The sequence below is a fragment of the Citrus sinensis genome, chromosome 1 (genome assembly GCF_022201045.2).
Source record: "Citrus sinensis cultivar Valencia sweet orange chromosome 1, DVS_A1.0, whole genome shotgun sequence".
In the NCBI taxonomy this organism is placed as follows: domain Eukaryota; kingdom Viridiplantae; phylum Streptophyta; class Magnoliopsida; order Sapindales; family Rutaceae; genus Citrus; species Citrus sinensis.
This window is the reverse complement of record NC_068556.1, coordinates 1499458-1600927: the sequence shown is the minus strand read 5'-3', so window position 1 is coordinate 1600927 and position 101470 is coordinate 1499458. Positions and strand designations below refer to the sequence as shown.

Below are 101470 nucleotides of genomic sequence, written 5' to 3'. Positions count from 1 at the left end.
ATGTTGGTCAAAATGACATTAATTTGAAACAAAGAAACCATGCGTGAGGATAGGGCAAAGAAAATCTTTGGTGCTTTTGAAATACCACGTTACAAAATTAATGTGAAGCTTCTATCTGATCAATGAACGACATTTGACACCATGTGTCCCCATCAATTTTGCAAAGCGCATTACTCCTACAGAATAATCAACGGAGAAATTTCCTCACCGGCGGTACAAGAAATCACTAAATCTTCATCATTATTAATTGTGTGAATCCCCATTTCATCAAATATTGCTTGACCGACTTCAAGTCAAGGACGAAGTCACAACCCCACCAAAGTCAAAGTCATCATTTTCGCAAAAATTTCTCTTGGAGAAAACAAAAAGAACTATTCGTAAATACTAATTATGAATGTTTTGAAGAAAATTCTTGCGATGATATCTCATGGAATCAATATTAGAACTATGACATCCGTTCTTACACAATAACTTGCACAAGTAATTATAATCCCTAACTATACTCGTAAAATAAAACCTTAAAAAATATATTCATTGAACCCTCTAATCCTACCATATAATTAATAAGAAGCCAATTAATATGATCATACATTATGCATTCATTGTGTTCAAATGCATGATTGTGGCGTCCTGCATACACAATCAATACTGCAGCTCGTGGAGCCTTATGTTAAGCCTCCTCAGCCACACTGAGTGCATCACCATATGCATTAAATCAAAGGGCTTAGCCGGCCTGTTCATCAGAAAATGCCTTTGAACTTGAACAACTCTCTTCTGCTTTTCTAAATATTCTTCCACAGAAATTCCTTGTAAAATTTTCTTAATTTCCGGTATCTTTTCCACCGGAATGTGAACGGAAAATTGTCTCCAATCGAGAACATCACTGAACGGCAGAACGTAATGATCAGAGATGATCACTGGAACGCACGCTGAATATATAGACTCAACCAATCTAGGGCTTGCAACTTCATAACCACTAGGGCAGAGGCAAAACTTGCTTTGACCCATTAGCTGAGTGTAGTTTAGGGTTTGGGGGAGATACTCATGAACTTGAATGTCATCATCTTTATGTTTCCAATATCTAAACAGCAGCTCTCTCACGAATCCGTGAGGACCGCCAGCGAAAAAGGCGAGGATTGAGCGGTTATTAGAGGCCTGGCTGAGCTGTGGCGGTCGTAATATCCTGCGTTTGAGGTAAATTTCCGGCATGGACACATCTTTCACAGGGTGGAACCCTTCTGAGGAATTTGCATTGCAAAGAACTCTGATAAAATGCTTGTAAAACGTTGGGTGAGCAGCTGAAACTTCTGGCGCCTGTAACATCACACAGATCATTAGAATTAGTATGTGGACATAACTTAGGGGGAACCTCTGCCATGTGGCACAGCAGTGAGTCCCCAGGTGAGACTCATTCATTTTTTATGATAATGAATTTAGATCTCATTTTGGGACCTAGAGATGGCCGTCTTTTACAATCCACTATTCTACCATATGGTAGAGTAGAACTGATTGTCCCGCTACATCAGAACTGCAATGCAATATTGTTTGAAACTCCCCACATATTACATAGGAAGGAAGTCAACAATTAGGTTTTTAATAAAAGTATACCCAATCATGGCAAGAAACAAAAAAATGGTCAGCTCCATTGCTTCTGTTCCAATAAGGGTATCTACTCGAAATAAGATCAATGTAGTCCTTGACGATGTTTTGCAGCCTCTTGCGAGAGTAATCAGTGTAAGGTCTGTAGACGTATCGTATGATATTGACGATGCTAACAGGGATGAAATATGCAACGGCGTCGTCCGGGTGGGAGGCTGCAAAAGGACTTTTGTCACTTTCCAATTCATCAATGAACTGGCCCTCGATGGAATAAATGTCATTCATTGGCCCTCTGTGAAAGAGGGGTTGTTCTCCTTCTTTGTATGCCCATACTCTAAATCGCTTCTCCATTTGTATGTGACTCCTGTTTCATTTTCAAATGTTAAAGTAATGTGTATCTACCGTACAATAAGTTGATGCGTGTGCATTGAAGAGCTCGAGAATAAATCAGAGATAATACAATTAATTAATGCAATGTATGACATGTGAAATTAAATTTTATATAACCAGTGATTGTATATTGGTTCTTCAAAGTAAATGCATATACGTCGTAACATCATTTTTTTTATATATGATTGAGATATGACTGATATAATACTTTAAAAATATTCTAAAATTTTTCTATTTGATAGTATGCATACTAGTTTCTTTTCTCACTAAAATGTTTAGGGGGACCAGATGAATAAATTCAAGTTTCTGATATTTTCATAAATGAATCTAAAGATTGCGGTTGTTCTAGGTTACACAAAGGATGGGTTTAATTTTTAAACAAGTTGCAGATCTTAGTGGATAAAATTTTTCATAACTATCATAAGAAATGTTATATAATACTGGGATATATTATGTACAGTAACGTAAAATTAATGATTTACTAAGTACAATAATATAAAACGTGGGTGTCAACAACGAAAATTTTGAAGTGTAACAGAAAATTAGAGAATTTCAACAAAATGAGCTCCATTTTACAAAACCATGCTGATATACTCGACTATGATACCCCATCTTGGTAGTAATCGATCTAGACCGTCTAATTAATGAGGATTTGAAGTGATTTTGACATTTTTTCCTACTCAATTGAATTTTTTGGAGACACAATTTAGATGAATTTCAAGTTGCAAACCATTTTATTGGTCACAATGCCAACGTAATTTGACCCGAAAACAATTCTACAAGTAACCATAATTTAAAAAAGGCAATCTCGATTTCCACTATATATGTAAAATTATCCAAAACGTATCTCATTTGATGATGATTTTAACTTGATTTTAATTTGGGAATAGTCGGAAAGTCTACACTCTTTTGAACTTTAAAATCACAAAACAAACGATAAGATAATCTGGAATTCCGAATTTAAATAAAACTCAGCATTATCTTCAGATTTTTTTTTTTAACCCTAAAATATACTGAAGTGACTCGAAAGCACTAATCTGAGTCGGCCAACACTCAACAAGAAAATAAAAGAAAAAGGGAAATTAATTCTTAACTGATGAAAGGCAAAAGGATTTATGTAAATAGATCCTCTGGGCACAAAACTCTCCTCCTTGTTCGGCATGTAACTGTGTGATCGAGACGCTTGTTGTATAGCTGCTCTTGCTCTTGCTAACCCATTTTGCATTCTCTCAAATGGGTTCTTTTTCTGTACTTATGGAGAGAACAAAATAAAACATATGTAAAAGAAAGTAAACGAAAACATCAGAGTATAAGGTAATGAGCTTAAGCAATTATTAGGTGCGGTTTTGAGTTGCTTACTCTGCCAACACTCTTGTAAGCATTTTGAGTTGGTATTCCGAAATAAGAGAGAGAGGGTTGTGGGTTTTGTTGCGAGATATGAGTGTGATTATCATGATTAAGTGATTGATCAGAAGAAGGGAAGAAATTGAAATGTTGGTTGATCAACGAGAAAATGAGAATAAGAAGGACTATTGGGTAGAGCAAAGTTGGGGAAGCAAATGTGAACTCAGCCATTGTTAACTAGATCTTTCTTTTCATCTAAAAGTTTTTGCATGGAGAGAAAAAAAAAATCTTTTTTAAAACGTGAAGAAATGGAAATTTCAGTTTATGATCATTGTGCATGACTCATGAAAGACGATATTTATGGTGGATTGATGTGGGTCTCTTTTTCCTCCAGTACTATATATTTGGATTCGGTGCGTACTGGCACGTGATTTTATCATGCATTCTCGTTTTGATTTTGGCACGTCATCTTGTTGTATTGATATTCAATTGATTGTGATTAGATTTTATAAGATAGTTAGTTTACGCACTCAGATATTTCTTCCGGGCTCATCTATCGCACAGTTAAGTGATCTTCATCCGATTACTGGAGCAAGTAAATGCTAGGTGAAATTTTCCAAACAAAATCCAAATTACCGAAATTTCAGTTAGTTCTGAAATCGATCGGGTTCAGTTCAGTTAAGTTCTTTCAACTCAATCCATTTTTGGCTACCTCTAAGTAATAATCCATGGTAAAAATGGGAAAAGCTACACTTTCTTAAACGAAGTCCCCAAAGCCCGGGGGGGCATGTATGGGCACATTTTGCTTCTATTGTTGCCACAATGCGGAGTTGAAGTGCGCACTTGTGGTTATTACTAAATCGGATGAAATTGTTAGATAATTTCTTGGTATCGTCTTTACACTTGTAACAAATATATTTCGTTACGGCAGAAAATTTAGTTTGTGGAACCAATTAAACATCTTTGTCCGATGTCAACACCATGTGAACCAATCAATCAATGGCCACTTTCCAAATTCATCACATCTCTATGTCACAGTTCACAACTAGCCCCTTACCCTTGCTGTGAGTTATTAATTTGTTTCCAAATAGAGACCCTCCCGCTCATCAAATGATTACGATTGATTATACACTTAATAGACTTATATTATACGCTCTATAGCCATCATCATTGGATTAGTCGACGTATGGAGTTATATGAGTTCGGCCGACGTTGACCGCTACCTGACAAAAGAAGCCGCAAGTTTGATTTTGTTGACAGTTTATAGCAAATTAATTAAAGAGAGCAAATATCGCAACACTCATTTTTTGCTATAACATTCACCGATCATCAAATTTGAGAGGTTGGGTGCTTCGGTGGGGAAGTCTTAAACTATTTCGGAGCCGAGACAAGTTACAGGCAATGGAGGCAATAACATTGGAAACTAATCTTCTCATTATAAGGCAGCTAACAATCAGTACATTCTCGTTCGTCTCGTTACTTACACGATACATGAGGAGCAGAGAATTACTGCCCCTTGAGTACCCCTAATTTTTCAAGTGATGCTCTTATGTCGTAGCTGTCACACGCTTCATCAACTTGAATAACATTATGACTGTCAAATGAAATGACATCCTCTAAAGAATAGTTTCTATTGGCATGAAGCTTACGGGCACTTTCACCAACTCCCTTCAATATCACAGTTTTATGAACGCCACCAAGCAAGCCTTCATAATCTGTGTCCCCACATTCTCCTGCAATGACCACAACATTCGACAAGTCTATGCCCCAACGAACATGGAGATACCTGAAAATATATGTTCACTCAATTTGGTTACATAACTGCATAAAGATTCATCAAGCATAACAAAACAATTGCAACATTAGGTCATGTTAACCCCTAGTATCCAGCCACACTCGATTGAAGCACTGCACATTTACCTGAGAGCTTGGGATCGAGAAGCCAATACAGGGATCACATGAAGTTTGGTACCATTTTGACAATAAATAACATGGCATCGAAGTGCCTGAATTCTCATCAGCTTCCTGAGTTCCTTAACCGGAGGAATCTGTGAAGACGAAAGTAGATATTAATGAAAATGCAACACTGAAAAGTCTGAGTTTCAGCTGTACAATAAGAAAAAGAATTACCATTTGTGGATTGGTTACTTCGAATGCATAGCAATGTATAGTTGATCTCGATTCATCCTCCTCGACAATTTTTCCTTCTTCTCCCTTTTTATCGTTGACAGAAGCAGCCCAACGAACCAAAGTCTTCCTTAAACCTTCTCCACCCCAACGGTATTCAGTATGAAAACGATAATCTAAATCTACCAGAAAGGGAAGCCCGTGATTGTCTTCGGTGCTTGACGATGGATAGTACAGCTCACTACCACTATTGCAGATAAAAGCATCAAAAGCTAATGGGCTTAAACCTCCCGAAACCAGTAGAGAGTGTAACTCTAAGATAGTCAATGCTGTTGACAAAACAAACCCGATAAATCCTGCAGAATTGTCCTTCCCTGCTGCCTCAACAACCTTTTTAATGATTTCAAGAAAATCTGATGTTGTGTCACAATCTGCGGCAATAACAAAAACATACTTCCGCCTCCTCAATGCTGGAAATTTACCAGAAGCAACGTTATGATCTGCCTTTTGTGTTCCTCCTATGGTTCGATTTGACAATGCCAAGACAGCGTTCTCTAATTTGTTCTTCCCAGTAACAGCATTTTCTTCAGTATCCAAAGAATTATCAAGAGTGCTACCACCTTCGTTTTTGTCGCCTTCCAGGGACAGCTTCAAGTTCAAAGATAAATCATGTATGTCTCTCCAGGAATCACCAGGTGAATCAGATTCAGAATTATCAAGTCCATCGTCACTTCTCTGCCACCTAGGCTGCCTCTGTTTGCAACTGGAAATACGAGATAAGTATGATTTACAGTGCTCAGGCCATGAAAACTGATGAATGTTTTTAAGTCCATTCTGCCTGCATCTTTCCCAAAGCTGCTTATCAGATACAAGCTTAAGAAGAGCATCAGCAATAGACTGCTGATCATGAGGGTCTACCAGCAGTCCATTGTCAAGAACCTGCCGCAAGTTCATAGTCATTATTTAAAAGCAAGTAGAGAACTTCAATCTAGAATTAAATAAATAGACAAGCTAAGCAATAAGAAGGCTCCAGGGATGGTTCAAACCCGATGAATATCAACAGGACCCCCATTTTTTGTGGCAACAATGGGCAAACCATAAGCTGCTGCCTGCAAAGTAACAAGAACTTATGTTGAATTTGTCGAAGAATTAAAATCAGAAGTACGAAAAATTGTAAACACTAGATGAGAGAATAACCTCAATTAAAGTGAGTCCAAACGGCTCAATGAAAGCTGGATTGATAAATACACCCTACACCAACCACCACAAAGATAAAAATAAAAATAAATCTCGTCATGGTAAAATTTGAACGACATATGTACTAGAGCAACTTAAAACAAATCACAATCTTTCCTTTCTGCGGAAGTAATTGGATCCAAACGGGAAGCAGATAGCTTATGGGCCATGTTACATGAAAAGTTATGTCGCTAATACATCAGTAGTTAAAAAGCATAGGGGTTTTTACTACAATTAGCTACTCCGGTTCTTGCTTCAAGTTAGAAGAATCCACCACAAACTCTACCTTCGTTTTGGCTGCCAGACGATAAATGTCAGGAACATCAGACTGCTTATGGTGTTTAGGATATGCCACTTGGCCATATAAATCATATTTGTCAATCAACTTAAGAATGGAAAGAAGCAATGCTGCATTTGTTCCTGACATTTCGTCAATATCATCTCGATTTCCCATTATTAGTGTCTGCAACAACAAAAGATATAAAAGTTAAAAGTCAGAAAACAGGTATATAAAAATTATGCAAATAAAGGCATCAATATCCAGAGGACAAGGAGGAACTTTGGATCAGAAGCGTTGCAAGATGGATGCACTATTCAGGAACAGATCAAAGACTTTTAACTTACAAGATTAGCAAGCTCCCTCAAAGGACGGCATTCTCCAAATGCCTTGACCAAAGTTGTAATATTCTTTTTAGGGTCTGGGCGGGCAAGGGCAAGGATCATAGGCTTGCGTGGATTTGAAAAGAAATGCATTATCTGCCAATTCAAAAATTCCAAGGTCAGTGTACTGTAATCAGAATCTCTACTATGCACGCAAGGGAAAAGATCCTCAACATTCTGTAGTTCCTGTTTTGTAGTAAAATAATAGCAAAGATCAACAGACAGCAGCACAGAGGCTATCATAACCAAAATGATGAAAAAGAAAGAACTTCTTTGTTTTTTGGATTAAAAGAAGAAAGAACGATTATAACCTCGGACCATATCGGCGGGTCTGGAGAGGCAGGACTACCTTCATCTCTCTCCACTTCCCCATCCACATCTCCGTTATGCCGAACAATGTGATGAAATTCTATTCCAGGAGGAATTACCTGGACATTATTATGAATATTTAAGATAAAGAGAACCAAGAAAAGTACACTACAATAAATAACTAAACATGTTTTAGATAAAAATTATAGACTTACAACCATACGAGGCATAAACCTGCCATGACAGCTTACACCCCTTTTGATTCTTGCCCTGAGCTTACGCTCCAGTACTGGATCAAATCCATCATAAAGGCGCCATTGCTCTTCTATTTCCTGTCTGGTGCTAGTTATAACGATCTCAGAGGCATCAAGAGACAGCTCCTCAGCCTCTATCCGTCTCATTATTTTATATGTTGTATTAATTTCATCCCTTGATAGGCGTCCTTGCTTCAAAAGTTGTTCAAGCTTATCTCGCCCCAGTGAGTGGCCAGTAAAAACCATTGGCACATTTAGAGCTCCAGATAGAAGAGCAGCAGCATCACCTGCATCAGCATAATGTCCATGAATTGCAACTGGCCAGATTGGTTGTCCAGAACCAACTTGCTCACCCAGAACCTTGGAAATTTGAATGATGTGGGTAAGTGCAGCATCAACAAATTCAGGAATGTGAGGCCAAAGAAGTTCTTTTTGTACATATTTATCTTTTGGGCCAAAAGGTATACGGATGATATAAGCACCACTGCTCTCCCCAAGCCCCTGCATCAAATTCTCAGTGTTTTTTCGATTCAGCATTTCTGATGGTTCAGCATAGGTCCAATCTACATCTGGAGCTGATACTTGTCTTGTCAGCAAATCAACTCTGTAAACTCCTGGCATTGAACCCAATGCCCTTGCAAGTTCTACAACATACTTAACCTGTTAGAAACACCATATTCCAAACTTCACCATGAGGAATAGAGTAGTATTTAACAACACTAATGATAGTGTTGATTATCAGAAAAGTAGCAGGAAAAAAAGTTATCTCTGAAAGTTACCTGACCCCCTGTATCAGAGTCACGACCTAACTCCATGTTCTCACCGCGTATCAAGCCATGAAGACTGCACAAATATTTCATGTTAAAATCTACAAAAACCATCTTAAAAACCAGAGAATTGATAAGCTCTGAATCAAAAGATCCTAGATTTCTGTTTATAGTTATAATAAAAAACTGAATTCAGAATAAACCACCGTATATCCTCATAGATCATGAGGTCACAATTAAATGCATCGCATGCCTTATCAACACAATGTAGAGTTTCTTTTCCTTGTACTGAATGGCCCAATTCTCCATTGTATCAACTGAACTGATTCTAGGCATTCTTCCTCTGGTGCTACCACCATGGGCAGAAAGTTCACCAGACACGTCTCCTTTGTCTCCTTCCGATAAGTCTTCCGACATATCAGCGGATGCCTCTTTGCGGCCTCTTTCACGCTCAAGACGGCGTTTAGCTTTACGCTGAGCTTCCTCTCCTTCAATCTATATTTGAGTTGAAAGAGAAGTAGAATCAAGTTAACAAATCTATAAATAATTGAAAAACAATTGAGTATTTGAAAAACACATATATCTGTAGGGAAAAAAAAAAATTGAAACTATGTGCCACATTCACACTGTCATGCTAAAATGAGATTATTAAAAAAATAATAATAGTGAAAACAGAGCATAAACTAAGCGAAATAAAGCGAACTAGTATGCAATTGGCCGTCATCTCCGATTTATTATTTAACTTCGTTAGAAATTGCATAAAATTGCATGTGATCCGTAAGAATACGAACATCTGCACCTGCACCTGAGGATTCTTACGTGATCCTATAACGGATGTGAAAATCCGTACGATACGAAGCACAGCAACAGAACAGAACAAATTCTCAAAATTAAATTTCAACGTTTAAGACTACAATGTGAATAGCTAAAACTAAGCGGAAAAAAAGCAAGAAGAAGAATTGAAAAGACTAGCAAAATCAAAACAAAAACCTGTTTCTTCTTGCGAGCCAGATTCCAAATCCGCCAACACATGTTCTCCAATCTAGTGTTTCTCTCTTGCGGACTCCTCGTAGCCGCAGCCTAGACATTAGAAATAGACGATCATAATAATAGGAATAATAAAATTAAGAAAGAAAGACAATTTAAGAAAGAAAAAGGTACTCGAATCCAAGAGCGGTGGAGATCGGTTTCATCGAAGCCGGTGATGACTTGCTCGACGAAGTAACGAGTAGGACTGAAACGCCCTCTCTCTCTAAGCAACAGCGACGATTTTGCGTCGTCGATTCCCGGACCGACGTCCAGGATCGCTTCTAAGTAACTGTTAACCCAGTCGTTTCCCGCCATTTCCAACTCCACAAGCAAACAAACAAACAAAAAAATTAATAAGAGATTACTGTTTGTGCATGCTTAACGAGTGAGGATGGCAGTTATTATTATGTTACGTTATGTACACTGTGTAGCAGTTTCTTTGAGAATGTTGTGGAAGAAGAGTCAAGTAGAGTGAGTGGGAAGATTATTTGGAGAGAGCGAGACGGGGAGAGAGAGAGAGAGAGAGAGAGAGGCTGCTTGGCTCGCGCTTCGCGTTGCTTTCGTTATATAATTTGAACTTTCGACTTTGCGATTTCTCTGGAAATGACTTTGCAACTTTGTATTAATTATTCTTTCCTTTTATTTTTATTTGGGAGTGCCCGTGTTGATTCTCTAAAATCGTGACACATCACGTACATGCCGCCCCCACTCACGTTAAAAACCTCACAATAACCAAAAGAGTGTTGGCTCGATTGTCGGTGGAGTCTCCTTAAGTGCCTTAACTGTATTTGTTTTTCAGTTCGAATTGTATGGAAGTCGTCTTTGTTGAGAGAATATGTGTCTCTCGGTTCAAGCGAGGACTTTTAATCTGAGTTGTAGTACAAGCTTAGAGATGCCTCCCACAGTTGGGGTCATATACCTCGTGGTTAAAATAAAAAAAAAACCTTACAATAAATTTTTTTTAAAAAAAGTAACAAAATTAGAAATTTATTGTAATATAATTTAAACCAAATTAGAATGTGTGAATTATGACAACTGTCAAGTATGTTTTGTGCTCATTTTCTCCTTGAGATGATTAATCATCTCTTGCTTCTTATTCACTTAAAATATCTACATATAATTTACCCTCTTCAAAATCCTAATAATGATATAGTTATAGTAAACGGGAATAAATACACAGTAGATAAGTCATTTTTCAATGCAATCGTGTATATTGAGAAATAATTTGATACAACGACGCGTTTGGTATAATACTTTTACTCTTTATTAAATCTCTAATTTTTTTGCTACATCTGTAAATTTCTTTATTATATATTTATGCAATAACGTAATATGATATATGATCAGGAATACATGGACGAAAATTTAAGGGATCGACGATGAAAAATTTTTAAAATTTAAAATTTTGTAAGGAAAACTGTGGATGAAGCATCGTAAACTACTTTCGGGGTACACATTTTTTTTTTTACTGATAATTGTTATCAAGCTGATCAAATACTAGGATCACCATCAAACACGTAAAAGTTAAAACCCAAATAAAATAATTGGAATTGGGTCAATTCACATTTGCATTAACAGGCGTCAAGAGTTACGTGAAATTAATAAAAAGCATCACTAGCAGATTAGCATGACTCAGCAGGATTTGTGCCGGGCATCAATTCAATTAAAAAAAGGAATCTACAAGAGTCAAGATAAGAAACGAATAAATTTGAAGGCAAAGCCCGCACCTTAATTCCAAGATTGGTCGCGTCTCTAATGTGTTTACCCGCGAATTGAACGTTCAAAAGAAGATGGGGATGTCTTTTGTATGCTCAAAATTGATTGGATTGATTTATGGTTTATAATATTTCCAGACTTAATCAACCAATCAAATCCCACCAAGTTAGTCATTATAGTAATTAAAAATATTTCATCAAAAATAAAGATGGTGGATTGCTAGAGAGGAGTTCATGCCAAGTATCCTCATTCACTGTTCAAGAGCATATATTACGTACAAAGATAAGATTTATATTCCAAATGTAAAGGTTTTATTCCATATTTTCTTCTTTTCCAAATGCCGAGAGCTTAAAGTTGCTCCCAGTACTGTTTGTAAACCCATTTTTCACTATTAACGAATCTTTGGTCCGATTAATTTTGCCCTACTATCAAGGTTATATACTTTTATATAGTTCGAGTCTACTCATATATGAAAGGAAAATTTCTCAACCTTGAATGGAGAATTGTCTACTCTTCAAGTTTTAGAAGAAATTTACCTCGGGAAAATTGAGCTCAAAATTCGCCTACCTCTTGAGGCATATTTTCTTTTGATAGTACAACTCATATTAAATGATATTACAACTAATATTTACAAATCAGACTATTACTAAGATTAGTTCAAATTTTTATCCTCTTTAATATTCGAAAAACGTTTAGTCAACTCACATTTCGAAATGGAGAAAATTATTTTTACTTAAATTGAGAAAAAAAATTAAACCCCATAATACATTGTGGGAGTTTAAATCCATGACCTCACAATTGTAATATTTAAATTCTAACCATTATACTTTAGGCTAATGGCTACAAATCAACATGCACTTGCACTCGTTAGTTGGACGAAATACACTGAGTGAAGTCAAAACTTTCTTTGCATAGGAACCATACGTTATATGTAAATAATGTTGTCAATGTCTTTGCTTCGCACACGGGACTGGCTCCTAAATTATCTTTGTTCCATATTTTATTTACAAAGTTAACCAATCACAGATGATGCGATAGGGCGCCATGTGGCACGCATGCAAATAGCATTGATGGGAGTACGTCCAGGTCACGTTACACGTATCAGGCTGGGAGCTATTTACGATTTGCCAATCCACCCTCCTGGACTAACGCGAGCCACCAATTGGATGCAGACTAAATTTCATATTTGCTCTCTTGGCCCTCGATGAATACTGTTTTCAACATAAGTGCCCAAAAATTATATCATTTTGTTCCCGCACCCCTTTCCTATCAAGCCTTCTGCTTTTGTGTCCCTAAAACATAACAAAGCACAACAGTACAATAATAACATAATCAACTAATTAAGGAACATTGACTACTGTCTACAATCATTATTATTTCATTGTCTCATTGAGTGCATGAAATATTGTTCACAAATTTTTAATGTACACTTATTACATATTTTATCATTTGCTTAATAAATAACAAATCGTTTAGAATAATTTTTTTAAATATAATTTACACATGTTTAGCACTATTTTATTTTTTTTAATGATATTATTAATTTATTAAGATCTTTTTCCATGTATAGCATAATAATGATGTAGAGATTTCTAATGAATTTTGAGATAAATTGAAGTTCTTTTAATAAAAATAATGTAGCAGATGAGAGAAAAATTAGGGGCATTTTCCAAAACTAAATAAACAAAGATTTTAATAAAAGAGAAGAAAGAGAAAAGAAAAGAGAGAGCAACAAAGGCAGGTGGTGGTTTAAACCCAAGCGAAAGGAACAAACAAATTACTTTTCTTTCCTTCTTTGCTTTGCAAATCAAAGTTAAATTGATTCATTGAATTATTCCACGTTAATATGATCTCATTATATTTTTATTAGCTAGAGTGCTTGCTATAAGCACGCAATCTTCATATTCTCTTCCATGCACACCCAACAACGACGTTCGTAACTTTCCCACCAGACCAGCCCCATTGCCAACTTTCCTTTTCATGATTAAATTTTCCGGGAAAAATGTCTTTCTTATATGGCATGTTTTTTGGGATCTCCTTCGGGATTGGATTGATGGTCGCGTATGCTCGTTATGAGAACGTTCGATCCCGCCGTCGCGCTGAACTCGTACTATTCTTGGATCTTCAGCATTGCAGGATCTGTCATTCCTGATTATCTCTGTATGTGACGACTTGTCGTTTGTTTTTGTTTTTGATCTGTGTTAACATTTTTATAGGCAAACATAGTGGCTGCATTTTCCCGGATGACAGTCCAAGATTCAAGAAAACTCATTCCTCCTGAATTTTATCCTCCATGGGTTGTTTTTCAACAGAGACAGAAGGTAAAATTAGTAACAATCATAATAATATGCTACATTGACACATTATTTACTTATAATCTTAGTACTGATTTTTTTTTCTTTTTTCAATCAATGGCAGTTAAATTGGCTTAATTATCAACTTGACAAACTTTGGCCATTCATTAATGAGGTAACCCGTGGTGATTAGTTCTTTTAATTATGTGGTAATGTTGTTAAATAGCTGTTACAATGTTGTAGGCAGCATCAGAGCTGATAAGAAGCAATGTTGAGCCTATTCTTGAACAATACAGACCAAGTATCTTAGCCTCTCTCAGCTTTTCAAAATTGACCCTTGGTACTGTGGCTCCACAGTTTACAGGTTAGTTTTTTATATATTTTTTTTTCAACTTTGATTTTGTGTTTTAAGAAACGGGTACTATGAGTTGGTAAGAAAACAGAGCAAAACATATAGTAATAGTAAGAGAGATTGAAATTTTTAGTGACTCATTCTATTGGTATTGTAATTTTGTGGCTTTGAAGCCACCGTTGTTATGGAACGAAATTTCTAGCTGTTAAGTAAAGTCTAATGATTGTTCCAATAAGTGACAAAGGCATAACTGTGTGCAAGTATTTACCAGACACATCGGCAGTATAGTTTCCTAAGAGCAAAAACAAAGTAGAGCCTAATTTTATTTTTTTATTCAATGGTGGATCCGTGGTTTAGGAGTTGCCATAGTAGAGAGTGAAAGCGGAGAAGAGGGAATTACAATGGAATTGGAGATGCAGTGGGATGGTAACCCAAATATTGTACTTGATATTCGAACAAGAGTTGGTGTAGGACTTCCTGTGCAGGTAACTTCTGATTTCTGTCCACGCTCAAAAGTAACAACTGATATTGTTCTTTGTGTAAATGTTTGTGAAGATAGTTTGTGTTTTTGTTTGCAGCATCAGATGTAGAGTTAGTTTTAACTTTCTATTTTCTTTTCATTCTTTATGGTTTTCAATTTCTTCATCCAGGTGAAGAATATTGGATTCACTGGGGTTTTCAGGTTGATCTTCAAACCACTGGTAGATGAGTTTCCTTGTTTTGGAGCTGTTGCTTATTCATTGAGAGAAAAGGTCAGTTACAATAATCTTCATTTTTTCTATGACAGAAAAGAAACTTTTCTGCCTGCTCATAGATGAACCCGAACTTAATTGTTAATTTGCTTGTACGTACAGAAAGATCTGGATTTCACACTTAAAGTTGTTGGTGGCGATATATCATCAATCCCTGGGATCTCTGATGCTATTGAGGTTTGAGCAAACTTTGTCTTAGTTCTTCTGTTACTTCTTTAACAAGCAACTCGATTTTATTTTATTTATAAAACTTTGCACAGGAAACAATTATAGATGCTATTGAAGACTCAATAACATGGCCTGTTCGACAAATTATACCTATATTACCCGGGGATTACAGGTATTTCATTTTCCATGAAGTTCCTTGGCTCTCAACTTCATGATTCATGTTGCCGTCATTGATAATTTTCTTAATGTTTTAGTGACTTGGAGTTGAAGCCTTGTGGCACATTAGATGTGAAGCTTGTGCAAGCCAAGGAGTTAACAAATAAAGACCTTATCGGGAAATCTGATCCTTTTGTTGTGATATTTGTGCGTCCACTGCGTGACAGAATGAAAACCAGCAAAACAATTGTGTGTAAACTTGCCTTTTATGCTTGCATTTAGCAATTTTCAATCTCAGCTTGAATACTTCTCACTGTATGTGCAGAACAATGAACTGAACCCAATCTGGAATGAGCACTTTGAATTCACAGTTGAAGATGCTTCAACTCAACACTTGACAGTAAGAGTCTTTGATGATGAAGGACCAATGCTGGCCCCTGAAATTATTGGTATTGCTCAAATAGCACTAAAAGAACTTGAGCCTGGTAAAGTGAAGGATGTATGGTTGAAACTGGTCAAGGATGTTAAGGTCCAGAGAGATACCAAAAACAGGGGTCAGGTGAGGATGCCAACTGATTGATTGCAGCATTTATACTGGCTGTGCATAAGATGGCGGTAATTATCTCTAACTTGTGCAATTTTTCTTGGCATTAGGTGCATCTTGAGCTGTTATACTGTCCTTTTGGCACAGAGAGCAGCCTTAAGAATCCTTTCAACTCCGACTACTCATTGACCACATTGGAGAAGAGCCTTAAGAGTGAAACAAGTAGAGCGGAAGCTGCTGAGCTTGGAAAGATTGCAACTCAAAAGAAAAGTGACGTTATTGTGAGAGGAGTATTATCCATTACAGTGATAGCTGCTGAAAACTTGCCGAAAGTAGATTTGATAGGAAAGGCTGATCCCTTTGTTGTCCTTCAACTGAAGAAAGCTGGAAACAGAGCGAAGACTAGGGTGAGTATCAGATTTCCAGTTGTAGTGGTAAAAACCTAGTTCATTATAGAATGTCGAACACATCTTTATAAGTCACCTATGCTTCCATATTCATCTTTGTAGCAAAATATTAACTGGCGCAAAAGATGGTTGATGTTCAGAGGTTTTGAAATCTCTTCGTTTTTTAACCATTCAACTTTCTCAGGTTGCACACGACACCCTGAATCCAGTTTGGAATCAGACATTTGACTTTGTTGTGGAGGATGGACAGCATGAAATGTTAATTTTGGATGTTTATGACCATGACACCTTTGGGAAGGTAACACTCCATTCATCATTGTCACTTCATTGATGAATTAGACTTCAAAAAAAGCTTTCAGAAATTTCCTACTTCTTGCTGAAGTCCTGGATTAAATTGTTTCACTATATGAATCATTCAGGACAAAATGGGGAAATGCATCATGACACTCACTAGGGTCATGATGGAAGGCGAAATTCAAGACAGTTTCCATATAGATGGCACTAAATCAGGGAAACTTTTTTTGAATCTCAAGTGGACTCCTCAGCTGGTTCTCCGTGACTCCTCTTGATTATCAGAGGTGACATCAAATGCTTTTTGATGTTAATATCCTTTGCACGTCCTTCCTGCTGCTAACAGAGATGAAAAAAATTGCAGTTTATAGAGTGGTAATGTCCTCATTTCAGGATTTTTTATACAAAATCTCAGGCCAGTCTTATTTTGGATAGAAATCTGATTCTTTTCCTATTAAATTCAGTAGCAATTTTTGAGGAAACAAATGTAGAGATGGAACTGTTCTACAAGGCACTGCAGAAAACAGAATTCTGCTGATGTGGATGTCAAACATATTTGACCATATATTCTTTTGTTTATTTTTGGAAATGTATGACAGTTGTGATGGATCGAAATCGGAATATAAAAAATTTAAATCATGTTCAAGCTCAAGCAAGAGAGTAATCAAATTTTGGTCTACTTCCACATTTGAAAAGTTAGTAATCGTCAAAGGATTGAGCACAACAAACAAGACAGGATATTTCACAAAAACGAAACTATTTCGTTCTTGATTCAGGAATATGTTTTTATCATCCAAAAATGATAACTTATATGAACTTAACAAATAAACTTGTGGATGAAATCAGAATTATACATAATTAGAATTGTATATATTAGGATCTATGTTATTTGGCAAGATTTATTTCCTTAAATAGGTTTACTGATTTGTTTCCTTAGAATTAGATTTCTAGCTGTTATAGCTCTGATTTTGTGGGATTTGATTTATTCTCCTGTAATCTATTTAAAGAGGAGTAATTCTCATCAATAAAATACAGAAATTATTCATTCTAATCTGTGAATTTACATGGTATCAGAGACTAAGGACTAATTGTCTCTTATGGCTGGAAAAGAAGTCGACATCTCATCTGGTGACAATACCGGATCTTCAACATCTAGCCAATCTATGGCTGAGCCTAGTTCCATCCCAATTGCTTCTCTTTCCGGAAGCGATGCATCTCTTCATATTACAGCCCACAAATTAAATGGTAGAAACTACCTACAATGGGCACAGTCAGTCAAGATTGTGATTTGTGGGCGTGGTAAACTGGGCTACATCACTGGTGAACTCCCTGCTCCCAAGACAACTGACCCATTGTACAAGACATGGCTGTCTGAAAATTCTATTGTTCTTGCATGGCTCATCAATTCAATGGAACCACAAATTAGTCGTCGTTATCTCTGGTTCAAGACAGCCAAAGATGTGTGGGATGCAGCTCGACGGATGTACTCTGATCTTGGGAATGCTTCTCAGATTTTTGAGATTCGTTCAAAATTGAAGGAGATGAAACAGGGTTCCAACTCTGTCACCCAATATTTTTCTGACCTCCAAGATCTTTGGCAAGAATTAGATCTGTTTTTTGAAGATGACTCATTTTGTGCTGAGTGCAGTGTCAAGCAAAAGCATAACCTTGAAAAAGAAAGAGTATTTGATTTCCTTGCTGGTCTTAATAGAAATCTAGATGAGGTACGGGGCCGAGTGATGGCTCAAAAGCCTTTCCCTTCTACTGACGAAGCCTTCGCAGAAGTACGACGTGAGGAAGCTAGGCGAAAGGTGATGCTCTCGGATGACAAATCTGTACCTCCATCCGCACCAGAAGTATCAGCCTTAATGACTACTAAAACTCACTCAAATGGACAGCAGCATCCTGATCATCGTTCGAACAAGCGACCATGGTGTGATCATTGTAATCGACCTGGACATACTCGGGACAAGTGTTGGGAGATTCATGGGAAACCAGCAAATTGGCAGCCTCGAAAAAAAAATGACGGACGTGCACACCATACCCAATCCAATCAAGACCACTCTGGTGCATCTATTCCGTTCAGCAAGGAACAAATTGACCAACTATGCAAACTTCTCAATTTATCTTCTGTCAATGCCTCTCAGACCCATCCACCCAACTATGCAAACTCCACCAGTGGATCATGTTCTGTTGCCAAATCTGGTAAACTCTACTCTGTCCTAAATTCCCAATCAATGATTCAATCTACAGACCCTTGGATAATTGATTCCGGGGCCTCTGATCATATGACAGGTAGCTCTAATTGTTTTCACTCTTATGTCCCTTGTTCTAAACATATCACGGTTAAAATTGCTGATGGATCTTTTACACTAGTAGTTGGAATTGGTGACATAAAACTATCTCCAAATTTAATCCTCAAATCTGTCTTCCATGTCCCTGCCCTAAAATGCAACCTAATCTCTGTTAGCAAAATCACACGTGACAATCATTGCGTTGCTAATTTCTTGTCTTCTTCTTGTCAATTTCAGGACCTATCATCGGGGAAGACGATTGGCAGTGCTAGGATTCATGATGGTCTTTATTACTTTAATGATGATCACCCAAAGAGTCAACAAATTTTTTTGTTTGGTGTTGCTTCTACATCTATTTCTAGTACTAATGAAATAATGTTATGGCATCATAGGTTTGGCCATCCTAGTTTTTTATATCTAAAACGTCTATTTCCGTCTTTGTTTGCTAATAAAAATACTGTTTCTTTTGAGTGTGAAATTTGCCAATTAGCTAAACATACTCGCATGTCCTTTTCTCCAAAGGTTTACATTCCTTCCACTCCATTCTCTTTGATCCACAGTGACATATGGGGACCTTCAAAAATTACAACTTGCCATGGGAAAAGATGGTTTCTTACATTTATAGACGATCACACACGGGTTACATGGGTTTATCTCCTACATAACAAATCTGAAGCCAGTCACATATTCAAAGTTTTTCACAAAATGATTCAAACTCAATTTCAAAGCCAAATTCGTGTTCTAAGAACTGACAATGGAAAAGAATATTTCAATTCCATTCTTGGTGATTATTTGTTAGAAAATGGAATTCAACATCAAAGCTCTTGTGTTGATACTCCACAACAAAATGGAGTATCGGAAAGAAAAAATCGTCATTTGTTAGAGGTAGCTCGGGCACTCATGTTTACCATGCATATCCCAAAGTACTTGTGGGGGGATGCTATCCTCACTGCTACCTACCTCATAAATCGTATGCCAAGTCGTCCTATCAATTTTGAAACCCCTTTATCTGTTCTTTCAAAAACCTACCCACATGTCTCTAAGTCTAATACACTTCCATTAAGAATTTTTGGTTGCACAACATTTGTCCATATTCATGACCATAATAGAAGTAAACTTGACCCTCGAGCCATCAAAACTGTTTTCATTGGTTATTCTCCAACCCAAAAAGGATATAGGTGTTACTGTCCAAAAACTAAAAAAACATATATTTCTTGTGATGTCACATTCTTTGAAAATACACCATATTTTTCTCCAACTTCGCTTCAGGGGGAGAAATGGGATGAAGCTTGCTGTTCTTGGGATATCCATGACCTGCCCTTACTTGATGTTAAGTTGGATACAGCCGTCTCTATTCCTGAGTCAACTAAAATCAGTCCTCCTGTAATTGATCCAATTTCACCAGTATTGGAAACAAGAGGAGATTCAACACTTTCAATATCTAAACAACCAGAATTGCAAGTCTACTCTAGAAAGAAAAAGTCTCAAGCAAATAAAGAAATCATGAATCCTACTCACAGTCACGAGGATGAACCGATGGTAGAGTCTCATTCACCAAACGAGTCAGGTAAATTCAGTCCTATTCCTGATCTAGATATGCCAATAGCATTAAGAAAAGGTGTTAGATCTTGCACTCATCACCCCATTTCTAAATTCATATCTTACTCAAATCTGTCTCCTTCACTCCATGCTTTCACCTCGAGTTTGTCTAGTGTTTTGATTTCTAGATCCATTGAAGAGGCCCTATCTATTCCCGAGTGGAAAGCTGCTGTTCTTGAAGAAATGCACGCCCTTAGACAGAACAATACATGGAGCCTGGTAGAGTTGCCACAAGAAAAAAATACAGTGGGTTGTAAATGGGTATTCACTGTCAAGTATAAGGCTGATGGTTCAATTGAAAGACACAAAGCGCGTCTAGTGGCCAAGGGCTTTACTCAAACGTACGGGATTGACTACACTGAGACCTTTGCTCCTGTTGCCAAACTCAACACTATCAGAATTCTTCTATCTTTGGCTGTAAACTCTGATTGGCCTCTACATCAACTTGATATAAAAAATGCCTTTCTAAATGGTGAGCTTGCAGAGGAAGTTTTTATGTGTCAACCTCCAGGATTTGAAGAAAACCTAGGGAGTCACACTGTTTGTAAACTCAACAAGTCCCTCTATGGTCTGAAGCAGTCTCCACGGGCTTGGTTCGACAGATTCTCCAAAGTTATCAAGGAATTTGGCTATGTCCAGGGACAAGCTGATCACACGTTGTTTGTTAAGCATGCTGAAAATGAAAAAATTACTATTCTTATAGTGTATGTTGATGATATCATTGTCACTGGAAATGATAACAAAGAAGTAGAAAGAGTCAAGCAAATGATGGCAAAGGAATTTGAAGTTAAAGACCTTGGAGCGTTAAGATACTTTCTTGGAATGGAAGTTGCAAGGAGTAAGAAGGGGATCTCTGTCTCTCAAAGAAAATATACTTTAGATTTGTTGGAAGAAACTGGCATGCTGGGATGCAAGCCGAGTAAGACTCCAGTTGAACTTGGCAACAAAGGAAAAATGCTTGAAAGAGGGCTGGTCGATAAAGGACAGTATCAACGCCTAGTTGGAAAGCTTATCTATCTCTCACATACACGACCGGATATTGCCTTTGCAGTGAGTTTAGTAAGTCAACATATGCACGCACCATGTCAAGGTCATTTGAATGCAGTATATAGAATCCTGAGATACTTGAAGCAAACACCCGGAAAAGGCTTGTTTTTTGCAAAGACTAATGATCGAAAGGTGAAAGCATTCACAGATGCTGATTGGGCTGGATCAATTAATGATCGTAAATCAACATCTGGTTATTGCACGCTGCTATGGGGAAATCTGGTGACTTGGCGTAGCAAAAAACAGTCAGTGGTTGCTAGAAGTAGTGCAGAAGCCGAGTTTACAGCTATGGCACATGGAGTGTGTGAGCTTATCTGGATAAGAAGGGTGCTGAAGGAATTAAAGATTGGATTTGAAGAACCTATGCTGCTCTATTGTGATAATAAGTCAGCAATTAGTATAGCTCACAATCCTGTTCATCATGATAGGACTAAACACGTGGAGGTTGATCGACATTTTATTAAAGAAAAGCTTGATGGAAACATTATCAAGCTTGAATATGTGCCTACATCTCACCAACTGGCTGATATCCTCACAAAAGGACTCTCAGAACAGACTCATGACTTTCTTGAAGGCAAGCTTGGTCTCATCAACATCTATAGCCAAGCTTGAGGGGGAGTGTGGATGAAATCAGAATTATACATAATTAGAATTGTATATATTAGGATCTATGTTATTTGGCAAGATTTATTTCCTTAAATAGGTTTACTGATTTGTTTCCTTAGAATTAGATTTCTAGCTGTTATAGCTCTGATTTTGTGGGATTTGATTTATTCTCCTGTAATCTATTTAAAGAGGAGTAATTCTCATCAATAAAATACAGAAATTATTCATTCTAATCTGTGAATTTACAAAACTATATAGGGATTGGATTTTCTATGGTAATAACTCCTCTGTGTAGGCATTTTCCAGAAATGCATATGGTCCTTTCCTTGGACATCACAGTTAAATTTCTTCTTCAGCTTAGCAGTATATCCTACGCTCATACTTCATTCCCCAGCAATTGAAGTGATGATACCACAAGTAAAAGTATTTGATAACCCCAGCATACCCAAAGAGATTGTGGAGGCAAGGGAAAGGGTCGGATGAATATGAAAGATAATTTCAACGGACTTCAACTCTCGGCTTTAGATGATTCTTCTTGAGTTTTCTCCTCCGCAGATTGTTTGACCTGTACAACATCCCAGTTTGGTTTGGAAATTTCATGATTGGGAATAATGAATAAACAACTAATAATTAGATCAGGCAGTTCAACTCAGTCTCATTTTCCCGCATGTTGTGCGCTTAAGTTAGAACGTTTTTAGTTGTTTGAAATCAGTTTTTGCAGTACCAAAACAGTTGCAAACCTTTTCTTAAACACATGTGAACAATAATTGGTTAATGGTCGTTGTTGGACTTCCAGGTTTTTTTAACCCTTTTTGAAACGTTAGAAGGCTGAGACACAATGCATCAAGGCCAACTAAATGAAAAAAGATCACACTCGCTATGAGAACGAGAAGTGCAAAAAGACTACACTTACCAGTACTGGTTGTGGAATACTACAGAATCTGTAGTTACTTTATTCCCATCATCATTCCGGTTCCAGTGATAGAATGCATGAGTTCTATTCTTAATCTCCAATGTAGAATGACCATAACTGGCTTCACGGAATGCTGAATAATTTGGTTGCGGGTCTAAAAACCTAACAATGAATTGAAAATATGAGGATAACTATTAATTGTCCAGAAATTGCCAAGAAATATATTGGAAAACTTGATACTTCAGAAATGCTATGCCACCTCCAACTCAAATTTCATTGCAGAAGATTCACACGGCAGATTTGCCTTACCTTCCAGCAAGACCTTCCTGATTTCCTCCATCTCCCACTGTTAAATAAACCGGAGCTGATTTGTCAGGTACAGGATAACGGTCACCACTTGTGAAATTGTAGTGTATATTTGATATGCGGTACTGCAATCAACAAAATTACTCTTTCTGAGACAAAACTATATTTGACAGCAAAAACAGAACAAAACAGAATAATGCCTATTGTTACCCAGAGTCAAAAACAAAAGTTTAAGAGTTTTCAGAATTCGATGATGACCTAACCCGAATAAGAAAGTAGCATTCATATTACCAATCTTTGTTACTTATTACACTGGTTTGTACTCACTTCATTCTCTTTGATCTGATTATTAATAAAAAAAATGAAAAGGAAAAGACATCCTTACTGATCTTTCATAGGCATGAACATGGCCGGCAAAGATGAAGTCGACCCTGGAATGGACAAACCAGCTCTCAAATACAGCTCGCATACTTTCACCTTCCATGTAGTGCACCACATTACTACTGTAGAGCGGAACATGCATGAGAACAATAAGCCAAGGTGTCTTCTCCCTGTCCACCTTTTTTAGCTCTTCCCTCAGCCACCACCATTGAGGTGTGTATTTCACTGATCATCCCAAAATAAAATAAAATAAACAAGAATCCTTTCTTTCCTTTTGGGTGATAATAAAAGTAATTCAATATTGACTCTGTGAGAACTGGTGATTCGAGCGATGGTCAATATTCACGTCCACAACAATTTAAAATACAAGACAAAAAATGTGAAAGTAAATGTCGTAAAATATTACTTATGGAAATGAGAGAGGTTACCATAAGGAGAATAGCTGGATAGGACAATGATATGAGCAGATGCCCGTCGAATAGCATACCATAGTGGATTGGTGCTTTTGGAGGCAGTATAAGGTGTAGCTATTCTATGTAGATATGACTTAAAAGGAATAACCTCCCCCTGGAAAATTAAGCTATGGCATATGAGTTCAATAATAATAAATAAGCCATTACATGCATTATACAGCATAACAGGAAAAGTCATTTTTTCCTTTTGCCTAAAAGATGAAACTTACATTCATATTAAAATCTTGGTATACTAAATGTTTAAAATTTCATGTGGATAATCGAAATGAAATTCAAGGTACCATGTTTGGCATGAACTCTATCTCATGATTCCCAGCTGACCAAATCCAAGGCTGATATGCAGCACTTTGCTCAATAAAACGACCCCATGAATCCCATCTAATACCAACATCGTTGTACTCGTACCTATCCGCGTAAGAGAGATCACCAAGAAATAATACGGACTGTCCCCCGCTCTGCATGTAGTGCTTGAGAGTGGAAAGTGAATTATACGTTTGACCCAAATCACCTAAAATTTTACAAAAACAATTATAATAGAGAAAATTCTGAAAATGTAATAAGTAATTTCCAGCAACTCTAATTAGTCTGTTTGGAGTCTGAAAATGATCTATACCATACATTATATCTTTTTTCAGAAAAACACAATTACTTCCTTATTCAGGAAGCTAAATGTCCTGTTTGTTAATAAATGAAAATGAAACTTATCTGCATTTCAAGAGATTATAAGAGTGAAGACATGTTACCAATAATTCCAAAAGTATAAGGAGCATCTGGATGAATCTTTGGGGGTGTTTGGAACCAAAATTCACGAGAAGAGTCTCCATCTCCTATCTTGTAATAGTACTTGGTGTCATACTAAAAGACCATAAATTATGAAGTGTTAGCACGAGAGGATACGAATAAAATTCACGAGAAGAGTCACCATCTCAGATCTTGTAATGGTACTTTGTGTCATTGTAAAAGACCAGAAATTATGAAGTGTACACTAGAATAGTTAGCTAACATTTACCTCGAGGTCATCGACAAGGCAATGATGAATGTAACCAGACTTATATTTGTAAAAGGTATAGTTTGTCACCGTGCCTTCAGCACTAGAATCATATTTCTTCTCTAATTTTCCATATTGTACTCTATTTGACCCCAGTTCATTGGGTGTAACCCATGAGATTATCACAGCCTTTCCATCATAATCCCCTTGAGTGATTCGCACCTATACCAACAAATCACAGTAAGCAAATTTAATAGCAAGAATATAGAAAGCTACTATATACCACAAATTATCAAATTATGAAAAATTTAGTGGGCGCCAGTTGGCTCAAATGGTAACACTTCTTGAGTGATACAAGCGGGGTTCAAATCCTGCTCACATGGATAGGGAGGGAATTTAGCTTCCAGTAATACAAAAAGAGTCTTTAAATTAAGTTATTATTCTAATATCCATTGGAAATGAAAAGTTTTGGCCCATCTTTTACATAGAATCTCAAAAAAGGACTCAAATTAAACTCAAGTGGGTCAAAGAATCAAAATGAAAAGGGGTTTTGCTTACTTGTTGAGGCGCATTGTGACCTTTTGGGATGTCAAAAACTTTATTGTGGAGAGGGATATCAGCAGATGGCCATTCAGTACGAATGAATCTACTTGTGATCCTCGCAGTTCCATTATTCAAGATTAATAGTAATGTCAAATACAACATGATTTGAAACAATGGCACCAGCTTCGCAAATGATACTGCCATTGCTGTTGCTGCTGTTTTATTCTAGTCTCACCGCTGTAAAAAAAAAGCAAGTAAATAATAAAATAAAATAATTGATTAAATAATTGAAGCATATGCGTATTGAAATCTGAAATGAAAGGTTTGATTTTTACCTTGAGAGGGAGGACGGAGAGGGGTTTGGTAACTTGGTGGGAAGTTGGAGATCGGTCGTTGACGGTTAAAATATGAAGTGGTAAGCGCAAGCTAGCAGACAGTGACGTTGGCAAGCGTATGATGGTGGGGCCTGGTTCGTTGATTTGCTTTTGTGGATTTTTAATGATCTTAGTTTTTGGTTCTATTTGTGGCCAACAGCATCTGAGTTTTCTTTTTTCTTTTTTTTTATTCCTTTTTGGGTCATACAATTGAATGTTCTTACGTTTATAAAGTTGGGTTACCAAATGTTAATTTTTTTCATGTAAAATAGTTATTTTGAACATATATATATATATATATATATACTTTTATGAATTGTCACACCAGACATGCAATCGATATGTAGTCCATCAATCACGTATGAATTGTGTGTTTGAAATGTTGAATTCCTGTCAATCGATTGGATTGTATTTCTAGCACGACAAAGTATTTGGTGTATGTTTGAATCTTTACCTTTTGTAATCTTACTATTAAAAGTAAAAATAAAACAAATTGAAAAAAAGGTAAGGGACCTATTTTTGAAAAATAATCTTGATTTTATATTATTTCCATACTTTTCCTACCAAATTTAGGTAGGTGAATCTTTTCTACTCCTATTTTTCATAAATATATTTCTATTTTTACAGACATGAATCTAATACTCTATTATTTATCTCAACCAATTACAAGAAAACGCCAATAAATTAAAATTTCAATTAAGTAATAATCTTTTCTTGGGTCAACCTGTTTAATTATAATTCGATTAATTAATATTTGTTTAATTCATAATTTTTTTGAGTCTCAATACTAGTGATTTAGGCTCCGTTTGGTACAGCTTATTAAATAGAGCTTATAACAGTAGAGCTTATACTAATAGAGCTTTTGGACAAAAAGTCATTGGGTGTTTGGTTGTCAATAAAAAAAGCACTTTTGAACCATTAAACTGTGTGATATTTTTTATATTATATATTTTTAGAAAAGCACTATAACCTCTACTCCCAAAAGCTCAAATTTTGGGCTTTTACTAGTAGAGGTAAATTAGCTTATTTAAGCTAAAAAAACTCTACTAAAGAAATAATTAAACACCATAAAAAATTTTAAAAAGTGCTTATACGATTAAATAAGCACTTATGGCTCTTAAATAAGCCATACCAAACATGCACTTATTAAGTTTTAATCATGTAAAGAGGATTTATTTGAATTCTTTTTGACTCCTTATGTGGGAACTCCACTCTTATTAACACTATAATGTCAATATACGTAAACTAGTAATTTTTTAAACTTTTTTTTTAATGTCTCCTCCAAGGTTTTTGTTAGATGGAATTTATCTGTTGATCTTTTGCTTTTACTGCAATGGTAAAGCAAATTGTGCTATCCCAAATAGACAACTTAAAAAGTAATTTAAAGCAAAATCCTTGTATGTCTTTCAATAAGGTAGTGTCATTTGCACTCTAAAAATTACTTATTATTTTGTATGCTTGTGAACTAATTTTAAGAAATGAAGTTTTACTTTATACGCTCTTTTAAATTCTAAAAAGAAATTAAAATATTTAAATTAATTAACTTTATTTACTTAAAATATCAATAAAACTATTTTATTAACACACAATTTTAAGATAGTTAACACATACGTATACCAACAAAATCAAGTCAAAGTTGTAAATAAATTATTTAACGCAATTTTAGTTATTAATTTTTACTTATTTATTTTCTTATTGGATTTTCCCCCAAAAGCAACTTGCAATGAGAACGTAGTAGTAAAAAGTATTCTATATATATTGCCAATAAATAAATAAATAAATAAAAGGATGAGAAGCAAAGCAACTTGTAAAAATAAGTATTTATTCTTATTTTTGAAAAATAAGTATCACAAATTCTTTATCGTAAAAGCTTTTCAGAGTATTAATTTTTCATTACTCATGTACATACTAATTAAGATTTTGGAAATAAAAGTTTTAGGGTTTAAACATCTGAGAATTATATATTAAGTAATGAGTACTGCATGTGTGTTCAAAGTAATTATGTAATATTCAATTTAATGAATTGTACTTAACAGAAATTTATATAATAGATATAAAATTAGAGTGTTTAAAATATATTATAAAGTATAAATAGCTACACATTTTCAATAAGAGTTGGACTATTGCCACACCTCTAACATTCCCTTCAAACTTCTTTTCTATATATATGCTTTTTAATTCCTAAGATAACCCTAATTTGATGTACTTTCTAAATAAGCCCTTGCATAGTACTTCTGGGAAATATTAAAAAAAAAATATTTGTTAGGAACTCTCTCTCTCCTCTCCCATTTCAAATAATTTTCAATTTCTTCCTGGCTATAACATTCATGAATTTCTTATTTTAATCTCCATCTTTTTTAGTTTTTCTTAGTATGTAATAACCTGAGTATATATATAAAGACAAGTATATGCATATCCCCAAAAAAAAAAAAACTTAGCCTAACTAAACAAACTTTATCAAATTATCTTACCTACAAAAACTTACTTTATATTTAGATCAAATTCTTATTCTATGAAAAATCATTGTTTTTTCAAATTTTGTAGATTTAAATGGCTTATAAAGGAAAAAAAATAAGGCTAAGAAAATAAAGTAGGTGTGTTTAATTAGACAAGTTTTATTTTTAATATAATTTAAAATATAAAAGATAAATTTGTAAATACAAAATAAGTGGGGCTTCATAAGAGATATCAATAGCCTCGCTCTTTCCATAATTAAAATAAATGACTTGCTTTACAATGATTTGGTCGTTGGGCATGGTTTAGCAGAGCCCATTTGACAGCCCATATGCTTCAATCGGTAGAAGGCCCAACTTTTGTAACACTCCCAGCCATGCCAGCACTACAAAATCTAGAGAGTACTGAATGTTCGGTGTGCCCGGGGCCCACCCCTATACTTTTTGAAAAATAATAAAAATGAATAAATAAAAGATACAAAATATGAACATACAAGAATGTTCGGTACTCACACTCGATAATGACTTTTGAATTTTATTTATTTATTTTTTTCACAGAGATCATTGAATATTTTAGAGTTGGCTTTTCCATAATTCCCCTAATAAAAAAATCTATTGATATTTACCTTTTTAAGGCTTATCGTCGTCACTAATGTTATGTAGTTAAAGAGATATACAACTCGTGTGTGTATATGTAATGGGATAATATATATATATATATATATATATAATGAAAAATTTTTAAAAATTTTATACCATATATTTTTAAGTGATAATATATGAATAAGTAGTCCGCACATAAAGAAATTAATTATATAAAATCATCATAAAATCATAAAATAATAAATTATTATTATTATTATCATTATTATCATCATCTTATTTCAAAATTATTTATTGGCTCTAGTAATTCATACATGTGCTTATAAAAACTACAACACGGTGACTTGAGGGTGAAGCCGCATGGAAAAGTAAAATATGTCTACTGTGGACCGGCAGTTGGGTTTTACACAGTCCGTGTACTCTTCTCTTCTCAGTTCCTCGAGTCATAGGCAGTCTGAATTGCTCACCAATCATCGAATCGAATCAAATGGACCAAGAACATGTATTAAAACTACTGGAATCTCTCAGAAAAGCTTTGAAAGATATTCAAAGCAACTCTTTTTTCACATCGAACGCTTCATCATACGCACCCATCAAATTTCTCTTAGAGCCTGAGACAAAACCATACTCTGTCTTGTTCGAAACCCCATGCCTCTCCAAGCTTTCACAACTTCTTTGCAACCTGAAAACCCTAATAGAAAAGCTAGAAAAGATCCAAGATCATGGCTTGAAATCACTCGTTCGCCGCCAAATCACCCGGCACAAGATTTCCCAAGTTGTAAAATCAATTGAGGCTGAGATTCGGGCTTATTTTGATAGAGTAAGTGTTGTAAATCTTGTAAAGACGCTTGAACTTGAAGAATCGGAGGAGGAGGAGAAGGTGGAAGTGTTGAGTGAGTTTACGAAGCGCATGCTGAAGGGTTTCGATATTGATTTTCAAGATTTGGTTTTGAAAGCCAAGGTGTTTTCCATTCTTGAAAAGTTGTTATGTGATAGTAATTGTTCGAAAAGAGTGAGGGAACACGTAGCACTTGCTATTGATGCTTTAGCTAGTTTCAATAGAAACGTGTTTGTGGGACTTGTGCTGATGGGTCCAACGATTCAAGCTTTAGTATCAATGGGTTCGAGTAGTTCAATTCGGGTTCTGTTTTCACTTATCAACTTAGTTAGAAGTCCTTTGGTTGATGAAATTCACTCGAGAGGATTAATCCCAAAACTGATTGAGCTTTTGGGGTCAGCAGATTTGTCGGTGCAAGTTGCAGCATTGGATTGTGTTTGTGAAATTGCATATATCGGGAGGTCGGAAGTGATTGAAGCGATGTTACAAGAAGGGTTGATTGGTAAGCTAATGGAGTTGCAAAGATCAGAACATGGAGACAATTTGATTAAAAGAGATCAACGCATTAATGGTGATAGTGATAGTGAAGTGATATGTGATCGTGAAGAAGCTGGAAATGGGCCATTTGCAAATTGTGTTGCAAGATTCGCAGTGCAGGTAGAAGTGGGAGAAGGGCTGACTTCAACGGAGAAAGAAGAGGTGAAATTGGAAATACTACGGAGAGTGAGAGAGGCATCCGTTTCTGAGGCAGAGAGTGGTACCGTCGTTGCTGCGGTATTGTGGGGTTCTTCGCCATGAAAATTATGCTTATACTCGATAATTTAGTGTTCGACATGGTCATTGTGCATATTGACGAGGCCAGATTGATTGGGAGAGTCCTGATCATTGTTATTGATTAGTATTTACACAAAAGAAAACAAATTTTGGATATTTGATCCCCCAAATATGATCGGTTTGAGATCATGGGATCTTTGCTATTGTATAGAATATTAGAATCTATGCTAACAACTGTGATGTTCTTGATTGTGAAATAATGGGTCGCCCTTTTCTGTTTGTGACTAGACAAAGACAAGAGTATTGCATCTTGAGCACCGACACTGAGTTGTAAAATGAGTTTGTTTGAGCTTAAGTGAATCTGAAATGCGAACTTTTGGACCCTTTTTTTTTCCCCACCCCTCAGAAGCTACAATCAGAATTCCGCTCTTGTCTAAACGGGTTGTCGTGGTGAAGTCTGGACATCTGGGGCCAGAACAAACCGAACCTATTGCCAAATAATTACTAGAAAATTATCATTGCACTATTTTTATTTATTTATTTTATATTTATTCAACCAACATAAAATTTTAACATGTTTTCTGTACCATATTTTTTTTAAATTTGTATTAACTAGTCATTTTTACACTAACACTATTAAATAATTTAAACAAAATGACAATTTTATCCCTAAATAAATCAAAAGACCATTTTATTTAATAAAAACTTTAAAAAATAAGAAAATTATTATTATAAAAATACTCCTAAGTTCAATAAAAAATAAATCTTAAAATTAGAATTTTTATTTTTAATAAAAATTATAATTATAAAAATAATTTCAAAATTTTGGATTTAATAAAAATCCCCTAAATTATTAAAATTTTGGGATTTATTTTTTAATAAATAAATTTAGTTATTTTAATGAAATTTTGTAAAATTATAATTTTTTAATAAATAAATTCAGTTATTTTTATTAAAATTTTGCAAAATTATAATTTTAATAAAAATAATTATTAAAATTTTACAAAATCTAAATTTAATAAAAATCAGTTGAGCGCCTCTATTTGGGATTTCTTTTTTTTTATATATATTGAATTTAGGGGTATTTTTATAATAATAATTTTTTTATTTTTCAAAGTTTTTATAAAATAAAATAATCTTTTAATTTATTTAGGGATAAAATTATCATTTCGTTGAAATTATTTAACGGTGTTAGTGTAAAAGTGGCTAGTTGATATAAATTAAAAAAGAAATGTGGTGCAGAGAACATGTAAGAATTTTGTGGTGGTTGGATGAACATAAGACAAAACAGAAATGGTGCAACGATAATTTCCCTAATTACAGAAAGAACTTGAATCCATATCCACAAGTATGACAAGCTTAGGCTTTTGAACTGCCATCAGCATGCCTGGTTTTCGTTTACAATTATATTGTTTAACTGGCTACCGGGCATAAGCATAATGCCTGTACTGCTTTTTCCAGGCTATGTGAAAAAGTAATAATATCATTCACTTGCTTCAACTTCTTCACATGGACATGGATATTATATTACAATTTGTGTGTTCCATTGAAATTATTTGTTTCGGGAGGTTGAACATTGAGTTTGGAAGCAACGTGTTAGACAAATTACTTGAAACCCGTAGATAGATAGATTGAAAAATAATTGAACCTTATTTACAAATTAGTGTTAAAAAAATTGTTTAAACTTTCAGACTTTAACTCATTCTATGTTAAATAAACGATTTGATCCAAAAGTCTTAAGTTGACAGATAATTATTAAAAAGAAAAAGGATAAATCTTAGCATAACAATTGAATAATCAATTTTTTTTTCAAAAAAAAAAAATTAAAATGATTAAATTTGAACTGAAACTAGTCTGATCAATTAAAATCTTTTCTGATTACCGGCTTGATTGGTTCAGCTAACATAATGATAGATTTTTAGTAGGACTATATGAAGAAGAAATATGACAAATTGTTACATCAATAAAATCTTGCTTGTTTTAATATTATCCTTTTAAGTAAGGGTTGAATAGATATCCGGAGGCTATGCTTAATCAATTATAAAATGATAATTGGGTGACCATAACTTATCACTCAATTAAGTTAAACAGTAGGGATGACAAAAATCCCCGTGGGGATTTTCCTCATACGGGGATGGTATGAGGATAATTTCATACCTAATTTTGTTATTTGGGGAAGGGACGGAGAAATTTTTTTACCCAATTTTTTATTCGGGGAGGGGACGGGGATGATGTGGAATCCCCATCCCCTACCCATTTCCCCATTTTAATTTTTTATTTAATTTTTATTTTTTTTAAATTACTAGTAAATAAATAATAAATTTTGAATTATAAAATTATAAGTATTGGTAAAAATAAAAAATATCAAAATATTTATATTATTAAACTTTTAGGCCTAATTAACTAATTAAAGTCCTAAATTTTTATTTAGGACATTAAAAAGACTGGACAAATTCTATTAGTCCAAAACTTTTTGTTTTAATTTAAATATTCATTAAATATTTTAAACTTAAATCTATTTTTTATTTATTTTTAGATGTTATAATTGTCCATAGCAAATCACAATTTTAATATCTAATCTAATATAATATTTACTTTTGATTTGCTTTGACTTAACTATTATGCTGTAAAGGGAATAATCCACATTTATAAAGTGCCCACGCCACCATTGAAAAGTTAATTTTGAATATAAATTTGATTTTATTTGTAACAATTTTGTATTAGGCTATTAATTTGTTCATGATAGTTTGTATCTCTTGCATGCTGCGTTACTTACTAATTTAATATATGTAACTTTTGTAATAGATATTAATGTAATATGATTAACTCAAAATCGAAAACAAAAAAAAAATATATTAATTATTCAGGGATCGGGGACCCTCGGAGATCCCCTGTTATTATTCGGGGAGGGGATGATGATTCTCTTAAATAATTTTGACGGGGACGGAGACATACACAAAATATCGGGGATGGGTACGGGGAGATTGGTCCCCTTCCCTCCCCTCCCCATTGCCATCCCTATTAAACAGGCACAAAAATCCATTTATTTATTTATTCTTTTAAAAAATTATTTTATTAGTCTATCATTTTATAAGATAAATAGATTAAAGATCCATCCATTGTCCAATTAATTATATTTTGGCCTCACAAACTCAAATCAAACACTAAGAGAGAGAGAGAGTAATATATAAAATAGTCATTTTAAATGCTTGGACTTCATAGTTAACATTTATAAGCTGTATAAATCTTAAAAGGTGATGCACTCTTTTTGCAAACAATTCAATCTTCTGCCTAATTTTCTGTTTACTATTTAACGGCTGCTTGAATCATAATCATGAATTAAGTTCCTTGTTTTAAATAGCGTGTTTCTTTTCCAAGATTAAGCAATCTTCCTATTACATTTTCTCCACCTTGTTTTCTTGAAGGAACTTATTCTGATAAAAGAAAAATCTACTACAGTAAAATTATGTAAAAACTTTATCATCTTCTTTTTTAAAAAATTAAATAAAAAAGCATAATTTTCATTAAGACAGAGATAAATTTAAGTTAAAATACCTTAGTTCTTTCAAATTACCATCTACAACTGGAATCGATCGTTCTAATGAAGGATAATATATCTTTTTTTAAAAAAAATTATCTTCTATTGTAATAAAGTAAAATAAACTAATTTTCTCCATGTAGGATTACTAATTGTAATGGCACTGAATACAGTCGATGAACACGCCATGAAAAAACTTTAGGTGAATGGAATCTAAAAAATTGGACCCATTTGTAGACCACCATAAACGTTAGGTGACTCGGTTTTTGAGAATAATTCCAATTATGTTTTGTCATGTATTTTTATTGTACATTATTGTTAAGTACATATTGGCAAAAGGAGACAAAGTCCAAGTTGTGAAATCCGACAATTTAAGGCATGTTGAAACAAAAATTAGTAGACGTTATAAATAGACGTGCCTTACAGATTTGTACATTTTCACAAATTACCACACAGTTTTTCAATTTGGATCAAATGAGTCACAAATTAAAATTGACATGCCTAAAACACCCTTTAAGTCATGTGTAAGTATGACAATTCATGTCACACTATCATATTTGTATAATGCTAAATATATCAATAGTGTTGAAAATCTTGAGTAATGTAGTAAGACAAATAAGGCGTATAAAAAATAAATAAATAAAAAACGAATAACAATAGCAGCGAGTTAACCAAACATCAAGGGACAAGGCGTGCCAAAAAAAAATATTAAATTTTGAAATTCAATGAAAGATTTTCTTATGCAGTAAGGCAAGTAAAATTATATGATCTCTAAGTTTCAATATCAACTACTATCAAAGTACACCCAAAACATGATAATTTTGAACAACAAATGAAATTTAGAGGTGTAGAAAAATAAAAAAAGTTGAGAGCTCTTATATATAGTTGAATAAATATTGTATGATCCAAGCATTCTCTTTATAGATACAAGTACCTAGCGCTTTAAAAAAAGGATAAAAATATAAAATTAGGTCAAGTTCGTGCACAGAACATGCTTCTTTTGTAAGCTTGTTAGTACTTTATATACTCTATTTTCTTAACAATATAAGATATTAGTATTTTAAAATACCAACTCACATATTTAATAAATAATATTTTTAACTAAGTCATAAATGAGTTGACACGACACAAATATGAGATATATATATATAGATAACATTAATAAGGTAATCATATCAATTATTGTTAACCCAAAAGTGTAAAATTTTAGTCGTAACCCGCATTGCATTATGCTAAGAAGAAATTGAATATTATAAGGTTAATTTGGTACTTAAAGAGGAGTTGGGGACCTATTTATAACACTTTTAAAACTATAATTAATAATGAAAATGTAAAAAAATAAGGTACCTAAATGTATGTTATTGCCCCATTAAATAATTAAACTTAACCAAAGACGAATGTCGAAGCAATTTGACGGCGGCAATGTTAGCTTATATTTGTAATTGTTCCCTCTCTCTCCTTCTCCTCTTATATTTAAGGCTCATATTTTGTGATTGTTCTTCTTCTTGCAAGAATCTCTCTTTTTGGTCTTTGCTAACTCACCCCTGTTAAGTTTTTTTTAGCATTGAAGCACACGCCACGCTTGCTAGGGAAGCGAGTTGAGATCCCAAAATAAAAGAAAATAAAAAATTTAATAATCCACGTCTGTGAGTGAAAAGCAAGATAGCAAGTTGAAAGATCTGAAAGAAGAAGAATCAGATCCCTGTGATTTGCATTTTTTGATTTTTGTGATGGGTTGGAGATATAGAGCTGGGTTATTTCTGATATCAGCTGTTGTTATTATTTGGGTCACCTCTGCTGAAGTTACTCAGGTTTGTCTTTAATCTTATTTTTTTCATTCTTTTGGTGGAATTTAAATAATTTGAATTATTTGCAACTGAATTGAATTTATAATACCCAATTGTTGAATTTAGCATTGCCTTATACATATATACACACACACACACAAACACATACAAAGAAATGGAAAACCTGTATGTGGGTTGCTATAAGGAATGAGGCTGTATTCAACATTGACTTAGGAAAAAGCTATATCATCCCAGAAGATTAGCTTTTCAATTACAAGAAGAAACTAGTTTTAATGGCCAATGAAATCAGGTTTTAACTTTTGGCGATGTATCTTGACTGGATATGTTTGGGATTGAGGTGTCCATGACTGCTGTGTATGGAATCATTGACTTCCAAGTATAAGTGGGCAGGTGAGTGGTCCGTAAATATTAGCTACTGAGTGAAAGTGGGTGTTTGCTTTCAGAAGTGCAACAATTAAAAGCATACCCTAAGTCGGATGCACACTCTTCTTTCTGTGCTAACATCTTTTTGTGGTTGACATGCTTCTGCCCTGAACTTACACTGGAAAGTGCCCGAGTGAGTAGGGTTATGATGAAAAATGATTAAATTTAAGTAAAATTAGATGTTTCCTGATTGCAAATTTGAGTCATGTGGCATACAGTTTTGGCAATCCAATCTTCCTAGCCATTGATTACTGCCAGCCATGTCATATGCTGCTGCAGAAGCAGTGTGTCTGAAAGGCTTTTACTAGACTGCATCAAAAGTGTCATGTGATTTGGGTTTCTTGTTGTGATTCTATGGAAGGTCTGTTGTAAGATTGTGTTCCTTCTACCATCCATTTACCCATATGGATATGCCTAGATATTTATTTGCAGATTATTAAAAAGTAAATCTTTTTCTTGTTTTCTTTATTCTCACTCAAACAGCTGAGCTTTTTGCCTGTTGCATGATAATGCAGTGCATACCTGTATTCTTAACCTTAGGTAAACTAACTGATATATGTTCAACAGGATATTTTTTCAGACTATAAGCAGCCATTTGCAGTGACATATCTGGGAGCTTCTCTCATGGTAGTTTACCTCCCAGTAGCATTCCTTAAGGATTGGTTTTGTAATTTACTAAAACGTCGCTCGTCTAAAAGTGTTAAAGATGCAGAAACCCTAAATGAGACTTCTGCTGCACTTAATTCTCCTATGAGGCACAGAGTTTTTGAAATGGAGCTTCAAGGAACTTTCAATAAAAAAGACAGTGAACTGGATCTATCATCTTCTGAAGAGGGAATGCCATTGGTTTCTAAACTTAAAGATGATGCACACAAGGAGCCTACTACCAGGGAAATTGCTACTATTGGTTTTTATATTGCCCCAATCTGGTTTGTAACAGAGGTAATTCTCTACTTGCACTACTTTTCTCAAGATTGAATTCCCATTTGTTTTTTTGTAAAACTTTAAGTGTCAATTTTTGGCAATCTTCAAATTGACATGCATTCAGCAATGCTTTTGCCAAAGAAAAAGTTGTATTTTGCAAAATCTTTGAAGGTGTTGCCAATGATAGTCATGTTATAACTTTAGTACAAAGAGTCCTTGCCAACAAATTTTCTTTTTTCTGTTGCAGTATTTTTCAAATGCTGCACTTGCACGTACAAGCGTTGCAAGTACAACAGTGTTATCATCAACCTCAGGACTTTTTACCCTCTTCATTGGAGCTTTTATGGGTCAAGATACATTAAATGTGGCCAAAGTAGTTGCAGTCTTAGTCAGTATGGCTGGTGTTGCCATGACCACTCTTGGAAAAACGTGGGCTGCTGATGAATCACAATTTAGTGCGGCGTAAGTTTTCTTTTTCTATTATCTGGCCATCATTTATGTCGAGTTCCAGTTTGGTCAGGACTATATTTGTTTCAATGGGATCTAATGAAATAGCATTGCTGCTGTTTAACCTTTTTATAAACAACAAGGATTTCGAATAAGGTGGTATCATTTTCGAAAGGCTTTTAGTTCAGGATAAATATAATTCTAATTTCAACAATGAAATACTGCTGCCGTACCCAACATAGTTAGGAAAGAGAGGGGTAGGCGGTTTGCAATTTTCTAAGATCTACTGTTCTCATGTTCAAACTGTGATTTATACTTTCATTTGTTATCTGTCATCTTATTTGCCCCTGTGATGATGTTCCGTAATATTCTTTGGACTTTGGGAAAATGAAACTTCTGGATGGGCAATACTTTTCCTTTACGGTTCAGCTTTTCTTGGTAAATGTTTCATAAAATGTAAAGTCATTGCTGATATATGTGAAGTTTCGTCCTAGAAGTTAATCTTTTTTTATTCTGAAAGGATGTTGAGTATTCTTGCTATGCCAGATGCATTAATAATCTACTCTAAGAAATTGGGGGCAGACCCTAATGATTATATATAAGTTACAAATTACAGTAGCTGCCTCTTCACATTTGTTAGATATATTCCTGTTCACATGTTTCTCTATCAGCTTGCTCTTTGTAATGCATGCTTTGGGCATTGACAGTTAATGTTTGTGTTTAGCAATGGGAAGCGCTCACTTGTTGGCGATCTTTTTGGCCTTCTCTCTGCCATGTCATATGGACTATTCACAGGTTAGAAATAGTCTCTCTCATGTTCTTTTGCAATTATTGACATTGTTTTTACTATTTGTCTGACTAAGCATCGTGACATTTTTCTCTTTGCAATCCATGCTGCAGTGCTTCTAAAAAAGTTTTGTGGTGAGGAAGGAGAAAAAATTGATGTGCAAAAGTTGTTTGGATATATAGGATTGTTCACACTTGTAGCTCTATGGTGGCTGGGTAAGAGTTGTTTGATTATTGATGCATTTTTATTTTAGCTACTGAATCCGATTAGGAGGTTCTTGCATGAATGTGATCGTTTTCTCTTCTTTCGAGTCTAGTGCTAAGTACTTGTTATTTGATCTTTGTTTCAGTTTGGCCATTGACAGCCTTGGGAATTGAGCCCAAATTTACAATTCCTCATTCAGCTAAAATGGAGGAAGTGGTTCTCGCCAATGGATTTGTTGGAAGTGTGCTTTCAGACTACTTTTGGTAACAAAGCAACAATTGTTTCGATGAGTGATATAGGCATTAGCAATTTCAATGTTTTCTTAGTTTTGATATTCTTTCTCACCAGGGCATTATGTGTTGTATGGACCACTCCGCTAGTGGCCACATTAGGAATGTCACTCACCATTCCACTAGCTATGGTGGCAGACATGGTGATTCATGGCCGTCATTATTCAGCAATATACATTCTTGGCTCAGCTCAGGTAATGATATTGCCGTAACGAAGCATCTAACTTCAGAATTTTTGACATCTGCTGAAAATTTATTGGTCAATATATTCATGTTTCTTAACAAATTCTCTCACTCAATCGCACACAGACACTCATGAAAACACATCCACGTCATGATTGGCAGAATATGTAGTGATCTTATCAGGTTGCATCTATTGCAAGCACCGAATTCACATCATTTTTTTTTTTGGGGTACCTACAAGATGGTCTGTTTCTATTACTCTTACCAACTCCTGTTATACCGAGCTGCAATTTACATATGCATAGGTAGCCGGCAGTGTTTGTCTATAAGAACAAGTGCACAGTTAAAATTTTTGTAAACACTTTTAGTTGACGGCTAATATTTAGCATCCATTTGCTCATTTGTACATGACATCTAGTAATTAGATAGGTGTCATATAGTAAAAGCCACAACACCTCAATCTCAAACGTATGAGTAATGTACTTTTGTGTTTTGCTACAGGTTTTTGCAGGATTTGTAATAGTAAATGTTTCGGATCGGTTGTCAAAGAAGTTGGGATTATAGCATATAGTGAGATTGGCAATGCAAATTCTTTCTTGGAGCCATTCTCCCTTTGGATTTGTGTCGACGTCAAATTTCTGATTTAACAAACAAACTTCATCAGCAGTGGGTTGTTGGCTTTGAGAGAGAGGATAAAGGGTGAATGTAATGCGTACTATAATTGATTGTGTAAATGAAATTTAGAGCTTTGTCGTCTTCAACAAACACAAGTCGTTTTGAAGTTGTGCCATAAATGTAATAATTCTGTTTTGGTAGGAAAATTATTCATTTATTTTTTTTATTTTTTTATTTGTACCTATTTTTCTCTTTGTTTAGTCAAAACGAAAATAGAATCATATAAAAAATTTTAAAAAATAATTAGTCATATAAAAATAAAAAAAAATTGAAAAAATAATAGAACTCGATAACATAATAAAATAAACAAACTACCAGAGGGTCTATGCCGCTATGTATCCATCATCATCGATGTGCTCCATCTTCTGCAAATCAAGGAGGGACATTGGACGGCGACGTTTCAAAGAAATCCGAGTTGGCCCACCGTACGAATCACACGTGCTGAAGCCATCAACGGTCCAGATTTCACAATTGAATTAACCAATCTAGGCTCCGTATTACACAATCTTCGAAACCGAGAACAATTGTTTCCTTGTAAATTTCACCACTGCACTAGCGCCATTGAACTCGATTCCACACAAAACTCCGTCCACATGGCGTCCATAATCAGATCCAAATCGGTTCTCTCAGTATTTTTCATAAATTTATTTCTCTCTCTCGTCTCTTCGGCCGTTGCAGTTTCGAGCGGGTACGAGTACGATTTCAAAACACGAGAACAAAAATTAGAATTATTATAAGAACTTAAACTTATCATCAAAGACTCAGCTTGCGAGTTTCATTCAGTTAGCTGATTATTATTAATTTTTTTCCTCGCAGGTCTGGTGATGGCTTCAGCATCAGTGGCCGTGTCAAACTTCCCGGTATGCTTTATTATTTTTCTTTTCAAATTTAGTTTTGAGCAAATCCTATTACCTTTAAATTGAATTCTACGGCTAATATATTAGAAATTGAAAATTTTATTGAAGAAATTTACTGTACGGTACAAGAACTGCTTTAGGGCTTTCTTTAATTATGATTTTTATTTTTGTGATTGAGCCATGATGTTGCATCTATTGGATGATATATTTTTTTTCAGAAGTTAGGAAATTACTTATTTGACCATCCACCACCGGATGGAATGAATGTCGCATCATTACTCATTACTGTTACGGTCCTTAACGTTTTTTCTGAAAATTTTTGGAATTTACTGTTTGGTGAATCGCTTGCGGTCTGTTGCATTTGCCTTCTACATTGACTGAGGGAGGGAGAGTCAATGGGTTTAGAGGAAGATTGAGGTTGTTCCAGATGCCATAAAACCAGTTGCTATTACGCACACATTGGGGAACTCATCCTTGGAAACTGGCTTGTAAGGAGAGGGAGCCTAACTGCTTATAAGCCAATAAGCCTTAACTTAGCTATGTGGGTCTCAATTAGAGTCGTTACAGTTGCTCAATTTGAGCTTAGTTAAATTATGAATGGCTATGATGGGCTTGTCAAAGTCATTCACATTTTGGTAAATTTTCTAGAATATTGCAGCTTTGTTTGATACGTGTTGATATCTAAAAATGACTGGGAAATAAAAAGATGAGAAAACGCAGCTAAGAAGCTGGGTTTTTTGATATGCGCAGCGGAATTCTGAAAGACTCAAATGGATTAATTTGGGGAACATAAGCTGAAACTACCTCTAGTGCTAGGTTTTTGGAGAGACGGTTCAAAAATAGAGGATGTCAACTTAATGGAGATAATATCTTAATACAGTGATTCTGGTGATTGCTTTTAGTTGGACTGTGCCTCGGTTTTGGATATATATATTTATTATGTTTCTCAATTATATTTCCCTGCATGTTTGTTCCCTCATCGTGTCTTCTGTTATTATAGCATGGGTTGATTTTTTAATTCAGACTTTTAATTCAAGAATTCATTTTGTAGGTATGAGTTTGAAAGCATTTGGCTCTCCTGGAGGAAAAGCATCGAATGTGAAAGTTGTACTCAATGGTGGCGAACATGTGACATTTCTGAGGCCTGATGGATATTTTTCATTGTATCCTACTAATTATATTTTCTCATGCTCTTTTCTTGTTCATTCAGTCAAAAATTCATTTGTTCTATTTATTTTACCCATTTCTTCTTCTTCTTCTTTTTTTTTCAATACATTCCTACGTGTAGATTGTTTATTTCCCAATTATTTTATGGAAGATGGGAAAAGAAGTTTTCATTTTTTAATTCCTTGATTTGTCTGCATAAAGCCAGAATATGTCAGCAGGGACTCATTTAATTGAAGTGGCTGCAATTGGTTATTTCTTTTCTCCGGTGGGTTTCTTTCCCTCTGATAAATTTTGTCATCATTTGATCATTTAATCATGTTGAACTAGATTTAACATGATTGAAATTTTATGAATCTGTTTAGGTCCGGGTTGATGTTAGTGCCAGACACCCAGGCAAGGTTCAGGCAGCATTGACGGAAACCAGGAGGGGTCTGAATGAATTGGTTTTAGAGCCATTGAGAGAGGAGCAATATTACGAGGTTGATCCTCCATTCCCTCTTTAACTCAATGGTTTCTGTGTAGTTCAGTGTTATCATATATTCAATATGTGTATACCATGACTCATGTTTTCTTCTGTCTTTACAGATTAGAGAACCTTTTTCCATAATGTCTCTTGTGAAAAGCCCAATGGGTCTCATGATGGGATTTATGCTAGTGGTTGTGTTCCTTATGCCTAAATTAATGGAAAATATGGGTAAGTACTCCCTTGGGTTCATAATTTTTATTTTTATTTTTTCGGTTTTACATCTCAACCATGGTCAACAAATACTGACTTGATTTAGATTTATATCGATTTACTTATTTTATGGATTATGATTAACAGTTTCCTGTATTTCTACTTATCATATCAATATGTTGTGTCTTAACAAATAGATCCTGAGGAGATGAGACGTGCTCAAGAGGAGATGAGGAGCCAAGGGGTGCCCTCACTAGCAAATTTGATACCAGGAGCCGGAAGAAGCTAGGCAATTGACTTGATAGTGCTTTCCCAAAATTGGCTAGTGTGCCCTTTATTCCAGAACCCCGTAGATAGATCGCACAACAGGGTGCTATGTCAATCGAAATGGTCCTGTACAAGATGATTTAATATCTTGCTCTCTGAATGACTACATGCAGGGAATTCTTTAAATGTGAAAAAAACTGGCTATTTTTTGTGTTGTGATATTGACAATCAAACAACTTTGTATTTTGTCATTATAATTTTTGCTTGCTTGAAGAATAGACTTTATCCTTGTCCCAATATGTCAGTTGGCAAGCTTGCATCTATTTAATGTACCTAGTTACCTCTACATAGTGTTATTTTTTGGGCATGCTTAGTTTTCTACAATTGATAGTATACTTTTGGATGCTGATTAGTACAGTGTAACAAATGATGTGACATGGAACACGTCATTTGGTGATTGATGTTGTAACATTAATATATATTCGTATTAGTCGGAATACAAACTATGTATAATTATGCAATATTGTTGATTAACAATGCATACTAAGCAGGACGATTTGTTGTTCATTATTTTCTTCTTTATGATGTTTCTTTCTAAAACTTCTTCCGCCAACCGTGGCTCAGATTTTATTTCTCTAATTAGACAGATTTTTCCTTGATAGAACATTAACTATTATGCCACATATTAAGTTATTATTTTGTTTTTTCGGATAGGGTTATTTTGTTTTTTTCAGATGGGGTAGTAGATAAAGACTAAATTAATTTTTAACTCCCAATTAAATAAAATTATTTGAAAACTATTTGATGTAGCATCCTTAGATAAGTTATTATTTTGTTTTAATCACATTAAAACTAAAACATTTCCGCAATCACAAAACATCCTATTTTTTCCAAAGAGAAGGAAGGAAACTCAAAAACTTCGAAGTTTTACCTGGTAAATCTTTACTTAATTCGGATTATTATGTTCGTTTCTAAATGGTTGAGATCTAACAGTATATTACGACAAACCTTGAGGATCTAAGCGTTATTTGTGATGTTGCTTGCCCTGTAAAAGCGAAGTCTTAGGCCCAAAGATTTTTAAACTTGGAGATTTGATAAGAGCCAGTTCTCTCTCCGACATTGGGATCACCTGGATGGCCCTTGTTGAAACCGTCGACGTGCCGTCTGTTTCACAAACTGTGTTCATTCAATTCATTCACTCAGCAGTAAATACAAATAAAAGACACTGCAAATCCCTCTTCACATACCATACAATTTAATCAATAATTACATTCAGATATATAAACATAAGTACATAAACACATTCATTTCTATAATTTCTCGATCTCTTTAGGCTATTATTAGATTGAGAAATTGGAAATGGAGACCTTACCGATGACGACGGCGAAATCATCGGAGAGGAGAGGGAGATCGAAGCAAATTCACACATCGAAACCCTCAGTTGTCTTGGCTTTCTTCTCTTGCCTCGCTTGGCTTTACGTTGCCGGAAGGTTTGTTATTCGATCTCCATTTAGCCATTTTTATTCTTCTGTTCGTTTCCCGAGAAAATGTCGGAAAATAATTCTAATTCTGGAAAAAAAAAAACTCATTTACACTATATTTTAAAGCTTTAAACCAATAGTCCGCAGTATCACTAGACTTTGTGAATTATTTCATTTTCATCTGTACACCGTTTGGCTAATTGAGTTGGACCTGAATTCATAATTTGGATTATTCCAGCGGTGGAATTGGATTCAGATTCTCGATTTGATTGATCAATCTTTTTTTTTTTTTTTGGGCACAATCAGGCTGTGGCAAGATGCTGAGAACAGAACATTACTTTCTAATTTTCTTAAGAAAAGCATGGAGCAGGTTTCTTTCAGTCTCTTTACTTTTGTACTCATTTTGTTTCTTCTCAGTTTGACTGCTAGAAAATGCTGTAAAAATTGAACTCATTTATTTGGATTTGTTGGAGAGAGAGATACACTGAAAATTTTCAGTTGTATTCTATTTTTAAGTTTCTTGTATTATCTTAGCAACCAAATTGAGAGATGGGCACTTGTGATGATATATGTTTGGATTGTGATGTTTTCTTTATTTTGTGCTTATGATGTGTTTCTGTTCTTGTTGTTAGAGACCCAAGGTTCTTACAGTTGAAGATAAGCTGATGCTTCTAGGATGCAAGTATGTTTCTTGATTTTTCTTACGAGGTTTCTATGAAATTATTTTCATTGATGGTAGATGGTTTTGTAGTTTTTACATGGCATTTTTCACTTTCAGAGATCTGGAGAGAAGGATTGTGGAAGCTGAGATGGACTTGACATTAGCCAAGAGTCAAGGGTACCTGAAGAATCAGTTGCTGCAAAGTGGGTCTTCTTCGGGGAAAAAGCTTCTTGCTGTTATTGGAGTTTACACAGGGTTTGGTAGTCACTTGAATAGAAATGTATATCGAGGATCGTGGATGCCCAAAGGTCAGTTTCAAGCACTTACCTCTACCTTGGATATGTGTTGAACTTGAAATATTCATCTCAAATTATTTTTTGAAAAGTAAAAAAAGAAAAAAAAAAAGAAGTCTTTATTATCATTGTTCTCACCCATTTCCAGGATGTAGTCTGTGAAGTTCTGTCCCCTTTTGAAAGGAGATTCTTTTCTTACTTACTTATTTACATTCTTTCAGTCTTCTTGTCATACACTTGTAAATAAAATTCATGATTACTGCATTTTTGTTCATAATGTCATGCACCATGTCTAAAACTATAGGTTTCATGTTGTCTGTAGGAGTCAGTAATATATGCATTTCACGGAAAACAGGCCATAACATTCTTGTGCCTCTTGTAGGTGATGCCTTAAAAAAACTCGAGGAAAGAGGAGTGGTCATCCGTTTTGTGATTGGTCGGAGGTTGTTCCTCACACTTAAATCCTTACTTTAGTTTTCTTACACACTTGATTTTTTTACTCATTCTCTGTTGCTTCGTTTCCTTAGCTACTGTCTGTGACAATATTATGGTGGTCCCAACGGACAAACATTAATAAGAATTTTTTGGCTTTGCAACTGGCAGTGCCAATCGAGGCGATAGCTTAGATCGCAAAATCGATGCAGAAAATCGTGAGACAAAGGATTTCCTGATTCTTGTAAGTGCAAAAATTCCATGTCACAACAATTTATCTAGTTAAAAAATTTACCTGTGAGCTAGGACTAAATACCCAAGAAGAGATCATGCATTTATGGTATAATTTTAGTTTTTCAAAATAAAAATTATGAACCTTTCACCTTTTCTTATTAGAGAAAAATGAATGGAGGAATACTGGATATCTTGTCTGGATGTGACAATTGGGTTTTCGTTAGAGAAAGTAGTTGATGCTAAAGCCTAACATTTATTTTTCCTTGAAACTTTTGAGTATGTATTTGTGGAGATTTCCACATGTTTGATTGTCTGGATTAAACTAGTAAATAATCTGACTTTGTGGCATCATGTCTATCAGGAAGGTCATGAGGAGGCTCAAGAAGAACGTCCTAAGAAAGCAAAATTCTTCTTCAGTACTGCGGTTCAAATTTGGGATGCAGAATTCTATGTAAAAGTTGATGACAATATTGACCTCGATTTGGGTAGAGCTTCTTTTATTCTGTTTGTTTAGGATATCATAATTTTATATATTGTTCCGTTTGTTCTGTATGTATATAATTTGATTGTTTCCTGACATAACAGAGGGACTGATTGGACTTCTTGATCGTAGTCGTGGTCAAGAGAGTGCTTATATTGGATGCATGAAGTCAGGAGATGTTGTAACTGAAGAGTATATTATCCTATCTTATTTGACTTGATTGCTTTTTACTTCCTTATTTTTCTGATAGATATCAACTAGCACATTCACATTCAGACATTCACTTTTTACAATATGTTGAATTTTTCATATTTCTTTGAAATATTAGGAAAAGCATACAAAGCTCTAATTTCCTCATCCACATTTGTTGAATTTCAGGGGAAGGCAATGGTATGAACCTGAATGGTGGAAGTTTGGGGATGGGAAATCGTAAGTGATCTAGCTTGTCAATTAAATGAGTGTATGATATTTATACTGGTTGAATTTGGTTTTTACTGCTGGAAATTGACTTTGCTAGTTGTCTCCATTCAGGTATTTCCGACATGCAGCTGGTTCAATTTTTGTTCTCTCCAGAAATTTGGCTCAGCATATCAACATAAACAGGTCAGTTGTTGATAAGTTTCTGGGAAAGAAGCATCCATTCAGAAGTGAAATTGTAGTTTATGTCAAAGCTTAGTGTGGTTTTTTGCATTAGTGGTTCTTTGCTTTTTGGCTGATTAGTGATATCCTTGAATCATGCCCATATTACATGTACAGAGTGCATATTGGTTCCATTTTGTTGAATATCTTATTTGCATGCAGTGCATCTCTGAAGACTTATGCTCACGATGATACATCTGTTGGGTCCTGGATGATGGGTGTCCGAGCAACCTACAAAGATGATAATCGTTTTTGCTGCAGCAGCATTAACCGAGGTGAATTTGCTTCCATGATATCACCTTTTGATTTCTATCTTTTACTTGTTGATCATTATCAGTGGAAGTTACATACGTGCCCGAAAGATAGATAAAACACTTGACAGACTATATAGTAAAATGATCCACTTTTAGTTTCAGTTACATTTCGGTAATAGTGTGACCTTTGGTCAATCTGCTATTGACTGAAGATTTTGAAGAGAGCTTGAGTTGTTAACAATCTGCCTTTTGCCTCTTTATTTTCAGATAAGGTTTGTTCCATGTTTTGATCAAAGTAACAACTTCTCCAATCAGGATGCAGGCCCCTTTCCAGGTTGTTGATGCCATTGAACAACAACATTATTTTTGCAGCCAGTCACGCACTCATCTATTGCATATTATGGTGCGGCTTTTGTGAAGTAGCATTGGATCATTCTTTTCAGATGTAGAGATTGATAGCAAATTATTTTTTAGGAAAAACAAAGGCAAATCTAACCGTAAACCTTGGTTGTTCCGTATAGAAAATGAGATATTTTTGTCAATAATATGTTCAGATGCTTTGATGTTTTTCTCTTGCCAATCAGAAAGCCTTCTGGATATGTTAACACGTGCCTTTACGGTGTTCGGTGTGTGGGTGACAAAAGTGTTGCTCCTACTAGTTCTTACATTTATCGGTGCAGTTAAAATCAAGAGGGGAGCGGTTGAACTGAATAGATTGATGCAGGTGGTATCTCGACATCTAATTAGTAAACACCATCTTGGTTTCATGACATTGATGAATAAAATCACGAAATCATGCCTTTTTCTTTTTAAATTTTGGTTATTTTACTAGAATTATATAATTTATAATACATTTCAATGTAATGACACTATAATGTAAAGCAGGGTTTTTTAACCGCGCGTCTAAAGTAATACGGTTATAAGTGAAGTGAGAGCCGGCTGAGCATTCGAAAAATTTAATCAATGCGTGATCTACCTCACTCGTAGCCGTTTACGAGGGAGCTTGAACTTCTTTCCGCTGTCTTGGCCTGGAATAGAGGACTTATGGGATCTTTGTCGTTTTCGGATCGTGTTCTTGGCAATGGCGACGGCATAATTGCACCAGCACTAGGTTCTAGGCAGCACTGGCAGGGATGTGTTTGAAAAACTTAGGCAAATTGTGTCTCATACAAAAATTTATAAAAATCGGAGTACTTAAATGATATAATACCTCTACCAAAATCCTCTCTTCTCTTGTTCTCACGTTGTAGATTTCAACAAAATAAAACAGAAAACAGAAAGCTTGCGCAGGGCACACAAAAGCTCGAAGCTGCAAATGGGCAGTCTCATTCTAACCCTCAAGTGCTATAAGCCCTTAGCCTCAATAAAATTCTCTCCATTCATAAACTCATTTCATACCCTCCAACTCAGACCCCCCAAACCAAACAATAGACGCGTGTTCCGTTGCTTCAGCACTCTAAACTCATCACCCAATGTAATAGACGATAAAAGCAACGGCAAAACTGACGGTGACGATAAGCCGGCCAGTGCCTCAACCCAGCTGTGGCTCTACAACACTATGAGTAGAAAAAGGGAGCTCGTTAAGCCCAAAGTTGAGGGTAAAGTTGGAATGTACGTTTGTGGTGTCACTCCTTACGATCTCAGCCATATTGGTCATGCTCGTGTTTATGTAACCTTTGATGTTCTTTACAGGTCTCTGTTTTTCTCTGTTTTTATTTACGTTGTTATGAATAAAGATGGAATTTTTATGATTAAAGCCCAATTTTTTATGCTGATTGGATTCTTGTGTTTGGGAATTAGGCAGATACCTTAGGCATTTGGGATATGAAGTATGTTATGTTCGAAATTTCACCGATGTCGATGATAAGGTCAGTTGGTTTTTTTTTTTTTTTTTTTGGGCATTGACATGTAAGTGTTTAATATTAAACTGAATTCAACTAACTTGGTTGCTAATATATCATTCTACAATAACTATACAAGGTTAGATGCATAGTGGCAAAAATGTATATTCTGTTTGAGAGGGCAGTAGGTTTTGGTGTTATCGAGGTACAAGTGCTGGATGCCAACTGTTTTTCATATTGGTATGACAGGATACCTTAGTCTGCACTTTTCAAATTCTGTAGATAATTGCTCGGGCGAATGAATTGGGGGAAGATCCGATAAGTTTGAGTAGACGATACTGTGAGGAGTTCCACCAAGATATGGTTGATCTTCATTGCTTGCCTCCATCTGTAGAACCTCGTGTTTCAGATCACATGCCCCATATCATCGATATGATCACACAGGTACTCCTACCGATGATGATGGAATTTTGGCTGTTAAAGTTCATAGAGAATTATTTTATCTTGCATTTTTCACATTTTTCCAACTTTACAATTTGCAAATGCTGCCTCGGAACTGGCATTTTTGTCTATTAAAATTCCATAATCTCTTCCTTCTCTTGTTGCATGCACCACGCCCATTTCTTGAAATCCTGGGATGAGTTACATTGTGATGCCTGTGATGTTCTGAATATTAATTTGGTGGCATGGCAGATTCTGGATAATGGGTTTGCTTATAGAGTTGATGGAGATGTTTACTTCTCTGTAGACAAATTCCCAGAATATGGACAATTGTCTGGGAGAAAGTTAGAAGATAATCGAGCTGGCGAGCGGGTTGCCGTGGACTCGAGAAAGAAAAATCCTGCTGATTTTGCTTTGTGGAAGGTAAGTCTGGAAGAATTTGGTATTGCTTTGTGTACACATAACATAAAATTGCTGGAGATCACAGCGTCAACCAGAGTGCTTGCGAATTATGTTGTAAAATGGCTGGCTTGTTAGTAGTCTTAATTCGTTCTAGCATAAGCAAGATATGGTTTGTCAGTCAGGGTCTCATATTTGTATGGTTTCTAGCCATTCATTTTTTCATGATTGCATGGGTTTGTGAATTAAGATTGACTTTGTCTTTTCATCTTCAAGCAAGGGTATCAAGTTTGTTATTTGCAATATGGCAAAGATTGTTTTTCCTTTTCACACATGTCCAAGTTTATTTTATACTTACTACAGTTCCTTTGTCCTCATTATTTTACAGTCTGCAAAGGAGGGGGAGCCCTTTTGGGAGAGTCCATGGGGTCCCGGAAGACCTGGATGGCATATTGAGTGCAGTGCCATGAGTGCTGCTTATCTAGGTCACTCTTTTGACATACACGGTGGAGGGATGGACCTTGTGTTTCCCCACCATGAAAATGAAATTGCTCAGAGTTGTGCTGCATGTAACAATAGTCATATAAGCTATTGGATACATAACGGGTTCGTAACCATTGACTCTGAGAAGATGTCCAAATCCCTTGGAAACTTCTTCACAATCCGGCAGGTAAGTATTCCAGCTGGTACACAGTCATGAATTTTAGTCTTTTAATCTACTGGCACCAGATGTTACAACTCTACTATGAGTACTTTCTGTATGTGACAGAAAGAAAGGGGAAAAGGAGATACAATTTTTTTCTTTGAGTACTTCACTTTTGTATCCATGGAAAGTTTTAATATGTAGCAAGTAGTTTGTTGTGATATTTTTAACCCTTTCCCAGGTTATGGAACTTTACCATCCACTAGCTTTGAGACTTTTCTTAATTGGGACCCACTATCGATCTCCCATTAACTATTCTGTTGTACAACTTGAAAGTGCTTCTGAACGTATTTTCTACATCTATCAGGTATTACAACTCTCTCTCTCTCTCTCTTTCTCTCTCTCTCTACACCATCTATACACTGTCAATTACAATTGTATGGCCATCAGTCTGCTTAAGATGACCTTTATATATTATATTGCTCTTGTGTTTTATTCAATTGAAGAAATGTGTAATTTCATGTGATTCGATGGTTACAGACATTACATGATTGCGAAAAAGCTCTGAGCCTGCTTGATGCAGCTGCATTGAAGGATTCGATCCCTCCTGACACTGTCACTAGCATCAACAAATTCCATAATGATTTCCTGGCCTCAATGCCAGATGATCTTCACACTACTGTTGTTTTGGCTGCATTATCTGACCCATTGAAAACCATCAATGATCTGCTACATACTCGGAAGGTAGATACACAACATAAATCAGTACAAAATGGATCTGCTTATCAATTATCTTAGGTAGATTTTGGTAAAAGAGTTGTCAGAAACTGTAATGGCTAGATCTGGTGTGATGTTATGTTTGGATTTGTTTTCACATTAGTCATTTAATCAATCTGGGAAGAACAAATGAAAGGATCTTGCATAGATTCTCTGGGTGAGTGGGTTGCTAGTCCTTGTAGTCAATTTAGTACAAATTTGGAATTCTTACCATTCAGCTCTAATTACATCCTGTTTCTCACCAAGGCTGGAACTAATGGTTAACATTTTTCTATTTTGTTCTCTTCTGCTGTTGATAACTGAATGAATGACTTCTGCAGGGGAAGAAGCAAGCAATGCGACTAGAATCTCTTGCAGCTTTGGAAAAGACAATCAGGAATGTTCTAACTGTCTTAGGATTGATGTCGACAGGTTACTCTGAGGTAAAACTTGATATTTGATGCTGCCTTCTCTATTTCACTGGAGCAAGATATTTGGTGTAAATTGTTTTCCTCTGCCCAAATATTTGAGAAGTATTATGCATGACTTGATTTGAAGTATGGTAGCCTCTACTATTATATGCATTTGCTTTATCTTGTTTGATGTATGTTCTTGTATTTTCCTAGTAAATTTCAAATTTTGAATACTATTGAAAGTGAATGCAGTTTTTTTACCTGTAGGCTACCAGACTGATCATCAAATATTTCATGCTTCAGGTTTTGCTGCAGCTCAGGGAAAAGGCATTAAAGCGTGCTGATTTAACCGAAGATCAAGTTTTGCAAAGAATTGAAGATCGGACTGTGGCAAGAAAAAACAAAGAATATGAAAAATCTGATGCAATTAGGAAAGATTTAGCTGCTGTGGGTATTGCTCTTATGGACAGTCCAGTGGGCACAACTTGGAGACCGGCTCTTCCTCTTGCACTTCAAGAGCAGGCAGTTGCTACAAGTTAATGGTTCTGGGATCAATTATGCTCTATCATTTTAATTCAGAGAACTGATTTCTTTCTCCTAAACAAATTTGGGAACTGGGTTTTGAGTTCTGAAGATGGGAGTATTTTTGTCCCATCTAGAGGGTTGTAATTCAAATTCAGCCGAGGGTAGAGATTTGACTATGATGATTACTTACATTGCATGGGGAAGAATTTTGTTGAAATTGTAGTCGTACATTCTTTATGTCTATATATATAAAGCGATGTGAATTACACCAATGTGTCAGCTCTTGTTATTCTACACCTGTGCACATGCTGGAAGAACAGAGCTGGGAATCTCGGCAAATACTATAGAAAATGGAGCAACTATAATTGGAGCCGTCTCACTAACATATATAGGTTCCAAAGGAGGAAAGTCCTCAGATGAATTTACTGCAAGTATTTCCCCATTTAGAAGCATTGTTTGGCTGTGCAAATCTCCATCTCTGGCTGTTAAATGGTATTCCTCTCTCATTTTTCCATTGGTTTTTGTATCTTGAGATATCTTAGCAAATCTTTTTCTCTGATTTTGCTGTTCTTGTTGGACTACCAGAGCTCCATTACCAGCAAGATTTTCCCTAGAAATTGTAACTCGAACTCGGGCTGCAGTGTTACCATCTAGGTTAATCAATAGCAGTGTTGTCCCTTGCTGCAAGACCAAAAATTAAAACCAATAAATAATCTGGGGTCTAATAATTTCTCTGAATTAACGTTTGATATTTAGCTTACAGATTGCTTTGAACAGTGGGCATACGCACGTATTTTTGTTGTCCCAGAAAGACTTGTTGACAGGACATTACTTCCCATCAACCGGTGCCACAGAAGAGCGCTGCAGAGACAATAATCAATAGTAACAAGGTAAAGGCATGGAGTTGGATTTCAATTTTGAACCTCTTCTTATACAACTTAAAAGAGGTTTCATTAGTTGAGTCAACTGGAACCGATTGAAAAAATTTGTTTGTAATTGTGGAGTTATAAAGTTATTATCTATCATATTCCAAAATTACCTATAGTAATCAGGATTTGGGACAAAAGTATTCGTGTTGAGTAGTCCATAATTTCCACCAATTAGTGTCTGTCTGCAGTATGTTTTGGTACCATAAATTGATGCCATCCCTAGCTGATCCAAGTACCTGTTAAACTTGGAAAATTGGGATTCAAAATTTTACTTTTTTAAATAAACCAAACAATTTTATGGAAACAAACAGCTTACCAGAAACTAAACACGAATGCGTTTGTGACAAGATTGTGGCCACTGTTGTATGCTCCTCCCGCTTCACCAACCCATGCAACTGCTGAAGTTGCAGAGCTCCTGAGAATACTTTGAAGGCTACTAAAAGGTTCCGACCCACTGTTGAGAAATGACGGATCTAGGATCTTGTCAATAAGGCGATCATCAACACCTATTTACAAGAAAAACCGAAGGTGAATTACCATGTAAGTGTTATATGAATTGAGACTCCTAGTGTTGACGTTTGCACCTAATGAAATTTTTATCTGGCTTTATAAAATGGCGTATTAGCGCTAAACAAAGCAACATGGGGTCAAATTTAGATTTTACACTGTGTAGATATCCCCACTCGAAAAGTCTTACATATGAACTAAACTGATTAAAAATAAATGAAATATTGTGTTAATTATTTACCTGGACCAAGATTGTAAATGTGATGTGTGACCACTTGGAGAGAATTAGGTGTTTTATCTATGAATTCTTTGAACCAATTTGCATCAAAGAATCCTCCAGGAGCTATGATTAGTGGCTTGATTTTGAAGCCTTTGTAAATGTTTTGCACAATGCTCTGGAGACGATCTACGTCAGATGCATATTGATCTGCTCCAATTCTTGCTCCAACCCCATTTCCACTCAATTCATTTCCTGTTTAGCACTTAGTGATGAGATTTTTGGTCATTCCTATGGCTTAGTATCTGCATATTCCTAATTAAAATCTTGCATCTTACCTAGCTCCCAGCCATAAATTTTGTAGCCCTTGTTGACAGTGTACCGCATAAGAGATTCAGCATTGCTGGAATCCCAAGCTCCCCTTGCAGAACCATCCGATTGAATTATCCTACCTCTTAGAGCATTTAATCCAAACGTGACAACAGCCCTGTTTTCAGAATCGAGTACAATGACATTTAACGCAATGACATTAATTAGTTCTTCGCATTTTAAATAATATAATACTGTTTTAAGCAATACAACGTTGTTATGGTGCTAAACTAAATAAAAATATTTACCCAGCTCGTCTAAAGAAAATGTTGAGTTCATCCCATCGACGCATCGTTAAGCAACCTTCGGAAAAACCAAACAATTCTGAATTATTCTTAACAAATGGTGTACAAGGTTCGTCGATGCCTTTGCTCTCATATACAGCTTTATCCTGTAATGTCCCGCCCATTCTGATTTTTAATGGTGAGAAAGCTACAATAAATACAATCAAAGCTAAGTTGCATGACAAACTCTGAACATGTTTTGAGGCTTATGCAGATTGGTCCTTACCTTTGACAGCTTTTAACAGTATTGGGTTGCCAAGATCCTGTAAAAAAAGGGGGAAAACTAAGATTCTGTGTTGTGCTTAAAGATTGATATTTATATTCAGCAGCTATAAGAGTTTACTAGGTTAAGTAATGAAGCTCTGCCCCAGCTACAAGTGCCATAGTCACATTTATCAGGAGGCCACCAATCCAAAGTAGCACAAATGAAATTATCATCAGTTTTTGCAATTGCAACTGTTCCATTAATGAAAACAGTGCCTTCAATAACATTTCCGGACGCTGTCCTGAATGAGATGTGACCTGCCCAGAAAAGCCAGAAGCACAGAAATGAAAGAAGGAAAACACAACACATATTTCTTAGAAAGTTGTTTTTTGCAGTAAGTGTGTCTCCTATAGCCATGCAACTGAAGACGGGTTTAATGCTTTATAATCACTTGTGTGAAGTAAGAAGTGAGAGGATATATTATTAATATTCAGATAGATTTATCGAACTACTACATAGTGATTGTATTAGAAGATTTAGATAAATTTTCATTAAGTTCCAACTTCCTCAGTTGAGCTCGAATTGTGAAGTATGCAATGTTTTGAAACTCAATGTCATAAAATAAAGGAAGTGGGGCCAAAAGTAGGTAAGAATAATAAGCAAAGTCTTCACTTGAACCAATGGTAAAGAAATACAAATGAAAGATAAAACCTTTAATAAACCAATTGTACGATCACTTATTAGGCCAGATGCTCACATGGATATCTTGTATGCTCTATGCATGTTTATCTTGTCCCCGATTCACTCCTCGTTGGTTTATTTTATTTATTTATTAGTTGCTCTTGTTTGCTTGGTGAATCAAATTCAGTCTCCACCACTAGGCACTATAATTATGATTATCAAATGCAAAGCCCGCCGAGACCTGGAAGTGGAGGTGAGGCCGGACTGTGCTAATGTGGGTTGACCCAAAAATAAAAAATTATATATATATATATATATCTATACTGACCTTCTCATGGGGTATACGTTGATAATTGAGCTGAAACCACTGGACCAATAAATTGACCCAAATATGAAAGGTTATTCAAATCCCACTTTTCATCTCCCTAACCCCGTCTCCCAAAAAAGTATCAATTTCATGGGTTCGCCTACGCTGAAATTGTCGTACCTTATCACAGTCTTTGTCTTTTGTGAATTAATTAATGTGAACTTTCATTGAACCTCTTGTACTCTATTTTATTTATAATTTATCAAAAAATATTTTAATACTTTATACTTACCTACATTATCAAAATTTAATTTATCACCTTACACTTTTTTTATTTATTATTTTGTATAAGTATTAAAAGAGTTTTTATTTTAAACCACACTGCATTAATAATCATAACACATTAATATTAATGAAAAGACAAAAATATCCTTATATTAGCATTAAATTTTTTGTAGAAATTAACTCATCTCCCATCACTGATCATTAACAAAGTTAACTCATCATCAACAGAGCTAATCAGGTAGAGTTGGCGAGTGACGATGGCTACATGAGGGAGGCTTAAGAACATTTTTTGCCACAATAGTGACCACAGGGCTGACCGAGGCGAGGGCTAAGATATTTGGGCATGTACTTAACCTCACTGGCCAGAGATCACCCCACAAGATTTTGCGGAAGAAGCTAATCGATGACAAGGTTGCTGGATGGTACTCATATGACATCAAGAAAGATGATCCTCTCGTCATGGCCCGCCAAGAGCAAGAGCGCTTATCCAAGCTTGAAATATTGAAACGTCGTGGAAAGGGACCTCCCAAGAAAGGCCAAGGGAGGCGTGCAGCCAAGCGCAGCAAGTAGATATTCTACCTCTGAATTACCTGGGAATTGGATCATTAGTGATTTGAAAGAAGATATGCAACTGGTTTTGGTACCTTTGTTTTAGCTTGTGGAATATAAAATATATTTCGTTTTTTGTGAGATTTTCCATTTTGTGCCCAGTTACTGATACTGAGTAGAGTTTCCATCTTTAATGGAAATTGAAGTATTTGTTGGTTTTTTTTTTTAAAAAAAAAACTCATCATCAACAAAAATTTCAACAATACGAGTGGGGATTCCAGTCTAGTTTATTACAAAATCGATCTATTCATAATTTATAATTAAAAAAAAACACTAAAAAAAAATAACCCAAATACCCACACACGCGACATCCAAACGAAATCAATCCAAAATCAAATTCAAAAGAAACCATCATGGCTTCTCTCTCCAGTTTGCTCTCGACCTAAATACTCACAGTGTGAAGCTGCCTGCTACCGCTTATCACCACGCTGCTCCACGTCGGCAAGATAGTACAGTCGCACCACAACTGACAGCCTGGACCCATGTCAGCCTTATCTTTCCTCTCTCGAAATAGCATCACGTCAGCTCCACCACAGCCACACCATGACAAAAAGAGGAAATCAGAGATCCATCGAAGCCACAATATGAAGCTGCAGCGCATAATCGCTCTAGATAAGGAAGGTCTGAGCTCGCCTTGCCATCGCCATTTCGCTTTCTCTAGCTCTCACTTCGGCTTCTCAGATCAAATTGAGGATTTTGTTTTGATGCCTATAATTTCCACCACGAGAACCATCACACAAACAATCAATGACCTACAACTAATTATCCTCAAATCGATCAGCAACCTTGATCAATATTGAAGCCATCATTAAACCCATCATAGAGAGAAAGTGAGAGAGCATAAGAAGAAACTGAAAAAAAAAATATTGAAGACAAAATTTGAGGATAATTTTGTATTTTCAGTACTTATGAATAAATTATAAATAAAATAGAGTGTAAGGGGTTCAATGAAATTTTACATTAACTAATTCACAAAAGACAAAGGCTGTGGTAAGGTACAACAGTGGAAACATAGGGGAGCCCTAATTTCATATTGTATTAATTACTTAAAAGTCCTTACAACCATCCAATTGATTAAAATATCACCATTTTTTTTTTTGGGTTTATTCAAGCATAAGGACCAAGGCAATGTCCAACGCATCCATGGAACAAAGACAGAGAGAAGGTGAGGTTTACCGTTCCATCTTTTTTTTTTTGGGATAAAAAAAGAAAAAAAAATCTACTGTGATACCCCTCTTTAATGCTAATTTGTCTCCATATCATGTTTGGCAATTGAGAATTTATTACAATTTTCATATTTAGTAGCAAATCTGCTCTGGTAGCCCTCTTAAATGTCAACCCAGGCATTATTTCTGTTATTATTGAAAGAAGAAAGATGATTATTTGACCCCAAAAAAAAAAAAAGGAAATTCCACGTTACATACACTGTAATTGCTATCTTAAATTGTCATTATATTCATCTCCAAAACTAAAAGGAAAATAAAAAAATTGTTATTTTATACGAATTTTTTTTTAATTTGTTTTTTATAAATGAAAACAAATATAAATTTTAAATCATAAATCATAAATGGGAATTATTTTCAAGAAATCCGAAACATTAACAATATCACGCCACCGTCCATATCCTCATTAATGGTAAATGTATATACATTTAATATCTATCATATAGAGTTACCGTTCATGAAAAGATTGTGCATGGCTCATAATTCTTTTTCTGTTAATTAATCTTTAAGCCATTAAATCGAATCCGAAGGTGATTTCATTTACCAAGTTGTTACATCATCGACATGGATATTTATAGATAAACAACAGACCTTTTTAATCACTCTCAGCAATTTACAGAACAAGATATATAGCCGTGCTTTGATCTGTCTCCAATGGCAGCCATACTCAAATTTCTTGCTGCAATTATGCTCTTCACCATCATCACCAAAGGTAAAAAGCATCACTTGAGAATCTTGTCTATGCGTATATTTGCTTGTAATTTTTCATCGCCAATCGCAATCTTTTATTTATTTATTTATTTTATTTTTTCACTTAATTTTTCTAACTCTAATTAAAACTTATGTTCAACTTATTCTCTATAGCTCTCTCTCTATCTTCTAGGGTTTTGATATCTAAAATTTTTCATTTGCATTATATATGTTTTGAGCTTGCACCGTCGGGACTAAATTTCTGACTACGTCCGTGCAGGCAATTGCCAGTGCACACTAGATGATATTAAAGTAAGCCAGTCCCAAACTGGAAAGACAGTGCCGAACAAGCAGGAATGGCGTCTGACTCTGAACAATACCTGCATTTGCACACAATTGGGGCTGAAATTATCCTGCAAGGGTTTCCAGACTGTGGAACCAATTGATCCTTCGATCATCGCGATATCCGGCGATGAATGCACCGTCGTCAACAATGGAAATCCTTTCTATGGATTCACAACACTCAGCTTCAATTATGCTTGGGATACTTCGTTCCCGTTCAAGCCAATTTCTTCCCAAATCTCATGTTCTTGAAGGGCTCTACAATAAGTGCTTTTTTAGTGAAAGCATGTCTGTAATTATGTAGGGTTTTGTTAGAATATAATAAGAGTGTCTCCTTCTTAATATTGACTGATTTTCTTTTTCTTTTATCTTTTTTTCTATTTCAATTGGTTGTTGAGAATAAAAAAGGGCGCAAGAGATACAGCAACTATTGAATTAATAACGTACGTATTAGCCTGCGGTACAATTTATGTCAGAGCTATTGAATTGATAACTTGTCACGCTACAGCACAATTTTTGCGATATTACATTTCATTCTCATCAAATTTCTAGTCACATTTTTTCAAAAATTTTCATAACTTGTCTCTAAGTGTTTTGTAATTTGCATTAAAACACATCACAAATTCCCAACCACAAAAACGTAACAATCAATTTGCTTTCGAAATCATAGCTCATCACGATTTTATTTAGGGATGGCAATGGGTAAGGTGGGGGTACCCCACTGAAAATTTTCGTCTCCATTCCCGCACCTCATTCCCCTAGGGATGAGAAATTCCTATATGGAAAATGATTTCCTCATTCCCACCTCAGTCTCTATTTACCTATTTTATAGTAGGTATAGATATATAACTTTAGTAAATTAAAAATTAGAGACTTAAAATAAACTTATCACCATATTATAAAGTATTTAAATTATTTTAAAAAAATCTAAAAGTTTAAAAAGAAAAAAAAACAGAACAACTTTTTAAAGTCGAAAAAGAATTATATTGTAAGGTTTTTCTTTTAGTTATTTGTTTATATTACATAAAATAAAAAGAAAATTTATTAATTCACATTATATTTGATAAAACCAAAATTATTAAATAAGAATTAAAAAAAAAAATTTATATATAATGGGGATTATGGTGAGGGTGAGGTGGAGTGGGGTGGGGAGTACAAAACTAAACCCCACCCCGTTAAGAATCTAGAGATTATTTTTTCCCATTCCCCACTCCATTTCCTAAAAATTATTCAAAATTTTCTCCATTTGAGAAGGGGTTCCATGGGACACCAAACCCGTGGAGGATTTTGCCATGCCAAACCTCTGTCGCAATTTAATTAATTACCTAGATTAATTGTCCCTAGCTATATTCGATCAGTTTTGTATTTTTTATTTTTTGGAAGTTTATGAGGTAAATTTAACTGTTGAAAAATAATTTTTGACCATGTTGAGTATCATCTCATTAAAAGCAAGACATTTAACACTATTGATATTGCTGCTACCAAATTATATTATTAAACCTCCTGCATGCAAGATACACGTACGTAGTATATAACTATATATGATTTAACAAATTTGTTCACTATTTAATTAATTAACAGTATTTTTTTAATTAATTGTTGTGGCATGCAGGTAATGTAAATTAAAGATATAATTTAAATGACTAATTAAAATAACGGTGACAAGTAGTACTTATGCAGAGTTTATTGAAGATACGATCGACGTTGGGAATTCTATTAAGGTTACCAGTGAAATCTTTACTAACGTTTAAATGTACATGCAAATCTTGGCATGCATCAAAGAACGATCCAAAGTTCATCTCCAATTAAACTTGTGGAAAATGTTTTGCGTGATGAAGTAGATTATGAGATAGAGACCCAAGATATGGATATCTAATAAATTGGTTTCGTTTGTACGTACCTTGATGAAACACCCTGGATGGAGCTCGTCATTGGTTATTGACTTCACCAGGAGAGATAATAAACCCATAGTGGTCCTTTCATCTGATGTAGGTGATGAGCTACGAGTGGCTCTTGGATTAGTCTTAGATAAAATGGAGTGTTGTTTTGAAATATGGAACCCGAATTATAAACACAAAAATTGGACCAAGCAATTAAGTGTGCGACCTTTCTGTGTAAACCGCTTGGATTTTGGAAGAATGGTGGGTTTCTTTGTAAAGACTCTCGCGCACCAGGCAGATGATGCTGTACGACGCTAGTACCGATCAATTGAAGGATCTTGGTTTCATTAGTTCTTTAATTACAGGTTAACATGTTGTTTGATAGGAAATGATCGTGATTTTTGATTAAAACCTTTTACGAAGTTTATTGGTGAAGGTTCTGCATATACGGCTTATTTTTAGTGTTGGTTCTGAAACTATAGATTGAAAATTGTACAAGTTTGTTCCATATATTGCTACTTTATTTCACTATTTGTAAGTAAATTAATTTTGATGGTTTTAATTTTCCATTTACAAATTTATAGGAGAGAGAAAAGAGAAAATCTTAAATAAAAGAAGAAGAAAGAGAATTAAACATTAAAGAGAGGAGGGAGAAAGATATTAATGAAATTAATAACCTATGTTATTTAATCTTGACCCTTCATTTCAATCTAATTCAATGGTTGAAAAATTATACACATACACATTGCAAGTATCAATATATTAATAAGAAAAGAAAACATATAATAGATACATTTTTCATCTTTCATGTTTTGTTAAGATACACATTATCAAGGTCATTTTACTAATAAAGTAATTTATTTATAACTTAAGTGTTTAACAAATGAATATAAGAATTCATAATATTTATAACAGCATATATGTCAAAATATTATATTTTAGATGTTTTAATTAAAAAAAAAATGTCATTCATACACATTTAAACCTATTCAGATTTCAAGTCCAAAAAAAAAAAAACACACTATTAATTTTTTTATTTATTTTATCAACTCATGCACCCATTGAAGCTCAAACCCAAGACCTAAGTTTTAAGAAGACTACTACTTACCATTGGAGCAAGTTCTTAGCTTCAGCTAAGTTAATAATATTGTCTTGTAAGATTGATTATTTTGTGATTTTGTCAATTTCGATCTTTTTATTATTATTATTTTTGCCTGTAACTCAATCCTCTCGCATGAGCGCGGTTCAAATCCAATGCATTTTGTTTTTAACTTTGGCAAGTGGCAACGGCTTTTTTAATGCATTTTTTTTTTTATCATATATACATATATAGTTATATTTTAATTCATAAGTTTTTTATTTTGGTTAATTCTTAATACAATCTCATAAATAGCAGCTAATTAATTTCTTTCCATCATTATTGCACATATTATTGCATCATTACTGCACATATTATTTGCCTTCCATAATAAAACAATCTCATAAATAGCAGCTAACTAATTTCTTTCCATCATTATTGCACATATTATTGCATCATTATTGCACATATTATTTTCCTTCCATAATAAAACATACTTACCCAGCAAATTTCAGCAACCAAACTATAAGTGACCAAATTTCTCAGCTTTTTTTGCGACACATAAACATTGGTAATATCATTAGGCTTTCACATATTTCGCTTGCAAATTGCAATGGCAGTACTCGTTCAAAAGATCCTTTATGCAACTTTGTTTCTTGCTCTCATTAGCGAAAGTAAGTAATTTAAAACCTTACTTTTCCTTCTGAAGCCTCGTTTGATTTTGAAATTAGACAACGATAACTCAAAAACTACGTATACTGTAAACACTAATTGCTGTGACTTGAAAACTATGTTAATTTGATTCACCAATTGTATAATAAAAAATCTGTAATATCTCTACTATTTTTACTATTTATAGTTACATTTTTTTTTTAGGACTGAACTATGTAGCGGTTAATTTTGTTGATATTTTACATAAAATTACAGTTTGGTCCATTAGATTTCCAATTTTTTTAAATTTTATTAATTGTCTTATAATTAACTATGGTTTGTTATTTCTCTGTAAAGATTAAACACCTCTGTTGAACCAAAATCCTGGTTCTGATGATGCCCTAATTACATATTCCTAATTTTATTTATCTTATTTTTTCTGGCAGCGATGAGCCAGCCAGAGCAAGGGCCCTGTCCTCCAGAGACATTAGACATAAGTCAAAAGGAAACAGGAAATATAGTACAAGGAAAGAAAGAGTTCGCGGTGGAAGTGTTCAATTGGTGCAAGTGTGCACAAAGGAATGTGACGTTGGATTGCGATGGATTTCAGACGGTTGAAAAGCCGGATCCCGTTCAAATGTCGATATCCGGCTTCCAATGTATATTGCTACAAGGCAGAGACATTATACCCTTTTCGAGAGTTCATTTTAAATACGCTTTCGATGATGAGTTTCCATTCTATGTTTTTTCCTCTGCACCGATATGCCCTCCTAATTAGGAAGACTCTGTATTGACGATATGTATTGTTTTTTAGCATGCAATTAATAAACTTTTCTATTCTCATTCGCTGGTAAGGCAAATAAGTTATCCAGATGTTGCGGACCGCCCAAGTTACTAGTTCAATTGCCCACAATTTCGATATTTATATTATGGATGTGACAAAGAATCTAACGGATCATGAGAACGTATTCATACACTAGGAATACCCAAGAATCCAACCATATGTTATTAAGAGTGGTGGGAGATCATTAGGAAATCTTTTAATGTTATTAATTTCGTAATTAAGCCTAAGCACAATCTTAATAAGTAAATTCTACTTTTCTCAGAGGATAATAAGAAGTTATGAATGTATTTTTGTGTTGATTTGGTAGCACATTAATTCCTAAAGTAAATTGATTGATAAAGGGCATACTAAGAAAGAAAACATTTGGGGGGCTATACATGTTGTATACGATAGTTTTTAGAAGAACTCAGAAGTACAGTAAAATGGGGATAGATTATGTATTATTTATTAAAAGAATAAGGATTCAGTGCTCAACAGTCATAATAACCGAACATAAATAACAAGATTATTGTGTTACTTCTATTTAATTCAACTTATTTTATATTAAATTTTTATGATGTTTATTTTAAAATTAACTTTAATAAAATAAAATGTCTAATAGATTGTATAAATTAAAAAAAATTATTGAAATTATTTCAAAAGGTATATATTATTACTTTTCTAATTTGATAAATTATAAAATATCAAATAACTATAAGAAGTACTAGTGTCTATCAATTTACTAGTATATCTTTGTAAAATTTTTCATTTTACTATATTTTCGTTTACCACTATTAGTTGACCATTAGTTAACTAGTAAAATACCAATATGCCATTACTTTGAAGAATAATTAATTTTTAATTAAAAAAACTAAGAAAATAAAATAAAAAATCAAATCCAGTTGAAGAATGCGTCTATTCGCTGCCAAAACTTCTTATGCTTATGGTTAAATATCTTCCTTCTATGCTAAACTGCTAATCTTGCTCTCATCAATATATCAAATTGAAACCGCCATTAAAGCATCAAGATAGTAAATTGAAACTACCATCAAAGCTTGAAGATCAATATGCCTTCTATCAATCTTAATTTCTATTTCGTCATAATCTTTCAAACTCATAATAATAAAACCATTATTCCACAGCCCAAACAAATTGATCAATTGAGAAGAAAATCTCAAAAAAATATTATGCAAAATCCTCATCCAAATTGATAAGATATTCCTAGAGATAAGTTATATATAAAAAAACAAAAACAAAAATCCACATCGACAATTGCCATTCAAATTCCTCTAGTTCTTCTTTCAGATGAGACCGATCAATGGCAATGCATGGCTTGTACCCATTCAAAAGTGCCAATAATTTTTCAAAGATGGTGGATCACTGTCTGAGTGAAAAATGAAGAAGAAGAAGAAAAAGGTGATGATGCTAGATATTTGGGATTCACAATTTTTTCTTCCTTTCTCTTAACCAATAATAATTATACTATAATTTTAAATTACATACAATTTTATCTTGGTTTTGAATGTGCTTATCTTGGTTTTGAATGTAAAAGCACTTTTACCCCTTTAATGTTAGCATAACATCAGACATCAGTATTGGACTAACAATGTCAACAAAAATATTATAAAATGAAAAGTTTCCCAAAGATATATAGTAAAATGATGGATACTTTTGTAACCGTTTGATATTTTACCATTCTTAAATTAGTCAAATGATAATAACCCATTTATAAAATATTACTGTTAAAGGGTATTATAATAAAAAAATGGTCTTAATATTTTTTATTGAAAACTTAAAAGTATTCTGACTATTTTCTTAAATTTTGAGGGTGTACTTATCCTTTTTCCATTTAACAAATTAACAATTTTGAGTTGGAAACGGAAACTGGTAGTGAAAATGAGATTCATTGGTTTTTTATTTGGTGAAATCTTACAAAATCTAAACGATCAATCTAATTCATAGCTGATTTTGCCTATCATTTCTGTCCATAATTGTACTAGTATTCATTGCCTTCTAGTAGTTGAAATGCTCGATCCCAATTTTTTGGTATTTTGTTATCTTTAAATTTAAAAAAATACACAATTTATTGTCTTTTTAGCTTCTTCCCACAAATAATTGTCCAATAACAATTTGAGGATCAATACTTACACGTTCTTAATATTATTTTCTTAATTAGCCCGACCCCAAGCAGAGGCAGTGCTGATCACAAGATTTAGTAAAACAAGAATCTAATATATGAAAATACGGAGAATTTACCTTGGCTACATTGACCTTACAAACTCGGCCCTAACATTTTGATCAATGTAAATTGTCAATAGTTTGTGAAGCTAAATTAACCGTTTTCACATCTTAGATTTCATCAGTACATTGTCTCGTGAAAGAGTAAATCTCTTCTTTGTGTTAGTTAAATATATTTGAGCACTTGCAATTGAATCAATAGTTAAGAGTAATGATCCTTTCTTTGTGTTAGTAATAAAAAATCTGTGAGAATTTACAATTGTGTTATTTGACCAAGCAATTACCAAAAAGCATAAGATATTTGACTATCATGCATGATATTTGGCATTGGCAGCAAAGCTAATATTATTATTCCAAACAATGTTGAAAGAATCAGATTAACTAGAAGCAGCTTACCTTTTTATCTGAATTAGATTTAAGCATCAAACAATGGCTGCTATAGTTGCAGCATATAGAACAAGGAACAAAATAAAGTAGACACTACTCCAAATGGATGCATCTGCCAACTAGCCAAAAGGTTTAATTGGAATAAAGTTAACCTAGCATACATTCAAAGTTCCAATAACAGCATACATTCAAAGTTCCAATCTTGGATCAATTATAAGAGAAAATGTTACTTTGTCTGATATATTGCCAAATAAAATCTGAAATAGTACTTATGTACTTTTTGACATTAAGGTGTTATAACTTTTAAACTACAAACAATACTTTTTATCTAATATGTTGTGAGAAAAAACCGTAACAATAAAATAAAAGTTAATAATACATCGTAAAATTTTTAAATAATAATTTTGATAAAAATAATAAAAATACTATAGTTTTGTCATCATACAAGTAGAGGATCAAATTAACTTGACTTTAAAAGAAAAATAACTAGTGTTTACTAAATATTTTAGTGTTGAAAGATACAGCAACCCAACCTTGATACCAAAACAAAACCTTGAAAGAGTTCAAACTTAACATTTTTTACAGAGGATAGGAAAGCGCAATTGAAATAATGTAAATAAGAATGTTCATATGCATGCTGCATGCATGTCTTAGTTCTTGTTGTAGGGGTTGCTGGATTCAAGAGCTAAAGTGCCCGGGATCTGAGGTGGTGTCATTCCAGTTTGAGCTAAAGTGCCCATGAAAGGGGGTGGTGTCATTCCAGTTTGATCGTAGATTGTCTGAAACAAAGGTGGCAACGCGCGATAAATGCCGGAAACCTCTCTCATGGCGGAGCTACTTGCATCCCCACCAGCCTCACCACCGCTTTCATTATTAGTCCAAATGCTGAGTTTTGGTTGCAATCCACGGACGGCTTCGGCATTAATCCTGGCCATTTCTTGATACACGCCTCTATCGATCATTAAGAAGTCTTTCACGGCTCTGTAATCGCCTCCCAGTGATGTTGATATGGACTTGAGATACTCTCCTTGGGCTTTTCCAAGTGCCACGAGTCCCTCAGCTTCCTTTAGCTTTGTGTACAATTGCCCATCCGCTGCTTGCTTGCGCGCATAAAATGCTGCCTCCGCTGTTGCTTTCTGCGCTTCTGCCTCTTTTTCCTTTTGATAGAGAATCGCCTCGGCCTCTTTTTGTTTCTTGTATAGCTCCCAATTTGCCTCTTGCACCTTTTTTTTTTTTTTTATAAAAAAAAGAATATTATAATTCTGGTAAATAAAACATTTTAGATGGGTACAATAATTAATTGTTTTTTCTAGTTCGGTACAACAAAACGTTGTTCCTTATTGTTGCACGTTTCTGTAGCAATTAAAAGATCTCTTTTTTAACAAAATGACTCTTGAGAGTAAGTGTATTTCTCTCCATCATATGTGAGGGAATTCAAATCTTTTCACATGAGACCTCATCATTTAATTAGTAGTTTCAGTAACCGGATGAGTTGAGTTCAAACTGTTAACAAACTAGCAGCCCACGAACTCTCTTTAATTGTGTATCATATAAAGAAGAAATTCTAAAATACATCAGAGGTATCATATCAGTTATACAATAAGTAAATGATGTTATGACATGTGTGCATTTAGTTTGAAAAACTATCATGCAATTTATAATTATATTAAATTCAACTATATATGGCATGCATACATCAATTGGTTGTAATACATCAGAGGTATTATAAAATTTCTCCATATAAAGGCTTTTCTAAACATGCAATATAAAGAAATCTAATGAAAACCAATTGAATTAATTTGAACTTAATGTAATTAACAACTACATCAAAAATATAAAATATATATACATTCAAAATAATAATGAAATTATTGGTTCCAATAAAACTAAAAACGAATTGTCAAATATATCATGCGTGCATGTAAAATTAAAAAAGAAAATTGAGAATTATTATTAGTACCTGGGCTTCATATTCAACATTGGCCTTGCTCACAAACTCAGCCCTAAGTTTCTCCATACTAGTGGCAGCATTCATCTTCTCGACCTCTCTTTGCAACTCAGCATCTCTCAACGCCACCGCCTTCGTCGACTCAACCTCCGCCACTTTTGCTTCCCTAGCCCACCCGGCCTTCTTCTTTGCCAACTCAGCGTTGGCCTCCGCCACCTCAGCTTCCCTTTGGTTCTCAAAAACCTTGACTTCAGTCTTGACCCTCATCTCCTCCTTCTGGCCATCCCCTTGCCTCTGAACTTTAATGATCTTGGTCTCCGCGTCAATCTTGGCAGCGTTCTGCAGCGTCTGCCCTTCCCTCAGCTTGGCTCCAACCTCTCCCTTCATCCTCGCCTCCGCCACGTCGACCTTGGCTTGATTGGCGGCCTCCATCTGAGTCTTTTGTCCCAAGTAAGAAAAATACTCGTGCCCCGGCACATCAACGAGTTGTTTGATGTTAGCATTGTATATCAGAAGACCGAACTGGTTGAGCTCTAACTGAACCTTCTCAAACACTTCTTGTTTAAACTCTTTGGTCCCTTTGAAGACTTCCTCCATCGTCATGGAAGCGGCAAGGACTCGGGTCTCCCCTTCGATTATACCCTTCACGATTTCTCTGACGTGTATGGAGTTCTGGTCCTTTGGGGCGATGAGTTTAGCGTATTTGAGAAGACTGTCGCGATCATCCTCGCGAGGGCCGATGGTGAAGACCGCCGGGAGTTTGAACTCGAGCTTCTCGGCACTCATGGCTTGAACTTCAAAGTCATAATTAACTGGGGTTATGTCGAAAACGGTGCAGTATTGCCCCGGGAAAACCCATGATTTTTTGGCTAATTTAACGTCGTTGATGCCGGTTCCGGTGATCGCTAGGTACTGCGATGCACTTGCTACTCTAAACATGATGCAGTTTTTTGGTTTTGGACTTTCAAAATGAAAGAAAAAATGAATACCGTTGAGAGATTGAGAATTTGAGAGAGATCTTAAAGATGAAATATATAATATCAAAGTCAAGATAAGATAACACATAAAAAAATACAAACTATTGTAATATAATGTATTATATCCCGTAGTGTATTTAAATCTGTATTTTTTATTTTTTAATTCATCTTTACTTTAATAATATGGTTAAGGACTTCTGATAGAAACTTACTATATATATAAATATAAACAAGATTATTCGACTTTGAAGACCAGAAATAAAAAAGAGAGAGTGACATGATGCAGTTTCGAGGTAGGAAATTAAAACAATTATTCAATTTTAAAATGCTATATGCCTTACGGGAAAAAAAAAAAAAAAAAGGCTATACGGATACGGTTTGACTTTTGGAAATTTCCCCTAACCTATTATTCTTTTTTCTTGACAAATTCAGTTGCGTTGTGAAGAAGAACGGGTATTTATTTCTTTGTTAATTACATATATCACAGAATATGTTTTTATCACGTTGACTTGTATATCTTAGTGTGTTAAAACTTAAAATGGACAAACCGCGTGATCATTATTATTTATAAAACGAAGACTCTTTCTTTTTCTATTTTTATTTTATTGCTTACCACACATAGGTGGTCATCGCATTTAGGTAGCGTTTACTTTTTGGATTGGATTGGGAATCCTGAGGAGTGGGAATCCTAGGATTGAGAGTGTGGAGTGGGAGTGGGAGTAGGTTGTTTACTTACACTGGAATGGAAGCATGGATTAGAGATCAGAATCCAATTTATGTGTTTACTTTGTCTTGGATTGGGAGTAAATAGTTTCAAATTACAATTTTATCCTTATTTAAAGAATTATAGTTTTTAATTACAAAACTAATAAAAAATATATTTAATGAATAATATTTATTTTATTATATTAATAAATTATTAATTTTAATACAAAATGAAACCTTATTTTATTTTATTTAATATAATTATATTAAATTTATTATTATATAAAATAATAATATAATATTATTTAGTACAAAATTAATATTTTCTTAGAATAAAATATTTATTATTATTAATATTAAATAAATATAGTACTATTATTTTTAAAATAAATATAATAATATTATATTTATTAATTCTCTATTAATATAATAATATTATTTTAGAATAATTTTAACTTAGAATCAATGCAAATTATTATTTAGTTAAATATAATATTATTATTCAAATAAATATAATAATATTTATTTTATTTTATTAATTATAAAATATTAAATTAAATTAAATTAAAAAAAATAAAAGGATAAAAAAGGGAGAGGTGGGAGTGGTTTCCCACTCCCACCTCCCCCAATGGGAGTCCCACTCCCACTCCCCACTCCAAAAATGGGTGGGGCCCAGAGAGTGGGACTCCCACTCCCTTCTCATTTAGAGGAAGTAAACGCTGGAGTGGGAGGAATCCACACTCCTCACTCCCACTCCAGCAAGTAAACACAACATTAGTTGCTGCTAATCGAATAGAAATGTTGGTGTAGAAAAAGATAAGAGAAATAAAGAAGAAAGGGAATAGAGAGAGTGGGTAGGTAGAGAGAGAAGGTAAATTTCTCTCATCTTTCTCTACACCTAACACTACTCTAATCGAATTTGACCGTAAACAAATTCATACACATTACATGATATGTTCTACCTTAATTCACTAATAGCGTGTCACGTTAATAATACAAGTATTGTGATATTACTTCTCACCCGCACCAAATTTCTGTGTCACATTTTTCAAAATTTTCATTATTTGTCTCAACTCTCAAGTACTTTGTAATTTGCTGAAAAACTCATCACAAGTTTCGAACCACAAAGAGTCAAAACAATCATTTTTTTGGGGGTTAACCTTTGACATTAAGGAGAGAGTAGGGTATTATGAAAAAGTATAAAAGGGGTAAGTGACTCTCTTTGAGGGGCCAAAATGGCAGTCTGGAATGGAGAATTTAATAAATTCAAATAATAAAAACTTCGAATGAGTACAAAAAGATCTGATAGTTTCTTTCTAACTGTCCATTTGCTTGGTGAAATTATAGCTCATCCAAGAGTTTATATCCGTTCTTATGTCTTGCCATTTTTCCTCTGCCATCATCTCTTTTTCAAGACTAAACCTACCTCCATCGCAATTTACATAGATTGCTCCTAACTAGATGAGTTTTTCTTTTGTACCGAGTTCTTTTTTTTAAAAAAAAAAAAAAAGCTCATATGGAGAATTTAACTGTTGCAAAATAATTCAGGTTGAGGATCACAGACAAGACGTGTCACACTACATATATGCAAAAAATTTTGGCAACTTTGTCATTAATTCAAACTTTAAGGGTATCCATTAAAAATTTAATTTTTATTTAGTCTGGTGTGGGTTAAGGTGTGGAGCATCGTACCTTTTACTCGCATTTGTGGCATCTAATTAAGTATTTTTTAGGAAGAGAATGTCAGATCTGGAGTTGGCTCTGTATTCTCCACGACGATGGAATCATCATCAATCTTGAGAATATCAACTCTGGTCAAGGATTCAAGGTTGCAAATTTGAATTTGAATATTGACTCTTACTAGTTGACTTTGTTCTCCAAGCTATCTGATCTAGAATGTTGGATTTGGTGGTACACCGTAACAGTAGCTACTCCTGCCGTTGCCGATAGTGGTGGCAGTGGTGATTGTTACTGCCGTTGCAGCTCCAATATTTTGAAGTGCCAGTTTTTGTTTCCAAGCAAATTAATTAGACAATGACGATTTCCTTTAAGTAGACTTAATTATACGAGTTCATACTTTTTTCGATTATTTTCAAAATAGAGATTAGCTAAAAAAGTCACATATCCGATTTTAAAATTGAATAAGAGCTCATAAAAATAATAATAAAGGTAATTCCGTAAATAAATAATAATTATTGAGAAATGATGGCTGCAGAGATAAAATTGAGGGGTGAAATATCACTATTTCATCATACTAGTCTAAGATAAATAATAAATTATTATGTTACGTCAATACGCAAATAATTCATTTGTGGGGTCAATAATGTCTTATTGCTGTTCTAATTTATATGAATTGGTTCCTAAACTATCGTTAACATTAATTTGACTATATATCATGTATGATAATTGGCAGTAAAAATAATTATATTATTCTCAACAGTGTTGAAAGAATCAAATAACTAGAAGCCGTCAAGCAGCCTCTTTATCTTAATATATTGGATTCGATGAGCATCAAATAATGGCTATAGTTGCAGCATATAGAACAAGGAACAAAATTTATATAGTTGGGGGCGCTACCCCGAAATGGATATGCAACCAGCTAAAGGATTTAATTGGAATAAATTTAACCTAGCATACGTTCAAAGTTCCAATCTTAGAATATTATAAAAGAAATTGGAAAAAAAAAATATTACTATGAGTCCAAACTTCAACATTTTTCACTAAGGGAAAAAAAAAATTGTAAATAAAAATATTTATATAAATGCATGTGTCTCTTGGTTAGCTGTTGTTGTTGGGGACGACGTTGGTGCATGGAAGAGCCAAACTGCCCAAGATCTGAGGCGGTGTCACTGCAGTTTGAGTTTGAGGTAACATGCCCATGTAAGGAGGTGGCGTCATTCCAGTCTGATCATAAATTGTCTGAAACAACGGGGGCAATGCACGGTAAATCCCCGCAACCTCCCTCACGGCGGAGCTACTTGCATCGCCGCCGCCAGCCCCACCGCCGCTTTCATTGGTAGTATTCCAAATGTTGAGTTTCGGTTGCAATCCACGGACAGCTTCCGCATTAATCCTACCCATTTCTTGATACACCCCTCTATCGATCATTAAGAAGTCTTTGACGGCTCTATTATCGCCTCCCAATGCTGTTGATATGGACTTGAGATACTCTCCTTGGGCTTTCCCAAGTGCCTCTTGTCCCTCAGCTTCCTTTTGCTTTGCGTACAAATCCCCGTCCGCTGCTAGCTTACGCGCATAAAATTCTGCCTCCGCTGTTGCTTTCTTCGCTTCTGCCTCTTTTATTTTCAAATTCAGAATTGCTTCCGCCTCTTTTTGTTTCTGGTACAGCTCCCAGTTTGCCTCTTGCACCTTTTTTGTTCCAAATTAAAGAAAATGGAAACATAATAAGATTATAAGCTGGTTAAATAAAACATTAATTAGATGCATGGGTAGAATCATTTCTTTTTTTCTTTTTTCTTTATCATATATTGCACGCTTGGATAAATTGTTTACTACTCATGTAAGTCAAGTTCCAATCTTTACCGTATAGAGATATAAACTGTCTAGTAATTTCTTAATTCCTCTAATAAATTATGTTATATCGAAAAATAACATAATTAAAAAAAAAAGTAAAGAAAATTGAGAATTAGTATTAGTACCTTGGATTCATATTCAACATTGGCCTTGCTCACAAACTCAGCCCTAAGTTTCTCCATCCTAGTAGCAGCATTCATCTTCTCGACCTCTCTTTGCAACTCAGCATCTCTCAACGCCACCGCCTTCGCCGACTCAACCTCCGCCACTTTGGCCTCCTTAGCCCACCCGGCCTTCTTTTTTGCCAAATCAGCGTTGGCCTCCGCCACCTCAGCCTCTCTTTGGTTCTCAAAAACTTTGACTTCAGTCTTGACCCTCATCTCCTCCTTCTGGCCCTGTCCTTCCCTCTGAACTTTAACGACCTTGGTCTCCGCGTCAATCTTGGCAGCGTTCTGCAGCGTCTGCCCTTCCCTCAGCTTGGCTCCAACCTCTCCCTTCATCCTCGCCTCCGCCACGTCGACCTTGGCTTGATTGGCGGCCTCCATCTGAGTCTTTTGCCCCAAGTAAGAAAAATACTCGTGCCCCGGCACATCAACGAGTTGTTTGATGTTAGCATTGTATATCACAAGACCAAACTGGTTGAGCTCTAACTGAACCTTCCCAAACACTTCTTGTTTAAACTGTTTGGTCCCTTTGAACACTTCCTCCATCGTCATGGAAGCGGCAAGGACTCGGGTCTCCCCTTCGATGATACCCTTTACGATTTCTCTGACGTGTACGGAGTTCCGGTCCTTAGGGGCGATGAGTTTAGCGTATCTGAGGAGGCTGTCACTGTCGTCCTCGCGAGGGCCTATGGTGAAGACGGCGGGGAGTTTGAACTCGAGCTTCTCGGCGCTCATGGCTTGAACTTCAAAGTCATAGTTAACTGGGGTTATGTCGAAAACGGTGCACTGTTGGAACGGCCAGATAAATGCTTTCTTGGCTAATTTAACGTCATCGATGCCGCTTCCGGTGATCGCCAGGAACTGTGATGCACCGGCAACTTTATAGTACATTGTGCTAGCTGTTTTTGGTTTTTGATATGCACTAAGAAACAAGGAAAATTGAATGGAGAATTTGAGAGTGATTTTAAGGAAGAATTGACAATATTGCCAAAGGCTGTGAAATATAATTAGGGTAACGTATGATCCCTATATATATATATAAATATAGGGATCACAATTAGAGTGAGAAAAGGAGAAATACTCTATCTAATTAAGATTTAGATCCTTTCCTAAGATTTTCCGGAAATATAACAAAAATAAACCACCAGATTTTTGTGAATACATACAAAGCCTATATTTACGTGTTTAACAAGTTAATCGGCGAAAAAAATATTTGGGTTATAGGGTCGTCACTCGTCATGACTCCTTAGTTGAGATATATTAGTTTGATCACGCTTTGTGTCCCTCACACGTATGCTATTTAGCAATTATATTAAGGGTAAAAGCTCGTTTCATCCCTATATTTTAATATTAATGTCTATTTAATTTCTATATTTTAAAAAATGCTTCAAAACATCTATATCTTTAAACTATTGACATCTTTTGACTTATTTTTACAATATTACCCTCTTATAATAATGTTTCTTTTTATAAAATTAATAAAAAGAAAAAAATTAAATTATCAATTTAACCCCAAAAATAAAATTAAAAAAAAGAATAAATATTAATTTTTGTCAAAGCTTACATGTGTCCAAAAAAATTTTATTGTAAAAATAATTAAATTACCTATTTTTTGGACATTAGTAATAAAAAAAATTAATATATTAATTTCTCAACAGTGTGTTACAAAAAAGTAACATATATTAATTTTGTTTTCATTTTATTTTTTGAGATTAAATTGATAATTAATTTTTTTCTTTTTACTAATGTCCAAAAAAATATTGTAAGAGGGTAATATTGTAAAAATAAAGCCAAAAGCAACAAAAAGTAAGAGAAAATGTGCTAATAATTTAATGTCGGAGATGTTTTAAGGTATTTTTAAAAATATAAGGACTAAACGGGTACTAATCTCAAAATATATGGACCAAGGGCCAGTTTGGTAATGCTGTAGCTTTTAAAATAATTGTTGTTAGCTGTGCTATATAAATAATCAGCTGTGAAGAGAATCAGTTAAGTGTTTGGTAAATTTTATTTTCAAAAGTACTGTGAATTTTGAAAGCAGTTATGGGTTTTTGGTAAATCTTATTGTTAAACTGCTGTAAAAAAATAAATGACTAAAATGTATATAATGTAGGATAAAATTTACTTATACATATAAAAATGTACACGTACAATATCTCGTTGAATCAAACAATTTTTTTTTTTTTATAAAAATGTGGAATTGGCATATTAACTTCTTGCCAAGCAGCATAAACGTAGCATTTTCTATAGCTTTTGTGCCATGTATCTTTAGTTACACAAACTATTCTTATGGAAAAAACGAAGCGTCTTGATAGTTGAAGGAAACCATGTGAAAGATAATATTTTCGTCTTTTTCATTATGCAATGAACTTTAAAAACTAACCAGTCACCCGAAATTATATGTAAACAAACGCAAGTAAGACAAACAACAAATATTATAATAATAATAATTGCAAATCGTTTATAATAAAAAATCCAAATAAGACAAACAATGAATATTATAATAAAAATTACATAGGCATAGAATTATTTATATATAAACAAACCCAAATAAGACAAACAACAAATATTATAATAAAAAGTACATTGAATATGCATGAAAAGGGTGATGAATCACTTACTATTATTGAATATGATGATAGAACATGTACTGGATCTTGCTTTGTTGCACTAGATAAGTTTTGATAGAACACAAAATATGAAGAAATAGGGTAAACGAAAGGTGTGCGTTAATTACAATAAAAAATTATTAAAATATTGATTTTGTTTCTAATTTAAATAAGGATAATTTTGGGTTTAAGTAATAATTGTAAGGATATTTATGGAATTATATTAAATGATAAAATTGAATTCTCAAAATCAGAATTTAAAAGTTACTCCTTCCCTGCTTTTCAAAATTAGCTGTAGGAGGAGCTGATTCTGGCAAAAGTGATTTTGATTTTTTTTTACCAAACACCAAAATTAACTTTTAAATTTTTAAAATCACTTTTAACCCTCCCAAAAGCAATCTCAAACGGGGCCTAAATGAGATTTTACCCCTTAGATTAATTAGCAAAGATCAACTAAGAATTGCAAATACTCCAAAACTATTTAGTAAAGTATAATTAGAAGTAAACTTATATGTTCCCAAAATTAAAGAATTTGATGAGGAGATAACATCATATAAGGGGAAGTGATATGATTGAATATTAATTCATGAGCAAGGAATTAATTTTAAATTATTATTCCAGATTTAGGTGCTATTTGAGAGTTCTGAATGGGAAATTTGCCGTAGCCTGTTCTTTCATTTTCTTAACAAATTCGGCATATTCCTTCCATAAGTGTTTGGAAACGCATAGTTATTAACTTGTTATGATTACAGTATGCTTTTTTATTCGCATTGACTTGCTATTTCTTAGTTATGTTAAAATGTGCGGTGACAACATGTAATTTTTATTATTAATAATATTTGAGTCATTTTATGATGCTGTTATAAAGATGAGCATCAATAGTGGCACAAACAAGTGCCGTTGAATCAATTAGAAGTTATTTAGGATAATATTTTGATTTCAATTATTTAAAATTTAATTTACTAGTTATAAGATATGTTAGCTAAACATGTTTTTTTAAAGATTAAATAATAAAGAAAAAACAATTATATTGAATAAACTTCTATATTTGTATTTTCCAAAAAAATGATGTATTTTAATATTGCAACAATCAATTCAAAACAATCTTACCAAATGAGTAATTTAAACCAAAAATAAATAAATAACCAATGAATAAAGCTAAGAGTTCAAAATTATATTGTTCCAATTATTAACGACAAAAGGATCTCTATTAACACGTGTTGTTGAAGATTTTATAATTCATATTTATTATTTAAGCATCTGAATTAATATGTATGATTGAATCTTTAATTTTCAATTTTGTCGGTAATTTACAAAATATTTATCAAATAATAAAAATAATATTATATCCATAAACCTGGATATTATCTATTGATTATTAAATCATTAATTATTTATCTACTAAATTAAAAAAAATGAGAATCTAGAGATCCTTATCATTATCATTAGGGAAAAAGTTTTTTACATCCCTATAGTCTGATATAATAGCTCATTTCATCCTTATTTTTTAAATAATAGCTCGTTTCATTCTTATTTTTTATACAATAGCCCAAAATACCCTTTCATGAATTCAAAATTAGTTTACTCTATAATTTATTGAGGACAAAATAGGATTTTTAGTTAAATAAATGCAAAGTTTTTTAAAATACAAATCTCAAGAATAATTGAATAACATATGACTTTTTGCATAAATTTAAAATTTAAGGATAACTTAATGAAATAAAAATAATACTAAAGAATATGCAACATGTGTGTATGTGGGTGTGTTCATTAATTTTTTTTTTTAATGAAGTCAACTAAATAATAATAATAATAATAATTCTTTTCAATAAGGAATCATTATCTATAGTAAGGTCAAGAATGGGCTAAAAGATTAAAAAAAAATACAATCCAATACAGTGTATTTTATTCTGTAATATTTTTAAATATATGTTGTTATGTATTTATGACTTTTTTTTTAAAATAAATGAAGGAGTCTGTAATTACTTTTGATAGAATAACAGTACTGATTGATTATTTATTTATTTATTTATTTCGACCATATTAAAGTTGAGAATAAGCTAAATATTAAAAAAAATTACTCTAGTGCCTATGAAATTTATATTTTTTGGTCCTAAATATATATTTTACATATTATTTAATGTTATTATGTTTATTTATTAAGTTATCCTTAAAGTTAAATGTATTTGAGAGCTTATTTTAAAATAATTTATCATTATTTAGAAATCCTATTTTACCCTCAATGAAGTATACAACATAATAACAGTAAATTAATAAAAGAATGTTTGGGCTATTGCTTAAAAAATAGAGATGAAATGATTTATTATTTAAACTGTAAGGATGAAATGGCTATTGCATCAAACCTTAAGGGTGAAAAGGACATTTTCCCTTATCTATTAATTATTTATCTACTAAATTAAAGCAACGATAATTAATAACTTCATTATCATTACTGTTACAGCATCATAAAAAAAATGTCGATTACAATTGTAAACATGCGTTTTTAATATGGTTATACTCAAGTTGATTTGTGCAGTGCAGTCGTGCCACGGGCAACATTTTGGGATTTTGTCTAATATGCCTATTCTATTATCCTTGTTGAACGGTGTGTCCACTGTCCAGTACATTAATGATATTTTTCACTTTTCAGTTAATTCAATTTTTTTTTTAAAGTTATCCTTATTAAGAATTAAAAGTAACTATTTCTTCACCTTTACCTCTCTTTTCTCTCAAATAATGTCCTCATCTGTCACCGATATCTTCCGCTCTCTTTTCTCTCAATTATTATCTCCATCCGTCACTTATCAGCATCACCACCACACATCTTTATCACCATCAATCCACTACCATCTAACACTTGATGGATAGACGAAGACTTGCACTATTATTGATGGATAGGTTTTGAATTTATGTAGTGATCCATTATTGTGACAATTTCAATTTGAGATTTGTTTTAGAGACTGTCATTTGATGCAAAATTCTGAATCAATTAGAGAGATGTGAGGAGTGTGAAAAAGAAGAAGTTCATGAGCTTGGAAGAGAGGGGGAGTGTGTGGGTGGGGACTGGGGAAAACTCCTTTTTGAACCATTTTAACAAGGATAAATCTGAAAACATTTGTGGCTAGTCGAAAAGTGTATAAAATAAATTGAGAAGGTAAAACATACCGACTCTCCGAATCTGATCCCCAACTAAAATCCCAATTCCCCAAGTATTTCTTTATTTCGGTTTCGTACAATTTTTTTTCGAATAATCAAACTAAGCCCAAGTGGCTAGAGCCCCTCCCACACAAATGTGAGGGAAGGAATTCAAGCCTCCGCAATCGCATTATAGGAGTTTAATTTAAATATTCTTCCTTAGAGTCCTTGAGCTCGAGTGAAGACAGTCTTTCTCCCAGGATGAGATTTTGACATCCCTCGAATATTTGAGAGGGTTAAAAATTTGAGCGGTATCATATCAACATTCATATCAATAGAGCTCAGTATAAATATATAATTGTACATATCAATTATACTCTCATGTAATATAAATTGTAATTTGAACTGTAATTTGAGCAATAGTCTCATGTAATCAAAAAAGAAAAGAATAATCGAACTAAGCCTGGAACCAATCGGTCCAAAATTTTCTGAACGGATTACAGTGAGTCCGGTTCAATTCAGTAGGCCGCCCACCCAAGCATGTCGCTTCTCGGTTCAGGAACATGTCTGATTGCAGTCCTGGTAACGTAATATGTTTTTTTGGGCATTCCAACAATCACAGAAATTGAACCACTGTGCTTTTACATGAAGCAAACACCCAACTGGTAATTACAAGACAATGTGCAATAAATCTCAATGAAATTTCAAGTTGCAAATTTCCTGTATGTGAAATATACAAGTAATAAATTGGGTAAATGAACCTGTAAGACTTGCCCGCAACTGTTAAAATCTTATGGTTTTACTTAAAGAATAGACAACCCCTCCAGCATCCACTAATGCCTTAGGCCTGAAGCTCGTGAAAAAATGGCAACTAGGCCCATGCACATGCAAATTCATCCTTTCCATAACAAAAATTTAAAGTGAAAATAAAAAGGTATAGGAATCGACACTTATTTTCCTAAGCAATAACAGAGTCACTATGCATTCATCCCATTGAACAAATATGGAATAAAACAATGTCATAACCAAACCAAAGAAAATACTAACAAGCAAAAGGAAAAATTAACTTCTCTAGAAAATATATATTAGGACATAAAAGGATTTAATTCCCAATGCAAAAATCCAAATAACAAAGTCCCATGGAACAAAAGTAGCAAAAATTTAATGTTGGAAACAGCGGACTCCAACTCACATCGCCGTGAATGCCTTCTTTGCACCACCAGAAGACCCAGCAGGTATCACTTTCAAGACATTAAACCTGACCGTCTTTGACAAAGGCCTACCAAAATCGGACAGACACCGTGCATTTTGCAATTAGTACAAAAACCAGATATATAATTCCCACATGGCAATAAACAGATAGACTCTCACCTGCACTGGCCAATGATAACATGGTCTCCCTCTTTCACACGGAAACAAGGTGAGATGTGTGCTGGAATGTTAGAGTGCCTCTTCTCATACCTAAAGAATAACCAAAGAAGAAAGTATTATTGTTTATGCAAGGGGCAATGGCAATAAAAGAAGCAATCACCAATGAAGGAAAAGTAAGTACTGTTAAAGTCCTTTACCTCTGATATTTCTTCACAAAGTGAAGGTAGTTACGCCTAACGATGATGGTTCTGTTCATCTTAGCACTGTGGCAAGTACCAGCAAGGATACGACCCCTGATGGAAACAGTGCCGGTGAACGGACACTTCTTATCGATGTAAGTCCCTGAAAAGCATAAACTCATTAAGACTCGGGTTCTTTCCCAAACGCGGATAGAAACAGACTGATAAGAAAACATAAAATAAAATGACAACAATCACTTCTGCCAATCATTAGCTTTACCCAACAAACAAATATGCAATAATAACAACAACAAACAAATCTCTTTACTAAATCACAAATTGCACATAGTTTTATGAAACAGATTCGATAAATGAGCATGACTAGAGTATGGCACACATGCAATGCTTAATCGCACAAGAGCAGATTAAAGGCACGTAACTGTAGATTTTAATGCTTAATTGCTTAAAAATTTTTGAAAAAATTTAAGGTGCAAAAAAAGCCAGACAATTTTTCAACAATACCAAACAATGTATAAGATACTAGCACCAAATAGACGAGATCCGCGCATAACAGTTCACAAAACCAATCGACTAGCAATTTAAATTACAAGGGCTACAGCGGTCATTTTGGACAAATAACACTAAAATCTAACTAAAATTTAAAATTTAATCCATATGCAAAAATAAAAAGAGCAGAAAATATTCAAATAAATCGACACTATGAAGAGCACGAAACAGGGGGGAAAAAATCAAACCTTCAATTGCCTCTCTGGGAGTCTTGAATCCCAAGCCTATGCTCTTCCAGAATCGATTCCCTCCCTTTCCTGGCCTCTTTCCTTTTCCTGCCTTCTTCGAGCTGCAAAATATCAACACGGCACGCGCTCACTAACCAAAAAAGAAAAAACGCATCGGAACTATTAAATACAAAAATAAAGAGAAGTATTTACCTGAGAAACACCTTGGGCTGCTTCAAAAACGCCTTCTCGGTCTGAACACAAACAAACAAAGAAAGCGACAATGAATTAGAGTGAAGAAAAGAAAAATGAAAGAAAGAAAGGATCGAATAGTGAGAGGAAAACAGAAGAGAGATGAATGAGGACCTGCTCCGCCATGGCTGGATTTCGGGGCTGAGTTGTTGAGGATGATGAACGCACTGGGCGGAGGTGGCTAACACAATGCAGAAAACCCTAAATCAAGCGCGGAGGGTCGAAGTGATGCTGTAACGAGGGTTTTATAATGGGATACCCTAAAACGATTACAATGACTAAAACGCCCTTCTTTTGAAGGGGAAATTCGGAATAAGAAATTTTGTTTTTTTAATACATTAAACGACCTGTCATTTCCCTTTCTTTTCCCCTCCCCGAAAAAAGAAACACCAGGCATTTCAGATTTATTTTTCCATTTGCTTAATACAAGTTAATACTATTTATTAAAAGCTTGCAAAGTACAACCTTGCTATTGATTTACGATTTAATATTACAAGACATAACAAGGTTTATCAATACCTTTTTGTTATAATTTTTTTCTGATCACTTTATTAAAAATATTAAGGGTGTATTGGTACCGTCTTATTTATTCGTTTTGTGAAAAATATAAAAATATAAAACTTGTTTGGTAAAAGTGTTTTTAACTGCTGTAAAAACAAGAAATACAAAAATTAAATATCTCTTCTTTTATGTTTTATTGCAAAAAAATGTATAATGTTCTCTATTATTCTGTTTTCTACCACTCATGGATTCCAAATTAAAACAAGCTGCCAAGCCAAATACACTTTCACTATTTGCATGGGTTTTCATTTTCACAACAAACTAAAACATTTTTGTACTCCAAAACAAATTTAAAAAACACCAAATACAAAACATTACCATACGCAAATTCTGTACAAGGGAAAATATTATGCTTATGTTTCCCAAGTTTACCATATGGACTTGGACTAAAAAGTATAGTAGAAACGAATTGTATTCATCGAGAATTGACTATTCTCAGCAGCGACATCTCCTCATTAACTATTAGAATCTCCCTAGATGCCAGATTGCCGGTCACGAATCCACATAACACGCGCTTACTAATCTGTGACTTGGTAATACATATAAAGATCTTTAATTCTGCAGAAACAAGTAAAAGGTCTCATTCTAAGGAAGCAATAGGAAGAATAAATCTTCAATTAGCAGCCCATACAATTGAAAATGTAACGCAATGGACTTTCGAGAAAACTTATATTGCTTTTGGACGTTTCGCACCAGGAGGTGATGGCGGGTCATCTTCTGAGTCCAGACCCTGCACAAGAAAACAACCATTTCTCCAAAAATCATACATTGGCTATAGTTATTATCGTATGATGAGTTGAATCTCAATAGGTGTTGTGTCCTTGTACTGAGCTCTTTATTGCAACTAGTTTCTTAAGAAAAGAGTCAACTTTTAGTGGATACTTAAGATGCTATAAGCTGCCCTAAATTTATATTTATCAGAAGGAAACATGACTGTAGAAACTATAAGCTCGTTCATGTCCTATGCCTCAACCAATTTTGCAGTTCAACTAGGGATTTTGCAAATGGGAATTGGCTGTGCCATGAATGCTTGTAAGAAACAATCAACAATCAACAATATTGAGTATAGATTACCGCAATCATTATATGGTTTGGGCCAAATCCAGAGGTGTATAGAAGGTTCAGCTAAAATGACAGCATCAGCCTGACTAAATGAATTGGTTAGAGCAAGGTTGATCACAGGTAAAATCAAAGGGATTATGCAGAGATATATTAACACACTGATGTTTCACACAGTTGCATTATCCTTGTTGTGCGACCAAGTTCAAGCAACATAGCACCTACATTTTGCAAAAGAAATCCTGATCTACAAGCATTCATTTGAATGTCCATCTGAGGTGATGAATCTGTTACTTGTGCTTGATCCATCAATTGTCTTGGAAGATTCTGTACATATATAAGTTATAGATTAAGTTCCTCAACTGCAAAATGTTTCTTCTATTAGGTTCGTGACAAGTTTAGTGATTTACAAATAATAATGCAGCAACTTTGTCCATCAATAACTGTCTTGTTGACATAATCACTTCAGCTAAGGATGCTGGTCTGGGGAGACCTCTCTGCCTACGAGCTGCATGAGGATCAACATCCAACTCTTGCAAACTCCGATGCTGAGCTCCAGTCCCTAAAGACAATTCAAAATTTCAGCAATCTCTCTGATCACGTAACTTTACAATTAAATTTGAAGGTCAGAATGGTGTCTATAAGACAATAAAAGAGTACTACTGACGATTGATATCAAATTCAAGTCTCAAGTGATTCAGAAACTGAAATGAAGTTGTTATAGATCAGAAATCAACAGCAACAACAAAATTGAAGATCTCATATAGTTCTCTATTTGGAACATGCCAAAAGAAATGTTTTATTCACAAAGATAATACTTGGAGACAGTGAAAGAAGAAAAAGAAAAGTGAGTAGAACTTACTGGCGGCTGCAGAGACTCCAAAATGGATTGGATTTGAGAAGTGGCAACATTTGATGAATTTGACTGATCACATTCAGGAGCCAGGTCAGGTTAACGTCTGCTAGAAGATCTTATGGCATTGAGATTTTGTGGTTCTGACAGTCTCTCTAAGGAGGGTTCCTGCCAAATGATAAGGAACATTGATACAAAAGCATTACAAGACTTTCGGTACAACTATCAATAGATTAGCAAGCAAGATTTACAGAACAGCTAGCATGTTGTTCGAGAAGATAAGCACAAGCTCCCCAAAGGGGACAAAAAGACTTCACAAAACTGTCAATTAGAACCTCGGAACCATGCCAGAAGATAAATTTTCAATGGCTTTAGCTGTTACTCAAAATATTATAAGATACTATCCTTAATTCAATTAAGAGAACCATTTCATAAATTTATGCTAGCCAATAGGTTAACAAAAACTATCCGATCACTTGACTTTGTCACATTCCCTGAATGTCGTACATTTGGATAAAGCACATAAGTGTGTATTTCTCTTGAACAATTTACACACCAAAAATTAGCATGATTAAGACCATCGGGAGAAAAGAAAATGTACAGAGATAAGGCGGGCTTCTTAGTTCTAATGAAATACAAACAAGCTATTTTGCAGTAGTTGTTTCAGGAAATGAATCACCAAACATTTACCCTAAGATCAACCTCTTCATTGTTCCTTCCTGTAGTTGCAATTTGGGAAGAGTTGAGAGTGGAGAAAATCTGACATGTGGTAAATGAATTTTCAGGGGACAAAAAAAAAAGGAGAGAGAGAGAGGATATAATTATTGCTTTTCTAACTAATGGTAGGTACGGAATTGTATACTCTTTCAATTTAATAACTCTAGTACTCACCCGATTGAGATCCATTTGAGGATTGCTAAAACTTGAAGCAGGGTAAGTAGCTACAAATTCTGCTACTTGGTCAATATTTGATAACAGTAATGTGAACAATCCTCAAGAGACCTAAAAAGCAAGAATACCGATACAAATGTGCTTACCCTAAAGTAAAGAACGAGACTGACATTAAAAATGAAGCATCTTGTGGAGATGACTAAAGAAAGAAAGTAACATTGAAAAGGAACATCCTGAGGAGATGAAGGAAAACTGAAGAAAAATGTTACGTAACAGTATGATCATTGCTTGTTGTCAAGAGATACTCATTTTCACAGAAAGTTCCATCATGACCAGAAAAGGATCTAATAAGTTGATTGAAAATAAAAGGCAAATCCAACCTGAATTATCAAGCACGTTCTCTGATGATGAGGGAATGTTGGTCCGTCAACTAGGAGTAATACCTGTCCATCTTCTACGACTAAACTGAATTAAGCCAAAAAAATATGTTTGCAAATTATAGAAATTAGGGACATCTTTCTTTCACATCCTTACAATAACTATGCATTTCCCACATACAATAGATTGTTATTTCTTCCCAAACCATGTTTCCATCAAGACAACAAAACGACATTTTTATTTGGCGATATGGAATTTAATAAATTACCTGCAAACTTTTATGGGAAGAACTTTCAAGATAAGTCGAGAATAGGGACATAACACTAATAACCTATAGAAAGGATACAGTAAGCTGACAGGATGTGGTCATTTTTTAAAACTTTCCCTTGATGTAGCAGCCGCTGTTGCTGCAATATTACACCAGTAATGGCAACAATTTGTTCCGTTAATGCAAGAATTGGATGCAAGAATTGGAACCCACAAGATGCATACATATTCTATGAGATAGACTATCAGCTATAGTAGATAAGGGTCAAGTAGATATGAAAACAATGGCATCGACAAACTTGCAAGTGATGCCGTGTACCAACTATTCAAATGAAAGAAAAGCACATACACAACTCATATACATTCAATAATTAAGCTGTAAACCAAAGTGAGGCAATTTTTCAGTAAAGCATTACAAAGCATAAGATATTTTACATGCTTATCTACTTGCACTGTATGTATTTGACAATCCAATGATTTAATCTTTATGTCAATAGTGGAATCAGAACAGCCAGCCTCATGACTCCCACAAATCTATAGCTCCATCTTCAAAATTACTTGCCATCTTCGTCAAAACCCTAGTAACGCCTGCAATAATTCAAGATGAATTAACAGTTACTATAACCAAGAAACCTTCTAAATCTTAGAAAGAAATGAGATCATCAGTGAAGGCTATCTCCAAGATTCAATCCTACATGCATACAAATTGATCTTTAAGCATTCAGAAGTAAATTAAAGTTGTTCCAGAGTTGAACAAACAATCACAGTACCGTACACGAAGCTTGCATATATAATGCTATATGCATCAGTGTTCTTTCTAAGTGGTCAATTAGAAAGAACACTGAGAATTGAATAGAATTATTTGAAAAGCAGAGTCAGAGTTTGACCTGAGAGCTTAGACAATCAAAGATAGTCTTGGTCCAGAGAAATGAGCTCTCAACAAAAATTACGTTCGCTTCTGGCGGTTTATTCAGTTATTTGTGTTATGAGGATTTTAGTCGCCTAATTCGGAGATCCTCGAGTCATTTTATAGGGGCCGTCCAATATGCGCTAGACTTTAAGGTCCCAGCGGCCTCTGCTTATGCAAAACAGCGTCCAATATGCGCTAACGATATAGATATGTCTTTGGACTTGTTTGACAATTCACTCTTTACGTGAATACGCTTAACCGAACTTTATAAAAAAATGGATTGTCGATCAAATAGCTCGATGTTTTAACTAGCATAGAATATATATTTCATTTTCATATTTTAAGTTATTGGGTATATTTTAATGCTAGCACGACATCGTATTGAACATCTGACACCATTGTTGAAAATGAAAACGATTCACCACAATTTACTCCCAGATTTCAAAAAGGACAGGGGAAAGGCGGGAACGGCCGGGGCCAGAGGAAAGGCTTTTTTCATCGTAAAGTCAAAAAGCACCGCAGCAGAAAGGCAATTTCTTGAAGAAAGAGCCCCAGCAATCTCTTAGTTGGGTCCCATTAATACCTTTTCTGCCTTACAATCAATCCGCGTTACCCCAGTTTCCATGAATCATGAGTGGATTGTATAGTAGTAGGAACACTATCCCAATTTTCATAATGTTTCTTACCCAAAATCTCCCACTTTTCTGCCCTCATTTACATAATTTTCTCCTAACTGCAACCTTTTCACAAGGTTATTTTTGTAATAAAACTTTATTCAACCGAAAAAAAATTTGTTAAGTATCCAATGCTTCTTCCTGTTGAGACAAAGACTCCTCATACTCTTTCATCACTTTGTCTCCGTCTCTGTAAGTTAATCATGATAGTAAATTACAGGTCACTAACATTTTCTCTTCTCTTCTTTCTTTCTTTCTCACATGGATATGGAACTTCTCATTTTCTCGCCAGCCAAACGCCACTCCCCTCAGGTACTTACTTACTTACTTACCCTTTAGCTTTTGCTCTGTAGTACTTCTTGCGTTTGTATTTTCCTTCACTTATCTACTTGCATGGAACAGTGAGTGAGGCTGAGGCAGAAAATGTAGCTGTCTTTGCACCTGATTATAATGAGGGACCGAGTTTTGCGCCCGTTGTTGGCAATGACAGTGAGAGCTCCTCGCTTGTTTTGGCTGCAAAGAGGACTTACAGACAAGACCCTCTCAACGGATTCAAAAGATATTCAGGGGGATGGAATATCAAGGACCGCCATTATTGGGCTGTAAGCTCTTTTATCACTATTTCCGTTTTGGCTATAAATAATCAACACAACATTGCGGATATCAGAGACGGTGTAACATGACCATTATGCCCTGAACTTGTAATAGTTAATGTAAGAAAACACATTATCACACGGCTACTCAATTTTTGGTAAAACTCGAAGCAACTGCTTTTAATTAGTTTATGGCCCAAAATATCTGGCAACATTTTGGACAGTGTAGTTTGTGGAAAGCTATTTTGCAAAATGTAGTTTGTGGACAGCGTATCGTGCTGCCCTGCTTCTAAAGACACTCTCATGTTACATTAACTTTTTTCTTCAGATAAAGTGATCGTGTTTAATGGATGAAGTTTACCTTGACTACATGATTGCATGTGCGTGATAAAAAAACTCTTAAATATTGTTGAACCGCATAAGCTCTGCATCACGATTGTGATTGTTCTTCACCTTTTGCTTTCATAATCAGATTGACCTATAGATACTGGTAAATCACATTGTTAAGCTTTTCCTTTCAATATATTTTTTTTTATTTGCAGTCAGTGGCTTATACTGCGGCTCCTCTGTTTGTCATTGCTGCTATTTGGTTCCTGGGCTTCGGGGCGTGTTTGCTGTTCATTTGTATCTTTCATTTCTGCTGCAAAAGGAAGCCTTATGGCTATTCTAAAACTGCTTATGCCCTTTCTCTTATTTTCCTCATATTCTTCACCATCGCAGCAATGTACTCTCTCACAATTTCCTCTTTTAGATTTATGTTCAATTAAGTTCCTGTGCCAAACTGATATTTACTTTGTTGTTGCAGCATCGGATGTGTTGTCCTCTATGCTGGTCAAGTCAAGTTTCGTGGCAGTACCAAAAAAACATTGGAATATGTAGTGTACCAAGCAGATACCACTGTCCAAAAACTGCAAGAAGTGTCAAATAATCTTGCCACGGCTAAGCAAATATCGGTTCAGAAAGTTTTTCTACCTTCTAATGTCCAATCAGATATTGACAACGTAGAATCAAAACTTAATTCTTCAGCCAGCACTGTTGCTGATGAAACAGCCAAGAATTCGCATGACATACGCGACCTTCTGGATTCTGTGTGAGTGTATGAATATGACTCTAACCTCAATTCGTTTGTTTGAAATTGCTATACTAAGGAATATACTGGTGTCCTTCCAGGAGATTAGCTCTAATTCTAATTGCAGCTATTATGCTGGTCTTGACATTTCTCGGATTCTGTAAGTCATTTGAATTCCTCAATAAGATTCCAAGCATGTTGATTTCCCTGGATTATAAATTAAAAATCATCTTGGTCTAATATTTTGTGATATTTTATCCAGTATTCTCAATTTTTGGAATGCAAGTTCTCGTCTACGTGTGAGTGAGATGGTTCATTGCCCTTTCATTTTTTTATTATTCCCTTTTTCATTTTTGTTGTTATTCTGTTTGCACTAAGGTAATCTCTTACCAAGTATGATCTATGAAATTTTTTGCAGTCTGGTTATCTTTGGATGGATACTCGTTACTGGAACATTTATATTATGTGGCATATTCCTACTTCTTCATAAGTAAGTTTACAGAATTGCACGTAATTCTGCTCATTTTTTTCCTTCACGTATAAGCGATGCTATCAGTTCATTGGGATGAGTCTGCTGACATTCATGTGTTCAAACTTGCATGGTCAAAGCTAATCCTCATTTTTCTTCCATGCATTAGTGTGGCTGGAGATACTTGTGTTGCAATGAATGAATATGTACAAAACCCTGCTGCTCATACAGCTTTAGATTCCATAATACCCTGTGTGGACAAGGCCACTGCCCAAGACACTCTAACGAGAACAAAAGAAGTCACTTCTCAGCTTGTCGAAGTAGTCAACGAGGTCATCACCAACGTCTCAAACATAAATTTTGCCCCAGCTTTTGTGCCCTTCTACTTCAATCAATCCGGTCCATTAGTTCCAATATTATGCAATCCATTTCACCCTGACTTTACGGACAGAACTTGCACGGCTGGTGAACTGAACTTGAACAATGCCACACAGGTAACCCTCTCGGTTCCTCTATTGCCTTAAAAGAGCACTCACATGGAACAAAGTTTTGAACACTCTTAACAAGGGATTAATTTTTGCAGGCTTTGAGTAATTATGTGTGTCAAGTTTCACCAAGCGGTGTATGTACAACAACAGGGCGTCTAACTCCACCCTTATACGACGACATGACAGCAGCTGTAAATTTGTGCAATGGGTTAGAAAACTATGGTCCCTTCTTAGCTGAGCTACAAGACTGCACATTTGTCAGAGAAACTTTCGACGAAATATACAGAGATCATTGCCCTGATCTGCAAGCATACAGTAAGTGGATATACGTTGGATTGGCGATGGTGTCAACAGCAGTTATGCTTTCATTGATCTTCTGGGTAATTTATGGGCGAGAGCGGCGTTACAGAATCTACACTAAACAATCAGATCATCAAAGCCTTGAGGAGGGCAAGGACTCTCAAGATACTCGAGAGTAAACACTTGGTGTCTCCTTGGCTTCATTTCCACGTTCTTGTAAGTTGTAAATCTTTTGGGTACCAGTTAAGTAATAGTAGAGCTTCTCTGTGTCATGCAATGCATCTCTGCCATGATTTTCTTGAGTTTACTTGATTATATATATTATTTCCTTGATCATCTTCAAAGCAACAAGCCCTTGGATTTTTTTTCCCTACTATTCTTTTTTCTTTTTTAAAAAAAAAAACTTGAAACTGGGTTGTGATTGAGGTTTGATGGTTATTTGCTAATGTGGATTTTGGCCCTTTCCTCTTAAGAAACTAGGCCCATTATAGCAAATCCACAAACATGGAATGGGTCGATAATTATTTGTTTTATTGAATGCACCCATTATTTTCATTAATTAAAACATTAAGACCGCAATTAAATTAAAATTAACACAGTAGGAATGGCATAGAGTATCACTCGGCTATTACGTGTGGGATAAAAGTACGGAAATGTTAAATTCCAGTGGCCCAAATCGGGTAATGCTCATGCCCATTTCTTTGTTAAATTATCTCTGGGACACAATGCTCCTGTTGTATGGCTGGGAACTATTACCAACAATATCATAGATGTCTTCGTGAAGTTTTTTTTTTTAATATTAATTACACATCATATTATTATTATACTGATATTTATAATTAAAATTTATAATATTACATTAAATTTTATAAAGTATTTGTTTAGACAAATAATTTTTATAAATGCGAAATATTTCTGCTCTATTCACATTTCACAAAGAAAAAAAATTTACAAATAAATCTATACGAGTTCATGGCACTTGAATCACTACCCTCACAATCATAATTAAAAATTAAGAGGAGTTGAATTTATGACACTCAAATCACTACCTTATCATAAAATTGAATTAATAAAAATATTATTTATTTAATTTTTTTTTTAAAGGTAGAGAAATGTGCTACATTCGAATTATTGAGATTTAGGAACCACTTGATCACGATGGCATACTTTTCCTTGCGGCTCCTCGTAGACACATACGCGGAGATGACATAATAACTATAAAAAATAAAAATAAAAATCGTTTTCAGTTTCAAAAATTGAAAATATTAATTAATTAACACTTAACAGTACCTGCCTACACGGGACTGGACTCTGCCACCGCGGACCCGTAATTCAAGCATCCATGTGATCCTGTGGTTATGTTAGTGATACTCATCAAAACATGGGCCCCATTTTCTTGTTATTGCTTCTGAATTACGTGCAAGAATATTCCGCTTGAAGTCACCCTTTATTTTAGAATTTGGCTACCTCACAATTATTGGAAGGAAAAAAATTCTCTCTTGATTTGATCTCATTTGAATTTTTTAAGATTTTTTATTGTATATTTTTTAGTAATAATATATGAATAAAATTTAATTTTTTTATTTTTAATTAATTATTAATAAATAATTAAATTATTTATCAGGGCATGATCAAATTATGAAAGAATTCTAATTCTTTTTATAAAGTAGTCTCTTACAAAATTAAATTGTGAATTTTACCATTAAGAGAGGAAATTATACGTTACATGAAATGTAAGATGGCAACTCCTTTAATTTTATGTTAACTAACGCACCTTTTTATGCTTAAAAGATATTATAATACCGTGGCTAAAACAGCTTCTTGAACACATTTCAGACGTAATTTCTTTTATTTTCATATTAGGCTCCATATTGTGGGTGGTAAATCTATTACTAATCTCTCTGTTCTGTTTAATAAATTATTGCCCATTGTTTCAATAGAATTTAAAAATAATAATAAAATATTACGGCACAGGAACACTAAGCTTATGCTATAATTGTCACTTGTGATCGTCAATTATGAAGCTATTGATAATAAATTATTGTGTGCCAGTTGCTCTTTTAAATTCGTTGTCCCTAAGATTTGAAACACCAATTTCTTTCATTTCTTCTCGATGGGGCAGACTTGGAGGCTCCGCTACTTAAAACTGCTTCGTTTATGTAAACGACGCCACTTGTCTACGTACTTAAAGCGAATCATTCAATGCCATGATGCGGTGCTTTTGTTAAGACTTGGTACCAAAATCAATACTCAACCATTTCTAAAGTTTTATTTTTTTTTAATTAAGTTGATTTCATTGGTATCACTGTTATGGAGAAAATTAAGGCCACCATTACATCCAGCCGTTAGATTTTAATAGAGTCATCTCTCTAAGTAGATTCAACAACTAGATACAACAGTGATATCGTACCACTATTGCAATGCAGTCGAACCCACTGTTATTATTATCAACAGCACGCAAACTCGCCTCTTCTCGGTCACAAAGTTTCAGTGACCAATCAGTGGAATAAAAAAATTATTTCCCCTTTCACACATGCAAACGAGGTTCTAGTACCTTAATGATTAAAGCAAATATGTTGGGCAAAAAAGTTAACCTCTTTTAGATTTAGATAGATGGGCTCCATCATAATAGAGTAAATTCAATTTTAATATGATGTATTATTAAAATTTCTCTTTTAAATTAGTTTTAAGCCTCTTACCTAATTGATCATGTTCTATAATGTATTACTTTAATACACTACATTTATTAAAGATTAATTCCCCTCAATTTCAAGCCTCTCCCCCATGTATGGCCTTGCAAGAAAAGGTTTAACATGGAGCAATATAACCTTCTTCGTTCTTTCAATCCACCTCTCTGGTTGCTTTCCACGTTAAGCCCAAATATCGTAATTCCAATAATGTGTTTATCACTATCATATGACTTGGGTGGCGCCTAAACGTCAACCAACAATTATGAATTTTCCCAACCGCCACCCATGTGGCCATTTGATTACAAATGGGAATGATTTCTTGTTCAACAGCTATTTTAGAAACTCTAGCAAGAGACCCAGCTAACCTTACGAAATTTAATAGGAACAAAATTTTCATTAATTGCCCCTCGGCTATCCAAATCTAGAAATCAAATCCCTTAGGCATTCATACGACGACTCTGAGGTCCACTATCCATACCATTTAAAGATAATTTAGTCTTCAACAGCTGGCCTATATAATTGTAAAATATACGTCAATGATCAATCATCTTTCAATTACCATCTTATTGGATTAAAGAAAATATCCACCCATTGCGATATTCAAAAGGTCGCAGCACCTTTATGTCACTTTCTTATCACTACTATTTCATAATGCATTCATCTAATCCCACGATTTATTATTTTTTTTTCTACTTGCCTCGAGTTTTCCAACAGCAGCTTATTATTTTATTATAGGATTTTCCTTTTTTTTTTAATATATAGGGTCCTTCTCGTCGCACTACTTAATCGCATTGCCTGTAGGTTTTCAATCTTATCTTCAAATTGTTTGCCCACTAGGGGTTAACTACCAAATAATTTTTTAGAGTACATCTCTTGTGATAATGGTTTTTAACCTTTTGGTTAGGTTAACTGTTGCCTCATCTTTGTAACTCTAAAGTGTAGGATTTAAGTTTTCCTAATAATTATATGAATAATTTTTTTAGGAGTCTTTTGATAATAATTTTCAACTTCTTGGTTGGATTAGTTGGTAACTTGTTTCCTCAACTGTAAATTAGAAGATTCAAGTCTCCTTAGTAATTATATAAGTGATTTTTTTATAATGGACCTCAATTGTATAATTTAAATTTGTACTTGGATGGTGTTGAAAAAAAATAGCATATTAGTATGCTATTTTGAGGGGCACATTTTGAGTGGGACTCACTTAGCGAAAGTGAAATTTTTTTGGAGGTTCAGACACTACTCTGTGAATACTTTGAAATGGTATATTTATATACTCAAAATGATATTTGGATGAATGAGAAATTGATTCTTAAAGTACACCCTTGAAGTTAGAAATTTGAAAAGAAATAGAACTTATCCTATAAGGGAAAAATAAGCTAAGGGATTTGTGTTTATATATAAATATTCATCAATACATGAGTAAGAATTTTTAAGATAGAGGTTCTCTCCACGCACGCATGCGCAGGGGGGTGCAAATCCTCGTCCGTTTTGGTTGACCTTGTGTGCGCCCACGCATCCTGCGTACGCGAATGTCAACCGAAAATCACTCAGGCCCGTATGGCCACGTTTTTTATTTCCTTTTAAATTTTGTAACAGTTTTCATAATTAAAAATCAAAAGCAGTTTTGATTTGTGAATAAATTTTGAGTTGTTACAGAAATGAATTTTGTGAATTCAATGGGGCTGTTACAGAAGCAAATTAAATCAAATACTGAATTCAAATATTCAATTTTATTATTCAACAGTTACATACCCTCATGTATATAAAAGGTAGTCTTCATCTTCTGTTTTACACACAACAAACACACAGAGCACTTAAAAAAAAAATTCATCCTCTACCGTTCTATTTTTATCGAGATTCTACATTGTTGTTGTTCGCCGGAATTATTTGTATGTGCTTAGCGAATAATTTGTTCCCATTGTATCTTAGAAAACATATATCAACGAACCTAAAAGCACCATAGTGTGTGGTAAATCTGTTTTGAGGACATTGTTGCTTAACATGCCTCAAATTTTTTCTTACACTTATTTTGTTATTGTTTTCATTTTTTCTTACACACATTTTTTCATTTTCTTTTCTATTGTTTATTTTGTTATTGTTTCAACAATTAACCGCACCCTATTTTCTTACTATTTACTTATATTAATTTACTTTCAATTGTCGACTTACTACAATAATTTCCAATAGATGGCACATTTATTTATTGGAATTAGTTATATTATATGTAATATTAAAAAAAAGAAAAAAAAAACTGGGTTACCATATAACAATGATAATCCTAATTTGCCCTTCTAACTCTAATGAACTATGGTTAAAAAATGGATCAAGTATCTGACCTATTTGATAATAGGACAATCCTAGTCCCCCCTCTTATCTCAATTTCGAGCTTGACTATGGCAAAAAATTTGTCCCGGACGTCCGAGCTGTCTCATACAAGAGTAATATGGATGGGTCCTAGTTAATTTACAAAGAATGTTACTATTTAAAAAGATAAAAAATAAAAAAAAAGCTTATCTTCAAAATGTGCTGGGAGGGAGAGACAAACAATTTAGATCATGAAAATAACCCCTCTACTCCCATCTTAATCTATTCGCATCCAATGAAATCTTGACAAACTGTTCACTGGCTCGGATGGGGAGCCAGCTGGTGGCTCTGGAAAATTAAGATACAGTTTCACAATTCTTTATCACCCTCTTGTATATATATATATATTTTTGTTTATATTTACTAACTTAATTTTTTTTTTGTCTTAATCACGAGATATTTTAAGAAAGATTTTAACTGTGGGAGGCACCTTTAAATTCGTACCACAACTTAAATTAAAAGTCTCCGCTCGAATCGGGAGGCACATATTCTCCTAATAAAAACAACTTCCCTGTAACTCAAACTGAGAAGCAAATCCAGTCAAACCACTTAAAAGACTCTATTACTAGTGGAGCCAACACTTTATTGGTTATATTTAACAGCTTATAATAACGGAAATGAGTCAATGACAACTCAAAGTCCCAAACTAAGGCAGAGCAAGCTTGACTTACTATTAACAATTCGGAACCGTGTTTATGACTGCTACGTATCTTATTTGAACAGGAATCTGTAAATGTCTCAACTTCCAGGTGAATCCAAATGGATCCAATCAAGCTTACGAGCGATTTCATGTTGGGAGACGAATGCCCAGCTGAATCCAGCAGTCTTGTGTTCATGTATGTCACAATTTATCTGTTGCTACTCAAACTGTTACGCCCAATTTTCTTTTTCTTTTTTTTTTTTATAAGGCCAGATTCAGATTTGACCAAGAACACTCAGAGAAATCGAGAGTAGACTTGTTCGCTAATCTGATGAAGTGTGTAAAGTCTACACTCGGCCAGTGGCATCAAATTTTGAATTAGTCTAAGAAATCAGTCGTCTCTGCGGCCTTCTAGTTAAATCCATGAGCTTGCTTCATTTAAACGTGGCCGTCCATTGCCGTCAGATTTAACATACAGCAAAATTTCTTAGAAAGATGGTTACTTGTTTCCTAATATATTTTTGACTGTGAGTATCGCCGTAACAAAAAAATTCCGGAACTTGGGATAGACATCATCTTCTCGAGTGTGCAATATAAGAAACCCTAATCTCTTGCATTATTGACACTATTATTCCTAGAAAATGACATTAAAGATGTACAAATTTTCACATACCACCGGTGGTACGGAGGTTTTGAATTTAGTGTTGATTTTTACTGACTAAAAATATATATATGTAGTTCAATTTTAATGTTATAGTATTATAATGCACTCACACACGCTTAATATTGCGCACACACGCGCTTCATCTGTTTCTAGAACAAATAAAAATCCAGGGCTCATAAATTCCCAATTTTATTGTCACCAAATCGTAATATATAATTCCTAATTATGGGACATAAAAGGATTAGTTGGATGGAAAAAAATAAAGTTCAATATAGTCAAAATATATAATATGAAGCAATCATACAAATAGTGTCATATTGTACACAATAATTAATAGTGCTAAACATATGTTTGAGTCAAATTTTGTTAAGGTTTCTTTTTTTTATATAGGTGAGACGTTTCAAAAATTTTCCTTAAATTATATTTCAAATAATATAACATATTATTCATTGAAGGATTAATAATTTTAAATTAATTAATTATATTATCACATCATCTAATTAATGAATGTTTTGCATTATTGGAGGTCAAATTTTTCAATAAAATTTTGAAAGACAACAATTGACCTGATTATGATAGCTAATTATTACATGAATCTATATGCTGCTAAGAATTACTAAGAAATGACTTTTTCAAAAAAAAAAAATCTCAAGTGTTAAAGTGCACATATTACTTAACATTTGAGATTTTTTATTTATTATTTCACAATAATAAATGGGTGTAATCATTATTTCACGCAAACATTTTGCATTTTTACTCCAAGAATTACAAAAAGCTTATATTTTACTTTTTTTTAGTTGACCATTAATCGACATATGAAATTACTTATTTTACCCTTACCTTAACGGAAAAAATTATTGAATATATGTTGAGGACATGATTGTTATAGATTTAAAAGATGAGGGACAGTTACGCCACGCGAAAAGTCTAAGCAATGGCAGATTGTAAATACCTAGAAATCACTGCCACGTTCTCGTACTTTGACACCTGACCGTTTCCCGAAATTCTATACGTGGCAGTCTCTGCAGTTGCCCAGAAAAGCTGTAAATCCAAACGGCTCCATTTGTTGTCGCTTTTTTCTGTCCACATCATACCAGCCGTTGGATCAGAATCCCAATCCCAGCAAGGCAGCAATCCGCCTAACCAAACCCACTAGTTAACACTAACCATGGTCAAGTCTAGAAACCCTCTGACCCCCCAAATCTTTCCATTATTTGCGATCCGCCCTCGTCCCTCCAACCTATAAATCCCGCCTTCGAGACTCGCTAGGTTTGCCAAACTAGCCAGCCTTCGGGGCCTTTAGAAGAAATCAAAACCTAAAGTCCTCTCTCTCTCTCTCTCTCTCTCTCTCTCTCTCTCTCTCTTCTCATCCTTTCGAAATTTCCTTTTTTCAAAAAACAAAATAAATAAATAGAATTTGACAAATGGCAGCGTCATCGTCGAGAAGATCAAGCGGTCCAGTTTTACGATCGTTATCGCCGTCCGGTAGATTTCACACGGCGAATAAAATCTCTTCTTCGTCCTCCGCTTTTGCTTCTTCAACAAGCTCCAGTTTCTCTTCTCCACCGTCTGCTTTCTTCAAAAACCACCATAGTAGCCACCAAAGATCGGCATCTCCAACACGTGTCAATTTGTACACGTCAGCATCTCCTACTCCTTCGTTCCGTTTCTCGATCGATAGATCCATATCTCCTAACAGATCGATTTCGGTTCCGAAGCAAAACAACCACATCTCCTTTCAGAAAAAGACGTGCATGTGTTCGCCTACGACGCATCCAGGCTCTTTCCGGTGCAGTCTACATAAGAACAGTGGAGTCAACGGCCATAGTAACGGAACGGGGTCGTATCAATCGAATAGCTTGAATATGAGGAGATCCGCTATGACGAATTCACTTGTGAGAATCGGTGGCGTTGAAGGAGAGTGGATGAAGAGATCGTTGAGAGATTTGATCCGTCCGTCGTCGCATCATCAGAGGCGGCGCTCCGCGTTCCAACCGAGGCCGAGTCGACTCTGTATCACGTCGAAATATGAAGATAGTTGATTTTACACCACAGGTTGGTTTAGTTTTTGCTTTAGTTTTGGCACGATGAGCTCGGCGAGATCTGGACCGAAGCTGTAGCTGAGTCGACCATGAAGTGTTTGATTGGCGACATCGAAATTGGAAGCCCTAGATTTTTTTTGGGACATAGGTTGAGGAGAATATGTTTTGTACATACTCATTTGCTATGGAAGGAGATCATATTCAGACATTTTTTAAACCATATTAACAACTTAAAAGAAACTCCTAATTAATCCAATTTATCAACCTTAATTGGGATTATTACTTGAGAACCAATTAATAAATTGCAAAGACCAGATTCCTTTGGATTAGAATTGAGACGTTCCCTACGTCTGTTGGTGTTTGCAGCGTTTTATTTTCCGTTAACGTCATCCGTTACTCGTCTGCCTTTGCCATTGGGTATCGCCGTTTGCCGTTATCTTTTTCCAGAGTTGCGTCGTCTCTGGTGGCAGGTATATTCTTTATTCGTTATTCTTATTATTATTTATCTTTTATTAGTGTTATTTATTTTTTTTTAATGATATTTCTGTAGGTATTATTTTGGTTTTGGCAGGTATGATGTAAACGTCGTGGCGTTTAATTCGGACTTTTATTTTGACTTGATGGAATATTAAATAAATATTTGGAAAATATATACTTCGGACTTTTCTGCCGTTACCACCTCGAACGCGAATGGAACTTGTGAATTGTGAAGGTTTTGGACTTGTGGAAATTATGATGACCCTTTGACTAAACGAGAGGCCGCTAAAGTTGGAGCCATTCGTGAGAATTGAGACTATTTCAAAACAATTAATTATAATTTTCTATATAATTTAATTAATTAATCTAAATATGGAAGTGAGAAAAATAAGATATTTGAGTGATTAATTTGGAAAAAAAAGAAGGCTTAATGGGTTACGTAATAATGGTGACAGCTAGTTCTGACCAGCGAAGTTAGGAAGAAGATTCAAAATATCATTTGGAATCGGATGTGTCTAGAACAAGGGCATAATGCGGAGAAGTGTTTGTTGTTTATTTGGAATCTGTGAGCAAAGGAATGGCGTGGTATTGCAGATGATTGAAGGGAAATGCAAAACTGAAAGTGGTAATTAGTGAATATGATTATACGTGAGAGAATTGTTTCCGGTGCTGTGGAATTTTCTTGATATAAAGGCGTGCAAGAAACTTCTCTTTGAAGACAAGTATCAGGCTTCTTTATTCTGTTTGATAATAACATAAATTGGAAAATGGAAGACTTTGAATAAATGTGGGCCTGGGAGTGTCCACAGAGATAAGAAGTAGGGGCGGCTTTTAAAGCCTTTGAAAGGTTTGTATAACCAAAAAAAGAGCTAATAGCGTGTGAAAGGGTGTGTCCGATTCCAAAATGGTCGAATTATTTGAAAACACTGGTATGTTATTTTGTTACGCGTATGTATGAAACGCTTGTGGGAGGTCAGATGGAGAGGCTGGGTTTATTATGTCAATGGACAATTGAGAACGTCTGATTTAATTTAGCCGAACCGACTTTAAAAAAAAAATAAAAAAAATGCCTCTTTTATTCTTAAGACATTATTGAGCTGTGTGATAATTACGGACGCAAGCCATGTCGTGTGTGGCTTCCACGTCGATGTTCAGATGGATGTAGTCAAGAAAATCCACGGGGATATAGATTCTTCCCATCCCTTTCTTGTAATTGGCTGATTTTGATTTTTGACGTAAAGTTCATGTTGATATTTCCTCGGTAGGTCAAATTGTAATGTGTGGGGTTTAACGTGCGTATTTTTCCCATATGAGCCACTTCTACTTGTTCGTTGGGGGTATGAAATTAGGGATCGAATATTTTTCTCACTCTAATATTTATTTTATCATTTAAAAAGGAAAATGGAAATTTTACTCCATGAGTCTTATTTATTTTTTAAAATAGAGTAAGATTTTCACTCTTTTTTAGCTTTTTTTTATAATGTACTTTATATTTATTAAAACAATATAATATTACATTTATTTAAAAATAATAATATTAAACTTATTTAAACATAATATTATTATATTAAAAATAATAATTTATGTAATCTAAGTAAAAATTATTTAAAATAATATTATCATATTCGTAGAGATTTGATAATATTACTGTATACTATCTTTATTTGAAAAAGTATAATATTATTATATTTATATAATTTTAATAGTACTATGTTTATTTAATATTAATAATTATTAATAATAAATAGTTTATTATAAGAAAGTATTAATTTTGTACTATATTATTGATAATAATGTTTCATTTGTATTGCTCTTGTCAATAATATTTAACTTACATTAAAATAATAAAAAATTATGATTTACATAATTAAGAATTACTATTATTATTATATTTTATATAATTAAAATTGATAATAAAATAAATAATTTATTCACTTTGTAATTAAAAACTATAATTTTTAAATAAAGGTAAAATTTTAATTTAAAATAATTCATTTCCAGTCCAAGACAATGTAGCATATAAATGAGATTCTAATTCTTATTCTAAACTCTCATTTTAGTGTAAATAAACAATCTACTCCCACTTTCACTTCACACTCCTGATCTCGAGATTTCCCGTCCTTAATAGTCCCAATCGAATTTGAGAAGTGAACTCTACCTTAGTAGTAGAGTGTCATCTTACCATGATAGTAGTCATTGGTTAGAGCTTCAGCCCTAATGTGGTGAATGTGTTATTAACTATTGTTTATCAATTTCTAAAAAAAGAAAGTATTTGAACATAATAATAGATGAGTATTTTTGTTAAAGTCAAACAGATCAAATTAGAAATTAATTCAAGATTAGTTTAAAATTGTTCAAGTCTTTCTATCTCTAATTCAATTCAATTCTTTAATAGATAAATTAAATTTTAAAAAGTGTACATAGAATCGAAGAATTACACCA

The 101470-nt window shown here is 34.4% G+C and overlaps 17 protein-coding genes and 1 long non-coding RNA gene across 43 annotated transcripts; 10 read left to right on the top strand and 8 right to left on the bottom strand.

Annotated features, from left to right (window-relative positions):
• Positions 1-462: 462 nt before the first annotated feature.
• Positions 463-3622, bottom strand: LOC102622979 (probable glycosyltransferase At5g11130). The gene is made up of 4 exons (XM_006483650.3): positions 3349-3622; positions 3084-3235; positions 1609-1963; positions 463-1314 (listed from the first exon to the last, which is right to left on the bottom strand). The coding sequence occupies exons 1-4, from the start codon at positions 3562-3564 to the stop codon at positions 643-645; spliced, it is 1395 nt and encodes a 464-aa protein (XP_006483713.1). The 5' UTR covers positions 3565-3622; the 3' UTR covers positions 463-642.
• Positions 3623-4744: 1122 nt separating this feature from the next.
• Positions 4745-10284, bottom strand: LOC102630462 (probable sucrose-phosphate synthase 1). Of its 2 annotated transcripts, XM_006483333.4 has the most exons (13): positions 9848-10284; positions 9677-9766; positions 8940-9181; positions 8699-8762; positions 7881-8579; positions 7668-7784; positions 7321-7452; positions 6983-7159; positions 6658-6711; positions 6507-6569; positions 5464-6399; positions 5254-5381; positions 4745-5119 (listed from the first exon to the last, which is right to left on the bottom strand). In XM_006483333.4, exons 1-13 carry the CDS (start codon positions 10028-10030, stop codon positions 4840-4842), a joined length of 3165 nt encoding a protein of 1054 aa, XP_006483396.1. In that variant the 5' UTR covers positions 10031-10284; the 3' UTR covers positions 4745-4839. The 2 variants fall into 2 exon arrangements, with proteins under 2 accessions (XP_006483396.1, XP_006483398.1); XM_006483335.4 differs by lacking the exons at positions 9677-9766; positions 9848-10284 and having other exon boundaries at positions 7881-8563; positions 8940-9024.
• Positions 10285-13163: 2879 nt separating this feature from the next.
• Positions 13164-16898, top strand: LOC102631178 (synaptotagmin-4). The gene is made up of 13 exons (XM_006483336.4): positions 13164-13538; positions 13648-13752; positions 13850-13900; positions 13969-14089; positions 14435-14562; positions 14728-14829; positions 14932-15006; positions 15090-15169; positions 15252-15402; positions 15479-15712; positions 15808-16104; positions 16289-16402; positions 16524-16898. Exons 1-13 carry the CDS (start codon positions 13434-13436, stop codon positions 16671-16673), a joined length of 1713 nt encoding a protein of 570 aa, XP_006483399.1. The 5' UTR covers positions 13164-13433; the 3' UTR covers positions 16674-16898.
• Positions 16899-17410: 512 nt separating this feature from the next.
• Positions 17411-26086, bottom strand: LOC102631486 (bifunctional purple acid phosphatase 26-like). Its single transcript, XM_006483337.4, has 10 exons — positions 25881-26086; positions 25561-25782; positions 25024-25224; positions 24758-24869; positions 24296-24522; positions 23970-24108; positions 23546-23766; positions 23164-23285; positions 22855-23016; positions 17411-22506 (listed from the first exon to the last, which is right to left on the bottom strand). Exons 2-10 carry the CDS (start codon positions 25747-25749, stop codon positions 22440-22442), a joined length of 1440 nt encoding a protein of 479 aa, XP_006483400.1. The 5' UTR covers positions 25750-25782; positions 25881-26086; the 3' UTR covers positions 17411-22439.
• A 9398-nt stretch (positions 26087-35484) lies between these two features.
• LOC102607261 (hypothetical protein) lies at positions 35485-40032 on the top strand. Of its 2 annotated transcripts, XM_025101140.2 has the most exons (9): positions 35485-35563; positions 35688-35936; positions 36924-37298; positions 37528-37742; positions 38452-38522; positions 38628-38729; positions 38864-38981; positions 39067-39202; positions 39693-40032. In XM_025101140.2, exons 2-9 carry the CDS (start codon positions 35856-35858, stop codon positions 39753-39755), a joined length of 1161 nt encoding a protein of 386 aa, XP_024956908.1. In that variant the 5' UTR covers positions 35485-35563; positions 35688-35855; the 3' UTR covers positions 39756-40032. The 2 variants fall into 2 exon arrangements, with proteins under 2 accessions (XP_024956908.1, XP_052299266.1); XM_052443306.1 differs by lacking the exon at positions 35485-35563 and having other exon boundaries at positions 35570-35936.
• A 176-nt stretch (positions 40033-40208) lies between these two features.
• Positions 40209-43179, top strand: LOC102607560 (ER membrane protein complex subunit 7 homolog). 2 transcript variants are annotated; one of them, XM_006483340.4, is made up of 7 exons: positions 40209-40560; positions 40683-40726; positions 41775-41886; positions 42092-42155; positions 42253-42369; positions 42476-42584; positions 42764-43179. In XM_006483340.4, exons 1-7 carry the CDS (start codon positions 40460-40462, stop codon positions 42853-42855), a joined length of 639 nt encoding a protein of 212 aa, XP_006483403.1. In that variant the 5' UTR covers positions 40209-40459; the 3' UTR covers positions 42856-43179. The 2 variants fall into 2 exon arrangements, with proteins under 2 accessions (XP_006483403.1, XP_015387122.1); XM_015531636.3 differs by having other exon boundaries at positions 40217-40554.
• Positions 43180-43753: 574 nt separating this feature from the next.
• Positions 43754-47875, top strand: LOC102607855 (hydroxyproline O-galactosyltransferase HPGT3). Its single transcript, XM_006483342.4, has 12 exons — positions 43754-44323; positions 44621-44684; positions 44947-44996; positions 45093-45283; positions 45651-45711; positions 45872-45944; positions 46296-46419; positions 46520-46607; positions 46794-46844; positions 46947-47018; positions 47217-47329; positions 47576-47875. Exons 1-12 carry the CDS (start codon positions 44193-44195, stop codon positions 47596-47598), a joined length of 1041 nt encoding a protein of 346 aa, XP_006483405.1. The 5' UTR covers positions 43754-44192; the 3' UTR covers positions 47599-47875.
• Positions 47876-48330: 455 nt separating this feature from the next.
• Positions 48331-52592, top strand: LOC102608826 (cysteine--tRNA ligase, chloroplastic/mitochondrial). Of its 5 annotated transcripts, none has more exons than XM_025101019.2 (10): positions 48339-49000; positions 49113-49176; positions 49289-49354; positions 49432-49593; positions 49843-50013; positions 50378-50659; positions 50874-50999; positions 51173-51376; positions 51730-51831; positions 52069-52592. In XM_025101019.2, the coding sequence occupies exons 1-10, from the start codon at positions 48624-48626 to the stop codon at positions 52339-52341; spliced, it is 1827 nt and encodes a 608-aa protein (XP_024956787.1). In that variant the 5' UTR covers positions 48339-48623; the 3' UTR covers positions 52342-52592. The 5 variants fall into 5 exon arrangements, with proteins under 5 accessions (XP_024956789.1, XP_024956787.1, XP_006483408.1 ...); XM_025101020.2 differs by having other exon boundaries at positions 48371-49000; positions 52105-52592; XM_025101022.2 differs by having other exon boundaries at positions 48839-49000; positions 49109-49176.
• A 25-nt stretch (positions 52593-52617) lies between these two features.
• LOC102608348 (heparanase-like protein 3) lies at positions 52618-55404 on the bottom strand. Its single transcript, XM_006483343.3, has 9 exons — positions 54976-55404; positions 54859-54895; positions 54597-54780; positions 54318-54466; positions 54004-54234; positions 53572-53761; positions 53366-53491; positions 53088-53187; positions 52618-53007 (listed from the first exon to the last, which is right to left on the bottom strand). Exons 1-9 carry the CDS (start codon positions 55252-55254, stop codon positions 52618-52620), a joined length of 1686 nt encoding a protein of 561 aa, XP_006483406.1. The 5' UTR covers positions 55255-55404.
• A 961-nt stretch (positions 55405-56365) lies between these two features.
• On the top strand, positions 56366-56777 carry LOC102623268 (uncharacterized; the record flags this gene model as incomplete). The annotated part of the gene is made up of 1 exon (XM_006483651.4): positions 56366-56777. A coding segment is annotated over one exon (315 nt), but the record flags the coding sequence as incomplete, so codon positions are not given.
• A 1780-nt stretch (positions 56778-58557) lies between these two features.
• On the top strand, positions 58558-59385 carry LOC102623568 (uncharacterized protein At1g05835-like). The gene is made up of 2 exons (XM_006483652.3): positions 58558-58654; positions 58913-59385. Exons 1-2 carry the CDS (start codon positions 58597-58599, stop codon positions 59224-59226), a joined length of 372 nt encoding a protein of 123 aa, XP_006483715.1. The 5' UTR covers positions 58558-58596; the 3' UTR covers positions 59227-59385.
• A 3116-nt stretch (positions 59386-62501) lies between these two features.
• LOC112498818 (uncharacterized) lies at positions 62502-63426 on the top strand. Its single transcript, XM_025100414.2, has 2 exons — positions 62502-62606; positions 63030-63426. Exons 1-2 carry the CDS (start codon positions 62546-62548, stop codon positions 63359-63361), a joined length of 393 nt encoding a protein of 130 aa, XP_024956182.1. The 5' UTR covers positions 62502-62545; the 3' UTR covers positions 63362-63426.
• Positions 63427-66472: 3046 nt separating this feature from the next.
• LOC102609675 (flotillin-like protein 4) lies at positions 66473-69042 on the bottom strand. Its single transcript, XM_006483349.4, has 2 exons — positions 67992-69042; positions 66473-67254 (listed from the first exon to the last, which is right to left on the bottom strand). Exons 1-2 carry the CDS (start codon positions 68916-68918, stop codon positions 66682-66684), a joined length of 1500 nt encoding a protein of 499 aa, XP_006483412.1. The 5' UTR covers positions 68919-69042; the 3' UTR covers positions 66473-66681.
• A 3388-nt stretch (positions 69043-72430) lies between these two features.
• LOC102623855 (flotillin-like protein 4) lies at positions 72431-74302 on the bottom strand. The gene is made up of 2 exons (XM_006483653.3): positions 73321-74302; positions 72431-73030 (listed from the first exon to the last, which is right to left on the bottom strand). Exons 1-2 carry the CDS (start codon positions 74248-74250, stop codon positions 72440-72442), a joined length of 1521 nt encoding a protein of 506 aa, XP_006483716.1. The 5' UTR covers positions 74251-74302; the 3' UTR covers positions 72431-72439.
• A 5844-nt stretch (positions 74303-80146) lies between these two features.
• LOC102609988 (40S ribosomal protein S11) lies at positions 80147-81913 on the bottom strand. The gene is made up of 6 exons (XM_006483350.4): positions 81754-81913; positions 81601-81641; positions 81409-81509; positions 80672-80816; positions 80475-80564; positions 80147-80382 (listed from the first exon to the last, which is right to left on the bottom strand). Exons 1-6 carry the CDS (start codon positions 81763-81765, stop codon positions 80292-80294), a joined length of 480 nt encoding a protein of 159 aa, XP_006483413.1. The 5' UTR covers positions 81766-81913; the 3' UTR covers positions 80147-80291.
• A 284-nt stretch (positions 81914-82197) lies between these two features.
• LOC102610298 (uncharacterized) lies at positions 82198-87074 on the bottom strand. 19 transcript variants are annotated; one of them, XR_008054336.1, is made up of 8 exons: positions 86536-87022; positions 86084-86236; positions 85004-85788; positions 84803-84871; positions 84122-84280; positions 83670-83821; positions 82894-82930; positions 82199-82758 (listed from the first exon to the last, which is right to left on the bottom strand). It is a non-coding gene; the product is annotated as an uncharacterized LOC102610298 (long non-coding RNA). The 19 variants fall into 19 exon arrangements; XR_008054341.1 differs by lacking the exons at positions 82199-82758; positions 82894-82930 and having other exon boundaries at positions 83425-83821; positions 85004-85062; positions 85150-85255; positions 85384-85788; positions 86536-87039; XR_008054339.1 differs by lacking the exons at positions 82199-82758; positions 82894-82930 and having other exon boundaries at positions 83425-83821; positions 85004-85053; positions 85150-85255; positions 85384-85788; positions 86536-87024.
• Positions 87075-87348: 274 nt separating this feature from the next.
• LOC102624145 (uncharacterized) lies at positions 87349-90423 on the top strand. Its single transcript, XM_006483654.4, has 9 exons — positions 87349-87544; positions 87635-87834; positions 88368-88549; positions 88631-88915; positions 88996-89054; positions 89157-89193; positions 89313-89384; positions 89533-89857; positions 89947-90423. The coding sequence occupies exons 1-9, from the start codon at positions 87364-87366 to the stop codon at positions 90328-90330; spliced, it is 1725 nt and encodes a 574-aa protein (XP_006483717.3). The 5' UTR covers positions 87349-87363; the 3' UTR covers positions 90331-90423.
• A 7352-nt stretch (positions 90424-97775) lies between these two features.
• Positions 97776-98759, top strand: LOC102610799 (uncharacterized). Its single transcript, XM_006483351.4, has one exon. It carries the CDS (start codon positions 97934-97936, stop codon positions 98549-98551), a length of 618 nt encoding a protein of 205 aa, XP_006483414.1. The 5' UTR covers positions 97776-97933; the 3' UTR covers positions 98552-98759.
• The last annotated feature ends 2711 nt before the right edge of the window (positions 98760-101470 follow it).

Bases quoted from the DNA above. Each gene is read 5' to 3' on its own strand.
- LOC102607261 (XM_025101140.2), top strand. From the start codon at position 35,856: ATGGGTTGGAGATATAGAGCTGGGTTATTTCTGATATCAGCTGTTGTT. The intron at 37,743-38,451 runs GTAAGTTTTCTT...GTTTGTGTTTAG, and splicing joins GAATCACAATTTAGTGCGGC to CAATGGGAAGCGCTCACTTG. The intron at 38,523-38,627 runs GTTAGAAATAGT...TCCATGCTGCAG, and splicing joins GTCATATGGACTATTCACAG to TGCTTCTAAAAAAGTTTTGT.
- LOC102623568 (XM_006483652.3), top strand. From the start codon at position 58,597: ATGGCAGCCATACTCAAATTTCTTGCTGCAATTATGCTCTTCACCATC. The intron at 58,655-58,912 runs GTAAAAAGCATC...ACGTCCGTGCAG, and splicing joins CTTCACCATCATCACCAAAG to GCAATTGCCAGTGCACACTA.
- LOC102622979 (XM_006483650.3), bottom strand. From the start codon at position 3,564: ATGGCTGAGTTCACATTTGCTTCCCCAACTTTGCTCTACCCAATAGTC. The intron at 3,236-3,348 runs GTAAGCAACTCA...CCATAAGTACAG, and splicing joins CTTACAAGAGTGTTGGCAGA to AAAAAGAACCCATTTGAGAG. The intron at 1,964-3,083 runs GTTAAGAATTAA...AAAATGAAACAG, and splicing joins AATCCTTTTGCCTTTCATCA to GAGTCACATACAAATGGAGA.
- LOC102607855 (XM_006483342.4), top strand. From the start codon at position 44,193: ATGGAGACCTTACCGATGACGACGGCGAAATCATCGGAGAGGAGAGGG. The intron at 46,420-46,519 runs GTAGAGCTTCTT...CTGACATAACAG, and splicing joins CAATATTGACCTCGATTTGG to AGGGACTGATTGGACTTCTT. The intron at 47,019-47,216 runs GTCAGTTGTTGA...ATTTGCATGCAG, and splicing joins CAGCATATCAACATAAACAG to TGCATCTCTGAAGACTTATG.
- LOC102610799 (XM_006483351.4), top strand. From the start codon at position 97,934: ATGGCAGCGTCATCGTCGAGAAGATCAAGCGGTCCAGTTTTACGATCG.
- LOC102631486 (XM_006483337.4), bottom strand. From the start codon at position 25,749: ATGGCAGTATCATTTGCGAAGCTGGTGCCATTGTTTCAAATCATGTTG. The intron at 25,225-25,560 runs GTAAGCAAAACC...TTGTTGGTATAG, and splicing joins GTCACAATGCGCCTCAACAA to GTGCGAATCACTCAAGGGGA. The intron at 24,523-24,757 runs GTAACATGTCTT...GTAAAATTTTAG, and splicing joins TTATACTTTTGGAATTATTG to GTGATTTGGGTCAAACGTAT.
- LOC102609988 (XM_006483350.4), bottom strand. The intron at 80,817-81,408 runs GTTTGATTTTTT...TATGCTTTTCAG, and splicing joins TCCCAGAGAGGCAATTGAAG to GGACTTACATCGATAAGAAG. The intron at 80,565-80,671 runs GTAAAGGACTTT...GTTATTCTTTAG, and splicing joins TTTGTGAAGAAATATCAGAG to GTATGAGAAGAGGCACTCTA.
- LOC102608826 (XM_025101019.2), top strand. From the start codon at position 48,624: ATGGGCAGTCTCATTCTAACCCTCAAGTGCTATAAGCCCTTAGCCTCA. The intron at 50,014-50,377 runs GTAAGTCTGGAA...ATTATTTTACAG, and splicing joins CTGATTTTGCTTTGTGGAAG to TCTGCAAAGGAGGGGGAGCC. The intron at 51,832-52,068 runs GTAAAACTTGAT...TTTTACCTGTAG, and splicing joins TGTCGACAGGTTACTCTGAG to GCTACCAGACTGATCATCAA.
- LOC102624145 (XM_006483654.4), top strand. From the start codon at position 87,364: ATGCTTCTTCCTGTTGAGACAAAGACTCCTCATACTCTTTCATCACTT. The intron at 87,545-87,634 runs GTACTTACTTAC...TGCATGGAACAG, and splicing joins CCAAACGCCACTCCCCTCAG to TGAGTGAGGCTGAGGCAGAA. The intron at 88,916-88,995 runs GTGAGTGTATGA...GTGTCCTTCCAG, and splicing joins CGCGACCTTCTGGATTCTGT to GAGATTAGCTCTAATTCTAA.
- LOC102608348 (XM_006483343.3), bottom strand. From the start codon at position 55,254: ATGGCTATAGGAGACACACTTACTGCAAAAAACAACTTTCTAAGAAAT. The intron at 54,781-54,858 runs GTAAGGACCAAT...TATTTATTGTAG, and splicing joins ACTGTTAAAAGCTGTCAAAG to CTTTCTCACCATTAAAAATC. The intron at 54,467-54,596 runs GTAAATATTTTT...TTCTGAAAACAG, and splicing joins ATTTTCTTTAGACGAGCTGG to GGCTGTTGTCACGTTTGGAT.
- LOC112498818 (XM_025100414.2), top strand. From the start codon at position 62,546: ATGGCAGTACTCGTTCAAAAGATCCTTTATGCAACTTTGTTTCTTGCT. The intron at 62,607-63,029 runs GTAAGTAATTTA...TTTTTCTGGCAG, and splicing joins TCTTGCTCTCATTAGCGAAA to CGATGAGCCAGCCAGAGCAA.
- LOC102631178 (XM_006483336.4), top strand. From the start codon at position 13,434: ATGTCTTTCTTATATGGCATGTTTTTTGGGATCTCCTTCGGGATTGGA. The intron at 14,563-14,727 runs GTAACTTCTGAT...TTCTTCATCCAG, and splicing joins GTGTAGGACTTCCTGTGCAG to GTGAAGAATATTGGATTCAC. The intron at 16,403-16,523 runs GTAACACTCCAT...TGAATCATTCAG, and splicing joins ACCATGACACCTTTGGGAAG to GACAAAATGGGGAAATGCAT.
- LOC102630462 (XM_006483333.4), bottom strand. From the start codon at position 10,030: ATGGCGGGAAACGACTGGGTTAACAGTTACTTAGAAGCGATCCTGGAC. The intron at 9,767-9,847 runs GTACCTTTTTCT...TCTAATGTCTAG, and splicing joins TCCACCGCTCTTGGATTCGA to GCTGCGGCTACGAGGAGTCC. The intron at 6,570-6,657 runs GTTATTCTCTCA...GTTACTTTGCAG, and splicing joins TTGGACTCACTTTAATTGAG to GCAGCAGCTTATGGTTTGCC.
- LOC102609675 (XM_006483349.4), bottom strand. From the start codon at position 68,918: ATGTTTAGAGTAGCAAGTGCATCGCAGTACCTAGCGATCACCGGAACC. The intron at 67,255-67,991 runs GTACTAATAATA...AAAAAAAAAAAG, and splicing joins ATGTTGAATATGAAGCCCAG to GTGCAAGAGGCAAATTGGGA.
- LOC102623855 (XM_006483653.3), bottom strand. From the start codon at position 74,250: ATGTACTATAAAGTTGCCGGTGCATCACAGTTCCTGGCGATCACCGGA. The intron at 73,031-73,320 runs GTACTAATACTA...GGAACAAAAAAG, and splicing joins ATGTTGAATATGAATCCAAG to GTGCAAGAGGCAAACTGGGA.
- LOC102607560 (XM_006483340.4), top strand. From the start codon at position 40,460: ATGGCGTCCATAATCAGATCCAAATCGGTTCTCTCAGTATTTTTCATA. The intron at 42,156-42,252 runs GTGGGTTTCTTT...GAATCTGTTTAG, and splicing joins TTGGTTATTTCTTTTCTCCG to GTCCGGGTTGATGTTAGTGC. The intron at 42,585-42,763 runs GTAAGTACTCCC...CTTAACAAATAG, and splicing joins TAAATTAATGGAAAATATGG to ATCCTGAGGAGATGAGACGT.